At 37.2% G+C, this 144,179-nt stretch overlaps 1 protein-coding gene and 1 pseudogene across 2 annotated transcripts; one reads left to right on the top strand and one right to left on the bottom strand.

The window, feature by feature from the left end:
• Positions 1-24,965: 24,965 nt before the first annotated feature.
• ZDHHC15 (zinc finger DHHC-type palmitoyltransferase 15) lies at positions 24,966-110,829 on the top strand. 2 transcript variants are annotated; one of them, XM_044911701.1, is made up of 3 exons: positions 24,966-25,101; positions 86,599-86,693; positions 107,799-107,966. In XM_044911701.1, the coding sequence occupies exons 1-3, from the start codon at positions 24,966-24,968 to the stop codon at positions 107,964-107,966; spliced, it is 399 nt and encodes a 132-aa protein (XP_044767636.1). The 2 variants fall into 2 exon arrangements, 1 of the variants encoding a protein (XP_044767636.1); XR_006539366.1 differs by lacking the exons at positions 24,966-25,101; positions 107,799-107,966 and adding an exon at positions 110,780-110,829 and having other exon boundaries at positions 86,645-86,693.
• Positions 43,443-43,790, bottom strand: LOC110577753 (annotated as a pseudogene).
• Positions 110,830-144,179: the final 33,350 nt, after the last annotated feature.

Raw genomic sequence — 144,179 nt, forward strand, 5'->3', positions numbered from 1 at the left:
GTACACACGGACACACACACACACTTCAACTAAATTCTGGAGAATCTATCTCGACTGGCATCTCTAAAAGCTGATCCCTTTTATCTATTTGCACTAAGCCTTCCCTAGTTCTTTTCTACCCTGTTTTGATAACTTCTTTTCTGGTTCCTTCATCTAGTTTCTTCCTCTCAATGTTCTCAAATGTCTTTATTTAAAATACAGATTTAATCTTGGGGTGCCTGGGTGCCTCAGTTAGTTAAGCATCTGCCTTCGGCTCGGGTCATGATCCCAGGGTCCTGGGATCGAGCCCCACGTCAGGGCTGCTCAGTGGGGAGCCTGCTTCTCTCTCTCCCACTCCCCCTGCTTGTGCTCTCTCTCTCTCTCTGCCAAATAAATAAATAAAATCTTAAAAAAAACCCACAGATTTAATCTCTTAGTATTTCCCTACACAAAAATCTCCCATCACTCAGGATGTTCCATCCTATATGCCAGGAGTTGGCAAATTTTTTTAAAGATTTTATTTATTTATTTGACAGAGAGAGACACAGCAAGAGAGGGAACACAAGCAGGGAGAGTGAGAGAGGGAGAAGCAGGCTTCCCGCGGAGCGGCGAGCCTGATGCGGGGCCCGATCCCAGGACCCTGGGACCATGACCTGAGCCGAAAGCAGACACTTAATGACTGAGCCACCCACGCGCCCCAGCAAATGTTTTTATAAAGGGCCAGATAGCAGGTATTTTAGGTTTTGCCAGCCATATGATCTCTATTGTAATGACTCAACTCTGGCAGTACAAAAGCAGTGACAGACAAAACATGAATGGGCATAGCTGTGTTCCAATAAAATTTTACCTACAAAAGCAGGTAATAGCTGGATTTGACCTGCTGGCTGTAGTTTGCTTGACCCACTATTAACATGCACAGCCTCCCTTCAGCAAAATTTGTTCCCTCCTGGGGCTCCCTGATATCTGCCTGTGGTTAAGATAAAACTTCCCTACTCTACGTGCTTGTGAACTGACTCAGAAGGCAGGCCGACTCAATTTATCCCAGGTCCCTCAGCCCCACCTACTTTCTGACTCTGAAATATATAAACACAGAGTTGCCTATCAGGATAAACTAGGAGGAAGACTCACCAAGAGTCACCAAATATCTACAATATTTACACCAAAATATCTACAATAGAGGCAGGGAAATGAAGGCTACTAAGAAGAGTTTTTCTACCAAGTGACTGAGGGAACTGATTATAGGACAGTAATATTTTATGATGGGCAAAGGGAAGAAAAATAACAACAATAATAGTTTACATGGAAAGCAGAAATGATTGGAAGGAAGCTGTCAAGGCAGAAAAAGCTGCCAAAGGTTTTCTCTTTCTCTTCACCTGCTTTTAAGGACCTCTGGCATACTATAACATTCAAGAGCTGGGCCTTAGACTCAGGCTGCCTAAGTTTTGAATATTGGCTCAATCACTTACTTTCTGTGTGAATTACAAGCAGGTCTGTGTCATAATTTTTGCATGTTGAAACAGGGAATGATAATCATACAGTCTCCGAGAGTTTTTGACATGATCAAACTGTATACAAACCACTTAAAACAGGGCCTAGCACATGGTAAGCAGTCAGTAAGAGTTAGCTATTATTATTATGGGAATCTGGGGACAGAGCCAGCATTCACAGATCTGTCAGACTGTAATGAGTCTGCAGACTTTGGAATGGCTAGTTCTGCCTCAGTGACTGTGACCCAGAACTTCTGTTCGGACACAAGACAGTTTTGTCCACCAAATAGACCCAAAGCCCTGCTGCTCTAAAATTTTATGGAATTAAACTTTTAGCCACAACACAGGAATAAGAGGGTTCTTTCAAATAAAGAACTCAGTAACAAAACATTTTCTTCTGCCAATCAAATTAGCAGCCAATTCCTACCGATTTTATCACGTCCCAAACCAAGCTTTTTTTGTTCTTACTCTCCTTGTCCCACATTTAGGCATTTATCTTTCAGCTAGAATATCTCCTGCTTTCTGTCTCACTCTCTTCAATCTATCCTCCACTCTTTTCAGGGTGATCTTTGTACAAATACAGATTCCAATAATTTTTCACTGCCAAAATTAAAAACTTTCATTCCTCTTCACTACTTGATGAATAAATCCCAAATTCCTCTGTTGGGCATTCAAGGTCTTTTACATTTTGGCTCCATGCTACTGTATTTTAAGTGAATTAGGTCCATACTTCATTAACTCTGCAGGGTTAGTATTTTTATATTGAATTTATTTTAAACTTATTTTTAAAATTAAAATAAGGCAAAAAAATATTTTTTGATGTACAGGTCAATGAATTTTAACACAGGTATAGACTCATATAACCATTACCATAATCATAATGAAGAAAAGTTAGCCAAAAAAAAATTCCCTCATGCTAATATTTTCTATTCACACACTACTACCACTCCTTATCCCCGGGAACCACTGATCTCTTTTCTTGACACTTTAATTTTGTCTTTTCAAGAATAGCACATAAATAGAATCATACTCTAGGTGACATTTGGAGATTAGATCTTTTTTAACTTAGCATAATGTCTTTGAAAATCATCAAACTTGTATATATTAATAATCTATTCCTGTTTGTTGCTGAGTTGTATTCTGTGGTATGAATATACCACAGTTTGTTTAATCATTCACCTATTGAAGGGCATCTGGGTTCTTTTTAGCCATTATGAATAAAGCCACATGAACATTGCTGTCCAATTTTTGTGTGTGTGTGGACAGGAGTTTACATTTCTCTGGGATAAATGCTCAATAATGCAATTGCTGTGTCATATGGTAATTATGTGTTTGATTTTTTAAGAAACTTCCAACTTGTCAAAGAGAAGGTAACTGAAGGCAGTCAAGGGCCAGCTCCCCACACCCCCCAAAAATGAGACAAGTTCACTCCACAGGAGAAATAGTGAGGATGCTATATGAGGTGCTGGCAGTGGTACAGATAAGACTGTAACAAAAAAAAAGTTTATAGCTTTTTTTCTCAAGCTCATCTACAGTATAAGAAACAGAATAGTGGACCTCCTTCATTGCCCTCCTCCATAAGCTGACTGCCATGGCAAGAAATCTTGCTACCCCAGAAAGTGTGATTTCACCTTGATTATTAGTATTGGGGGGTGTGGCCTGAAAATTGCAAAAAAAGAGATATTAAGTTCTTCACCTTGTAGGGCTAGGACTGTAGAAAATATAGAGCCTTAGAAGCAAATATTTCCCTCCCGACCCCTATCCCCCTCCATAGGCTATCAAGCTACTTTAGCTGCCTCCATTCCTCCAGGACTAGTGGAGCTTCAGGGGAACACAACTGTGAAAAATGGTCCTAAATAGTGGGTTTTAAGGGCCTATGCTACATATAAATCATTCTGTGACGAAAATTTGAGCCACTTCCAATTATAAATGTTGGACGAATGGGGTTTATGTGGATAAAATGCCAGAGCAGGGCAGCAGTAGAGTATAGTGATTAAGAGTGTGGGTGATGACAGAAAATGGCTCATATACCTATGTAAGAAGAAATCTTAAGAATTGAATAAAAAAAAATAATAATAGAAAAAGAGATCTGATGTGGTTATCAGAGGTGGAGGGAGTGGGAGAATCGGAGGAAGGTGGACAGAAGGGACAAATTTCCAGTTAGAAGTACTAGGAATATACTGTACAAATTGATGACTATAGTTAACACTGTATACTGTATCATATATAGGAAAGTTGTTAAAATTAGAGTAAATCCCAAGAGTTCTCATCACAAGAATTATGTTGTATCTGTATGAGATTATGGATGTTAGCTGAACGTATTGTGATAAACATTTCACAATATATGTAAATCAAACCTTCATATTGAAGGCCTTAAACTTATAGAGTGAATTATGCCAACTATTTCTCAATAAAACTGGAAAAAATATTGAGTGAACAAGACCATCCTCCCCAAAAGACCAAAACCCAAGAGAAAAAATACATGAATAGATAATTCACATAAGGGATATAAAAATGATCCTTAAGCATATGAAAAGTGTTCAAACACACTCAAAATTAGAGAAATACAAAGTAAAAATACAGAGACAACATTTCTCACATATCAGACTGGCAAGAATATGATAATGCATTCTGCTGGGTGAGACTATGAGGGAATAGGCACTCTTATATATTGATGGTAGGAAGGCAAACTGCTACAACTCTTCTGGTGGTAAATCTGACAATTCTAACAATTCTACATAGGTCTTGATTTTTAAAAAAATCACAGCGTGGGGCACCTGGGTGGCTCAGGTCGTGATCTTGGGGTCCTAGGACTGAGCCCCGCATCGGGCTCTCTGCTCAGTGGGGAGTCTGCTTCTCTTTCTCAAATAAATAAATAAAATCTTTAAAAATAGGGCGCCTGGGTGGCTCAGTTGGTTAAGCGACTGCCTTCGGCTCAGGTCATGATCCTGGAGTCCCGGGATCGAGTCCCGCATCGGGCTCCCTGCTGAGCAGGGGGTCTGCTTCTCCCTTTGCCCTCTTCCCTCTTGTGCTCTCTGTCTCTCATTCTGTCTCTCTCAAATAAATAAATAAAATCTTTTAAAAAAAATCTTTAAAAATATATAAATAAGTAAAAAAATCACAGCTTTATTGAGATATAATTCATACTCCATACAATTCACCTATTTAAAATGTACAATTCAGTTTTTTGGTTTTTTTTTTTTAGTAAAGTTGTATGACCATACTACAATCAATTTTGGATCATTTTCATCACCCCAAATAGGAACTCCCTACACATTAGCAGTCACTCCTCAATTCCCCTCATACCACTCTCCACCTCTAGCCCTACATAATCATTAATATCTAATTTTTGTTTGTAAGTAGCAAAGAGGTATATATGAGGATTTAAGATTGAACATTTACAGAAATCATGGGAAGAATGCTGAACTTGCCTAGGTTGTGAAATTGAGGATTCAAGATCCATTTACCTAAATTCCCAAGGAAAAGGTAACTCTGACTGATATCTGTATTACAAGTGAACAACACCACTGATTTAGACCAAGTATAGCCCTACCACCACTAGGCCAAACCTACTTTGAAAATCCTGAAGGAGGAGTTTTTGAACTATGTTGAGTCAAGGTATTCACATGATTCCAGGGAAAATTTCATAAGTTCTATACTGAGAAGCCCTCTAGATAATCAAGGAAATGCAGCAGTTCCTAGGGTTTCTGGATATTATTGATAGTTTCTCCACCATCCTTGCATAATGATTACTTCACTAAATGATTTGTCCAGAAATGGAAAAAGTTATACAGAACAGCCACATTTCAGGAGATGAAAACTCTTTCTTCCATAATATTAGCCTACATAGATCCATCCATTTACCCTGGCAAACTCCTCCTTTCCCTCTAATTCTCAAAAAAGGCTGGTCATGGATAAAGGCAGCTACCCAATGTGAGAAAAAAGACATGGATACACTACCTTGAAGGATCCCAAAATTTCGTGGAAGTCTTAATCTTATCATCACAATTCAGAACAGTAGGTACCAGAAAAATTGTCTATGCCAAGGAAGGTAGACTCTCTTTTACAAATACTTTAACTTTTCCTTTTCCTAAGACCCTAGAGTCAAAACAGCCACAAATATCAGAGAGGTGGCAGAGGACTCCTGTCCTGCAAGATTATCTGGTCTAGGAATATTCTGGTATCAATGTCAGTTGTAGCACGGCAGATGGGTACTGTGCAGAAAAGAGTTAATGTAGCAGACCTGAGATTGCTATTCTTAGAAAAAGCCTACTTATCAGGTTGGTCCTTGGCTGGCATCTGGTAACTTGGTTTTTGGAGTATTTCCAGTCTACAATTAACTGATTAGGGTGGCTCACAGTGTCTAGACTATTTGTGCAAGCAATGTGGTTTAAGCCTGAACACCTGCTTTCCTTCTTGGAGTCTGGAATTTTGGTATGTGCTAAAAAGAGAGTGTTTATGTGATTAGACTCCAATAAAAATCTTGGGCACTGAGTCTCTAATGGGTGTTTATAGTAGACAACATTTCACATATGTTGTTGGAGTTTTGTTGATGGGAGAAGAGTGCACTCTGTGTGACCCCTCATAGGCAGAAAAGAGCATAAGGAAGCCCACACAGGGATTCATTCAGATTCCACCTGTGTCTTTTTCCTTTATGGTCTAGCTGTGTATTCTTACTGCATCACTATAATAAATCTTTTTTTTAAAGATTTTATTTATTTATTTGACAGAGAGAGAGATAGAGAGGGAGCACAAGCAGGGGGAGAAGCAGAGGGAGAGGGAGAAGCAGGTTCTCCGCTGAGCAGGGAGCCTGACGCGGGGCTCGACCCCAGGACCCTGGGATCATGACCTGAGCTGAAGGCGGTCGCTTAACCAACTGAGTCACCCAGGTGCCCCTCACTATAATAAATCTTAACCACAAATAAAAATATATATTGAGTCCTGTGAGCCTTTCTACCAAACTGCCAAACCTGGAGATAGTTTTGAGGATCTCTGACATACAATGCTTATTCACCTAGCCACTCAAAGATAATGCCAATGGTCAAAGAATGGTCTAAGTCTTGGGGAAGTAGCCTCTACTTCAGGTATGTGGTTCTTCCACACTACCCTAAAGGGCCACTGCAACCTATTCAAAACTCTATGTCTAGTAAGTGAATAATTCCTTCATACAACAAATATTTATTGAGTACCTACTGTATGACAGGTACTATAGTCTCAGACTGAGGACAGGCCTGGAAGGTCCAAATTATTACTATAGCCTATGCTGACCATCAAATTTTTCATGCAATACCATTTTATTAGACTTCAACGTGGATTTTTCTCCTACCTATAGTTTTTTTTAAAAAGATTTTATTTATTTATTTGAGAGAGAGAGAGAGCAAGTGAGCACAGGGTGGGGAGTGTCAGAGGGAGAGGGAGAAAGAGTCCTACACAAACTCCACACTGAGCATGAGCCCGATGCAGGACTGGATCTCACAACCCTGAGATTACAACCTGAGCGAAACCAAGAACTGGATGCTTAACCGACTACACTAGCCAGGTACCCCGTTCCTTCCTAAAGTTTTAATACTATATTGGAAGTGACATTCTCATTAAGATGCTACATTTTATCCACTTTGCTGGACTCCCACTCACAACTACTACTGTCATATTATTTATCAAAGAAGTATTCCATCTCCATGAGCTTCATAATAATCTGAAATTTGACCAAGACCCTCATTTAATATCCTGATCTGAAAAGTACTATTCAGAGCCCTCCACATGTAAATCCACCTCCATATCATCTAATACCTGCAGAACAACAGGTAAATCAACAGGTAGGCTTTATACCAGTTCTGGAAATGCATCCACACTGTTATACCTCCTCAAACAATATGACTAATTCTACTCTACTACACTCATTTTGTTTATAATAATTCACTACATTATATTTACCCAAACACTGATCCACAACTGTGGTTTTCACCCCCACAGCTTCCTCATGTCATTAAGCAAATACCACACCCCTGACAGTCCACTTAGTACCAGAAAAGGTAAAGGCCACTCAAGATCTATGAGATAGTATGCTGAATAGCTCCAGGAGAGATATAAAAGTGTGACATGTTGTCTTGCTGTCTTTCAGACACATCAGCATCACCCCAACCCTATAAATATCTGTAGCTACTGAATATCATGCTAGCCTTTTAACTTCCAATTGCTTTCCACCCAGTTTTAATATCTCTTTCTTCACTCCCTGCTAGGCCCAGCACATCAAAGCCATCCCATGCCTCTCCACCTGCTTGGGAAACTCCATACGGGAACCAAAATACATGGTAAAACAAGTATTAGACTCCCACTGATACTAATCAGCTGCAATACTTGGTACAATTGGATGGGTATCAGCTAGAAGAGCAGCTGTAGGAGCTTTCTTGTCACCATAAAACACCCCACAGGGGAGCCTGGATGGCTCAGTCAGTTAAGTGTCTGAGTCTTGATTTTAGCTCAGGTCATGATCTCAGCATCATGAGATCAAGCCCCACATCAGGCTCTGCACTCAGCATGGAGTCTGCTTGAGATCCTCTCCCTCTGCCCCCTCCCAACTGCTCATGCTCTAAATACATACATACATACATACACTCTAGAATATGTCATAATTTTCCTTCAGGCAAACCTGGGAACAGTGCCCCAACCCAGGAAAAAGTAGTTATCTATTCTACCACTGTTCCTTTAATCTGACTGATGCACCAAAATATCACACCTCAGCCAACTCATAAAACCAAGCTACAAACACTAACAGGCATTCTATCAATCACCTCAGACCTCCCTCACTACTTCTCAAAACACACTGTCATTCTGACATTCTTTTTTTCTACCCCACTCACCCATCCACCCCACTCACTGCTGCCATTGATCCCAACTCATTTGCATTTGTTCTTGCTCTCAGTGTTTAATGTCTTTGGCTCTGGGTGTCTGGCTCTGTGTCTTGGCTTCAAATTGTTGCCTTTAGCACTCTTTGATTTGAAATAACCTCCAGTCAATTTGCCCTACTTCTTAGTCCTCATCCTTCATACATTGTTTTTAGCTTAGTTTGTTTTTTGGTTTGGGCATGCCAAGATGGTAGTGGGCATCCCTGCTACCACTGGGCCCCATGAAACCCCCACCTCTATCCTGGCCAATCTCCACTTATTTCCATATAGAGGCTGGATGAGATTTTGGATCCTCTGGATCTTATGTCTGTGGTTGGACTCTGGTATTTGAACTTTGTCTTTCTCCTAGACCAGTAGATGGCACACATCTTCCACAAAGAGTAAAAATTTCAGGCCAATAAATTTTAGACCATATAATCTCTGTCACAACAAGTCAACTGTGCGTATTATAGTGCAAAAGTAGCCAGAAACTATAGATTAAAAAATGGACATGAATGTGTTCCAATAACACTTTATTTTTAAAAAGTCAATAGATTGTCTCTCTGGCTCTTGACCTCCCATGTTACTCTGGATATGATCTATCCCTATCAGAAGCCATCTGCCCCAGGCTATTTGATTGGTGCCTAGGCTACCATATGAGAGGAAGATTTATACAAAATTTATCATGTCTAAAAATTAAAGTTATCTTCCCCCACCAAAGCTGTTCTCACCTCAGCCCCTAGCATGGTTACTAATAAACACTGTTCATTCAGCTATTGAAGTTAGAAGTGTGGTTGTTAGCTTTGATTTATCCCCTTTCTCACCTGCCAATTGGTCAACAAGTTCTGTTGAGCTTCTTCCCCAAAACACTCTTACATTTGCCCACTCTACTTCCTCCCCACTTCCTCCGTCACCCCTCTTGATTTACTCCAGTGTAATATATTCCAGCAAGACCAGATTACTTGCAGTGATGTTTCACAAATCCACTACATACTTCCCTTTTCCTGGAATTCCCTCCCCCTTAACTCCTACTCCCACCTTTTATATTCTTGGTGAACTTTTTATTCACTATTCAAAATGCAGCTCAGACTTTCCCTAATACATGTAACCACTGCCTCTTTAAGGCGACTTTGTTTAAATAGTATACCTTTGATATCTCTAAGAGATATGTTCCAAAAGCCAAAATTCATGAATAATGGAAAACTTAGATTAAGATGGTAGAATAGGAGGTCCTCCAACACCAAGGAGGGTCATTTTGAGAAGGCAGTCATATGCCCAGATGGCAGGCTTGCCAATTGTGGTCCTGGATACAGAAACAGAAACAAACCTGTCCCCCTGTGGACTCAGCTACAGCCCCATTTGGCCTTGGTCCTACCATCAGCACCACCTGCCATGGGAACCAGGAAGAGATATGCCTAACCATGCCTTAGGCAACAGGCTCACCAACATTGGTCCAACTCCCAATGCTGAAGAAGCCTTGTAGTTCAGCTCCACCCTCTCTCAGCCAGTCTGAGAGCAATCCCGCCCACTGAGGGATCTGGCAAGAGGCACACCCATCCATACTCCCATAGGCAGGCCTGAAGACTTTGGACCTGGCTGTGGACATAGAAGCAGCACTGTGACTTGGTTCCAGCCCTTCTCAGGTACAGTCCAGAGCCATTCTTGCCCACCCAGGGAACTTTCCAGTAAGCTGGTGGGAACCCTTTAAAAGACAGAGCAGGAGCTACATCTATCCATGCACCTGGTAAAGGCTTACCATCTGCAGACCCCGAAAAAGAATGTTATCCTAGCACCAGTCCTACTGAACAAGGTCCTGGAGGTAGCCCTACCAGCCCAGATACTAGGCTGGATCCTCAGCTGCCTAAGCCACTGGTAGAAGAACCACCAACCAGTCCCCACTATGAACCCAGCAACAGTCACATGACCTACATCAAACCTACTTACCTGAAGTCCTGGATGCAATACTGTCAGCACAGGGACCCAACAGGAGAAGGTCTTTACCTGCCAAAATCAGTCTGTAAAGACTGTAAAAGGTGTTTGCTCCTTTAAATGCACAGATACCAACACAAGGCTACAGGATCATGAAGAATGAAGCAAATATGACACCACCAGAGGAAACTAATAAATCTCCAGAAACCAATCCCAAAGAAATGCAACTCTATAAATTGACTGACAAGGAATTCAAAATAATCATCTTAAAAAAGTCAAATGAGATGCAAGAGAAACAGATAGATAACTAAACAAAATCAGAAATAACTGCATGAAAATGAGAATTTTAATAAAGAAATAGAAACCATTAAAAATGAACCTGAAGCTCATGAATACAAAACAAAAACTGAAAAATTCAGTATAGAGCTTCAACAGAAGATTCAATCATGCAGAAGTAAGAACCAGCAAACTTGAAGACAAGTCATTTGAAATTAGTGAGCTAATGGAACAACAACAACAAAAAAAGAATGCAAAAGAGTAAAGAAAGCCCACGGGGCCTATATGACAATACAAGCATATAAATGTTATACACATTGTAAGAATCAAAGAAGGAGAAAAGAAAGAAAAAGGGGGCAGAAAAGCATATTTAAAGAAATAATGGCTGAATGCTTCCCAAATTTTGGGATGGATATGGATATCCACATTCATGAAGCTCAAATATCCCCAATCAAGATCAAACCAAAGATTATCCCAAGACACATTATAAACAAATTGCAAAAAGTCTAAGACAAACACAGAATTTTGAAGCAGCAGAGAAAAGCAACTTGTCACATAAAAGGGAACCCCCATAAGGCTACCAGCAGATCTCTCAGCAGAAACCTTGTAGGGCGGGGATGCTTGGGTGGCTCAGTTGGTTCAGTGTCTGCCTTTGGCTCAGATCATGATCCCAGGGTCCTGGGATCGAGTCCAGCATCAGGCTCCTTGCTCACAGGGGAGCCTGCTTCTCCTTCTGCCTGCCCCTTTCCCTGCTTATGCACGGGCTCTCTCTCTCTCTCTGACAAATAAATAAATAAATAAAATCTTAAAAAAAAAAAAAAAAGAAACCTTGCAGGACAGGAAGGAGTGGGATGATATGTTCAAAGTACTCAAGGAAAAAAGTGCCAACCAGAAATACTATATCCAGAGAAGCTGTTGCTCAGAAATAGAGAGATAAAGACATTCCCAGAGAATTTGGAGCTGAGGAATATCATCAGTACTAGACCAGCCTTACAAGAAATGCTAAAGGGAGTTCTTCAAGTTGAAATGAAAGAAAGCTAAGAAACAACATGAAAACATACGAAAGCATAAAGTAAAAGTAAATATATAGTTAAATTCAGAACACTCTAATACTGTAATAGTGGTAGGTAGATCATTGAACTCTAGAAAAATGTTAAAAGACAAAAGTATTAAAAATTTACTATAGGGGCACCTGGGTGGCTCAGTTGGTTAAGCACGTGACTCTTGATTTCGGCACAGGTCAAGATCTCAGGGTCACGGGATTGAGCCCCATGTGGGACTCCACACTCGGCAGGGAGTCTACTGGATATTCTCTCTCTCTCTCTCTCTCTCTCTCTCTCCCTCTGTCCCTCCCCCCACTCATGTTCTCTTCTCTCTCTAAAATAAATAAATAAATGTTTAAAAATAACTATAGCTACAATAATTTGTTAATGGATACACAATATAAAAAGATGTGAAGGATGATATCAATAGTGTAAAATGTGGTAGAGGAATAGAAATATTAAGTTTCTTCAAGTGGCTGAAGTTCTTACTGGCTTCAAACAGAAATGTTATAATTATGTTTTATGTAAGCCTCATGGTAATCACAAAATAACCTCTAGTACATACACAAATGATAAAGACAAAAAAATCAAAGCATATTAGAAAAAATAACAAAAGACAGCAAGAGAAGAAAAAAGGAGCAAAGAAACATCAAAATACAGTCAGAAAACAATGAACAAATTGGCAATAGTAAGTCCTTATCTATTAATAATTACTTTAAATACAAGTGGACTAAGTTCCCCAATCCAAGGACATAGAGTGGCTAAATGCATTCTTAAAAGTTCTAATAACATGCTGCCTCCAAGAGATTTACATTAGCTTTAAGGGCATGAGACAAAGCAGGGATGGGGCTCGAGATCCCTAACCCAGAAACTCACAGGAAAAAAAAAATCACAACAACCCAGTTCTCTAGCCCAGCTTGCAGGAAGCCAGAAGCCACAAGCTCCGAGCAAGCCCCATGGCCCAGCTTACAACCAGTTCTGCTCCTGCAAAAACTAGACCAGACCAGCCTGAGCAACACTGGACCCCAGCACTGACCTTTCATCGACTTCTTCCCTGATTATATGCTAAAAATCATGCCCAGAGGTAGAGATTTAACATGCTAATTAGTCATGCAATGTATAATAAAACATGATCTTTAAGTGTGCAAGGGCTGATAAGTCCCTACCTGTGGAGCTATTCTTAGAAAATATATTGTAAGCCCTAAGGAGTGAGTGTGGAAGCAGCTGAAACGTCGGCAGCATTCCTGTTTTAGGGCTGTTGAATGCAGCGGCCCGGCGGGAGCAGGATCCCACGATCCCCAGGGGCAGGGCATAAGTTAAGAGCTACGAAAGAATGTGACCCTCAGTCTCCGCTTTCTGCACCTGGTGATTGCTAGCCCAAACATCCCGCTCCTCCCTTATCCCATGATTGACTCCCTGCATGCCCATGTGTAGGGAAAAATGCAAGCCTGCTTCAGGATATCTGCCATCCCTTTGTACTCCTTTCCCACGCTTGGAGGCATCTGTCCTTGCTTTTCTGATAAAAAACAAAACGAAAGCTATGCGCAGGATTTAGCTGCTGCTTTCCCTTGCACAGGCAGCCCTGCACGGCCACTCAGATTGGTGTCTGAGAACTTTATTTCAGTGTGCAACGACACCTGCCTCTACGTGCTTAAACGTCACCCTTTTCCCCACCTAAGCCTCTTTAAAACTCTCCCTTCCTCTCCTCAGACAGCCAGCCTAAGAACAGCCCCAACAGCTTTGCCTGGAACTCCCATCAGGCTTCTTGTCAATTTCCATTGCTTGGAGAGCCCAAGGGCCCAGTTCAGTAACAGGCACATGTTGGCTGAAAGTGAAGGGATGGAAAAAGTTATTCCATGCAAATAGTAACCAAAAGAGAGTAGAAGTGACTATACTTAAAATAGGCAAAACGGGTTTCACTCAAAATCTGTGACAATAACCAAAGAAGGTCACTATCCAGTCATAAAGGAGTCAATTCATCAAAGGATATAACAATTGTAAATATAAATGCAGTCCATATTGGAGCACTTAAATATATAAAAGAAATATTAACATAACTGAAGGGAGAATTAGACAGCAGTTCAATGACAGTAGGGGACTTCAATACTTTACCTCACAGAACTAAAACAAACTAAGACCAAAGTCAGCAGAAGGAAGGAAATAATGAAGATTAGAACAGATGTAAGTTACTAGAAACTGAATAAACAATAGAAATAGAATAAACAAAAGAAAAGATCAACAAAACTAAGAATTGAGTTTTTGAAAAGATAAACGAAATTGACAAACACCTCCAACTCATTTTACAAGGCCCTGATGAACATGGACGCAAAAGTCCTCAGCAAAATACTAGCAAACCAAATTCAACAGCATATAAAAAGGATCATATACTATAATCAAGTGAGATTTATTCCTGGGATGCAAGGATGGTTCAATGTATGCAACTAATAAATGTAATACACCACATTAACAGAATAGTGAATAAAAATTATATGACCATCTCAATAGATGTGGAATATACATTTGATAAAATTCAACATCTTTCCATGATAAAAATTTCCAACAAATAAGGTATAGCAAAAAGTCCTTCAACATAATAAAGGTCGTATATGATAAGGCCACACCTAACATCATACTTAATGGTGAAAATCTAAAAGCTTCTCCTTTAAGAAACAAGACAAAGTTGCCCACTTTCACTACTTCTATGCAAAACAGTGCTTAAAGTCCTAGACAGAGCAACTAGGCAAGAAAAGGAAATAAAAGGCATCCAAATCATAAAGGAAGAAGTAAAATTGCTGTTGTTTGCAGATTACATGCTCTTACATAGAGAAAACTCTAGAGACGCCACCAAAAACCTGTTAGAACAAATAAATGAATTTAGTGAAGTTGCAGGATACAAAATCAACATACAAAAATCAGTTGCATCTCTATATGCTAATAATAAACTATCTGAAAGGGAAGTTAAGAAAACAATTTCATTTATAATTGCGTCAAAGAGAAAAATACTTAGAAATAAATTTAACAGCAGAAATGAAAAATCTATACACTGAAACTATAGGACATTGGTGAAAGAAATTGGACAAGACACAAATAAATGGTAAGATATCCAGTGGTCATGAATTGGGAGACTTACTATTGTTAAAATGTCCATACTACTTAAAGTGATCTATAGATTAAATGCAATCTCTACCAAAATTCAAGCGGTATTTTTCATAAAAATAGAAAAAATTATAAAATTCATATGAAACCACAGAAGACTGAATAGCCAAAGGAATCTTCAGCAAGAAGAACAAAGTGGAAGCATCACACTGCCTGCTTTCAAAGTCTATTACAAAGCTCTTGTAATCAAAACAGTATGGTACTGGCATAAAAACAGATACATAGTCCAATGGAACAGAATAGAGAGTCCAGAAATAAATCCACACATATGCAGTCTACTAATATTTGACAAGGGTGCTAAGAATACACAATGGGGGAAGGATAGTCTCTTTAATAAATGGCACTGGGAAATCTGGATATCCACATGCAAAAGAATAAATTTGGAACCTATCTTACATCATACACAAAAATCAACTCAAAATGGATTAAAGACTTAAATGTATAATCTTAAACTATAAAACTTAGAGAAGAAAACATAGGGAAAATGTTCCCAGACCCTGGTCTTGGCAATGATTTTCTGGATATGACACCAAAAGCAAATGTAACAAAAGCAAAAATAACCTTGTGGAATTTTATCAAACTAAAAACTCCTGCACAGCAAAGGAAACAATCAACAAAATGAAGCAGCAACCCACAGAATGGAAGGAAAAATACTTACAAATCATATACTTGATAAGGGATTAGGCTCCCTTGAAAAGGAACTTATACAAGTAATTCAATAGCAAAAGAATAGCTAAAAAATGGACAAAGAATCTGAATAGTCATTTTTCTAAGGAAGACATACAAATGGCCAATGGGTATATGAAAAGGTGCTCAACATCAAGGAAATCATTCATCAAGGAAATATAAATTAAAACCACAGTGACATATCACCTTGCATATGTTACAATAGCTAATCTCAAAAAGAAAAGATAAAAAGTGTTTCATTTATCTATCCACCCAGCAACAAAGAGAATCAGTGTGTTCTCTATATTTATGAGACTATTACTCTTTTTGTTATTGTTTGTTCTTTTATTTTTTAGATTCCACATGTAAGTGAAATCATGTTATTTGTCCTTCTGTCTGACATTCCAATATTGTAATAATTTTATAGGGTGACAGATGGTAACTGCACTTATCATGATGAGCACTTCATAATTTAAATAATTATCAAATCAGTATGTTGTACATGCAAAACTAATATAATATGTCAACTATACTTCAATTTCAAATAACATTTTTTTTAATTTAAAAAAGATAAATGTTGGCAAGGGTGTGGAGAAAAGGGAACACTTGTGCACTGTGGTGGGAATGTAAATTGGTAGAGCCATTATGGAAAACAGTATGGAGGTTCCTCAAAAAATTAACAATAGAACTACCATGTGATCCAGCAATCACACTTTTGAGTATATATCAAAAGGAAATGAAACTTGTATCTCAAAGAGATATCTAAGCTAGTACATTCATTGCTGCCTTACTGACAGTATTCAATATATGGAAACTACCTAGTGTTCATTGATGGATGAATGGATACAAAAATATAATGGAATATTTTTCAACCATGGAAACAAAGAAATACTGCCATTTGCAACACCATGGATGTTGCTAAGTGAAATAAGCCAGGCACAGAAAACATACTATATGATCTCACTTATATGTGGAATAAAAAAGGTGAATTCATAGAAGCAGAGAGTAGAAAGGTGGTTGCCATGGCCTGGGGTCAGGGGGAAGGAATAAGGAAATGCTGGTGAAAGGGTACAAACTTAGTGTCATAAGATGAATAAGATATGGGGATGTAATGTACAACATGACTATAAATTAATAATACTGTATACTTGAAATTTACTAAGAGTGTAGATCTTAAGTGTTTTTACTACACACACACACACACACACACACACACACACAATGGTAAATACAATGACATATTACCTCACACCTGTAAGAATGGCAATCATCAAGAAGACAAGAGATAAGTGCTGGGAAGGATGTCAAGAAGGGGAATATTTATGCACTGTTGATAGGACTATAAATTGGTTCAGCCACTAAGGAGAATAGTATGGAGGTTCTTCAAAAAATAAAAAACTACCATACATTCCAGAAATCCCCCTTTTGGGTATACATACAAAGGAAATCAAAAGAGGTTACCAAAAAGACATATGCATTCCCAAGTTTATTGCAGCATTATTCACAATAGTTTACAATAGTCAAGATATGAAAACAACATGAGTGCCTGTGAATAGATGCTTAGATAAATAAGTAAATAAGACTGGATTTTATAAATGTATATATATATATATATATTTATGTATGTGTGTATATAGTGTATATATATATATATACACACACATATATATATGAAATACTGTTCAGCCATGACGAAAAAGTTTTGCCATTTGTAACAACATGGATGGACCTTGAGGACATTATGCTAAGTGAGATAAATCACACAGAAAGACAAATACTGTGTAATATCTCTTATATGTGGACTCTAAAAGAACTGAAATCATAAAAGCAGAGAGTAAAATGGTAGTTACCAGAGACTGAGAGTGGGGGATGAGAGAGATGTGTAAGGGTACATACTTGCAACTAATAGATAAATAACTCTTAGAAACCTAATACATAATACAGTGATTATAGATGATAAAACTGTATTATAAATATTAAACTTGCTAAGAGACAATCATAAGGATACTCACTGGCCTTCAGAAAAAAAATAGAGGACGTCAGTGAGACCCTTACCACATAAATAAAAGAGTTAAAAAAGAATCAGTCAGAGATGAAGACTGCAATGAACGAGACTGGAAATAGGCTTGATGCAATGAACAGCAGGCTGGAAGAAGCTGAGGAATGAATTAGTGACCTAGAAGACAAAAGAAAGGAAAATAATGAAGCGGAACAAAAGAGACAAAGAAGAATTATGCAAAATGAGAATAGACTTAGGGAGGTGAGTGACCCCATCAAATGTATTAACAATTGTATTATAGGAGTCCCAGAAGAAGAAGAAGAGAGAGAAGAGGGGGCAGAAAATTTATTTGAAGGAATAATAGTTGAAAACTTCCCTAATTTGGGGAAGGAAACAGACATCCACATCCAGGAGGCACAGAGAACTCCCATCAAAATCTAATAAAAGCAACCCTGGAGTGGTGGGGGTGGGAGGTATGGGGTGGCTGGGTGATAGACATTGGGGAGGGTATGTGCTATGGTGAGCATTGTGAATTGTGTAAGACTGTTGAATCACAGACCTGTACCTCTGAAACAAATAATTCATTATATGTTAAAAAAAAAAGAAGAAGAAGTAGAAGAAAATAGCAGGAAGGGAAAAATGAAGGGGGGGAAATCATAGGGGGAGACGAACCATGAGAGACTATGGACTCTGAGAAACAAACTGAGGGTTCTAGAGGGGAGGGGGGTGGGGGATGGGTTAGCCTGGTGATGGGTATTAAAGAGGGCACGTACTGAATGGAGCACTGGGTGAATCATGGAACACTACATCAAAAACTAATGATGTAATGTATGGTGATTAACATAACATAATAAAATAAAAAAAATTAAAAAAGAATAAAAAAATTTAAAAAAAGGAAGTTAGGTCAAACATCTGGACCACTAAAAAAAAAAAAATCTAACAAAAGCAGGCCAACACCGAGACATATTATAATTAAATTTGCAAAATACAGTGATAAAGAAAATATCTTAAAAGCAGCAAGACACAAGAAGTCCTTAACTCACAAGGTAAGACCCCTAAGGCTAGCTGGAGATTTCTCAACAGAAACTTGGCAAACCAGAAGGGAGTGGGATGATAAATTCAAAGTGCCAAACGGAAAAAATCTGCAGCCAAGAATACTCAATCCACCAAGGCTGTCATTCAGAATAGAAGGAGAAATAGAGTTTCTCAGACAAACAAAAACTAAAGGAGTTTGTGACGACTAAACCAGCCCTGCAAGAGAGATTAAAGGGCACTTTGAGTGCAAAGGAGAGACCAAAAGTGACAAAGACAAGAAAGGATCAGAGAAAATCTCCAGAAACAGTTACAAAACAAGTAATGAAATGGAAATAAATATATATCTATCAATACTTACTTTGAATGTAAGTGGACCAAACACTCCAATCAAAAGACATAGGGTGTCAGAATGGATAAAATACAAGACCCACCTATATGCTGACTACAGAAGACTTATCGTAGGCCTAAAGACACCTGCAGATTGAAAGTAAGGGGATGGAGAAACATTTATCACCCAGAAGAATGTCAAAAGAAAGCTGGAAACAGTATTATATTGGACAAACTAGACTGTAAAACAAAGACTGTAAAAAGAGACAAAAAGGGCTCTATATTCTCATAATGGAAAATCCAAGAAGAAGATATAACAATTGTAAATATGCACCCCCCATGGGATTGCCCAAATATATAAAATAATTAATAACAAACATAAAGGAACTCATTGATAATAATACAATAAGAGTAGGGGAAAATAACACCCCACGTACGTTAATGGACAGATCATCTACATAGAAAATCGAGAAGAAAAATAACAGCTTTCTTTTTTTTCTTCTTTTAAGATTTTATTTATTTATTTGACTGAGAGAGACATAGCGAGAGTGGGAACACAAGCAGGGGGACTGGTAGAGGGAGAAGCAGGCTTCCCGCTGAGCAGGGAGCCTGATGTGGGGCTCGATCCCAGGACCCTGGGATCATGACCTGAGCCGAAGGCAGACACTTAACGACTGAGCCACCCAGGCACCCGAATAATGGCTTTCAATGACACCCTGGACCCGATGGACTTAACATATATATTCAGAACACTCCAGACTAAAATGGGAGAATACACATTCTTTCAAGTGCACATGGAACAAAATAGATTACATATTAGGTCACAAATCAGGCCTCAACAAATACAAGAAGATTGAAGTCATACATGCACCTTATCTGACCACAACACTATGAAACTAGAAGTCAAACACAAGAAAAAATGTGGAAAGAACCACAAATACATGGAGGTTAAACGACATGCTACTAAAGAATGAATGGGTCAACCAGGAAATAAAGAAGAAACAACAACAACAACAAAATACATGGAAACAAATGAAAATAAAAGCACAGCAGTCCAAACCTTTGGGATGCAGCAAAAGCAATCTCCAGAGGGGAGTATATAGCAATACAGGCCTAATTCAAGAAGCAAGGAAAATCTCAAATAAACAACCTAACCTTTTACCTAAAGGAGCTAGAAAAAGTACAAAAAACAAAACTTAAAGCCAGTGGAAGGAAATAATAAAGCTTAGAGCAGAAATAAATGATATAGAAACTAAACAAAAACAAAAGCAATAGAACAGATCAATGAAGCCAGGAGCTGATTCTTTGAAAAGATTAATAAAACTGATAAACCTCTTGCCAGATTTATTAAAAAGAAAAGAGACAGGGCCCAAACGAATAAAATCACAAGTGAGAGGAGAAAGAACAACCAACACCACAGAAATACAAACTATTATAAGAGAATATTATCAAAATCCATATGCCAACAAATTGGAAAAGTTGGAAGAAACTGGTAAATTCCTAGAAACATAAACTACAAAACTAAAACAGGAAGATATAGAAAACTTGAACAGACTGATAACCAGCAAAGAAATTGAATCAGTAATCATAAAAATCCCTACAAACAAAAGGCCAAGACCAGACGGCTTCCACAGGCAAATTCTACCAAACATTTAAAGAAGAGTTAATAACTATTCTTCTCAAACTGTTCCAAAAAAATAGAAAAGGAAAACTTCCGATTTCATTTATGAGGCCAGCAAAACCCTGATAACAAAGCCAATGGAGACACCACTAAAAAAGAGAACTACCGGCCAATATCCCTTATGAACATGGATGCAAAAATTGTCAGTAAAATACTAGCAAACCAAATCCAACAATACATTTAAAAAAAATCATTCACCACGATCAAGTGAGATTTATTCCTGAGATACAAGGGTGGTTCAATATTTACAAATCAATGTGATATACCACATTAATAAAAGAAAGGACAGTAACCATATGATTATTTCAATGGATGCATCAAAAACATTTGACAAAGTACAACATCCATTCATGATAAAAACAACAAAGTAGGTTTACTAAAGGCCATCTATGGAAAACCCATAGCTAATATCATACTCGATGGAGAAAAACTGAGAGCTTTTCCTCTACAGTCAGGAGGAAGACAGGGATGTCCACTCTCACCACTGTTATTTAACAATACTGAAAGTCCTAGCCATAGCAATTAGGCAACAAAAAGCAATAAAAGGCATCCAAATCAGCAAGGAAGAAGTCAATCTTTCACTATTTGCAGATGATATGATATTCTATATTGAAAACCCAAAACACTCCAACAAAAAACTGGTAGAACTGATACACGACTTCAGTAAAGTCACAGGGTACAAAATCAATGTACAGAAATCTGTTGCATTTCTCTATAGCAATAATGAAGATTATTGAAAGTATTTCTATATGTATCTCTTTACAGAGAGAGAAAATAAGGAATCAATCCCATTTACAATTGCACCAAAAACAATAAGATACCTAGGATTAAACCTAACCAAAGAGGTGAAATCACAAGTGAGAGGAGAAAGAACAACCAACACCACAGAAATACAAACTATTATAAGAGTTCCGTACTCTGAAAACTAGAAAACACTGATGAAAGAAATTGAAGATGCCACAAAGAAATGGAAAGACATTCCATGCTCATGGATCAGAAGAACAAATATGTTAAAATGTCTATACTACCCAAAGCAATCTACATATTTAATGAAATCCCTATCAAAATACCACTAGCATTTTTCACAGAGCTAGAACAAACCATCCTAAAATTTGTATGGAACCAGAAAAGACCCCGAATAGCCAGAGCAACCAAAGCAACCTTGAAAAAGAAAAGCAAAGCTGGAGGCATCACAATTCCAAACTTCAAGTTACATTACAAAGCTGTACTAATCAAAACAGTATTGTACTGGCACAAAAGCATACACATAAAACAATAGAACAGAATAGAAAACCTAGAAATGAACCCACAACTATATAGTCAGCTAATTTTCGACAAAGCAGGAAAGAATATCCATTGGATAAAATACAGTCTCTTTAACAAAGGGTGTTGGGAAAACTGGACAGCAACACGCTGAAGAATGAAATGGGACCGCACTTTCTTACACCATACAGAAAAATAAATTCAAAATGTATTAAAGATCTAAATGTAAGACCTTAGACCATAAAAACCCTACAGGAGAACACAGGCAGTAACTTCTTTAACATTGGCTGTGACAACTTCTTTCTAGATATATCTCCTGAGGGAAAGGAAACAAAAGCAAAAATAAACTATTGGGACTTTATCAAAATAAAAAGTTTCTGCTCAGCAAAGGAAACAATCAACAAAACTAAAAGGCAACCTATGGAATGGGAGAAGATATTTGTGATGGCATATGTGATAAAGGGTTAGTATCCCAAATATATAAAGAACTTATGTAAAACCCCAAAAATGAATAATCCAATTAAAAATGGGCAGAAGACGTAAGTAGACATTTTTCCAAAGAAGACATCCAGATGGCCAACAAACACAGGAAAAGATGTTCAGTATCACTGATTATAAGGGAAATGCAAATCAAAAATACAATGAGCTATCACCTCACACCTGTCAGAATGGCTAAAATCAACAGCACAAGAACAGGTCAACACCAAAAGGGGTGGTTTTGTGCTGTTGGTGGGAATGCAAACTGGTGCAGTCACTCTGGAAAACAGTAGGGAGGTTTCTCAAAAAGTTAAAAATAGAACTACCCTCAGATCCAGCAGTTGCACTACTAGGTATTTACCCAAAGAATACAACAATACTAAGTGAAAGGGAGACATGCACCCCAATGTTTTTAGCAGCATCATTAATAATAGCTAAATTATGGAAACAGCCCAAGTGTCCATCGACTGATGAATGGGCAAAGAAGATGTGGAGGATAAATATATATAATGGAGTATTATTCAGCTATAAAAAAGAATGAAATCTTGCCATTTGCAACGACATGGATGGAGCTAGAATATCATGCAAAGGGAAATAAGTCCATCAGAAAATGTCAAATACCCTATGGTTTCACTCATAAGTGGAATTTAAGAAACAAAACAGATGAGCAAAGGAAAAAAAGAGAGAGAGAGAGAGACAGGGAGGCAAACTACAAAATAGACTCTTAACTATAGAGAACAAACTGATGGTTACCAAAATGGAGTTGGGTGGGTAGACTGGTTAAAGAGGTGATGGGGATTAAGGAGTGTACTTGTTGTGATGAGCACCTACTGTTGTATGGAGGTGTTGAATCACTATATTGTACACCTGAAACTAATATTACACTATATGTTAAGTAACTGGAATGTAAATAAAAACTTTGAAAAATATACACCTTAAATTTACACAATGTTGTATGTAAAATATATCTCAATAAAAAATATTTATCAAAAAATGGTAACTGTGAGATAACAAATGCATTAATTAGCTTGATTGTCATAATCATTTCACAATGTATATACCTACCAAATGATCACATTATACACCTTAAATATATACAATTTTTATTTGTCAACTATACCTCAATAACGCTGGAAAAATATTTAAATATCTATGTCTGAACCTTAGGACTCAAATAATTAATTGGGCTATTAAAATAAAAATTGCAACTGAAATGAGACGGTATTTCACTACATCATTAATTTAGTAATATCAACCATGAACTTAACCTGAAAAGAAACAAGAAAGCTCTTATCACTTCAGGAAATTACTGCCTATATAACCATGAAGAATAGAGCACAACCCTGTTGAAATCCTTGTTTCAATTCACTCAATACAGAATGTAAGACATGGGTCTCAGCAAAATCACAAATTTCTCCATGTCATAGACCTTTAAAAATCATTAAACAGTGAGTTTCAAATCCATAAATGTCAAAATCTTACTATACTTCCATTATTGTGCTTGTGTCATTGAACACCTATCCCCCTGACGAGAAGATGAGCTTCATGGGGACAGGCCTCCTGTTTCTCCATTCTTTTTATGCCAAAGCTGACCTACACAAATCAACCATCCCAGAAACATTTGTTGAATTAAATTGCTTCCTAATTGGTCTGCTTCCAAGCCATCCTCCTCTCCGAAATCCTGCCAGTCACAAAAATACATCTCTGCTAATGTCATTCCATTGTCCCAAACCTTTAATGGCTGTTCATAGTAATCTGCTTTAGAGGATTATGTCCACACACCCTGGCAAGGCGTATAAGGACCGTCACACTGTTCCCTCAGCCTATATTCCCCGTCTCAGTCCCAGCCTCTCCTCTTCACACACCCGCTCAAGCCATATTAGGTGTTCCTTGAACACTTTTGGATTTTTATGACTATGTCTTTGCAAACGCTGTTTCCTCTGTCTGAAAGATCCTTCCCCTCTCGTCTGCCTAGCAAACATTTATTATTAAAGCTTAGTTTAAATATTACTACCTTTGCATCTTTCCCTGACCCCTCACAGATTTGACGTCCCCTTCGTTTGTTTTTCTGTACCAATAGGTTTATTTATTCTGAAAACGGACGAAGCTAAACTCAGGGGTAAGGGAAGAAGAGAAGGAAGCGGGGAGCGTCCTGTGAATGGACTTACCTATGCAGTGATTGCGGCACTACGCGTTAAGCACATTGTTCAAGCAGCAGTGGGAGGATGGGGTTGGATAACCTTTCAGTCTTAAGAGGCTATGGCTGGCGTCTTTCGCACAGCGTGTACGTGTGCTCCCGCGTTTGTGTTGAGGGGGGAAACAAAGAGAGACAAAAAACCGAAAGAGAGATCAGAAAGCAGATGAGGGGGGACGCAGTGCAGTAAAGACAGATGGGCGGACCCAAATTTCTTCCGCTTCACCGTTTTGCGGAGGTCCAGCTCTGCATCTAGCGCTGTAGCAAGGGGGTGGAAGAGGAGAAAAGGGGAAGGACCGCATTCCCTCTGAGCGTGCCCAGCCTCGACTGCCCGGCGGATCACCTTCCGCTCCAACAAGGCCAGTTCCTCCTCGCCATGACTTACGCCTATTGTGCCAGGCAGGGCGCACTCTGCCCCGCAGCCTTACAGGTGGTGTCGGTTTGGTGAGACGTTCCCGCCAGGCTAGGCAGTGGAGCGCCGCACAGCGCTCCTTCCAGCCTCCCAACTGCCTGCCGGGCAGTTCCGACCCAGCGCCGACAGGCCTGCTCGGTCGATCTTCGATCCAAAGATGCGGCGGGGCTGGAAGATGGCTCTGTCCGGGGGGCTGCGGTGCTGTCGCCGAGTACTTTCCTGGGTGCCAGTGCTCGTTATCGTCCTCGTTGTGCTTTGGTCCTACTATGCCTACGTCTTTGAACTCTGCCTGGGTAAGTGGAGCTGGGCACCTACGGTGGGGAAATTATGCTCCAGGATAATTGTCTGTCGTACCCTTCACCCTGGTGTCCCCCTCCCGCGTGTTCTTAGCCCTCACACTGCAGGGTTTTTTTGTTTTTGTTTTTGTTTTTTTTGAGGGGAGGGGGTTGTTTGTTTGTTCTTAGCTCTCTGGAGACCTCCTCATCTCCAACCTCTGGCTTCTCACAGTATTTCTTCACAGTCTTCCCATGAGGGTCCCACCGTGTCGCCATCGCTTCCCACTGAGGGCTTTTTACATTATTCCCTGGCCTTACCCACAAGAATCTCCTGACACTTTCCACTAGAGCCCTCTTTTCTCATACAGGACAACCACTTGTGCCTGGTGTTCTCGTTCTGGGGGCTCCCACCCTACGCAATTGAGAAAACAACACACCCTGTATCGTTAAACTGCTTACACTCTGAATCCCACCAATGCATCCAACTAGGAGCCGCACATTTTCGCATTCCCTCCCACTAAGGAATCCCAAAATATTTCCTGTACTCTCTTACTAGCTCTCTTTTTTCCAACACTGGAATTCATCCTTTTTCCATGATCCTCTCACATTGGCATAAGTGCTTCACAGCTTCTCCCACAGAGGACCCCACAGTATGCCTTGTTTTATCCCACTGGGTCTCCCCTTTTCACAAAGTGAAAATGGGCCCTTTATTCTCTTTCCCTGTGGGCTTTACCATTTTGTCATCTTCTCCAGTGGAATGAGGGTCCTACAATACATCTTGTCCTGTCCCCTCACATTAGAGCCCCTGATTTTATCACACTGGGGTTCCCTTTCTTCTTCTGCTCCCCACATTATTTTCTCACACCTCATACTAGGCACCCTGCTTTTATCACAATATGGTCATGCCTTGTCCGCTCTCTTCTCACATTAGTGTCCTCTTTACCCTCCCACAAGAGTTTCCACAATATCTCACACCCCTCCCGAGGGCCACTACTTTTCTTTTCAGTTACCATTACTACTTTTCTAATGATACTCCCCCTTTGTTATCTGTTTTGAAAACTAATCCCCACCTCCTGCAGCTCTCTTTTATTGTTAGCCCCACATTTTGCCATCCTCTTTCTCTAAGTTTTTTTTTATTATTATTATTATTTTATCTCAATTCCCTTTAGGGTTGTCCTTTTCCCCTGTCTTCTCAAACTAGGAAAACACTATACTTTTCCACTGGGATTTCTAATACTTCCTTCCCAGTCCCATGGGAGCCTCATTTCTTGTCCCATTTCATTAGATCATCCCTTTTATAAATCTAGAGTCTCCTCTTGTACCCTGTCCTGTCACATTATGGAGCATTCCATCCCCTTCTTATGTATAAAATGGTTCCCACAGCCTATTTTATGATTTCAAACTCAGAATTCCACAGTATTTCCTGAAACAAACCCCAACATCCTATCCTGTATGTTCCCCAATTGTATTACCCCAGTCACCTGTCCTTATCACTAATGGTTTTATAGTGTTCTTACAAATTCACAATGGAGTTTTTATATTATATCCTGTCTCCTCACAACAGACCTTCTGTTTTTCTCACAGTGAGATCTCCCCTTGCCTCTGTCCTCTCTCATTGAAGAATTTCCATCTCTTCTCAAATGAGATTCACTAATAGTTATTGTCACTTCAGTATGAGAAATCCCACTTCTAGCACCTTTAAACTTGTGTCCTGCAGTGATCCCCATTCATTCAGTATGAGGTTCCAGCATATTCCAGTCCCCTCACACTAGGACTCTTATTTGGCCCTTTGGTCACCCATGCACTGTCAGGTCCTTCCACAATAACTTTATGTCTTTATACTGGGTTTTTAACATCTTAAAAATTATGGTTAGGGTGCTGTTTTGTCCAACCCAGGACCTGACCCTTCTTACAACTTCCTTCTCTTACATATTTGACAAAGCAATAGTTTACTCCAGGTAGATGGAGATTAAGTAGGGAGCCAGGAGATAACTCTGTTTCCCAATATAGAAATTTCTTCTAATAAACTATGCATGAGAGTTTGAATTTTCTACCTCTCCTTCTTAGATTTATTATGGAAAATGTACTGAGATTTTAAAAATAAATTCAATTAGTTGCCTTTATAGATGCAAATACAAGCTGCTTTTCTTTTTATCTCAAACTTTATTTCAACCTTTACCTCAACAATAAACCTCAGCTTTATTGATGAGTATTAAGTTGGCTATGCAATGATTGGGAAATTTTACTATTTTCAGACTTCACCATTTTGCTTTTTTCAATGATTGACTGAAGGGTTAAAAGTTCAGCTCCATTATTATACTATGGGCTTTGCTTCTTAGGATCAATACCATCTTGTAAACACTGCTAAGCCTATGTTAAAGTTTTGCAGTACTGACTTACATGAGCTTAGCCAAGCATTCATTTTAAAAATTAATAATAATAATGGCTGACACTTACATAGTGCTTAATCTGTTCTAGGCAATGTTCTAAGTACTGTAGATATCTTAATTCTCTCTATATTAAATCACTTTATCCTGAAAATAACCATACAAAGTAGGTACCCTTAGTGTCCCCATTTTACAGATGTGCAAACTGAGGCAAAGTTCAAGTTAGAATTAGTGAAAATAGTTAAAGGAAGCTTAGAGCTTTTTTATTTTGTTTTATTTAACATATTTTCAGGGCACTTGTTATATGCCAGGCACTGTTTTAAATGGCGCTCACGTGCACACACACACACACACACTCACACTCAATTCTCGTAACAACCTTATAAGGTACATTCCCATTTTAAAGACAAGAAAACTGAGGCACAGACAGATGAAGACGTTTGCCTAGGGTCATACAGCTAATAAATGGCCGAGCTTGGATGGCAACCCAGGCAGTATGGTTCCACAGTCCATGCTTTAACTGCCATAGTGTCGTAACTCTCTGCCTTCTCTCAACAAATACAGAAGGCAAAGCTTGTGACTAACAGGCCAAATGTCACCTGCAGATGTATTTTATTTGGCCTGCACAGTGTTTTCTTAATATTTTGTATCAGTTATCATTATTTAAAAACCAGGAGAGTAACGTAGCCTTGACTTCCAATTCTGGCTCCACCTTCATTCTGTCATCTTCATTTCACAGTCTTCTAAAACCTTGGTTTCAGAGAGGTTAAATCAAATCTTCCTACGTCACTTGTTTAGGAAATAATGGAAAATTGGGTGTCAAGGCTGCTTGAAACCAAAACAACACAACCAAATTAACAGATTCAAATTTCAATATGACTCAAAAAGTAGTATTAAGAATCTAACTTCTTTCTCGAAATAGAACCTGATGTCTTTATCTGTAATTTCAGGTTAGAACTGAAGCCAAAAGTGGTATTTTTGTCTTATAAAGTTTGAATTCTGCCACTTACTAACTAGGAGATCTGCGGCAATTTACCTAATCTTTCTCAACCAAGGTTGCCTCACATGGCACCTTGCTTATATGGTTGTTCATTCATACCACAGATACTTCCTTAGCACCTATTATATGCCATTTAGAGCATTGTTGTTGTGAGATTTAAATAATATCATGCATCTGTATATCTTCTTTGAAAAATGTCTATTCGTGTCTTTTGCCCATTTTTAAAACATTTTTTATTTAAATTCAATTATTTAACATATAATATATTATTATTATTTTTTTTAAAGATTTTATTTATTTGACAGAGAGACACACAGTGAGAGAGGGAACACAAGCAAGGGGGAGTGGGAGAGGGAGAAGCAGGCTTCTGCAGAGCAGAGAGCCCGATATGGGACTCGATCCCAGGACCCTGGGACCATGACCTGAGCCGAAGGCAGTTGCTTAACAACTGAGCCACCCAGGCGCCCAACATATAATATATTATTGGTTTCAGAGGTACAGGCCTGTGACTCATCAGTCTTATATAATACCCAGTGCTCATTACATCACATGCCCTCCTTAATGTCCATTACCCAGTTGCTCCATCTCTGCACCCCCTGCCCTCCAGCAACCCTCAGTTTGTTTCCTATACTTAAGAGTCTCCTATGATTTGTCTCCCTCTTTGGTTTCGTCTTCTTTAATTTTTTCGTGTCTTCCCCTATGATCCTCTGTTTTGTTTCTTAAAGTCCACATACCAGTGAGATCATATGATAATTGTCTTTCCCTGACTGACATATTTTGCCTAGCATAATACCCTATGGTTCCATCCATGTCATTGCAAATGGCAAGAGTCCATTCTATTTGATGGCTGCATAATATTCCATTTTGGATCACTACATTTGTATCTTTGGGGCAAATACCCAGTAGTGCAATTGCTGGGTCATAGGGCAGCTCTATTTTCAACTTTTTGAGGAACCTCCATTCTGTTTTCCAGAGTGGCTGCACCAGCTAGCATTCCCACCAACAGTGTAGGAAGGTTCCCCTTTCTCCACATCCTCGCCAACATCTGTCGTTTCCTAACTTGTTAATTTTAGCCATTCTGACTGGTGTGAGGTGGTATCTCATTGTGGTCTTGATTTGTATTTCCCTGATGCTGAGTGATATGGGGCATTTTTTTCGTGTCTGTTAGCCATTTGTATGTCTTCTTTGGAGAAATGTCTGTGTCTTCTGCCCATTTCTTGATTGGATTATTTGTTCTTTGGGTGTTGAGTTTGATATGTTCTTTATGGATTTTGGATACTAGCCCTTCATCTGATATGTCATTTGCAAATATTTTCTCCCATTCTGTCGGGTGTCTTTTGGTTTTGTCAACTGTTTCCTTTCCTGTGCAAAAGCTTTTTATCTTGATGAAGTCCCAATAGTTCATTTTTACCTTTTCTTTCCCTTGACTTTGGAGACGTGTCTAGCAAGAAGTTGCTGGAGCCGAGGTCAAAGAGGATGCTGCCTGTGTTCTCCTCAAGGATTTTGATGGATTCCTGTCTCATATTTAAGTCTTTCATCCATTTTGAGTCTATTTTTGTGTATGGTGTAAGGAAATCATGACCTGAGCCCAAGGCCGACGCTTAATGACTGAGCCACTCAGGCGCCCCTGACTGTGGTTTTTTCATATGTGGTTTTTATGATATTGAGGTATGTACACTGCAGAGGGTTTTTATCAAGAAAGGATTCTGTATTTTGTCAAATGCTTTTTCTGCATCTATTGAGAGGATTGTAATGTTCTGTCCTTTCTTTTGTTGATGTGGTGTATCACATTGATTGATTTGTGGATGGTGAACCACCCCTGCAGCCCAAAAATAAATCCTATTTGGTGGTGGTGAGTAATCCTTTTAATGTACTCTTGGATCCTATTAGCTAGTATCTTGGTAAAAATTTTTACATCCATGTTCATCAGAGATATTGGTCTGTAATTCTTTTTGATGGGGTCTTTGGTTTTGGGATCGAGGTAATGCTGGCCTCATAGAATGAGTTTGGAAATTTTCCTTCAATTTTTTTTTTAAACAGCTTCAGAAGAAAAGGTATTAATTCTTCTTTAAATGTTTGGTAGAATTCCCCTGGGAGGCCATCTGGCCCTGGACTCTTGTTTATTGGGTGATTTTTGATTATTGCTTCAATTTCATTGCTGATTATGTGTCTGCTCAGGTTTTCTATTTGTTCCTGATTCAGTTTTGGTAGTATATATGTTTCTAAGAATGCATCCATTTCTTCCAGATTGCCTAATTTGTTGCCGTGTAATTGCTCATAATATTCTCTTACAATGTGTTTCTTCAGTGTTGGTTGTGATTTCTCCTCTTTCATTCCTGATTTTATTCATTTGGGTCCTTTCACTTTTCTTTCTGATAAGTTTGGCTAGGGGTTTATCTATCTTATTAATTTGAAAGAACCAGCTCCTAGTTTTGATCTGTTCTATTTTTTTTTTTTCTGTATCATTGATTTCTGTTCTAATCTTTATTATTTCTCTTTTCCAGCTGGATTTTGGCTTGATTTGCTATTCTTTTTCCAGTTCCTTTAGGTGTAGGTTTATGTTGTGTATTTGAGACTTTTCTTGTTTCTTGAGAAAGGCCTGTATCACTATATACTTCCTGCTTAGGACTGCCTTTGCTTCATCCCAAAGGTTCTGAACTATCTTGTTTTCATTTTCATTTGTTTTCATGTGTTTTTTAATTGTTCTTATATCCCTCTTGACCCATTCATTCTTTACTAGGATAGTCTTTAACCTCCATGTAGTTTTGTTCTTTCCAAATTTTCTTATGTGATTGAGTTCAAGTTTTAAAGCATTGTGGTCCGGGGTGCCTGGGTGGCTCAGTTGGTTAAGTATCCGCCTTTGGCTCAGGTCATGATCCCAGGGTCCTGGGATCAAGCCCTGCCTTGGGCTCCCTGCTCAGCAGGGAGTCTGCCCCTCCCTCTGCCCCTCCACCCACTTGTGCTTGCTCTCTCTCTCTGTCTCTCTGAAATAAATAAATAAAATTAAAATTAAAAAAAAATAAAGCATTGTAGTCTGAAAATATGCATGGTATAATCTCAATCTTTTTGTACCAGTTGATACCTGATTTGTGATCTCTTCTGCAGGATGTTTCATGTGCCCTGGAGAAGAATGTGTATTCTGTTGTTTTAGGATGAAAGGCTCTGAATATATCTGTAAAGTCTATCTGGTAGTGTGTCATTTAAAGCCTTTGTTTCCTTGTTGATCTTCTGCTTAGATGATCTGTCCATTGCTATGAGTGGAGTGTTAAAGTCCACTACTAAGATTGTACTATTATCACTGTGTTTCTTTAATTTTGTTATTAATTGGTTTTTATAGTTGGCTGCTCCCTAATTAGGAGCATAAATATTTACAATTGTTCGACCTTCTTGTTGGATAGATCCTTTTATTATGATATAGTATCTTTCTTCATTTCTTATTTCAGTCTTTGATTTAAAATCTAGTTTGTCTGATGTAAGTATGGCTACTCCAGCTTTCTTTGATGTCCATTTGCATGATAAATGGTTCTCCATCCCTTTACTTTCAATCTGGAAGTGTCTTTGGGTCTAAAATGAGTCTCTTATAGATAGCATTTCGATGGGTCTTGTTTTTCAATCCAGTCTGATACCCTGTGTTTTTTTATTGGAGTTTTTTGTCCATTTACATTCAGATTAGTTATTGAAAGATATGAATTTAGTATCATTTTATGACCTGTAAAGTCTCTGTTTCTGAAGATTGTCTCTGTTCCTTTCTGGTCTTTGTTACTTTTGGGCTCTCTCTCCGCTCAAAGGATCTCCTCTAATATTTCTTGCAGGGCTGGTTTAGTGTTCACAAATTCCTTTAGTTTTTGTTTCCTGGAAACTATCTATCCTTCTATTCTGAATGACAGCCTTGCTGGATAAAGTATTCTTGGCTGCATATTTTTCCCACTTAGCCAGTCCTTTCTGGCCTGGCAGGTCTCTGTGGACAGATCTGCTGCCAGCTTTATCTTTTTACCCTTGTAGGTTAAGGATCTTTTTCCAGAGCTGCTTTCAGGATTTTCTCTTTATTTCTGAAATTTTTGGGTTTCACTATTATATGTCAAGGTGTTGACCTGTTTTATTGATTTTGAAGGGAGGGTTCTGTATGCCTCCTCGACTTGAATGCCTGTTTCCTTCCCCAGATTAGGGATGTTCTCAGTTATAATTTGTTTAAATAACCCTTCTTCCCCCCCTCATTTTCTGGGACCGTTATTATTTGAATATTATTTTGCTTTATGATATCACTGATTTCTCTAATTCTCCTTTCATGATCCAATAGCTGTGTTTCTCTCTTTTTCTCAGCTTCCTTGTTTTCCATCATTTTGTCTTCTGTATCCCTGACTCTGTCTTCTGTCTCATTTATACTAGCTGTTAGAGCCTCCATTTTTTTATTGCATCTCAGGAACTGCATTTTTAATTTTGACCTGATTAGATTTTAGTTCTTTTATTTGTACAGTAAGGGATTTTCTACTGTCTTCTATGCTTTTTTTCCACCCCAGCTAGTGCCTTTATAATTGTTTTGATTTCTAGTTCTGATGTCTTACTTATATCCTTATTGATTAAATCCCCAGCAGTGAGTACTTCTTCCTGTTCTTTCTCTTGGGTTGAGTTTCTCCATCTCATCATTATGCCCAGAAATGAATAAAAGAAAGAGAGAGAAAAGACAAAATTAACAACACCAGAAAAATACAAACAAAACTAACCAGAAGAAAATGGAAACGAATCAAAATAAGAAAAAAGCCAGATAAGAAGTAAACCAGAACAAAACAATAAACTAAATCCTGGGGGTATTTTGGTTTGTTTGATTAAGAAAACTAGACCTCAAAATGGGAAAGAAAGAAAAACCTATATATAAAAAAATACAATAAAATACAATGAAGGAAACCAAAAATAATATATATATATGTATATATAAAACATATAAAGATAAACATGAAAAAAGAATTGAAAAAATAAGAAAATAGCTGGAAAAAATAAAACTAAAAGTCTAAAGAATAATAATAATAATAATAATATAAACATGAATGCTATATTCTGTTTCCCCCAAGTGCTGAAGTTTTGCAATTCTCTATGATCAGTAAACTTCATGCTAGTGAATTGTTCCTACTGGTCTTCTGGAGGAGGGGCCGGTTGCACTGATTCTCAGGTATCCTTCCCCAGGTAGAATTGCGTCCCCTTTCCAGGGGGTGGGCTCAGTGTAAAGGGATGCAGGTTGCGCTATGTGGCAATGTTTTGCTCCCTGAAGGCTTTCAGCACCAATGGGGGGGATTAAAATGGCAGCACCCAGATCTGTAGCCCCGGAGTTTAAATATTGCCTACCTGACTCTTCAGTGAGCCCTCAGAGAAAAGCAGTCAATCACTCTTGTCTCCCTGGTTTCCACTTGAACTCTGTGTTCACCCAGCCTGTGACTGAGCATTTTTATCTCAGGCACATGTCCCAGTTTCTAGTCTCCAAACTTTATGGACTCCTGTGATGTGAACCCATGCCATTCCTCCTGGGGGAAGGAGTGGGGAGGGGGTCTCACTGCACTTCTGCCTTTTGCTGGGCCCCTGCCTGGAGAACAGTTGCTTGACTGTGCAGCAGTTTGCAACACTGAGCAAAAAGCCGGTGCCTACACCCTCTGTTTTCAGCCAGTTTCCCCACTCCGAAGCCTGGAAACTGCCACATTCAGTCACCCCTGTTCTTGTGACCCCGGGGATCATGACACCACACTGTCCCACCTAGGATTCTGCCCTGCTTCACCACCTGAGCACCTTTAAGCCAGGGATGTCCCACACTGTTAGCAGACTTCTAAAAGTTCTGATTTTGCACTCCACTGCTCATAATACTTTGTGGTGGTTTCCTTAAGCTAGCTCCTGCCCCTAAACTCTATCTTCAGATATATCACCCAGATTCACATCTCCAGACATCCTACCTTCCAAAGAGTGGTCACTTTTCTATTTGTAGAATTGCAGCAATTCTTTTCTTAGATATCCGATTTATTTTGCATTTGTTCAGAATGATTTGATAACTATGTAGCTGAATTACAGGGACCAGATAAAATTAAGGTCCCCTACTCCTCCACCATCTTAACTCCTGGGATCTCAACTCGGAATCTTTTTTTTAAATTTCCTTTTCTGATTGTTCATTGCTAGTTCATAGAAATAAAACTGGTATGTGTTGTTGATCTTATATTCTGTGATTTTGCTGAATTTGCTTATTAGCTCTAAGAGATTTTTCAGTGGATTCCTTAGAATTATTTATGCAGTAGGATCACATCATCTGCCAATAAAAATAATTTCATTCCTTCTTTCCAATTTGGATTTTTTTTTCCTTTTCTTGGCCTTATTGCACTGCCTACAACTTTCAGTACAACATTGAATCAAAGTGATAAAAACAGGCATCCTTTCCTTGTTTTTTATCTGAAGTAAAAAGTTTTTAACCTTTTGTCATTGCGTATACTGTTAGCTGTGTGTTTTCCATAAATGCCCTTCATCAAGTTGAGAAACTTCACTTCTATTTCTGGTTTCTTTTTTCAAAAACAAATTTATTTCTAGTACAGTTAACATACAATGTTTTATTAGTTTCTGGTGTATAATATAGTGATTCAACAATTCTATACATTACTCAGTGCTCATCACCACATGTGCACTCCTTAATCCCCATCACCTATTTCACCCATCCCCCCACCAGCCTCCCCTCTGCTAACCATCAGTTTGTTCTGTATAGTTAAGAGTCTGTTTCTTGGTTTCTCTCTCTCTCTTTTTTCTTTTGTTTTTTTACTTTGTTTCTTACATTCTACATATGAATGAAATCATATGGTATTTGTTGTCTATCTCTTACTTGTTTTGCTTAGCATTATACTTTCTACCTCTGTCCATTTTGTTGCAAATGGCAAGATTTAATTCTTATTTATGGCTGAATAATATTCCATTGAATGAATATATACCACATCTTTAGCTATTCAACTATTGATGAACACTTACGCTGCTTCCATAGTTTGACTATTGTAAATAATGCTGCAAAAAACATAGGGGTACATGTATCTTTTTGAATTAGCATTTTTGCATTTTTGCAGTAAATACCCAGTAGTGTGATTATTGGATCATAGGGCAGTTCTATTTTTAACTTTTTGAAGAACCTCCATATTAGACTAAAGGCCTAAATGTGAGACCTGAAACCATAAAAATCCTAGAAGAGAGCACAAGCAATAATTTCTCTGACATCGACCATAGCAACATTTTTTTTTTTAGATCTGTCTCCTGAGGTAAGGGAAATAAAAGCAAAAATAAACTATGGGACTACATCAAAATAAAAAGCTTCTGGACATCAAAGAAAACAGCCAACAAAACTAAAAGGCAACCTACTAAATGGGAGAAGATATTTGCAAATGACATATCTGATAAAGGATTAGTATCTAAAAATATATAAAGAACTGATACAACTCAACACCCACAAAACAATCCAATTAAAAAATGGGCAGAAGACATGAAGAGACATTTCTCCAAATAAGACATCCAGATGGCCAACAGACACCTGAAAAGTGCTCAACATCACTCATCATCAGGGAAATGCAAATCAAAACCACAATGAGATACCACCCCACACCTGTCAGAATAGCTAAAATCAAAAACAAGAAATAACAAGTGCTGACAAGGATGTGGAGAAAAAGGAAACCTTGTGCAGTATTCCTAGTTTCTTGACTATTTTTTATTCATGAAAGTTTGTGGTATCTTGTCAAATACTTTTCTAGCATCAGTGGAGATGACTGTATATTTTTTCCTTTATTCTCTTATTGATTTTCATATGTTGAAGTAGACTTATATTTCTTGGATACATCTCACTTGACCATGATGTATAATCCTCCAATATGCTGCTGAATTTGGTTTGCTGGTAATTTTTCAGTAGTGTTACATCTATATTCATGAGATGTTTGTATGTCATTTTCTTTTCTTGTGATGTCTTTATCCGCCACAGGCATAAGGGTAATGCTGGCATCATAGAGTAAGTTCGGAAGTGTTCTCTCTTTGATTTTTTTGTAAGAGTTTGAAAAGGATGGGTGTTTATTCTTCTTTAAATATTTGGTACAATTCACCACTGAAGCTATCTGGTCTTGGATTTTTGTTGTTGGGAGGTTTTTGATTATTGATTCAATCTTTTTATTTTTTAAGTCTGCTCAGATTTTCTTTCTTCTTGACTCAATTTTGGTGGTTTCTGTGTTTTCAGGAATTTGTCCATTTCATCCAGGTTATCCAATTTGTTTGCATATAATTGTTCCTACTATTCTATTATAATCCTTTCTATTTATGTAAGTTCTCTATTACTATCTCCACTATATTTCTGATATTAGTAATTTGAGTCCTCTCTCCTGTTCTGGCTAGTTAAAGGTTTGTCAATTCTGTTGATTTTTTTCAAGGTCGCAACTTTCAGTTTCATTGATTCTATTGTTTTTGAGTTCTCTATTTTGTTTTTCTCAAGTCTGTTCTTTATTATATCCTTCCTTCTGCTAGCTTTGAATTTAGTTTTCTCTTCTGTTTTAGTTCCTTAAGGTGTAAAGTAAGGTCATTGATTTGATATTTTTGCTCTTTAATAATGTAGGCATTTAAAACCATAAATTTGGGGTGGCTGCGTGGCTCAGGTCATGATCCCAGGCTCCTGAGATTGAGCCTCACATCAGGCTCCTGCTCAGTGGGGGTCTGCTTCTCCCTCTCCCTCTATGCTCTCTCTCTCTCAAGTAAATAAATAAAATCTTTAGGGAAAAAAAAAGCCATAAATTTACCTCTTGAGTACTGCTTTTACTGTATCCTATAAGATTTGGTAAGTTGCCTTTATATATTAATTCATTTCAAAGTATTTTCTATTGTCACTTGTAATTTATTCCTTGATCCATTGCTTAAAAGTGTATTTTTTAGCAAAACATATGCTTGTTGAATCACAGTGTTGTACACCTGAGACCGATAAAACATTCTGTCAGCCGTACTCAAATAAAATTTTTTTTTAAGAATACATGAAGTAAATATAGCAAAATATTAAGACCTTCATAAGCTGATTAGTTATAAATTGGAAAATGGGTGTGTTGTTTAATTTCCCCATATTTTAAATTTTATAGTTTTTATTGTTATTTATTTCCAGTTTAATTCCATTGTGTCAGAAAAGAAACTTTGTATGATTTCAATCTTTTAAATTTATTGAGATTTGTTTTGTAGCCTATTATATGGTTTATAATGGAAAATGTTCCATGTACATTTGAGAAGAACGTGTTTTTTTCTGTTGCTGGGTTCAGTGTTCTACACATCTCTGTCAGACTAATTGGTTTATAGTGTTGTTCAAGTCCTCTATTTTCTTATTGATCTTCGCTCTAGTTTTTTTATAGTCTCGAGCTAAAATTTTAATACTATCTACTATTCCTTTCAATTCTGTTAATGTTAGCTTCTTATATTTGGGTGCTCTATTGTTCATTTTGTGCATGTTTACAATTGTTACATCATCTTGATGGGTTAGCCCCTTTATCAATATATATCATTTATTGCCTCATATCAATTTTTAAAGTTTTTATTTAAATTCCAGTTATTTAACATACACTGTAGTATTAGTTTCAGGTGTACAATATAGTGATTCAACACTTCCATACAACACCAGTGCTCATTACAAGTGCACTCCTCATCCCAATCACCTATTTAACCCATCCCCTCCTACTTTACCTCTGATAACCGTTAGTTTCTTCTCCATAGTTAAGAGACTGTTTCTTGGTTTGCCTCTCTCTTTTATTCCCCTTTGCTTTCTTGTTTTGTTTCTTAAATTCCACATATGAGTGAAATCATATGGTATTTTTCTTTCTCTGACAAACTTATTTCGCTTACTATGATACTCTCTAGCTCCATCCATGTCATTGCAAATGGCAAGATTTCATTCTTTTTTATGGCTGAATGATATTCCATTGTGTATATATACCACATCTTCTTTATCCATTCATAGGTTGCTGGACAACTGGGCTGTTACTATAATTTTCCTATTCTAGATAATGCTGCTGTAAACATCAGTGTGTATATATCCCTTTGAATTAGTATTTTTGTATTTTTTGGGTAAACACGTAATAGTGCAATTGTTGGATCTTTGGGTAGTACTATTTTTAACTTTTTGAGGAACCTCCCTACTGTTTTCCAGAGTGGGTGCACCAGTTTGCATTTCTACCAGCAGTGCAAATGGGTTCCCCTTTCTCTACATGCTTGCCAACACCTGTTGTTCCTTGTGTTGTTGATTCTAGCCATTCTGACAGGTGTGAGATGATATCTCATTGTCGTTTTGATTTGCATTTTCCTGATGCTCAGTGATGTAGAACATCTTTTCATCTGTCTGTTGGCCATCTGGATGTTTTCTTTGGAAAAATGTCTATTATGTCCTCTGCCCATTTTCTAATTGGATTATTCTTTTTCAGTGTTGAGTTTTATACATTTTTATATATTTTGGATACTAACTCTTTATTATATATGTCATTTGCAAATATCTTCTCCCATTCCATAGGTTGCCTTTTAGTTTTTGTGGATTGTTACCTTCGCTATGCAGAAGCTTTTTATTTTGATGAAGTCCCAATAGTTTATTTTTGCTTTTGTGTCCCTTACCTTAGGAGACATATCTAGAAAGAAGTTACTATGGCTGATGTCAAAGAGGTTATTGCCTGTGTTCCTCTCTAGGATTTTGATGATTTCAGTTTTCTGATTTAGATCTTTAATGCATTTTTAAAAGATTTATTTATTTATTTTAGAGAGGAAAAGAGAGGAGAGGGAGAGGCAGAGGGAGAGAGAGAGAGTCTTAAGCAGACTCCACACTGATTATGGAACCCAACACAGGGCTCAATCTCACGACCCTGAGATCAATCCAAGAGTTGGATGCTTAACCAACTGAACCACCCTGGTGCCCTAATCTTTAATGCATTTTGAATTTCTTTTTGTATATGGTGTGAGAAAGTGGTCCAGTTTCATTCTTTTGTATGTTGCTTTCCAGTTTTCCCAACACCATTTGTTGAAGAGACCATCTTTTTCCTATTGGTTATCTTTTGCAGCTTGGTCAAAGGTTAACTGACCATGGATATGTGGGTTCATTTCTGGTATTTTTATTCTGTTCCATTGATCTATGTGTCTGTTTTTGTGCCAGTACCATATTGTTTTGATCACTACAGCCTTGTAATATAACTTGAAGTCCAGAATTGTTATGCCTCCAGCTTTGATTTCCTTTTTCAAGGTTGCTTTGGTTATTCAGGGTCTTTTGGTTCTATACACATTTGAGATTGTTTTCTCTATGTCTGTGATAAATGTCTTTGGTATTTTAATAGGGATTGCATTGAATGTGTTGATTGCTTTAGGTAGTATAGACATTTTTTTATTATTTTTTTTATTATGTTATGTTAATCACCATACATTACATCATTAGTTTTTGATGTGGTGTTCCATGATTCATTGTTTGTGTATAACACCCAGTGCTCCATGCAGAACGTGCCCTCTTTAATACCTACCACCAGGCTAACCCATTCCCCCACCCCCCTCCCGTCTAGAACCCTCAGTTTGTTTTCCAGAGTCCATAGTCTCTCATGGTTCGTCTCCCTCTCCAATTTTCCCCCCTTCATTCTTCCCCTCCTGCTATCTTCTTCTTCTTCTTCTTTTTTTTTTTTTAACATATAATGTATTATTTGTTTCAGAGGTACAGGTCTGTGATTCAACAGTCTTACACAATTCACAGTGCTCACCATAGCACATACCCTCCCCAGTGTCTACCAACCATCCCTCCCACCCCCCACCACTCCAGCAACCCTCAGTTTGTTTCCTGAGATTAAGAATTCCTCATATCAGTGAGGTCCTATGATACATGTCTTTCTCTGATTGACTTATTTCACTCAGCATAATACCCTCCAGTTCCATCCATGTCATTGCAAATGGCAAGATTTCATTCCTTTTGATGGCTGCATAATATTCCATTGTGTATATATACCACATCTTCTTTATCCATTCATCTGTTGATGGACATCTTGGCTTTTTCCACAGTTTGGCTATTGTGGACATTGCTGCTATAAACATCGGGGTGCATGTACCCCTTCAGTTCCCTACATTTGTATCTTTGGGGCAAATGACATATCAGATAAAGGGCTAGTATCCAAAATCTATAAAGAACTTCTTAAACTCAACACCCAAAGAACAAATGATCCAATCAAGAAATGGGCAGAAGACATGAACCGACGTTTTTCCAAAGAAGACATCCAAATGGCCAACAGACACATGAAAAAGTGCTCAACATTGCTCGGCATCAGGGAAGTCCAAAACAAAACCTCAATGAGATATCACCTCATACCAGTCAGAATGGCTAAAAGTCAGGAAAAGACAGATGTTGGTGGGGATGCAGAGAAAGGGGAACCTTCCTACACTGTTGGTGGGAATGCAAGCTGGTGCAGCCACTCTGGAAAACGGTATGGAGGTTCCTCAAAAAGTTGAAAATAGAGCCACCATATGATCCAGTATAGACATTTTAACAGTATTTGTTCTTCCAATCCATGAGCATGGAATGTCTTTCCATTTCTTTGTGATATTTTCAATTTCTTTCATCAGTGTTTTCTAGTTTTCAGAGTACAGGTCTTTTACCTCTTTGGATAGGTTTATTCCTAGGTATTTTATGGTTTTGGGTGCAATTGTAAATGGGATCAATTCTTCGATTTTTCTTTCTGCTGCTTCATTATTACAGTATGGAAATAAAACAGATTTCTGTATGTTGATTTTGTATCCTACAACTTTACTGCATTCATGTAGCAGTTCTAACAATTTTCTGGTGGAATGTTTTTGGTTTTCTATATAGAGTATCATGTCATCTGAAAATAGTGAAAGTTTGACTGTTTCCTTTCTGATTTGGATGCCTTTTATTTATTTTTGTTGTCTGATTGCTGTGGCTATGACTTCCACTACTCTGTTAAACAACAGGGGTGAGAATGGACATCCTGTCTTCTTCCTGATGGTAGAGGAAATGCTCTCAGGCGTTCCCCATTGAGGATGATATTAGCTATGGGTTTTTCATATATGGCCTTTATTATGTTGAGGTATGTTCCGGCTAAACCTACTTTGTTGAGCATTTTTATCATGAATGGATGTTGTACTTTGTCAAATGCTCCTTCTGCATCTATTGAAATGATCTTGTGGTTCTTATCTTTTCTTTCATTAATGTGGTGTATCATGTTGATTGATTTGTGGAATATTGAACCACCCTTGCAGCCCAGGAATAAATCCCACTTGATCATGTTGAATGACTGTTTAATGTACTCCTGGATTTGATTTGCTAGTATTTTGCTCAGAATTTTTGCATACATGTTCATCAGGGATATTGGCCTGTCATTTTTTTAGTGGAGTCTTTATCTGGTTTTGGTATCAGGGTAATGCTGGCCTCATGGAATGAGTTTGGAAGTATTCCTTCCTTTTCTACTTTTTGGAATCGTTTGTGAAGAATAGATATTACCTCTTCTTTAAATGTTTGTTAGAATTCCCCTTGGAAGCCATCTGGCCCTGGCGTTTTGTTTGTTGGGAATTTTTTGATTTCTGTTTCTTTTCTAGTTATGAGTCGTTCAAGTTTTCTGTTTCCTCCTGTTTCAGTTTTGGTAGTTTCTATGTTTCTAGGAATTTATCCATTTCTTCCAGGTTGTCTAATTTGTTGGCATATGGTTTTTCATAATATTTTCTTTTTTTTAAGATTTTATTTATTTATTTGACAGAGAGAGACAGTGAGAGAGGGAACACAAGCAGGGGGAGTGGGAGAGGGAGAAGCAGGCTTCCTGCTGAGCAGAGAGCCTGACTTGGGGCTCCATCCCAGGACCCTGGGATCATGACCTGAGGCAAACACAGATGCTTAACCAACTGAGCCACCCAGGTGCCCCTTTTCATGATATTTTCTTATAATAGTTTGTATTTCTGTGATGTTTTGTTCTTTCTCTTCTCTCGTTTGTAATTTTATTCATTTGGGCTCTTTCTCTTTTCTTTTGATAAATCTGGCTAGAGGTTTATCAACTTTATTAATTATTTCAAAGAACCAGCTCTTGATTTCATTGATCTCTTTTTGTTGTTTTGTTTTGTTTTAGTTTCTGTATCATTTATTTCTGCTCTAATCTTTATTATATCCTTCCTTCTGCTAGATTTAGGCTTCATTTGTTGTTCTCTTTCTACCTCCTTTAGGTGAAATGTTAAGTTGCTGATTTCAGGTTTTTCTTGCTTCTTGATTTAGGCCTGTATTGCCTTATACTTCCCTCTTAGGACTGCTTTTTTGCTTCCCAAGTGTTTTGACTGTTGTGTTCTCATTTTCATTTGTTTCCCTGAACTCTTTAATTCCTTCTTTGATTTCCTGGTTGACCCATTCATTGTTTAGTAACATGTTGTTTTACCTCCATGTATTTGTAGTCTTTCCACAGTTTTTCTTGTGATTGACTTCTAGTTTCATAGTGTTGTGGTCAGAAAAATTTCATGGTATGATTTCAATCTTTGTATTAGTTGATGCCTTATTTGTGACCCAATATGTGATTAATACTGGAGAATATCCCATAATCTTTAAAAGAATGTAAATTTTACTGTTTTAGGATGGAATGTTGTGAATATATCTGTTAAGTCCATCTGGTCCAGTGTGCCATTCAAAGCCATTGTTTCCTTGTTGATGTTCTGTTTAAATGATCTTTCCATTGATGTACATGGGTTGTTAAAGTCCCCTACTATTATTGTGTTACTGTCAATGAGTTTCTTTATGTTTGTTATTAATTGTTTTATATATTCAGGTGCTTCCATGTTGGGTGCATAAATATTCATCATGGTTAGATATTCTTGTTGGATCGTCCCCTTTATTATGACATAGTGCCCTTTTTTTTTTTGCCACTGATGAAACACAGGACATTCTTATTCCCAATACAAAGGCAGGTCTTTGTAGGATGTGCGAGGATATTCTGCCAGTGGGGAGGAGGCCCCTACTTGCCTGCAATGATAGTTCTGCAGGGCCATGATGTCCCCAGTCAGGAACATTTTGGAGATGTAGCGGTCTTTGTTGACTGGCTTGTATTTCTTCTTGCCCTTGCCATTCTTGGGGACGTTGGTCCACATCTCTTTGACATTCTCCACCACCATGTTGCAGTGCCTGTCACTGGCTTTCACATGGCCCAGGAGCTTCTTATTGTTATACCAATTCAGGAGCACATGGGTGTTGTTCTTCACTACTGCACGAGCACAGAGTGTGGACCCATGTTTAATTCTTCCTCCTGCCATTCCTGCAGTGCCTCCATGGTCATCTCAGTCTTAGGTTTTTTTAAGAGGCTCATGGTGGTAGAGGCTGTGCCCCCAAACCAGTGCTTTCTCGTCCATGTTGCTTCTGCCTCTGCCTTCTGTATCTGTTCTTATGGTCTTTGTTTAAAGTCTAGTTTTTCCAATATAAATATTGCTACTCCTGCTTTCTTTTGATGTCCATTTGCATAATAAATATTTTTCCATCCCTTCATTTTCAATCTTCAGGTGAGTAAATGTGTATTGTAGACAGCATATAGATGGGTCTTGTATTTTATCCATTCTGACACCCTATATATTTTTTTAAAGATTTATTTATTTAGTTGAAAGAGAGAGAGAGAGACCAGCAGGGAGGAGCAGAGGGAGAGGGGAGAGAGAATCCCAAGCAGACTCTGCACTGAGCATGGAGCCTGATGCAGGGCTCGATCTCATGACCCCAAGATCATGACATGAGCTGAAACCAAGAGTTGAACACTCAACTGACCTCACCACCCAGGTACCAGCCCTGTGTCTTTTGATTGGAGTGTTTGGTCCACTTACATTCAAAGTAAGTATTGATAGATATATATTTATTTCCATTTCATTACTTGTTTTGTAACTGTTTCTGGAGATTTTCTCTGATCCTTTCTTGTCTTTGTCACTTTTGGTCTCTCCTTTGCACTCAAAGTGCCCTTTAATCTCTCTTGCAGGGCTGGTTTAGTCGTCACAAACTCCTTTAGTTTTTGTTTGTCTGAGAAACTCTTTATTTCTCCTTCTATTCTGAATGACAGCCTTGGTGGATTGAGTATTCTTGGCTGCAGATTTTTTCCGTTTGGCACTTTGAATTTATCATCCCACTCCCTTCTGGTTTGCCAAGTTTCTGTTGAGAAATCTCCAGCTAGTCTTAGGAGGTCTTAACTTGTAAGTTAAGGACTTCTTGTGTCTTGCTGCTTTTAAGATGTTTTCTTTATCACTATATTTTGCAAATTTAATTATAATATGTCTCGGTGTTGGCCTGCTTTTATTAGATTTTGATGGGAGTTCTCTGTGCCTCCTGGATGTGGATGACTGTTTCCTTCCCCAGATTAGGGAAGTTTTCAACTATTATTTCTTCAAATAAATTTTCTGCCCCCTCTTCTCTCTTCTTCTTTTTCTTCTGGGACTCCTATAATGTAATTGTTATTACATTTCACGGAGTCACTCAGTTCCCTAAGTCTATTCTCATGTTGCATAATTCTTCTTTGTCTCTTTTGTTCCGCTTCATTATTTTCCTTTCTTTTGTCTTCTAGGTCACTAATTCATTCCTCAGCTTCTTCCAGCCTGCTGTTCATTGCATCAAGCCTATTTCCAATCTCGTTCATTGCATTCTTCATCTCTGATTGATTCTTTTTTAACTCTTTTATTTATGTGGTACGGGTCTCACTTGTGTCTTCTATTTGTTTTCTGAAGGCCAGTGAGTATCCTTATGATTGTTGCTCTAAATTGTCCATCAGGCATGTTACTTATATCTGTTTTGGTTACATCTCTGGCCATGGCCTTCTCTTGTTCTTTCATTTGAGATAAATTCCTCTGTCTTGGCATTTTGTTTAAGTCTCTGCCTTCTCTGTGTTAGAAAAGCCAGTTATGTCTCCTGCTCCTGAAAGTAATGGCCTTATGAAGAAGAGGTCGTGTAGTGTCCAGGACCTGATGTTTCAGGGAGTGTCTCTGGTGTGTGCTGTTTGCACTCTCCTGTTGTGTTTTGTCTGCTCTATCCTTCAGGTCAGTCATCTTTAGAGGTTCTCCTTGCCTGCTTGTGTGCAGTGTTTGGTTCCTGGCCTGACTGGTGAGTTTTAACTCGATGTGCTCTGGTCTGCTTGTGAAATGAGACCTGACACCACTTCCATGAGAACTGAGGTCCTGCAGAACTCTCTGGTTGGGATATGTGGTGGGGTCAGGGGTTTGTGCTGTCTTCTGGGGGAGATGTCTGTCTCACTGGGACTGAGGCAAGCATGACTGAGAAGGGCAGTCCAGCCAGAGTGCAGCAGGGTGGGTCTTGGTGTTAGTAAATTAGGCAGCCAGTGTTGGCACTGGGTTGCTTCCTGCATGTGGATCTGTGTTTATGCTGAGGGGTGGGGGAGGGAAATGGCACTAGTCGGGTCCTTTCTTCCCAGAGAGCCATCTCTATGAAAGCTGCCTCCCAATGAAGCACTCAAAGAGGAGCGAATAACCTCCCCTCTTCCCTGGTTTGTACCAGGTGTTCTTCAAATTAGTTTCTGTGCTGTCTGGCTCTGGTGTTTGCTTTCCTTATCTCCAGGAGCAGTGCAGTGCCTTCTTGCCAAGCCTGCTGACCTTGAAAACTCCAGGCTTTAAGCCCTGCTGGTTGCAAGAACTCATGAAATTCAGCTGCTGTCCTTTTCCAAGACAATGGCTTTTATGGAAATGTTCTCCTTGTGCATTCTTCTGTGTGCTCCTCGATCTCTCTACCTTCTCCACAACTACATCTCTGTTCCCTCTGCAATATCTGCAATTCCTTTCTCTTCTACATCACATATCCATACTTCCTACCTTCTTCGATGTGGCCTCTTCTCTCCCTTTAGTTGTGTAGTTTGTTCTTTCATTCTTCAGGTTGATTTCTGGGGTGTTTAGATGATTTGATAGTTACCTAGTTTTGTTCATGGGATGAGACGAGCCTAGGGTCCTCTTATCCACTGCCATCTTCCCTCTCTCCTCCACCTTTTGTATCAATTTTTAATTTAAAGTCTTTTTGTCTAATATTAGTACAGCTACCCTAGATCTTTTTTGGTTGTTATTTACATCAGTGTCTTTGAAAAATCTGTCTTCCAAATTGTGTGTACCATTTTGCATTCCCACCAGCAATGGATGAGATTTCCTGTTTCTCCACATCCTTATCTGCATATGGTAGTGTTAGTATTTTAGAGTTTTGTCTTTCTAATATATGTGTAGTGATGGGTTCTCATTTTAGTTCATTGTTATTTTTTATTTTTATTTTTTATCCTTATTTTTTAATTGATTTTTTCAATGCACCCATTTCAATTGTCTGTATATAATGAAGCACTATGAAATTAGTTTTTTTATGGCTTACCCTTGGTAATACAATTAACATATTAACTTTATAATAATTAAGTTCAAATAATTAATTTGAATCAATACCAGCTTAGTATAACAGTATACAAAACTCTACTCCTTTTCAGCTCCAGTCCCCACTTTATGTTGGTAACTGTTCCATATTACATCTTCATACATTGTGTGCCTGTTAACATAGATTTATTATTATTGTCTTATGGATTTATCTTTTAAGTCACATACTAAATAAAAGAAGTATAATCCAAAAATGCAATACTAATAGGTTTTATATTTACCTATGTAGTTACTTTTACCAGTATTCTTGATTTCTTTTAATGGCTTCAGTTATAGTTAGTGCCCTTTCATTTCTTCCTGCAGAACTCTGTCATTTCTTTCTTTTTTTTTTTTTGACAAAACATCTATTTTTAAGAATTTATTGTTGAAGTGTAAATGATATACAATGTTACATTAGTTTCAGGTGTACAACATAGTGATTCGACAGTTCTGTACATTAGTTAGTGCTTACCAAGGTAAGTGTAGTCACCCATCTGTCACCATAAAACAGTGTTACAGTATTATTGATTATATTCCTTATGGTGTACTTTTCATCCACTTCACATATTTATTTTATAATGAAGTGTGTACCTTTTTATCCCCTTTACTTATTTCACCCTTTCCCCCACAGCCATCTCTGGCCACCACCACTTTGTTCTCTTAGTTAAGAGTCTGTTGGTTTGTTTGTTTTGGCAAAACATTTATTTTTAAAAGGCCTTCATAGAGAGTGTGACCTAAGCTGATATAAAGTCCTGAGAACATGAGATATGTCAGCATCACATGATCTTCAAATACCTGGTTGTGAAATCATCTTCTGAAGACAAGTTTCTAAGCTCTTCCTCAGAAATCCAAAGCTTTGTACAGAGATAGGTCTGTTGGTCTCTGGCACTGCAGTGGCTCTCCCTTCTCCTCCTTTGAGACCACCAGACGGGGATCCATCATTAGTGAGAGCTTTTGAAATAAGTTCTGCTCAGACATCTCACAGTTGCTCCCAAAGCTCCCCCGTTTGTTATTGCAGAGATGTTTAAGGGCATTTGCAACCTAGACTAGGGAGTTGGTGGTGGGCTAGCTTTTAGTGTCCAGAGATCTGCTCACAGGTCGCACTGAAGTCTGTCATTTCTTGAAAGATGCTTCTACCAGTTATGAACTCTATCATTTTTTGTTTATCTGTAAATGTCTTATTTTATCCTTCATTTTTTGAAGGATAGTTTTGTAAGTTATCAAATTCTTGGTTGATAGATATTTTTCTTTCGACACTGCCTTCCGGCCTCCATGGTTTCCAAGGAGAAATCAGATGTTAATCTTATTATTTTTATATGTGAAGTTGCTTATCTTTTCCTGCTTTCAAGATGTTTCCTTTGTCTTTGGTTTTGTCGCTTTGATTATAATGTGTCTGATGTGGATATCGTTTAGTTTATACTATGTGTAGTTTATTGAGCTTCCTGGATGTTTAGTTTCATGTCTTTTAACGCATTTGTGGAGTTTTTAGTCATCATTTCTTCAAATATTCTTTGCTCCCCCTTTTTCTTCTCTCTTTCTAAACTCCCATTATGAATACGATAGTATTTTTGACAGTGTGCTACAAGTCTCATATGCTTTGTTCATTTTTCTTTCACTTTCTCATTTTGCTCTTCAGACTGGATAATTTAAGCCAATCACCGATTCTTCTGCCTGCTTAAATCTGCTGTTGGATCCCTTTAGTAAATTTTTCATTTCTTGATTGTCCTTTTCATCTTCAGGATCTCTATTTGGTTCCTTTTTCTATTTTGTATCTCTTCATTTATATATTCTATTTTTATTCTTTTGATCTTTTTAGTTCTTTATACACAGTTTCTTTTAGCTCTTTGAGCATATTTAAGAGAGTGCATTTAAAGTGTTTGTCTAGTAAGTTATTGGCTAGGCTTCCTTGACCATTTCTATTAATTTACTTTTTCTTATTAATAAGCTATACTGTTTTGTTTCTTTGTATGTCCTGTAATTTTTTGTTGTTGAAAAATATACATTTAGAATATTATAAAGTATAACTGTACAAATTAGTTTCTCTACCTCTCTAGGGTTTGTTTTTGCTGCGTGTTGTAAATTGGTTTTGTTTGCTTCTTTAGTGATTTTTCTATATTGAAGAATGTATTCTTTGTTATATGTGGTTTCTAAAGTCTTTGTTTCTTAACCATATCATCAGTTAGTTGTTTAATAAAGGCTTTTTGAGTGCTTGGAGTCAGAAATAGAAAAGAAGAAAAATATACTTTCCCAGCCTTTGCAGATTAGGTCTGTGTTGGGGCAGTCCTTTACTCTTTTAACTCCTTCCATGCAGTTTACAAGTCTGCTTTAGCGTTTCCCTACTTTTTAAATGCCTGAGAGTGAAAGCTTAGGGTGTTGTCTGACATTTTCTGAGCATGCATTCCACCCTGCATGTGTGTACCGTTCTTAATTCCATGGTATACAGGGTAGATTTTAAACACTCATTCTCCCACCTATCTGTTTTGTTGATCTCTTCATTCCCATGCTTTTTATTCTGTTAATTGCCTGTCTCAAGTGTTGTCTTTTGCCCCAGGCTGGTGCATTCAATACCTGTGGCTATAAATATTTTCAGCAAAGGCCACCCAAGAAGGTGCCTCAGGCCTGGGAATGCTCTGAGTCAGATATATAGGAAAACCTTTGTGTTGGTCTTTGAAGGAGCTGTCAGACCATCAAGAGTCAAAAGCACAATTCTTTGATAATAAGGTGTGTATTGCTACCTCTGGCATTTCTAAACTTTCACCAGGCTATTCTCACAGCCCCTTTTGATCTTGGATGTGAAGAATGATAAGAGGAAATTTAAAATGTCACAGCACTGTCTTATCAAAAAGCAACAGCTCCTTTCTTCACTAACTGTACCCTCTTGATTGTTGTACATTTTTTATTAAATTACAGAATTCTGCAAAAGTTGATTCTAACAGTTTTTCCCACTTCATTTATAACTTCTTGGGGAAAGACAAAACCCTGGAATTCCCTACTCTGCCATTTTTGGTGATCAGCAGTGTCCATTTTGAGATTTAAAAAGGTCCAGGAAATAATTCTACTCAGAAGCTAGAAGTCCTTCAAAAAGAGTGAAAAGAAATGAACACTAATAAGGCAAAAACCCAGAAGGGATATTTTCTGGAAACCAAGTTTCTGAAGAAGTAAAAGTTACCCATTTAAGCCTATGTGAATTATGGTATTGTCATATCTAAAATAGTTTTGTAAGTCTCCCATATGCAAAACAGTTAAATGTATCACACCTGACTACTAAGATATCAAACCAAACATCTAAAATAAGTCCAGTAGTTCTTATACCTAGCTGATAATCAGAATCATGTAGTGAGTTTTTTAAGTACAAATTCCTGTACCTTCACCCAGAGATTTGTTATATGAAGAGGGCCGTATAATCTATATTGTTATTAGTTCTCAAGTGGGTATTGAAATCACCCGATTTGAGAATGGCTGCCTAAAAAGTAAAAGAATGGGTAGTATGAGTAACTTTCTTAGAGGAGTAAATGAATCCTGGTGTCGTTAGTTTGCTCTGAACAAGCAGAACATAATGAGAATGTATCTAGGTTCTCCATTGTAAATTCTATTCTCTCTCCTAACCTAGAGTCTAAGAAACATCTAATGGAAAAAGTAGGTATCAAATATATTCATTTTGACATGGAATACATTATTTTGTTTGTAAAGATTTTATTTATTTATTTGAGACAGAGAGACTGAGAGACAGAGAGCATGAGAGGGAGGAGGGTCAGAGGGAGAAGCGACTCCCCGCCGAGCAGGCACCCTGAATACATTATTTTTAAAACCATCATATATGGGGAGCCTACATGGCTCAGTTGGCTAGGCGACTGCCTTCGGCTCAGGTCATGATCCTGGAGTCCCGGGATCGAGTCCCGCATCGGGCTCCCTGCTCGGCGGGGAGTCTGCTTCTCCCTCTGACCCTCCTCCCTCTCATGCTCTCTGTCTCTCAGTCTCTCTGTCTCAAATAAATAAATAAAATCTTTAAAAACAAAATAAAATAAAACCATCATATGAAACTTTGGAATTGCTATGATAAACAACATTTTTAAATAAGACTTCTTTTATCCTGAACTATTCTAAAACCTAATCTTAGTGAAAGGCTTACCTTTCTCAGAAGAATAATAAATAGCTGACAATAATTACGTACTTATTATATACCATACACCAAAAGCACTTTACACATATTTTATCATTTAATTTCTATAACAACATTTTATCCTCATTTTACATGTGAAGAAACTGAGGCCCACACAGATTAAATAATTTGCCTAGGGCCACAGAACAACTAAGTGGCAGAGCCACAATATGAGTACATGCCAAAGTAAATGTAATACATCACTACAATAAACTCCCCTCCCAAATGAGTCATTAATTAAAAGAGAACTTCATATTGTGAGTGAACATTCATCTCAATAGACTCATATTTTCAACCTTCCCACTTTCCTTTTACAAGTCCTTTTGAGCTTTACTATCTAATTTGGTAGCCACTAGCCACATGTGGCTATTAAACACTTGAAAAATGGCATCTGATTTGAGATGTGCTGAAGCTTAATGTACACACCACTTTCAAAAATTTCACACAAAAAGAAGAATGTAAAATATTAATAATTTTACATGCATAACATGTTCAAACTATGTTTTTGATATATTGGACTAAAAGTATTTATTAGTTATTATTAGTTAACTTCACTTGCTATTTTTTAATTTTTTGAAATGTTCTTACTACAACAATAAATTACATGGCTTGTATTATATTTTTATTGGTCAGCACTGTTGTAGAATTTCTTCCATCTCCTTTCTACTACATTTGTTCACCATCTCCATCTACCCTCAAATTAAGATTATTCTAACATTCCCCTTTTGGGAACCCTACAATCTGCATTTACTTAAAGGAACTTATGGAATATGCTTTCTTTTCAACACTAATTATCTGTGATGAAATGTCCTTGCATGTACTCCACATTTCCATACCTTTTCTCCATACCTAATTGCAAAGGATCAGTAATTAGGTGAAAGATAAAAGGAGAAACAGTGCAAAAATCTATTTGATGATAACTCCAAGTACTTAACTTCCCAGTAGTGAGCTAAAATTTGAAGGAACAAAGCAGGTGTATAATTACACATATCACCACTTCGCTATACATTCATGCATGACAAGTTACCATAGAATGACTAACTGTACACTTATCCAAAAGATTCATGATAAAAGATTAATTTTGTAAAAGTTTATAATGACTCTTATAACATGTTCATTTTATTATTTTTAAACAGCTTTATTAAAGTATAAATTATATACCATAAAACCCACCCATTGTAGGTATGTAGTTCAGTGATTTTCATAAATGTATACAGTTGTACAACCATCACCTGCTATAGTTACAAAACATTTGTCACCCCCAGAACTTTCTTCATGTCCATTTGCAGCACCTCACTTTCACCTCTAGCCCTAGGCAACCACTGATCTGCTTTCTCTTTCTAAAACTTACCTTTTCTACACATGCATACAAATGGAATTGTACAATATATACACTCTTCTGCGTGTGGCTTCTTCACTGTGCAAGTTTTTGAGCTTCATCCATGCTGTAGCGGTCTATTAGAGTTCCTTAAAGAAACAAGACCAATAAAATATCATAAATATTTAAAAACGGACTTACTACAAGGGTTTAGCTTATGTGACTACTGAGGTTAACTCACATAATCTGTCTTATGCAAGCTAGAGGCCCAGGAAAGCCAGTGGTGTAATTTCAGTACAAATCTGAAGGCCTAAGAACCAGGAGAACCAATGGTGTACGTTTTAGTCCAAGTTCAAAGGCCTGAGAACCAGGAGTACGAATGTCTGATTGCAAAAGAAGATAGATGTTTGAGGTCAGTCAGACAACAAACTTGCCTTTCCTCTACATTTTTGTTCTTTTCAGGCCCTCAAAGGATTGAATGATGCTCACGCTAAATTGGTGAGGGTGATCTTTACTTTCTACTGCTTTAAATGCTAATCTATTCCAGAAATACTCTCACTGACACACCCAGAAATAATGTTTTATCAGCTATCTGGGCATCCCTTAGCCTAGTCAAGTTGACACATAAAATTAAACATCACAAGCAATAACATTTTCTTTTTAAATATGACTGACATATTCTTAGTCTCTTCCTTTAATAGTGAAAAACGCAATATTACAAAGATCACTAAGGGAAAAGCAGAACTACCAAGATAAATGCCCCAATGTTTTATAGTAAAGGCCCTTCTATTTTTCTTCAGAAGTATGTAACCTGCAACAGGGAATTTTGCAAGAAAATATTTTTTCCCTTAGGCTTATTGAAATCCTTACAGATTTCAGGAATATAAGGAACTTTAAAAGTCAACTCCACTGTCTAACTAATGTGTAAATGTCCTCTACAACATTTCCAAGTGTGTATAATGGGAAACTCAGTCCTTTCCAATGCTGCCAATCCATCATTGTCATAGTTGTCACTGTCATCGTCACCATCATCAAAATCTTTTTTTTTTCTTATATTGAGCTAAAATGTGTTGACGTGTAGCTGTTACCCATGGATTCTACTTCTGGCCACTGTTCTTGATCATATAAACCAATCCTACTTGCACCATGATAGACATAAAATTATGTAAAGATAGCTGTTCTCCACCTGGAAACTTTACTGGTTTCCACTCATTTTTCTGTATACACATTGTCTCGTTCCAACATCTTCAAAGCACTGAATTATTGCATTCCCTCACCCACAAGTACTATAGCAAGTGGTCAAGCAAATGGTAGTTAGGACCTCCGCTTTTTGCTTACCAGTGATTGTTCAGCCATAGAGATAGAAAGAGATATACCAAATAGCAATTTGTTAGCCACTCTTTATTAAGATTAGTCTCCAAGCAACTCTGCTCTCCCCCACTCTATTTTAAGGAGATGTTATTAACCCAGTTCAGAGCCTAGTTCAACTGATTCAGTCATGCAACATGTATATGCAAAACCATGAATCCTAGGTTGATCCACCAAGGCTTCTGGTTTCCATTTTCATTTATACTGTCAAAGTAGAGTGTGTGCTTCTTTCATTCATTCTTAACCAGGATTTTTTTAACTGGAAAGGAAAAAAGAAAGTTAGTATCCATCTCCAGGCAGGTGTATTATAAAAAAGAGGACATTACCTGATTAGATTTTTGCAGAAACAAAATAGAATAGTTTTAACAAATTTCACCCAAATGATTATTAAAAGAATAAATTTTTTAAAGATTTATTTATTTATTTGACAGAGACAGACATAGTGAGAGAGGGAACACAAGCAGGGGGAATGGGAGAGGGAGAAGCAGGCTTCCTGCTGAGCAGAGAGCCCGATGTGGGGCTCAATCCCAGGACCCTGGGATCATGACCTGAGCCGAAGGCAGACACTTAATGACTGAGCCACCCAGGCGCCCCTAAAAGGATAAATTTTTAAGACTCAACAAAAATAGACCTGGAAATGAAGAGAAAGAGAAAGTATAACTGAGGAAATAGCCCCTAGAATATAGTATCATTCTCTGTTTGGATTTTTTTCCCCATTTTTCTGACCTTTATTTATTTATCATTGTGTATGAAAACTATGTATTTTTTTAATTAAAAACAAAATTTTATCTTCTAGAGAGAGAGGGAGAGAGCTCGCACATGCAAGTGGGGGGGGAGGGGCAGAGGAAGAGAAACAGAGAGAGAATCTCAAGCAGGCTCCACACCCAGTGCAGAACTCAATGCAGGGCTGGATCCCAGGATGCTGAGATCATGACCTGAGCCAAAATCAAGAGTCAGATGCTTAACCAACTGATCCAAGCGCCCCTGAAAACCATCTTAATTCAATACTTTCTCAAGATTGAAAGACATGCCTTATAGTTTCACTTTGCCTTAACACCTAGTATAAATGCTCACAGATGGTGGTGACTAACAGGCCTCACTTTGTTAAAATGACATTCTGAGCAAAAATTATGTATACATCACATAAGGCAGCAAAGAATGATTGGGGAAGGTATAGATACAGTACATGCAAAAAGCCTTGGAGGCTGGAATCTATTCCTAGCTCTACCATTAACTTTCTGTGTGACCTTGGACAAATCATTTAATACTACTCTAGTCCTTTTTTCCCAGCTGTAAAATGAGACAGATAAACCTGATAATCGCTAAAGTTTCTTCCAGTTCTGATATTCTACAAATTCATAGTTCAAATATAATAAGAAGTGTTAATATTTATTTAATCCTTGCCTTGTGCTAGATACTATGTTAAACAGCAGTTACATGCATTAACTCGTTTGAATCTCAAGTAACCTTGTAAGGTAGGTAATGTTAGGGAAGTTAAGGAACCTGCCTAAGGTCACAAAATAGTGCAACTGGGTTTTTAACTCAGGCAGTTTGACTTCAGAGCTAGCATGCAACCTCCACACTAAATTAACTCTAAATATATAAGAGAAGCTTGGTATTTAAAGATGTTCTACAGTGAATACTTTGAGAAAATAAATGGTCATCTCCTAATTGATTGGCTTTTAAGTCCTTATATAGCTCAAGAGTTTCCATTTGGTGGAATTTTTAAAAATCTGGTTACATTTGTATTCGTTGAATGAGTACAAATTCTTATTAAGTCAGGTTTAAGATGAAGAAAGATAGCAAAGGATGGAATTTAATCATCCTTGTCTTCCCTCATCTTAGCAGGCTGGTTGTTTCCTAAAGTGTTATTCCACTGAATACATGGCTCAAAAATGATATTATGGAAAGAAGGATTAGAAAAATGACGTTTTGTGGCACCTGGGTGGTGCAGTGATTAAGCATCTGACTCTTGGTTTCGGCTCAGGTCGTGATCTTAGGGTTATGAGATCAAGCCCTGCATCAGGCTCCGTGCTCAGCACAGAGTCTACTTGAGACTCTCTCTCCCTCTGCCCCCCCCCCACCTCCCACTCTCTCTCTCAAATAAATAAATCTTAAAAAAGGAAAATACAAATGTTTTTAAATATCACTAATTTTGACCTTTCTCTTTTTTTTTTTTTACAGTGACTGTTTTGAGCCCAGCAGAAAAAGGTAAGATAGTATTGTAAATTGTATTGGTCAGAATTGTATCCTTTCTAAAAGTGAACTACATAAAAGCCTATAAATTGAGCAACTTTCCCAGGAATACTGAATTGAGTGGAAAGTTTAGGATGGCATTTTTCAGGAGGCATACCAGGAGCTTACCCAGAGATAAAGCAGAACATATTTTCGATGGCCCCTTTGGCTATAGGACAGGAATTGGAAGTTACCAATATTTATGATAGAGAAAGACATAGGTAATCATGCTGTTGGCCATAGTGACCCTAGGCTCTTGCTTCATCACTGTTGTCCTAGGTACCTTGCCTTCCTGCACAATTCATTCCTTCTTAAAGGTATGGAATAAGGGTCCCACAAGGAAATATAAAAGGATAAGTCCTTCACCATCACAGTTGCAATATATTTACATATTCTTCCCCACTCTTCACCCCCATCTGGCTTAATCTGCAATTTATACTACCACTGTAAAGAGATTGAGGAATTTTCCATTAGAAAATGTATAAACTAAGCATGAGTCTTAACACTTAACCTTTTGTTATTTTTTCAGGCATAACCATAAGTATTTATGTAGCCACTTTATATAGCCACTTTTAATTCTCACTTCATGGGATTCACTGTTATAATTAATTAGGTACATAATGTTTATATTATGCATTTTTATTTTTTACTCTTTTTATTTTAACACGAGTATATTTAACATAACAGAGTATTTTATTAGTTTCAGGTGTACAATATAGTGATTCACAATTTATACATTACTCAGTGCTCATCATGATAAGTGTACTCATTAATCGCCATCACCTATTTCACCCATCCCCCAAACTAGCTGCCCTCTGGTAACCACCAGTTTGTTCTCTATAGTTAAAAGAGTGTTTTTTGGGTTGTCTCTCTTCATCTTTTTTCCTGTACTTGTTTTGTTTCCTGTTTCTTTCTTGTTTTGTTTCCTAAATTCCACCTATGAATGAAATCATATGGTATTTGTCCTTCTCTGACCAACTTACTTCACTTAGCATTATACTCTCTACCTCCATCCATTTATTTGCACATATCAAGATTTCATTTTTTCTGGAGCTGAGTAATATTTGATTGTATATATTTACCACATCTTTTACATCCATCAATGCACACTTGGGCTGCTTCCAATTTTGGCTGTTATAAATAATGCTGCAATAAACATATGGGTGCATGTATCCCTTTCAATAGATGTTTTTGTATTTTTGAGGTAACACCCAGTAGTGCAATTACTGTATCATAGAGTAGTTCTATTTTTAATTTTTTGAGGAACCCCCATAATATTTTCCACAGTGGCTGCATAAGTTTGCATTCCCACCAACAATGCAAGAGGGTTCCCCTTTCTCCATACCCTCACCAACACTTGTTTTTTCTTGTGATTTTGGTTTTAGCCATTTGGCAGGTGTGAGGTGATACCTCGTTGTAGTTTTGATTTGCATTTCCCTGATGATAAGTGATGATGAGCATCTTTTCATGTGTCTTTTGACCATCTGGATGTCTTCTTTGGAGAAATGTCTGTGTATGACTTCTGCCCATTTCTTAATTGGATCATTTGTTTTAGGGGTGTTGAGTTGTATAAGTTCTTTATATGTTTTGGATACCAGCCCTTTATCTGATATGTCATTTGCAAATATCTTCTCCCATTTTGTCGGTTGTCTTTTGGTTTTGTTGACTGGTTCCTTTGCTGTGCAAAAGCTTTTTATCTTGATGAAGTCCCAATAGTTCATTTTTGCCCTTGCTTCTCTTGCTTTTGGCGATGTGTCTAGGAAGAAGTTGCTGTGACCGAAATCGAAGAGGTTGCTGCCTGTGTTGTCCTCAAGGATTTTGATGGATTCCTGTCTCACGTTTAAGTCTTTCATCCATTTTGAGTATATTTTTGTGTATGGTGTAAGGAAATGGTCCAATTTCATTCTTCTGCATGTGGCTGTCCAGTTTTCCCAACACCATTTGTTGAACAGACTGTCTTTTTTCCATTGGATATTCTTTCTTGCTTTGTTGAAGATTAGTTGACCATGGAGTTGAGGGTCCATTTCTGGGTTCTCTATTCTGTTCCATTGATCCATGTGTCTGTTTTTGTGCCAGTACCATACTGTCTTGATGATGACAGCTTTGTAATAGAGCTTGAAGTCCGGAATTGTGATGCCACCAGCTTTGGTTTTCTTTTTCAACATTGCTTTGGTTTTCTTTTTCAACATTCCTTTGGCTATTTGGGGTCTTTTTTGGTTCCATACAAATTTTAGGATTGTTTCTTATAACTCTGTGAAAAATGCTGGTGGTATTTTGATAGGCATTGCATTGAAGGTGTAGATGGCTTTGGGTACTATAGACATTTTAATAATATTTGTTCTTCCAACCCATGAGCATGGAATATCTTTCCATTTCTTTGTGTCATCTTCAATTTCTTTCATTGGTGTTTTCTAGTTTTCAGAGTACAGGTCTTTTACCTCTCTGGTTAGATTTATTCCTAGTTATCTTCTTATTTTGGTTGCGATTGTAAATGGAATTGTTTTCTGAATTTCTCCTTCTGCTGCTTCATTATTGTTATATAGAAATGCAACAGATTTCTCTATGTTGATTTTGTATCCTGAAACTTTACTGAATTCACATATCAGTTCTAGCAGTTTTTTGGTGGAGCCTTTTGGGTTTTCTATATAACATTTCATGTCATCTGCAAATAGTGAAAGTTTTACTTCTTCCTTGCCAATTTGGGTGCATCTCAATTCTTTTTGTTGTTTGATTGCTGTGGCTAGCCCTTCCATTACTATGTTAAATAACAGTGGTGAGAGTGGACATTCTTGTCTTCTTCCTGACTGTAGAGAAAAAGGTCTCAGTTTTTCCCCATTGAGGATATTAGTTGTGGGTTTTTCACATATGGCCTTTAAAATGTTGAGGGATGTTTTCTCTTAACCTACTTTGTTGAGTGTTTTTATCATGAATGGATGTTGTACTTTTTCAAATGTATTACCCTGATACCAAAGACAGCTAAGGACTCCACTAAAAAAGAGAACTAGAGGCTAATATTCCTGATGAACATGGATGCAGAATTCCTCAGTAAAATACTACCAAACCAAATCCAACAATATATTTAAAAATCATTCCTCATGGTGCAGTGGGATTTATTCCTTGGTTACAAGTGTGGTTCATCATGTGCAAATCAATCAGTGTGATATACCACATTAATAAAAGAATAAGAACCATATGATCATTTCAATAGATGCAGATAAAGCATTTGACAAATAAGCATTCATGCTATTAATCATTTAACAGAGGGATTGGCTATAGAGGCCACAGAGTAGACTGATGGGAAGATAGTAGAAAATAGTAATTAAAAGTATGGGTTCTGGAGCTATCCTTACTAAATTCTAGTCCTGGCACCACTACTTCCTAGCAAATTATTCAACCTTCTTGTGTCTACTTTATCATTTGTGGAATAGAAATACTAATACTACCTATTTCATAGAGTTACTATGAAAATTTAATGAGTTAATGCATGCAAAGTAAGTAAAGCCATACTATGGCTCAACAAATATTTGCTACTATTATTATAGACTTAAAACAAGTCTTGAGTTGTCTGTTATTCTCAATATGGTTCCTTAGGTCAGAGATCGCTTTATGTATGTGTATATACACACACACACACACACACACACACACACACAGATATATATAATAAACATAATTTTCCACAATACACTTTCAAAACAAGTTGGGCTGGGGCTTTACTTATGCTCTATCATAATAAGAATAATGACAATTATGTTATTATTGGAAACTATTATTTATTGTGCTGGGTACCCTGCTAAGTATTATATGTACATTAAGTCCTTCAGTATTTACATAAAGACAGTGATATAGACACTCTTGTGTCCATTTTATTGTGAAAGAAACTGAAATTTAGAAAGGTTAACTAAATTATCCCAGGTCATCTAGCTAGTAAGTGGGAGAATTCAAACCCATAACTGACTTCAAGGTTCGTACTCTTAAGTAAACCTGCACTTGTCTTTTACTTTTCAATCTATAGCTCCCTTATTTGCTTAGTTGAGCTCCTTAATGAGAAACTTGATGCTCAATTGCTGTTTTATCTGGTGTCCAAAGTTCTGTATCTTCATTTTTTGTATATTATCAGTGAATTCAATCACACCAGTGTGGAGTGTCATTTGTAAGCTCAACTCGGTTCAGAGCCTTCCTAGTAGCATCAATCCAGTTACCGGGATTTGAATTCTTTAGATTATGTTACCACAATGTATGATTTTTTTTTCTTTTATCAACTATTTGACCAATCCCCACTCATACCTCCTCTCTGGTAACCATCAGTTTGTTCTCTATAGTTAAGACACTGTTTCTTGGTTTATCTCTCTTCTTTTTGAATATTCTTTCCTGCTTTGTTAAAGATTAATTGACCACATAATTGCAGGTTTAATTCTGGGCTTTCTATTCTGTTCTATTGATCTGTGTGTCTATTTTTGTGCCAGTACCATACTTATTACTACAGCTTTATAATATAACTTGAAGTCTGGAATTGTGATACCTCCAGTTTTGTTTTTCAAGATTATTTTGTCTATTTGGGGTCTTTTGTGGTGATAATGTATGATTGTTTGTTTCAAGTTTTTATTTAAATTCCAGTTAGTTAACATACAGTGTAATAATTAGTTTCAGATGTAGAATTTAGTGATTCATCACTTATATACAACAACTAGGGCTCATCTCAACAGGTGCCCTCCTTAATACCCATCACCTGTTTAAACCATCCCCCTGCCCACCTCCCTTCCAGCAACCCTCAGTTTGTTCTCTATAGTTGAGTCTGTTTTATGCTTCGCCTCTCTTTTTTTTCCCCTATGTTCATCAGTTTTGTTTCTTAAATTCCACATATGAGTGAAATCATATGGTATTTGTCTTTCTCTGAATGACTTATTTTGCTTAGCATAATGCACTCTTAGCTCCATCCACATCATTGCAAATGGCAAGATTTCATTCTTTTTTATGGCTGAGTAATAGTCCATTGTAGATAAATACCACAAGTTCTTTATCCATTTGGACCACTTTCTTACACCACACACAAAAATAAATTCAAAATAGGTGAAAGACCTAAACGTGAGACAGGAAACCATCAAAATCCTAGAGCACACAGGCAACAACCTTTTGACATCGGCCATAGCATCTTCTTCCTAGATACATCTCCAGAGGCAAAGGAAACAAAAGCAAAAATGAACTATTGGAACTTCATCAAAATAAAAACCTTTTGCACAGTGAAGGAAATAATCAACAAAACTAAAAGGCAACCTTTGGAATGGGAGAAGATATTTGCAAATGACATACCTGATAAAGGGTTAGTATCCAAAATCTATAAAGAACTTACCAAACTCTCCACCCAAAGAACAAATTTAAGAAATGGGCAGAAGACATGAATAGACATTTTTCCAAAGAATACATACAGATGGCCAACAGACACATGAAAAGTTGCTCAACATCACTCATCATCAGGGAAATACAATATATGATTTTTAAGCTCCTTCCTGACACTAGAATGCTGATTCCAAGCACTTTTCTCCTGATCGCTCTCAAATTTATCAATATAATAAAGAATAAGATTAGATTTTGCTTCTTTATTCTGCAGTGGGGCATAATGGGACAAAGCACAGGATTTAGGGACAGAAGATCTGAGTTGGACTTACAGCTCTATCATTTACTAGCTTTATGATTTTTATTAAGTAACTCAACTTCTCTGAACCTCAATTTCTATAAAAGGAGGTGAGTTTAGTAACATGTTACAGATTTATTGTAAGCTAGCAAGCATGAAATTATATGGGAGTAAAAGTATACAACAGTAAACTGCTCTGTAAATGTTAAGTATGAACAGTCTCAGTTATAACATTTTTATGTCAGGGTTCTCAAAGACAGTGGGATAAATAAGCTGAAATTAGATTTGATTGTAACCAGAAGATTGAAAGCTAGACTTGTAAAGAACTTCTAAAGACTGGAGTTGGTTACTAGGAGATGCCATGAAATTTATTTTTCAGAAAGTATTAGACACCCAAGTATCTGGCATGAATTGGTAAGCCTTGCCTAGAACCTGACCAATAGGCCTAATGAATATCTGTGGTCCCTTCTAACCCAATGAATTTGTGTCTTGTTTGAATTTACACTGCACTATTAAAGTAGAATACAGGGGTGCCTGGGTGGCTCAGTCATTAAGCATCTGCCTTCGGCTCAGGTCGTGATCCCAGGGTCCTGGGATCAAGCCCCGCATTGGGCTCCCTGCTCGGCGGGAAGCCTGTTTCCCCCTCTCCCACTCCCCCTGCTTGTGTTCCCTCTCTAGCTGTCTCTCTCTCTCTGTGTCAAATAAATAAATAAAATCTTTTAAAAATAAATAAATAAGGTAGAATACATTATAGCATATGACTGCCAATAGGAACATTATTTGGCATTGGCAAAGAAAATATTTTGCCAAATAAATGAAGACCTCAAATCACATAACCTTTTATTCTGTCTCCACAGCTTAAGAAAGCCATAATAAACATACTGCAAAAGTTTTTCCATTTCTTGTCTGCTTAATGGTTCTTTTACTGGGTTGAAGAGCTCCCTCCAAATTTATAACCACCCAAAACCAATAGTTACTTTATTTAAAAATATGGTCCTTTGCAATAAAGAAGATGTGAGATATACACACACACACACACACACACACACACACACACACGTGGAATATTACTCAGCCATCAAAAAGAATGAAATCTTACCATTTGCAATGACGTGGATGGAACTAGAAGGTTTTATGCTAAGTGAAATAAGTCAGTCACAGAAAGACAATACCATATGATATCACTCATATGTGGAATTTAAGACACAAAACAGATGAACATAGGGGAAAGGAAAGAAAAATAAAATAAGATGAAAACTGAGAAGGAGGCAAACCATAAGAGATGCTGAACTCTAGGAAACAAACGAGGTTGCTGCAGGGGAGGTGGGTGAGGGAAGGGATAATTGGGTGATGGGCATTAAGGAGGGCACTTGATGGAATGAGCACTGTGTGTTATATGCAACTGATGAATCACTAAATTCTACCTCTGAAACTAATAAAAATAAAAAAAAATATGGTCCTTACAGATGTAATCAAGTCAAGATGAGGTCATACTGCATTAGGGTAGGCCCTATGACAGGTATCCTTATAAGAAAAGGGAAATTTAGATACACAGATACACACAGAGAGAAGATGGTCATGCAAAGACAAAGCAAGCAAAGAGTTATGTTGCCACAAACCAAAAAATACCAAGTATTGCCAAGGATCACCAGAAGCTAGGATGAGGCAAGGAAGGATTCTCTCCTGGAAACTTCAGAGAGAATATGACCTTGCCTAAACCTCAATTTCAGACTTCTCGTCTCCAGAACTATGAGAGAATAAATTTCTGTTCTTAAAGACACCCAGTTTGTGGTAACTTGTCATGACAAACTTGGAGAATTAATACAGTTCCTGATAAATTCCAATCTCTAATGCACTAAGAGCATTGTATCAGTAGCAAATAAGCACAGACTTTGGTGTGAAATGTACCCAGGATCAAATCTTGACTTTGCCACTTAATATATATATTACCTTTGGGAACTTAATGTCACTAAGTTTCACTTTCTTCATCTGTAAAATTGCTATAAAAGTGACCGTTTTACATGGTGTGTAGAGCACTAAATAAGATGATGTATGTAAGTCTCTTGGCATAGTGCCTGGCATATGATAAGTACAAAATAAATAGTAGTAGATATTATTATTATTGTTATTAACATTGGAAAGGACCTAAAAGATCTTTCTTCTAGGAAGCATAATATATTTTAGGACTATAATTCCTACTACTACCTTTATAAATATATTGTCAAAAGCCATGCATTCATATTTTGTAAGTAGAACAACTGAGATCAAAAGAAGTAGCATATGTTGACCTAGTCATGCTGATTCTAGTGAACAGAAAGAACTAAAGCCTAGATCATCTGAACCACAGTCCAGAATATTATATATTATGTAATCCTTGATTATACAGGATTCACAAATTCTTTCTTTAAGACATGAGTACATATCTTTTTCCACAGATCATTAGAAACAAAGTCCATAATAATAATTTTGCTTTCATAAGACTGTTTTGCATAGATGATCTTATTCAGCATCATAGTATCTGTATTTTGAAGATCTTGATATGAGGATCTGGGATGCACTGAATGTTAGAAATTTAATAGTTAGAAATTTAATAGTTCAAGGATAGGTGAGGATAGGGGATGAATTTAAGAATGACATCAGGCACAATATGTCATAAAAATCCACATATAATCAAGAGTAACATATTGAGGGGCGCCTGAGTGGCTCAGATGGTTAAGCATCTGCCTTCGGCTCGGGGGTCATGATCCCAGGGTCCTGGGATCAAGCCCCGCATCGGGCTCCCTGCTTGGTGAGAGGCCTGCTTCTCCCTCTCCCTCTACTGTTCCCCCTGCTTGTGCTCTATCGCTCTCTCTGTCAAATAAATAAATAAAATCTTTTAAAAAAAAAAGAGTAACATATTGACCACTTGCTTATCTTCAAAAATGGCCATTAATCATTTTAAGTAAAAGTTTCACTCATCCTTTGAGAATTCATTTGCATACTAGTTTCATACTAAATTCTCTGGTTTCCTTTTTAAAGTTAAAAATAGTTGTAGCTATTTACCTTTTTAGAAATAGATGTCATTCCTAAATACTTGAACTTCTGTGGGCTGAATTCTGTTCCCCCGACATTTATATGTTGAACTCCTAACCCCCAGTACCTCAGACTGTGACTGTATTTGGAGATAGGGTTTTTTAAAGAGGTAATTAATTTAAAATGAGGTCCCTAGGGTGAGCCCTAATCATTATGACTGGTGTCGTTATAAAAAGAGGATATTAGGACACAAACACAGAGTGAAGACCATGTGAGGACACAGGAAGATGGCCATCTACATCTACCATAATGTTGGACTCAAAAACTGTGAGAAAGTAAATTTCTGTTGTTTAAGTCATTCAGTCTGTGGTACTTTGTTATTGCAGCCCTAGCAAATTAATATAAGAACTTATTTAGGTTTCCATTTGAAAACCCAGAGCATGAAAGTATTTGCTCTGTGTCCACTTCTTGATATATTAATCTTGACTTATTGGTCATATATGAGGAAGTTGAAAGGGCACTGGGAGGAAAAAGTTTGGGCCACAGTATGATCTATTATACTCCCATTCATACTGCATAGGAAATCTTCAGCTAGGTTTTGAGCACTTATCTCAGTGTTCTGATTTTATACTTATTATTGTAAAACTACTTATAATGTGGATTTGGGGAACCAAATGAAGCTCTCTTTAGAGGCTAACGTATTTCTAAAAGATTATTATATTGCAGCACCTGGGTGGCTCAGTCAGTTAAGCATCTGACTTCAGCTCAGGTCATGATCTCAGGTTCCTGGGATCAAGTCCAGTCCTGGGATCGAGCCTGGCATTGGGCTCCCTGCTCAGTGGGAAGCCTGCTTCTCCCTCTCCTTCTTGCTCTGCCCCTCCCCGCCCCACATAAATTAATTATTAGTTTCAGAGGTAGAATTTATTGATTTGTCATTGAATAAAACACCCAGTGCTCATTGCATCAAGTACTCTCATTAAAGCCTATCACCCAATTATCCCTTCTCCCCCCACCCACCACCCTGAAGCAACCCTGTTTGTTTCCTAGAGTTCAGCATCTCTTTTGGTTTGCCTCCCTCTCAGTTTTCATCTTATTTTATTTTTCTTTCCCTTCCCCTATGTTCATCTGTTTTGTGTCTTAAATTCCACATGAGTGAAATCATACGGTATTTGTCTTTCTGTGACTGACTTATTTCACTTAGCATAATACCTTCTAGTTCCATCCATGTCATTGCAAATGGCAAGATTTCATTCTTTTTGATGACTGAGTAATATTCCACTGCTTTTACATCTATATATCTCTCTCTATATATAAACTATATTATATATATAATATGTAACATATAATAAACCTTTAGCCAGACTAATGAAGAAAAAGAGAAAGGACCCAAATAAATAAAATCAGAAATGAAAGAGGAAAAGTAACAACTGATACCACATAAATACAATGGATTATAAGAGAATACTATGAAAAATTATATGCCAACAAATTGGACAATCTAGAAGAAATGAATAAACTCCTAAAACATACAGTCTTTCAAATCTGAATTAGAAAGAAACAGAAAATCTCAACAGATCAATTACTAGTAACAAAATTTAATTGGTAATCAAAAAACTACCAAAAATTAAAAGTACAGGATCAGATGGATACACAGGTGAATTCTACTAAACATTTAAAGAAGAATTAATATTTATACTCCTCAAACTTTTCCAAAAAATAAAAGAGGAAGGAAAGCTTTCATATACATTCTATGAGATCAGCATTACCCTGATACCAAAACCAGACAAAGATACCACAAAAATAGAAAACTGCAGGCCAACATCCCTAGTAAACATAGATGCAAAAATCCTCAACAAAATATTATCAAACTGCACTCAACAATACATTGACAAAAAAAAAAAATACATTAACACATCATTCACCATAGTCAAGTGGGATTTATTCTGGGGATGTAAGGATGGTTCAGTATTTGCAAATCAATCAATGTGATGCATTACATCAACAAAGCAGAGGAAACAAATCATATGATATTCTCAATAGTGCAGAAAATGCATTTGACAAAAATCAACATCCGTTCATGATAAAAAGTCTCACTAAAGTGGATTTAGAGGGAACATACCTTAACATAGTAAAGGTATATATATGAAATATATATGAAGTACCTACAGCTAACATCATACTCAGTGGTGAAAAATTGAGGGCTTTTCCTCTAAAATCAGGAACAAGACAAGGATGTCTACTCTTGCCACTCGTATTCAACATAGTACTGGAAGTCCTAGCCACAGAAATCTGACAAGAAATAGAGATAAGATGCATCCATATTGGTAAGGGAGAAGTTAAATTGGCACTATTTGCAGATGACATAATACAATATATAGAAAAACCTAAAGACTCCACCAAAACCTACCAGAAATTGGGGTGCCTGGGTGGCTCAGACGGTTAAATGTCTGCCTTCAGCTCAGGTCATGATCCCAGGGTCCTGGGATCAAGTCCCGAGTTGGGCTCCCTGCTCAGCAGGGAGTCTGCTTCTCCCTCTCCCTCTGCTGCTCCCCCTGCTTGTGCTCTCTTTCTGTCAAATAAATGGATAAAATCTTAAAAAAAAAAAACTACCAGAAATAATAAATGAGTTCAGTAAAGTTGCAGGACACAAAATTAATACCAAGAAATTGATAGCATTTCTATGCACTAATAATTAAGTAGCAGAGAAATAAAGAAAATAATTCCATTTACAATTGCACCAAGAAAAAATACCAATAAAAAAACTTAACCAATGAGGTGAAAGACCTGCACTCTGAAAACTATAAAACACTGATGAAAGAAATTGAAGATGATACAAACAACTTGAAAAATATTTCATGCTCATGGATTGGAAGAATTAATATTGCTAAAATGTCTGTACTACCCAAAGGAATTTACGATTCAATGCTATTTTTATCAGAATACCAACAACATTTTTCACAGAACTAGAATAAATAATCCTAAAATTTGTATGGAACCACGAAAGACCCCCAAATACCAAAAACCATCTTGAGAAAGAAGAACAAAGCTGAAAGTATCACAATTACAGATTTCAAATACTCCAGTATTTAAGATATACTACACAGCTATAGTAATCCAAACAGTATGGTCCTGGCACAAAAATAGACACATAGATCAATGAAACTGAAGAGACCCCAGAAACAAACCCACAATTATATGGTCAATTAATCTATGATGAAGAAGGCAAGAACATACAATGAAGAAAAGACAGTCTTTATTAAATGGTGCTAGGAAAACTGGACAGCTATGTGCAAAAGAATGAAACTGGACTACTTTTTTACACCATAAACAAAAATAAACTCATACTGGATTAAAGACCTAACTGTGAGACCTGAAACCATAAAATTCCTAGAAGAGAACACAGGCAGTAATTTCTCTGGCATCAATCATAGCAACATGTTTCTAGGTATGTCTCCTGAGGCAAGGGAAACAAAAGTAAAAATACACTATTGGGACTACATCAAAATAAAGCTTTTGCACAGTGAAGGAAACCATCAACAAAACAAAAAAGCAACCTGCTAAATGGGAGAAGGTATTTTCAAATGATATATCTGATAAGGGGTTAATATCTAAAATATGTAAAGAACTCATCACGTCTCAACACCAGAAAATTTTTTGAAAAGAATCCAATTTAAAAAATGGGCAGAAGACCTGAATAGACATTTTTCCAAAGAAAACATATAGATGACTCACAGACATATGAAAAGATGTTCAACATCACTCATCATCAGGGAAATGCAAATCAAAACTTCAAGATATCACCTTACATCTGTCAGAATGGCTAAAATCAAACCCACAAGAAATAACAAGTGTTGGTAAGGATATGGAGGAAAAAGAACACTCATGAACTGTTGGTGGGAATGTGAATTGTTATAGCACTATGGAAAACAATATGGAGGTTTTTTTAAAAAAATAAAAATATAAATACCATGTGATCCAGTAATTTCACTAATTGGTATTCAGCCAAAGAAAATGAAAACACTAATTTGAAAAGATATATGCACCCCTATGTTTATTGCAGATTTATTTACAGTAAACAAGATATGGAAGCAATCTAAGTGTCTGTCAGTTTACGAATGGATAAAAAATAGTGTGTATATATACAATGGAAAATTATGCAGCCATGAAGGAAAGAATGAGATCTTGCTATTTGCAACCACAGAGTATTTTGCTAAGTGAATAAGTCAGACTGTGAAAGACAAATACCATATGATTTCACTCATATGTGGAATCTAAGTAAATCAAACGAATAAACAAAAAAAGGAGAATCAGACATATAAATACAGAGAACAAAATGATGTTTGCCAGAGGGAAGGGGGTTCAAGGATAGGCAAAATGGGTGAAGGGAATGGGAAATACAGGCTTTCAGTTATGGAATGAATAAGTCACAGGGATAAAAGGTACAGCATAGGGAATATAGTAAATGATATTGTAATAGCATTGTATGGGGACAGATGGTAGCTACACTTCTGGTGAGCATAGCATGATGTATAGAGAAGTTGAATCACTATGTTGTATACCTGAAACTAATCTAACATGTGTCAACTATACTCAAATGAAAAAAAATTAAAAAATAAAAATCCAGTGGTGTCTATTGTATACTTGGTAAAGATTTTAAAAAGTAATTTTGCTCCTTCACATTTTGACAAGTCTCTTTTGATATAGCTACATCTAAAAGTACATTTCAAAGCTATTACTCCCCTGCTATTATCCCTCCCCAGTGGCCTGAGCTAGAACTTATATGCTCCTGTGTACTTCCCAATATGACTCCTGCAACCCGCTCTTGCATCAGTTTACTCCTTGATGGCGGCATGTATGGAGCCAAAATGATGAAATCTATATGTGTGAGGAAAGATCAGCCAGAGTGAAGCCAGTGCTATGTTTCAGAGTCATGATTTTGCTTCCTACCCTAGATGCATACCACTTGGCACTTCTTTCTATCATACAGACTAGAATTCCCAACACATTTAAATATGGCTATGAGAAAAATGAAAATGTTAGGCTGGGAAGTCAGAATAAATAGCTACCTATTATGCTAAATGTTAGAAAATCTAAAATGAAAAGACTGCAAAGAAAAAGGCCCATTTTTTTGTTTGTTTGTTTAGAGGTTGTTAGAGTCAGTATTTTTATTATTACCAGTTAACAGATGAAGGGAATGGAGACTAAAAGATAACTAAGGTTAGAGAATCATAACACATTCTATTTCAGAGGTGCCTGGGTGGCTCAGTTGGTTGAGCATCTGACTCTTTTTTTTTTTTTTAAAGATTTTATTTATTTATTTGAGAGAGAATGAGAGACAGCATGAGAGGGAAGAGGGCAGAGGGAGAAGCAGACCCCCCGCTGAGCAGGGAGCCTGATGAGGGACTCGATCCCGGGACTCCAGGATCATGACCTGAGCCGAAGGCAGTCGCTTAACCAACTGAGCCACCCAGGCGCCCGAGCATCTGACTCTTGATTTCAGCTCAGGTCATGATCTCAGGGTTGTGGGACTGAACCCAGTGTTGGGCTTCACGCTCAATGTGGAGTCTGCTTGAAATTCTCCCTTTCCTTCTGCCCTCCCCACTCCCCTCCCCACAACCACACACTCTCTCTCTCTAAAATAAATAAAATCTTTTTAAAAATACTATTTCAAATCCATTTATTATGTGCCAACTACTGCTCTAATGTACCTTAGGAGTATTGATTCATTTAATTCTCATTACAGCCCTCTGAAGTATTATTATATGCTCATTTATGGATGAAAAAAACTGAGTATAGACTGTATTAGTTTTCTAGGGCTGTCATAACAAATTATGACAAACATGGTGAAATAAAACAACCAAAATTTATTCTCAAATGGTTCTAGTGGGCAGAAGTGTGAAATGATGATATCTATGGGCCATGCTCCCTCCAGAGGCTTAAGGGAAGATGCCAAATCTTATCTCTTCCAGCTTCCAATGACTGCCTTTGTCTCTTGGCTTGTTAGCTGCATCACATCACCCCAGAAAAGACTCATTTTTAGATCTCTTTGGGATTTTTTTTTTGTCACGTTAAGATTTAATTTACATACAATAAGAATCACTCTTTAGAAATATACAGGTTCCTGAGTTTTGACAAATGTATACAGTGATGTAAACACCATCAAGATAAAGAATATTTACATTATCCTCAAAATATCCCTCTTCCCCCTTTACAAGCTATCTTCTCACTTTTCACCTTGGCAACCAATTATCTGTTTTCTCTTCATATAGTTTTACCTTTCTCAGAATGTCCTATAAATTGAATCGTAACCCTTTGTATCTGAGTATATGAGTAGTTTGTTTATTTTTACTGGTGAGTAGTATTCTATATTATAGATGTACCCCAATTTGCTTATTTATTCACAAATACATGAGCATTTGGGTTGTTTCCAGTTTGGGGCTATTATGAATCAAGCTGATAAGAATATCCATGTACAGGCCTTCGCGGAAATGTATGTTTTTATTTCTCTTAGGTAAATACCTGGGAGTGGATTGCTAGGCTGTATGGTAATTGTATGTTTAACTTTATAAGAAACTGCTAAACTGTTTTGCAAAGGGGTTCTACCATTTTGCATCCCCATCAGTGATATATGAGCGTTCCAGTCACTCTACATCCTCACTGTCACTTGGTGTTGTGAGGGATTTTAAACCATTTTATTGTGTATGATGTGATATCTCCTTGTGGTTTTACTTTGCACTTATGTAACGATTAATAATAAGCATCTTTTCGTGTCCTTGTTTGCCATCTCTCTATCTTCTTTTATGAAGCATCTCAATCTTCTACCTATTTTTTATTGAGTCTTTTGTCTTATTATTGAGTTGTAAGAGATCATTAAATGTCTAGATACAAGTCTATCTGTTTTTAAGCAAATATGATTCCTTTCAGGGAGCAAAATTAGAATCAATGGGAGAGAACTACCAGGAGGCATATTTCTGCTTAATATGAGGAAGATGTGTCTAACAGTTATCTAACAATAGAATGGGCTGCCCCAAGAGTTACGTTTCCCATTACTTCAGGTATTCAAACAAAAGCTGGCTGAACAATTATTAGCAATAGTGCAAAGAAGATTTATACATTTATACATCATGGAGACTGTTGATCCAATTGGCATCTAATGACTTTTCCAAATCTAAAATGTTATATTAAAATAAATCAAGCCAACATCATATTAATGAGGTACAGAATTTATTGGTTGCATCAAAAAAAGGAAATTCATTCTGAGGGAACCAAGCTGGAATTGGGATAACCCCAGCCACTTTCCCAGCCAGTGAAAAATTGGCTTGCAAATCCCTAGCTACTATGTAGAAAGTAGGGATTCTCTGTTCTGCTTTGGTGTCCACTGTGAGTATCCCTGACAACATGAAGGCATTGGGCTATATTTAATCCAAATGATACATACAGAATGGTGGCATCTCGACTATCCATTTTAAACCAGGAAAGTAGCCAAAGGTTATTCCATAAGTGATACTGCCCTGTGTACTTATTTATTCCAACAATCAATGAATCAATGAAATGTTAAGTAAACATTATCAAAAAGAACACTGAAAACAAACCACTTTCCTCTTTTGAACAAAGCCATAGTGTGTCTGCCCCTGAAGTCTGTATAGTTTTTACCACCATATCTCAGAAAACAAATCACTAAGACTTAAGAGGAAGGAAAGGAGAGGAAGAAAGCTCATGTCAATTAAGTCCTAGGAGTATGTGAGATACTTTTACATTTAAGTCAATTAGTTCTCACAACTTTGTCAGACAAACTGATAAGGTTGTTTTTGTGTGTGTGTATACATATATCATGAGATCAGCAAAGTTAACCAGCTTCTCAAGGACACATAGTTATTAAGTGGCGGATCTAGAGTTCAAGCCCAAATCATCTGAATCCAAATACATTGTGTTTTGCATGGCATTTCAATGCTCAAAACAGACCAAGAAGAGAGGCCTCTTCAGCATGGAAAAAGAAAGGGGCGATAATCCAAGTTTATAAACACATGTAGGCTATATATTTTGTTAGCTTTGTGTTGTTTACCAAATTCCAATATGCTCGGACTAGAAAGCTCTTTGAAACTGAAAAAATACTGAGTTTTTACGACAATTGAAATGAAGCCCTGCTTTGCACAGGGGCTGGCAAACTTATGAGACTCATTACCTCCCAGAATTGGTATAGACTGAAGATATAACCAGCTTCATAAAAGGTTTATATAAATTGATAGATGGTAGATGCCTAATGGATAATTAAGGGGAAATAGGATATTTGAGAGACAACCTTAACTTTTGAAATTGATATCAATAAGGAAAATCATGCTCTTTTAAAATGTGATGCCATATGTTGACACTAGAATTTGATACTACCATCAGAGAGACTCCTAAGGAGTAGCCGGCTAAACCTTGAAAACAACTCTTGGGGCACCTGGGTGGCTCAGTCAGTTGTGTCTGGCTCTTGGTTTTGGCTTGGATCATGATCTCAGGGTTGTGGGATCGAACCCTGAGGCTGCACTCAGCACTGAATCTGCTTGGGATTCTCTCTCTCCTCTCCCTCTGCTCCTCCCCCCCGCTCGTGCTTGCACTCTTTCTCTTCTCTCACTCTCCCCCCCCCCAAATAAATAAAATCTTAAAAAAAAAAGAAAACAACTCGAGAAAATCTTATATTCTCCTGGGGTAGGGGGTAGCTGAATAATGGAAACAACTCTGGGACAATTCTTGTGTTCTCATGAATTATCCTTAGCTCTTTGGCTACAATCTATGGGCATCTAACCCCATTCTCTCCAAATACTCCTTCAAATAGCTGAGAGAGAAGGTTCAGCTCTTTGTTCAAGTTTTTAAAACAGTGAAAGTAAATTAAGGCAATGAACTCACATATTAGAATCAAAACCTCATTGATAGGTGTCTCCTACTCAGAGAGGTGACTGTCTCACTGACAAATTTCCCCTTGATAATAATCTGGGGATTTCTGTCTTGGGCCAAAATGGGGATTTTAGTGAGGATTCTTTCAATTGCTAAAGCTACAGCTGCTGTCCCTATTTGAATGATGGTATGTAGTTGAAAGGTACACCCTTCTCCCCATTACCCAACTCTACCAACTCAAATGCTTTTAGTCATCAATTGATATAAAAGATACTATAGAAAATGTAACTTTTTAAATGAAACATAGTTTTCAGTAATAGCTTTTAAAGAAAAGAGGTATGTTGGATAATTGCCACAATAACAGCCTTAGCATTTACTTGTCTAAATATATATAGTAAAATTTCATTATTTTCCTCTTTTCCCCAATTTGGTGCTCATCTTGCTGCATTTAGAACAGCTTATCTGCTGCATTCATTCTTTTTTTAAATTTTATTATGTTATGTTAATCATCATACATTACATCATTAGTTTTTGATGTAGTGTTCCATGATTCATTGTTTGCGTATAACACCCAGTGCTCCATTCAATACATGCCCTCCTTTGCTGCATTCATTCTTATTCACACAAGAAAGTGTATGCATGCGCATACACATACACACAAAATCACTCATTTTCCATTAGTCCCTGGGAACAACAGATAGAAAGGCATCCTGCTGGCAAAAGATGTTGCTAATAACAAATTTATGCTACTTCCACCATGTGGTTTCAGATTCCATAATTTTTATCAAGGTGTTTATGAATTATTATTTCAGGAAAAAAGTTCAAGTAGCTTTCTCATTTCAGAAGCTACTTCCATAATGGGATATTTACAGTGCAACACAGTGACTAAATTCAGAAAAACTGCATGCCTAAGGATTTTTCTTTGGCAGTTGGTCATGTTCCTTATGGCTGATTTCTTCTTCTCCTGAAAACCTTTGCACATGTGGAAGGAAAAAAAAAACTTGAAAGGTTTTTGGCTTTCCATGTGGTAATCACAGCTCCAGCAGCTTCCAATGCCCCATGACTGTGATCACTACCAGATAAACAAAAGACTACTGTGCCTGTTTGCTTTCAAAAGATGTTTTCCTGGTTCATTCCAATGTCAATGAGTAGTGGCAGTTCAGGAATACTGTTCAAAAGCTCTTTGATTTTTCTGGTGATCTGTAATCTCACTAGAGCATCACACTTAAAAAACTCATTGTCCCTACGGTTTATAAGAATATAGTTACAAAATATAAAGAAATGTTTCTCATTTTTAAAAAAGATTTTATTGATTTATTTGAGAGAGAGAGAGAGAGAGCAAGCACAAGCAGGGGGAGAGGCAGAGGGAGAGAGAAAGGGAGTAGCAGACTCTCTGCTAAGCAGGGAGCCCGATGCGGGACTCGATCCCAGGACCCTAGGATCATGACCTGAGCTGAAGGCAGACGATTAACCGACTGAGCCACCCAGGTGCCCCTATGTTTCTCATGTTTTAAGGCAGAAGAAAAATGAATTTCCACACATTTGGAATCATACCTTAGGAACATCAAATATATAGGGAGAAACAAAATTGAGAATCATGGGTCCCACCCATAATATAATAATACTCACTGCAGGATGAAATGTGACAGAGATGTGGAAATTGCCTGCCAGGGATGTTGGAGAGGAGCTTCCCCTTGGGATGGTGGGCTGAACAACCAAATGACCCCTAAAGCCCTGTTTTCTATGGCTCATCTGCCTGAGAATCACTTGGAGGAGTTGTTAGTTTCTTGGACTCCCATCTCAGATCACGGATTCAGAATCTTTGGTGTAGAGCTTGAGGATCTGCATTCTAATAACCTCCCAAGGTGATTTTGATGCACACTGAAACTTGGGACCCACTGCTCCAAGGAAAAGAGCTTTGGACTGAGAATGAAGCAGCCTGGATTCTGGTTCCTTTGCTTCCATAACTTTTCTAAGTAACCCTAATCAAGTCACATACCCTACCTGTGCCTCAATTATTTCTCTATAAAATGAGGAGTTTAAACTAGAGGATCTCTATGTTCTCTAAGATTTTTTTCTTTTAAAATTGAATTACAATTAACATACAATGTTATGTTTGTTTCAGGTGTATGTTCTCTAAGATTCTTATAAAATCTATAGTATATTCCATATTCTACCAATCCAGGAATTGACTTTGACTTAGTCATTTAACCTCATGATCCCTCATTTTCTACCCATCTATTAAAAAAAAAAGTACTCATAACTTCTGTGAAACATTGGAATACAGGAACAAGGGTCAGCTGTTTTAAATTTTATGATTAAACCAGTCATTAATTTGTAGTATTAGCTGGAACAATTTAAAATCCCACACTTCCCATCTCAATCATTGGAAGAAAAATAAATACCCTTAAAACACTATCAAGTATAAGAGTTTAGTTTGCAACATTCAGGGGAACAAAATTGCAGAGATTTATTACCTTTGAAGTGCATAATAAAGTTATTTTCTCCTAATTTCTTTGCAACCAGAAGTTCCATAATCCCATTCCATACTGAAGGACAGGAGTTAGTTTATGTCCCTTCTAACTTAGATAGACATGGAATCTTTCCTGTATAAACTTCATAAAATCAAAGGAACAAAACCATAGCAAAAGATAACACAAAATAATAATTTTATTTATTTTTATTTTTATTAAAAATCAATTACATGTAGTTTTTGAGGGATAAATGAGATAATACATGTAACATCTTAATAAATTCATAATAAATTCTCTGCAAAAAAAGATAACACAAAGAAACAATTTTATTTTTTATTTTTATTTAAAATAGATGAACATGTAGTGTATTATTGATTTCAGAGGTAGAGTTTAGTGACTTATCAGTTGCATATAACACCCAGTGCTCATTACATGAAGTGCCCTCCTTAATGCCCATCACCCAGTTACCCTATCTCCTCACCCACCTCCCCTCCAGCAACCCTCAGTTTGTTTCCTATAGTTAAGAGACTCTTTTTTTTTTTTAAGATTTTATTTATTTATTTGAGAGAGAGAATGAGATAGAGAGAGAGCATGAGAGGGGGGAGGGTCAGAGAGAGAGGCAGACTCCCTGATGAGCAGGGAGCCCGACGCGGGACTCGATCCTGGGACTCCAGGATCATGACCTGAGCCGAAGGCAGTCGCTTAGGCCAGGCCAGAGCCTGGCCAGGCGCCACCCAGGCGCCCAGTTAAGAGACTCTTAACAGAACAATTTTAAAGTATTGTCTAAGATCAAAAATTCCACTAACACTTCACAAGGGCTAGGCTGTGGAGGAAGAATGACTATTATTCATTGGTGATAAGAATGTAAACTAAGAAAAAAATTTTAAGCTTTTATTTAAATTCCAGTTAGTTAACATACAGTGTAATATTAGTTACAGGTGTACAATATAGTGATTCAACACTTCCACACAACACCTGGTGCTCATCACAACATAGGCACACCTTAATCCCCATCACCTATTGAACCCATCCCCCCACCCACTACCCCTCTGGTAGCTATCAGGTTGTTCTCTGTAGTTAACAGTCTGTTTCTTGATTTGCCTCTCTCTTTTTTGCTTAATTTGTTTTTTTTAATTTTTAATTTAAATTCAAAATTTAGTTAACATATACTGTATTATTAGTTTCAGGGGGTAGAATTTAGTGATTCATCAGTTACATATAACACCCAGTGCTCATTTCATCAAGTGCCTCCTTAATACCCATAACCCAATTACCCCATCGCCCAACCACCTCCCCTCCTGCAACCCTGTTTGTTTTCTATAGTTAAGAGTGTTTTATAGTTTGCCTCCCTCTTTGATTTTATCTTGTTTTATTTTTTCTTCTCTTCCCCTATGTTTATCTGTTCTGTTTCTTAAATTCCACATATGAGTGAAATTATGTGGTATTTGTCTTTCTCTGACTTATTTTGCTCAACATAATACCCTCTAGTTCCATCCACATTGTTGCAAATGGCAAAATTTCATTCATTTTGATGGCTGAATAATACTCCATTAAATATACATACCACTTCTTTATCCATTCATCAATTGATGAACACCTGAGTTGTTTACATAATTTGGGTCTTATGAATAATGATGCTATAAACATAAGGATGTATGTGTCCCTTTAAATTAGTGTTTTTGTATTCTGTGGGTAAATACCCAGTAATGTGATTACTGGATCATAGAACAGTTCTGTTTTTAAATTTGAAGAACCTCCATACTATTTTCCACAGTGGCTGCAACTGTTTACATTCACACCAACAACGCAAGAGGATTCCCCTTTCTCCACATCCTCACCAACACCTGTTGTTTCTTGTGTTGTTAATTTTAGCCATTCTGACAGGTGTGAGGTGATAGCTCATAGTTTTGATTTGCGTTTACCTGATGATAAGTGATATTGACCATCTTTTCATGTGTCTGTTGGCCATCTGGATGTCTTCTTTGGAAAATGTCTATTCATATTTTCTGCCCATTTTCTAATTGGACTAATCATTCTTTTGGTGTTGAGTTTTGTAAGTTCTTTATATATTTTGGATACTAACCCTTTATTACATATGTCATTTGCAAATATCTTCTCCCAGTCTCTAGGTTGTCTTTTAGTTTTGTTGTTTCCTTCACTGTGCAGAAACTTTTATTTTGATGAAGTCCCAGTAATTTATTTTTGCTTTTGTTTCCCTTGCCTTAGGAGACATATCTAGAAAGAAGTTGCTATGGCCAATGACAAAGAAGTTATTGCCTGTGTTCTTTTCTAGAATTTTGATGGACTCCTATCTCACAATTAGGTCTTTCATCCATTCTGAGTTTATTTTTATGTATGGTGTAAGAACATGGTCCATTTTCATTCTTTTGCATGATGCTCTCCAGTATTCCCAGCACCATTTGTTGAAGAGACTGTCTTTTTCCCGTTAGATATTCTTTCCTGCTTTGTTAGAGATTAATTGACCATATATTTATGGGTTCATTTATGGGTTTTCTATTCTGTTCCACTGATCTATGTGTCTATTTTTGTGCCAGTATCATATTGTTTTGATTACTATAGCTTTCTAATATAACTTCAAGTCTGGAATTGTGATGCCTCCAGCTTTGCTTTTCTTTTTCAAGGTTGCTTTGGCTATTCGGGGTCTTTTGTGCTTCCATCAAATTTTATGATGGTTTTTTTCTAGCTCTGTGAAAAGTGCTCTTGGTATTTTGATAGGGATTGCATTAAATGTGTAGATTGCTTTGGGTAGTATATGCATTTTAACAATATTTTTTCTTCCAATCTATGGGCATGGAATGTTTTTACATTTCTTTGTGTCCTCGTCAATTTCTTTCAGTAGCATTTTATAGTTTTCCCAGTACAGGTCTTTCACCTCTTTGGTTAGGTTTATTCCTAGGTATCTTATGGTTTTGGTATACTTGTAAATGGGAATGATTCCTTAATTTCTCTCTCTGGTGCTTCATTATTGGTGTATGGAAATGTAACAGATTTGTGTAGGTTGATTTTGTATCCTGTGACTTTACTGAAATCATATATCAGTATAGTTTATTGGTGGAGTCTTTGAGGTTTTCTGTATAGAGTATCATGTCATGTGCAAATAGTGAAAGTTTTACTTCTTTCTTGCCAACTTGGATGCCTTTTATTTCTTTTTGTTGTCAGATTGCTGTGGCTAGGACTTCAGATACTATGTTAAATAACAGTGGTGAGAGTGGACATCCTTGTGTTGTTCCTGAACGTAGAGGAATGTACAGGAAAGCTCTTAGTCTTTCCCCATTGATTATGTTAGCTATGGGTTTTTCATAAGATGGTTTTTATTGTGTTGAGGCATGTTCCATGTAAACCTACTTTGTTGAGGGTTTTTATCATGAATGGATATTGTACTTTGTCAAATTCTTTTTCTGCATCTTTTGAAATGATCACATGGTTCTTATCCTTTTATTATTTTTTAAAGATTTATTTATTTACTTTTAGAGAGAGAGAGAGAACAAGCAGGAGGAGGGGCAGAGGGAGAGGGAGAGGAGAATCCCAAGCAGACTCTCTGCTGAGTGCATAGCCCAGCGTGGGGCTCAATCTCACGACTCTGAGATCATGACCTGAGCAGAAATCAGGAGTCCAACGCTTAACCAACTGAGCCACCTAGGTGCCCCTTATCCTTTCTTTCATTAATGTGGTGTATAATGTTGATTGATTTGTGAATATTGTACCACCCTTGCATCATGTGAATAAATCCCACTTGATTCTGGTGAATGATTTTTTTTAATGTTGGAATCAGTTTACTAGTATTTTGTTGAGGAATTTTGCATGTATGTTCATCACAGAGATACTGGCCTGTAGTTCTCTTCTTTTGTACTGTCTTTTTCTGGTTTGGGTATCAGGATAATGCTGTCCTCATAGAATGAATTTGAAAGATTTCCTTCCTCTTCTATTTTTTTTTTTTTTTTGAAATAGTTTGAGAAGAATAGGTATTAACTCTTCTTTAAATGTTTGGGAGAGGGCACCTGGGTGGCTCAGTCATTAGGCATCTGCCTTTGGCTCAGGTCAGGATCCCGGGGTCCTGGGACTGAGCCCCGCATTGGGTTCCCTGCTCGGTGGGCCTGCTTCTCCCTCTCCGTCTGCCTGCTGCTCCCCCTGCTGTTCTCACTCGCTCTCTCTCTCTGTCAAATAAATAAATAAAATCTTTTAAAAAAATAAAGTAAATAAATGTTTGGTAGAATTTGCCTGTGAAGCTATCTGGTCCTGGACTTTTGTTTGTTGGGAGGTTTTTGATTACTGATTCAATTTCTCTGCTGGTTATTGGTATGTTCATGTTTTCTGTTTCTTCCTGTTTCAGTTATGGTAGCTTATATGTTTTTAGGAATTTATTTCTTCCAGGTTGTCCAGTTTGTTCACATAATGTTTGTATTTCTCTGGTCTTAGTTATCCTTTCTTCTCTCTCATTTGTGATTTTATTTATTTGAGTCCTTTCCCTTTTCTTTTTGATAAGTCTAGCTAGAGGGTTATCAGTTTTATTAACTTTCTCAGTGAAGCAGATCCTGTTTTCATCAATCTGTTCTATGGGGGTTTTTTGTGGGGTTTTTTTGTTTGTTTTCTTTTTTAGTTTCTATATCATTTATTTCTGCTCTACTCTTTACCTTCTTTCTGCTGGCTTTAGGCTTTGTTGTTCTTTTTCTACTTTCTTTAGGTGAAAGGTTAGGTTCATTTGAGGTTTTTCTTCTTGAATTAGGCCTGTTTGGGCATGCATGTCCCTCTTGTGATCATTTTCTTGCATCCCAAAGGTTTTGAACCATCGTGCTTTCATTTTCCTATGATTTTTTTTATTTCTTCTTTGATTTCCTGGTTGACCCATTCATTGTTTAGTAGCATGTTGTTTAACCTCCATGTATTTGTGGTCTTTCCACATTTTTTCTTGTGGTTGAATTCTAGTTTCATACTGTTGTGGTCAGAAAAGGTACATGATATGACTTCAGTCTTTTTGTATTTATTGAGGCCTGATTTGTGACCTAATACGTGATTTATTCTGTAAAATGACCCATGTGCATTTGAAAAGAATGTGTATTCTGCTGTTTTAGGATGGAATGTTCTGCATATATCCATTAATTCCATCTGATCCAGTGTGCCATTCAAAGCCATTGTTCCCTTCTTTATTTTCTGTTTAGATGATCTGTCCATTGATGTAACTGGAAGGTTAAGTGCACCACTATTTTTATATTATAATCAATTAGTTTCTTTATGTTTGTTATTGTTTTATTTATTTGGGTGCTCCCATATGGGTGCATAAATATTTATAATTGTTAGATCTTCTTGTTGGATTGTCCCCTTTATTATGATATAGTGCCCTTTTTTTGGTCTCTTTTTCCAGTCTGTTTTAAAATCTGGTTTGTCTGATATAACTATTTCTACTCTGGCTTTCTTTTGACATCCATTTGCATGATAAATGTTTCTCTATCCCTCACTTTCAATCTGCAGGTGTCTTCAGGTCTACAATGAGTCTCTTGTAGACAACATATAGATGGGTCTTGTTTTTTTTTTTTTTTTTCATCCATCCTGACACCCTGTCTTTTTATTCAGCATTTACAAAGTAATTACTGGTAGATATGTATTTAGTTCCATTTTATTACTTGTTTTGTCATTGATTCTGGTGATTTCTCTGATCCTTTCTCGTCTTTGTCACTTTTGGTTTCTCCTTTGCCCTCAAAGAGTCCCTTTTAATATTTCTTGCAGGGCAGATTTAGTGTAACAAATTCCTTTAGTTTTTCTTTGTGTAACTCTTTATCTCTCCTTCTATTCTGAATGATAGCCTTGCTGGATAGAGTATTCTTGGTTGCAGATTTTTCCCATTTGGCACTTTGAACATATCATGCCACCCCTTTCTGGCTTTCCAAGTTTCTGTTGAGAAGTCTTCAGCTAGCCTTATGGGTCTTCCCTTGTCAGTTAAGGGCTTCTTTTGTCTTGTTGCTTTTAAGATTTTTTTCTTTATTGCTATAGTTTGCAAATTTAATTACAATATGTCTTGGTGTTGGCCTGCTTTTATTGATTTTGATGGGAGTTCTTTGTGCCTCCTAAATCTGGTATCTGTTTCTTCTCCAGATTTGGGAAGTTTTCAGCTATTATTTCCTCAAATGAATTTTCTGCCCCCTTTTCTCTCTCTTCTTCTTCTGGGACTCCTATAATATGAATGTTATTATGTTTGATGGAGTCTCTGAAATCCCTAAGTCTATTCTCATGTTGCATAAGGGTTCCTATCTTGTGTTCAGCTTCATTATTTCCCTTATATTATTCTATGCTGCATCATTCCTCCACTTCTTCCAGTCTACTGTTCATTGCTTCGAGCCTGTTTCCCATCTTGTTTAGTGCATTCTTCATCTCTGATTCATTCTTTTTTAACTCTTTGATCTCTGTGGTAAAGGTCTCACTGATGTCTTCTATTCTTTTCTCAAGCCCAGTGAGTATCCTTATGATTGTTGCCTTAAATTCTCCATCAGGCATGTTACTTATATCTGTTTCACTTACATCTCTGGCCATGGCCTTATATTGTTCTTTCATTTAGGATACCTTCCTCTGTCTTGGCATTCTGTCTAAGTCTCTGCCTTCTTCTGTGTGTTAGAAAAGCCAGTTATGTCTCCTGCTCCTGAAAGTAATGGCATTATGAAGAAGAGGTCATGTCGTGTAAAGGGCCTGGCACTTCAGGGAGTGTCTCTGGTGTGTGTTGCTTGTACTCTGCTCTTGTGTTTCGTCTGCACTTCCTTCAAGCCAGTCTGCAGAGGCTCTCCTTGCCTGCTGTGTGCAGTGTTTGGTCCCTAGTCTGAATGTGGTGAGTTTTAACTAGATGTGCTCTGGTCTGCTTATGAAATGAAACCTGACACCCCTTCTACCACAACTGAAGTCCTGGAGAACTCTCTGGTTGGGACACATGGTGTGGGCAGGAATTTGTTCTGGTCTTCTGGGGAGGGGCCCATTCTGCGGGGACTGAGGCAAGCGTGACTGAGAAAGGCAGTCCCATCAGAGTGCAAGGGTGAAGGGCTTGGTGTAAGCATGTTAGGCAGCCAGTGTCAGTTCTGCACTCCTTCCTGTACATGGCTTTGTGTTTATGCTGAGGAGAGGAGAAGGGAAATGCCACCATCCAGCTCCTTTGTTCCTGGGGAGGGGTCTTACAAACACTTTCTCCCAGAGATGTGTTCCAAGTAGAGCAAATAATCTCCCCCTTGTGTGTCCCGGGTGTTCTTCAAATCATTGTTTCCATGCTGTCTACTCCCAGTTTGTGTGCTTGCCTTCTCTCCAAGAGCAGCACTTGTTCTTCAAGCTCTATCCCAGTCAAGCCCGTGGACCTTTAAAGCTCTAGGCTTTATATATGTATTTGTTTGTCAGAGAGAGAGAGAGAACAAGCAGGAGAAGCAGCAGGCAGAAGGAGAAGCAAGCTCCCTGCTGAGCAAGGAGCCCGATTCAGGACTCGGGACTTGATCCCAGGACCTTGGGATCATGACCTGAGCTGAAGGCAGATGCTTAAACGACTGAGCCACCCAGGTGTCCCTAAAGCTCTAGGCTTTAAGCCCTGCTGGTTGCATGAACTCACTAAAATCAGCCCCTCTCATTTTCTAAGCCAATGGCTTTGGAGAAACCTTCTCCTTTTGCATCCCCCTGTCTGCTCCTCTCTCTCTCTCTCTTTCTCTCCCCCTCTCCCTTCTCCATGACCACATCTCCCTCCCCTCCACAGCACTCACAATCCTTCTCCCCCTAAACCACATCTCCACAGTTACTACCTTCTTTGATGTGGCCTCTTCTCTCCCTATAGTTGTGTAGTTTTTTCTGTCAGGCTTCTGGTCTATTTCTGGGTGATTTATGATGATTTGATAGTTATTTAGTTGTGTTCATGAGTTGAAATGAGCTTAGGGTCTTCCTACTCCACCACTATCTTCCCTCTTCCCCAAGTGAATTTTTACTATAAAGATGAAAAGATTTCTAGTTTGTGGGGTGATACATATGGAACTTCTATATCCTCACTCTGCTGTGACCTGAAATCACCAGGGAGATGACAGAGTGTAACAGACCCTTGTAGGTACCTTAATTGAACCTGTGAAATGAGGTTTGGAGCAGGTGATGTCTGAGGTCCCTTCCAACCACAGTCTTGCTCACTATACCACCCCAACACTGATCACAGGACTTGGGGATCCACAACCCAGTGAGTGGCCACGTGGAACCTTCTGGTGCCCAGCCACAGAACAGGTGTGGGAGGGTGCATGGGTGGGGCAGCAGCAGGAAGGTGTCAGTGGATAGGTGGGTGGGGGTTCGGTGGGTTCAGTGTGAGCATGATCCGCATGCTTCCCTCATGTGAGTGCTCCCCTCGTGGCTCTTCCCTGCAGTGCCTGGGCATGCCTGTCCTGAATATCACCTGAGTGGTCCTGTGGAACCTTATGGTTCCCCTACACCAAAAAAAAAACATTTTTTTTAATGGCAGTTTGACATTATCTGCCAAAAGGCCTATGTTTGGGCCTAGCAATCCCACTTTAAGAAACTGACCCTATAGATTTAGTATATGTGCCAATGACATATATACAAAGTTTTTTTTATTACAGCATTATTTGTAGTAGCAAGAGAAGAGGAAAAAACTAAATTTTCATCAGAACACTTCGGTTAAATTATGGCATGTTGATGCAATGAAAATCCATGCAACATTTTTAAAGAAAGTGAGAAGCTTACTCTTTGCAAGTTATATTAAATAGAATGATTTCCAACTTATAGATGATGAAAAAGTAATTGGTATGAAACCGTGTATAGAATACTACTATTTGTGTGGAAAAAACACACTGTTTCAGTGCTTTTATATGTATAAAATCTAAAAGGGTACAGAATGAAGTCATGAAACTGTAACATTTGTTGCTTCTAGGAAGGAAACTTGGCTGAGGGACAGGTATGAAAGGGAAACTTTTCACTGTGTACTATTTTATGCCTTCAAATTTTGAATTTTGTGAATGTATTACCTTTCAAAAGAAATACAATGAAAAAATTTTTAAATATTACAAAATTTCCATATTTATATTGTGTTCATATATTCATATGAACACATAAAAATCAGAAGATCTGTACTGATACACACCAAACAGCAGACAGGTATTAATGCCCTAAGAGGGGGAGGTGGGAGGCTAGATGTATGTGTGTGGTAGATTTTACTTTTTACTTTAAATTGCTTGAATTTGAAAATGAGATTTCATAATTACACAAATGAAGCACATAAAAAAGGAATTGTATCATAAGACTAGGAGCACTGGGCTAAGAGAGTACAGCTTTTTCAATTCAGCCATATATGTATAAGGCACTCAGCCCTATTAACTTGGTCTTGAGTCATCATTCCCTTGAGTCTTTCTGATTGACTGAGGTAATAACACCTTGCCACACGAGAACTCAAAATGAAACAGTAAAGTGACCATCAGTCTTATAATGGCCTCTGTGTAGAATAGTGAAATTTCTGATATCAGAAGAGCTATCCAAGGGGCGCCTGGGTGGCTCAGTCAGTGAAGGGGCTGCCTTCGGCTCAGGTCATGATCCCAGGGTCCTGGGATTGAGCCCCACGTTGGGCTCCCTGCTCAGTGGAGAGTCTGCTTCCCCCTCTCCCTCTGCCTGCCTCTCTGCCTACTTGTGCTCTCTCTCTATCTCTCTGTTAAATAAATAAAATATTTAAAAAGAAAAAGAAGAGCTATACAAGAGACAAAGTATAAAAAGATAAGCAGTAGAAGCACCTTTTACAACTATCGTAGATACAACTCACATTTCAAAAAAGTATATAATCTGAAGACGTTGTCATGTTTTATTAGTTTAACAGTTGAAAGTGACTGCTCTATACATAATGACCTTAACAATGTTGATGCTGTAAATGAAAGTTCACTGTTATATTTATGTTAAGTTTAACAGTGTTTTTAATGTAAAATTAGGACTGAAGATTATTCCCCTACCAGCCTTCGTCCCGGGTTGTGGCTCTAACCAGATTCAGTTATGCAGTCACGTAGAACCTTGCTTTCTAGTGCTGGAAAAGATGTCTCTAATTACTGGCTTCAATAAATATGAATCCAGATTCCTTGCAAAAAGAAAATGAACATATAGTCTTTGAGGCTACTGAAAAGAACTTGTGATTTATAGTCAGTAATCCTGTGTTTAAGACCTGGATACATTATAATGTAGCTGTATCACTTTGGATAATCAGCTATTCCTAATAGTTAACCAACTGTCCCTATCCTATTACCTATCTCACCAAGTTATTGAAGCAATAAAATAAGAAAATATTATGAAATCATGTTGTAAACTCTATAGTGTTGTGCAAATACTATCATCATCTTTTAGCACCTACAATGGCAGAGATAATGATAAGTGGCTATGGTAGCTTCCCTCACATTGTCATAAAGAACATTTCCCCTTTAGTTTTAGAATCACATGGCAACTTTTAAAACATACAACTTCCAGAAGGTCTCACTGAAAATTTGGCACTGTAACTTATTTCTGTCACTTCATGGGGAAAAGGTAAGAATTAACATTTTATAATAACAATAGAAAATACTTGGTAATAGGAAAACAAAACAAATTTGTTGTCTAGTTTTATGTCTTTCTGAACTGCTAGAAATGGACAAAAAAGATAATATGAACACTTATTTTTTCTCTTAAATTTCAGTTATCTACCTCATATTCTACCATGCCATCTTTGTGTTCTTTACCTGGACATACTGGAAGTCTATATTTACACTCCCACAACAGCCAAATCAAAAGGTAAGAATCATGGTTACTTCCTAAAGGCTAAAGAGACAGGAAAGCAGAAAATGCAAAACAAAATAAAAACAAGAAGTTGAAAAAAGAAGCAAATAACCTTCATTTACAGAAGAGAGATTCAGGATAATCTTTAAAAAGGCCTCTTAGTGATAAAGGTAAATTAAGGGTAAGATAGTCTATAGAAGGATAATCTATTGCAAAATCATAGATACTTTGAAGACTAAGAAACCACTGTTTGAATTAGTGATATAATTATTTTTTTAATTTTTATTTCAATTCAATTTAGTTAACATGTAATGTATTATGAGCTTCAGGAGTAAAATTTAGTGATTCATCAATAGCATATATCACCCAGTGCTCATTACATCAACTGTCCTCCTTAAGGCCTTTCACCCAATTACCCCATCTCCCACCCACCTCCCCCCAGCAACCCTCAGTTTGTTTCCTATAGTTAAGAGTCTCTTACGGTTTATCTCCCTCTCTGGTTTCATCTTATTTTATTTTCCCTTCCCTTCCCCTATTTTCATCAGTTTTGTTTCTTAAATTCCACATACGAGTGAAATCATATGGTATTTGTCTTTTTCTGATGACTTATTTTGCTTGGCATAATACCCTCTAGTTCCATCCACATCATTGCAAATGGTAAGATTTCATTCTTTATGATAGCTAATAATATTCCTTTGTGTGTGTATATATATATATATACCACATCTTCTTTATCCATTCATCTGTCAATGGACATCTGGGTTCTTTCCACATTTTGGCTATTGGGGACACTACTGCTATAAACATTGGGGTGCACGTGCCCCTTCAAATCAATATTTTTGTATCCTTTGGATAAATACCTAGCAGTACAATTGCTGGGTAGTAGGGTAGTTCTATTTTTAACTTTTTGAGGAACCTCCATACTGTTTTCCAGAGTAGCTACACCAGTGTGCATTCCTCCAACAGTGTAAGAAAGTTCCCCTTTCTCTGCATCCTCACCAACATCTGTTGTTTCTTGTGTTGTTAATTTTAGACATTCTGACAGGTGTGAGGTGATATCTCATTGTGGTTTTGATTTGTATTTCCCTGATGCTGAATGATGTTCAAAATTTTTTCACAATAGTCATTTGTATGTGTTCTTTGGAGAAATGTCTGTTCATGTCTTCTGCCCATTTCTTGACTGAATTATTTGTTTTTGGGGTGTTGAGTTTGATAATTTCTTTATAGATTTTGGATACTAGCCCTTTATCTGAGATGTCATTTGTGAATATCTTCTCATCTGTCCATTGTCTTTTGGTTTTGTTGATTGTTTCCTTTGCTGTGCGGAAGCATTTTATCTTGATGAAGTCCCAATAGTTCACTTTTGCTTTTGTTTCCTTTGTCTTTGGAGACCTGTCTAGTAAGAAGTTACTGCAGCCAAGGTCAAATAAGTTGCTGCCTGTGTTCTCCTCTAGGATTTTGATGGATTCCTGTCCCCACATTTAGGTCTTTCATCCATTTTGAGTTTATTTTTGTGTATGCTGTAAGAAAGTGGTCCAGTTTCATTCTTCTGCATGTGGCTGTCCAATTTTCCCAAGATCAATTGTTGAAGAGACCGTCTTTTTTCAAATGGATATTCTTTCCTGCTTCATCAAACATTAATTAACCATAGAGTTGAGAATCCATTTCTGGGTTCTTTATTCTATTCCATTGATATATGTGTTTGTTTTTATACCAGTACCATACTGTCTCAATGATTGCAACTTTGTAATACAACCTGCAGTCTGGAATTGTGATGCCTCCAACTTTGGTTTTCTTTTTCAACATTCCTTTGGCTATTTCACAGTTTTTTCTGATTCCATACAAATTTTAAGATTGTTTGTTCCAGCTGTGTGAGAAATGCTGGCAGTATTTTGGTAGGGATTGCACTGGATGTGCAGATTGCTTTCTGTAGCATACACATTTTAACAATATTCTTCCAGTCCATGAGCATGGAATGTTTTTCCATTTTTTGTGTCTTCCTCAATTTCTTTCATAAGTGTTCTATAGTTTTTAGAGTACAGATCTTTTATCTCTTTGGTTAGGTTAATTCCTAGGTATGTAATGGTTTTTGGTGCAATTGTAAATGGGATCGATTCCTTGATTTCTCTGCTGCCTCATTGTTAGTGTATAGAAATGCAACAGACTTCTGTGGGTTGATTTTATATCCTGCAACTTTGCTGAATTCCTGTATCAGTCCTAGCAATTTTTGGGTAGGACTTTAGGGTTCTCTAGGTGGACTATCATGTTGTCTGTGAAGAGTGGAAGTTTGACTTCTTTGCCAATTTGGATGCATTCTATTTCTTTTTATTGTCTGATTGTTGAGGCTAGGACTTCCTGTACTATGTTGAACAACAGTGGTGAGAGTGGACATCCCTGTCATATTCCTGATCTTAAGACAAAAAAGCTGTGGGTCTTTTGTATATGCTTTTATGATGTTCAGGTATGTTCCCTCTATCCCTACATTTTGGAGGGTTTTTATCAAGAGAGGATGCTATATTTTGTCAAATGATTTTTCTGCATCTATTAAGAGGATCATATGGGGTTCTTGTCCTTTCTTTTATTGATATGATGTATCACAATGATTGATTTGTGGATGTTGAAACACCCCTGCAGCCCAAGAATAAATTCCACTGGGTCATGGTGAATAATCCTTTTAATGTATTGTTGGATCCTATTAACTAGTATCTTGGTGAGAATTTTTGCATCTATGTTCATCAGGGATATTGGTCTGTAATTCTTTTTGGTGGAGTCTTTGTCTAATTTTGGGATCAAGGTAATGCTGGCCTCATAGAATGAGTTTGGAAGTTTTCTTTCTATTTCTATTTTTTGGAAAAGTTTCAGATGAATAGGTATTAATTCTTCTTTCAGTGTTTGGTAGAATTCCCCTGGGAGGCCATCCGGTCCTGGACTCCTGTTTCTTGGAAGATTTTTGATGACTGATTAAATTTCTTTCCTGGTTATAGGTCTGTTCAGGTTTTCTATTTCTTCCTGTTTCAGTTTTGGTAGTTTATATGTTTCTAAGAATGCATCCATATTTTCCAGATTGCCTAATTGTTTGGCATATAATTGCTCATAATATTCTCTTATATGTGTTTGTATTTCTTATAACATTCCCTTATATTTGTTTGTATTTCTTCAGTGTCGGTTGTGATCTCTCCTCTTTCATTCGTGATTTCATTTATTTGGGTCCTTTCTCTTTCCATTTTGAAAAGTCTGGCTAGAGGTTTATCAATGTTATTAATTCTTTCAAAGAACCAGATCCTAGTTTCATTGATCTGTTCTACTGTTTTTTTATTTCTATATCTTTGATTTCTGCTCTAATCTTTAGTATATTTCTTCTCCTGCTGGATTTAGGCTTTATTTGCTGTTCTTTTTCCAGCTCCTTTAGGTGTAAGGTTAGGTTGTATGTGTGAGACTTTTCTTGTTTCTTGAGAAAGGCCTGTATTGCTATATACTTCCCTCTTAGGACCACCTTTGCTGCATACCAAAGGTTCTGAACTGTCGTGTTTTCATTTTCATTTGCGTCCATGTATTTTTTTTAATTGTTCTTTAATTTCCTGGTTGACCCATTCATTCGTTAGTAGGATGTTCTTTAACATCCACGTATTTGTGGTCTTTCAAAATTTCTTCATGTGGTTGACTTCAAGTTTTATAGCATTGTGGTCTGAAAATATGCAGGGTATAATCTCAGTTTTTTTGTACCAGTTGAGACTTGATTTGTGACCCAATATGTCATCTGTTCTGGAGAATGTTCCATGTGCACTCGAGAAAAATTTCTGTTCTGCTTTTTTAGAATGAAATGCTCTGAATATATCGTTGAAGTCTATTTGGTTCAGTGTGTCATTCAAAGCCCTTGTTTCCTTGTTGATCTTCTGCTTAGATGATCTGTCCATTGCTGTGAGTGGGGTGTTAATGTCCCCTACTATTATTGTATTATTGTTGATGTGTTTCTTTAATTTTGTTATTAATTGGTTTATATACTTGTCTGCTCCCAACTTGGGGGCATAAATATTTGCAATTGTTAGATCTTCTTGTTGGATAGAACCTTTATTATGATATAGTGTCTTTCTTCATCTCTTACTACAGTCTTTTGTTTAAATTCTAGTTTGTCTGATATAAGGATGGCTACTCAAGCTTTCTTTTGATGTCCATTAGCATGATAAATGATTTTCCACACCCTCACTTTCAATCTGGAGGTGTCTTTGGGTCTAAAATGAGTCTCTTATTGGTGGGTCTTCTTTATTTTATCCATTCTGATACTTTATTTCTTTTGATTGGAGCATTGGGGCCATTTACATTTAGAGTAATTATTGAAAGATATGAATTTAGTTCCATTGTATTACCTGTAAAGTTACTGTTCCTGTAGAATGTCTCTGTTCCTTTCTGGTCTCTGTTACTTCTGGGCTCTCCCTCTGCTCAAAGTATCCCCTTTAATATTTCTTGTAGCACTGATTTGATGTTTACAAATTCCTTTAGTTTTGGGGGTGCCTGGGTGACTCAGTTGGTTAAGTGTCTATCTTCCGCTCTGGTTATGGTCCCATGATCCTGCAATTGAGCCCCGTGTCAGGTTTACTGCTCAGCGGGGAGTCTGCTTTTCCCTCTCCCTCTGCCCTTTCCCCCCCAACTTGTGCACTCTCTCTCACTCTAGTAAATAAATAAAATCTTTAAAAATATATAAATTCCTTTAGTTTTTGTTTTTCCTGGAAACTCTTTATCTCCCCTTCTATTCTGAATGACATTTAGCTGCATATTTTTTCCCATTTAGCACATTGAATATGTCATGCCAGTCCTTTCTGGTCTGCCAGGTCTCTGTGGACAGGTCTGCTGCCAGCCTTATGTGTCTACCCTTGTATGTTAAGGAACTCTTTTCCCCAGAGCTGCTTTCAGAATTTTCTCTTTATCTTTGCAGTATATAAGCTTCACTATAATATGTTGAGGTGTTGACCTATTTTGTTGATTTTGAGGGGGTTCTCTGTGCTTCCTGGACTTGAATGCCTGTTTCCTTCCACAGATCAGGGAAGTTCTCAGCTATAATTTGTTCCAATAAACCTTCTGCACCTTTCTCCCACTCCTCATCTTCTAACACTCTTATAATGTGGATATTATTTCACTTTGTTGATTCACTGAGTTCCCTTAGTCTACCTTCATGATCTAATAGGTTTCTTTCCCTCTTCTTTGCAACTTCCTTATTTTCTATCATTTTATCTTCTATATCACTGATTCTCTCTTCTGCTTTGTTCATTCTCATTTTTATGCCCTCCACTTTGGACTGTATCTCAGTTATAACATTTTTAATTTCACCCTGACTAGATTTTAGTTCTTTTATCTCTATAATAAAGGATTCTCTAGTATCTTCTATGCTTTTTTCAAGCCCAGCTAGTATCTTTGTAATCGTTGTTTTTAATTCTATCTATATATCAGTATTGATCCCTGGCAGTGAGTACTACTTCCTGTTCTTTCTTTTGGTGTGAATTTCTCCATCTTGTCATTTTGTCCGGGAAAGAAAAGAAGAAAGAAAGAAAACAACAACAAAAACTTAGATTAGATCCTGGATGTGTTTTGGTCCACTTGTTGAAAGAAACTAGATCCCAAAATCAGAAAGAAAAAGAAAACATATATAATACAATAAAGCAAACCAAAAATAATATATATAAGCTATATATAAAAATTTTAATTATAAAAGATTAAAAATGAATTGAAAAAAATAAGAAAATAACTGAAAAAATAATACTCAAAGACTAAAGAATGAAAATACAAAGAATGCTGTATACCGTTTTTCCCAAGAGCTGAAGCTATCCAGCCCTCTATAAACTGTAATTTTGGTGAGAGTGAGTTGTTTGTGCTGGTCCTCTGGGGCCTCTTGCACTGATTCTCAGGTGGACTTAACCCTAGTGGAAAAGCGCCTCCCATCTGCAGAGGCAGGGTTTGGTGTAAGCAGCTCCAGACTCCATTAGGTGGCACTGTTTTGCTCCCTGAAGGCTTTCAGCACTCATGGGTGCACTGAATATGGCTGCGCCCTACCTTCTAGCCCTGAAGATGAAAATTCTTGCCTTCCACTCTTCAGTGAGCCCTCACAGAATAGCAATTAATCACTCTTATCTCGCCGGTTTCCATCAGAACTGTGTTCACCTGGCCTGTGACCAAGCACTTTTATCTCAGTCACGTGACTGAGTTTCAAAACTCCAAATTTATGGCCTCTTGCAGCTGGGGCCACTGCTTTTCTTCCTGGGGGAAGGGGTGTATCCCAGCACGCTTCTGCCTTTTGCTGGACCCTTCCCAGGAAAGGGGTGGCATGACCGTTCAGGGGTTCGCAGTTTATGGCAACACAGAGCACAAAGGTGAAACCTGCATGCCCTGTTTGCAAACGGCTTCCCTGCTCCTATGCCTGGGAACTCTGCCACAGTCAGGCATCACCCATTCTTCTTGTGACCCCAGGGATCCTCCGACCATGCTGTCACACCTGGGATTCTGCCCCACTTCACCACCTGAGCACCTTTAAGCCAGTCACATCCCCCTCTGTAACAGACTTATAAAAGTTATGATTTTGCACTCCACTGCTTTTTTTATTATGTTCAATTAGCCAACATATAATACATCATTAGTTTTTGTTTGTTTGTTTGTTTTTAAAGATTTTATTTATTTATTTGAGAGAGAGAGAATGAGAGAGCACATGAGAGGGGGGAGGGTCAGAGGGAGAAGCAGACTCCCTGCCGAGCAGGGAGCCCGATGTGGGACTCGATCCAGGGACTCCAGGATCATGACCTGAGCCGAAGGCAGTCGCTTAACCAACTGAGCCACCCAGGCGCCCACATCATTAGTTTTTGATGTAGTGTTCAACGATTCATTACCTGCATATAACACCCAGTGTTCATCACCACACGTGCCCTCCTTAATACCCATCACCTGATTACCCCATCCCCCCACACCCCTCCACTCTGTAACCCTCAGGTTCTTTCTTGGAGTCCAGAGTCTCTCATGGTTTGTCTCTCTCTCTGATTTCTTCCCGTTCAGTTTTCCCTCCCTTCCCCTATGGTCCTCTGTGCTATTGCTTATGTTCCATATATGAGGGAAACCATATAATTGTCTTTTTCTGCTTGACTTAGATCACATAGCATAATCTCCAGTCCCATCCATGTTGATGTAAAGTTGAGTATTCATCCTTTCTGATGGCTGAGTAATATTCCATTGTATATATGGACCACATCTTCTTTATCCATTCATCTTTTGAAGGGCATCTCGGCTCTTTCCACAGTTTGGCTATTGCGGACATTGCTGCTATGAACATTGGGGTGTATGTGCCCCTTCTTTTCACTGTCTGTATCTTTGGGGTAAATAACTTGTAATGCAATTGCTGGGTCATAGGGTAGCTCTATTTTCAACTTTTTGAGGAACCTCCATACTGTTTTCCAGAGTGACTACACCAGCTTGCATTCCCACCAACAGTGTAAGAGGGTTCCCCTTTCTCCATATCCTCGCCAACACTTGTTTCCTGTCTTGTTAATTTTTGCCATTCTAACTGGTGTGAGGTGGTATCTCATTGTGGTTTTGATTTGTATTTCCCTGATGGCTATTTTCCCTGATGTTGAACATTTTTTCATGTGTCTGTTAGCCATTTGTATGTCTTCTTTGGAGAAGTGTCTGTTTCTGTCTTCTGCCCATTTCTTGACTAGGTTATTTGTTTTTTTGGGTGTTGAGTTTGAGAAGTTCTTTATAGATCTTGGATACCAGCCCTTTATCTGTAATATCATTTGCAAATACCTTCTCCCATTCAGTGGGTGGCCTCTTAGTTTTGTTGACTGTTTCCTTTGCTTGCACTCCACCTTTTATAATACTTTGTGGTAGCCTCCTTTAGCAGGCTCCCTCCCCTCCGCTTTATCCTCAGCTATATCACATGAGATTCAAGTCTCCCCACCTCCTCTACTTTCCAAAGGGTGGTTGCTTTTTTACTGGTAGACTTGCAGCATTTGTTTTCTCAGATATCTGATTAATTTCTTGGATTTTCAGAATGATTTGATCACTATCTAGTTGTATTCCAGGGCCCAGACAAACTTAGGGTTCCCAAACTCCTCTGCCATCTTAACTCCTTCTCTCTCACTGTAGTTTTGATTTGCATTTCCCTGATGGCAAGTGATGATGAACATCTTTTCATGTGTCTGTTGGCCATCTAGATGTCTTCTTTGGAGAAATGTCTCTTCATGCCTTCTGCCCACTTTTAATTGGATTATTTATTTTTTGGGTGTTCAGTTATATAAGTTCTTTATACATTTTGAATACTAACCCTTTATCAGATACATCATTTGCACATATCTTCTCCCATTCAGTAGGTTGTCTTTTAGTATTATTGATTGTTTCCTTTGCTGTGCAGAAACTTTTTATTTTGCTGTAGTCCCAATAGTTTATTTTTGCTTTTAATTCCCTTGCCTTAAGAGACATATCGAGAAAAATGCTGCTACGCCCAAAGTCAGAGAAATTACTGCCTGTGCTCTCTTGTGGGATTTTTATGGCTTCAGGTTTCATATTTAGGTCTTTAATCCACTTTGAATTTGTTTTGTGTATGGTGTAGGAAAGTGGTCCAGCTTCATTCTTCTGCATTTTGCTGCCCAGTTTTCTCAACACCATTTGTTGAGGAGACTGTCTTTTCCCCATTGCATATTTTTGCCTCTCTTCTCAAAGCTTAATTGACCATACAATCATGTGTTTGTTTCTGTTCATTGATCCTTGTATCTATTTTTGTCCTGTTTTGATTACTACAGCTTTGTAAGATAACTTGAAATCTAGAATTGTGATACCTCCAGATTTGTTTTCCTTTATCAAGATTGCTTTGTCTATTCTTGGTCTTTTGTGGTTACACACAAATTTTAGAATTATTTATTATAGTTCTGTGAAAAATGCTATTGGTATTTTGGTAATGATTACATTAAATCTCTAGATTGCTTTGGATAGTATAGACATTTTAACAATATTTGTTCTTCCAGTCCATGAGCGTGGAATATCTCTCCATTTGTTTGTGTCATCTGCAATTTTTTTCATCAACGTTTTATAGTTTTCAGAGTACAGGTCTTTCAATTCCTTCATTAAGTTTATTCCTAGGCATTTTATTATTTTTGGTGCAATTTTAAATGGGATTGCATTCTTAATTTCTCTTTCTGCTGCTTCATTATGGGTGTATAGAAACAGACAACAAAAAGATGGCTAATGATGATGAACATTTTTTCGTGTGTCTGTTAGCCATTTTTATGTCATCTTTGGAGAAGTGTCTGTTCATGTGTTCTGCCCATTTTTTGACGTGATTATTTGTTTTTTGGGTGTTGAGTTTGAGAAGTTCTTTATGGAACTTGGATACCAACCCTTTATCTGTAGTGTCATTTGCAAATATCTTCTCCCATATTAACCCTTTAAATATTTGGTGAAATTCACCTCTGAAGCTATCTGGTCCTGAACTTTTATTTGTCGGGAGTGTTTTAATTACTGATTTAATTTCATTGCTGCTAAATAGTCTGTTCAAATTTTCTCTCTTCCTGATTCAATTTTTGGAGGTTTATATTTGTAGAAATTGATCTACTTCTTCTAGATTATCTGTTTGATGGCATATAGTTTTTCATGATATTCTTTTATAATTCATTTTATTTCTGTGCTGTCAGTTATTTCTCCTTTTTCATACATGATCTTGTTTTTTTTTACTTCTCTTTCTCTCTCGATGAGTCTGGTAAAGTTTATCAATTTTGTGGATCTTTTCAAAGAACCAGCTCCTACTTTTATTGATCTGTTCAATTTTTTTTTAGTACCTACTTCATTTAATTCTCTAATCTTTATTATTTCCTTCCTTCTACAGGTTTTGGGTTTTGTTTATTTCTCTTTTTCTAGTTCCTTAGATGTAACGTTTGGCTTGAGATTTTTCTTGCTTCTTGAGGTAGGAGTGTATTGCTATAAACTTCCCTCTTAGAACCACTTTTACTGTGTCCCAAAGGTTTTGGATGATTGTGTTTTCATTTTGATTTGTCTCCCTGTATTTTTTTAAATTTTCTCTTTGATGTCTTGCTTGTCCCATTCATTATTTAGTAGCATGTTATTTAACCTCCATGTATTTCTGGTCTTTCCAAATTTTTTTTTTCTTGTCATTGATTTTTAGTTTCATAGCATTTTGGTCAGAAAAGATGAGTGATATTACTTCGATCTTTTTGAATTTGTTGAGACTTGTTTTGTAGCCTAATATGTGATCTGTTCTGGAGAATGTTCCATATGCACTTGAAAAGAATGTGTATTCTGCTGTTTTAGGATGGATTATTCTGAACATATCTTTTCAATCTATCTAGTCCACTGTGTCATTCAAAACCACTGTTTTCTTGTTGATTATCTGTTTGGATGATCTATCCATCAATGTCAGTTGGGTGTTAAAGTCCCCTACTATTAGTATCTATTAGTTCCTTTATGTTATTAACTACTTTAAGTATTGAATGCTCCCATGTTGGTGTATAAACAATTGTTATATCTTCTTGTTGGTTTCTCCCCTTCATGATTAGTGTTCTTCTTTGTCTCTTATTACGGTCTTTATTTTAAAGTCTATTTTTTCTGATATAAGTATTGCTACCTTGGCTTTCTTTTCATATCCATTTGCATGTTCAGTGCTTCTCCATCCCCTCAATTTCTATCTGCATGTGTCTTTAGGTCTGAGATCAGTCTCTTATAGGCAGCATATAGATGAGTCTTCTTTTTTATCCATTTTGTCACTCTGTGTCTTTTGACACAGAGTCGCTGATTCATTCTTCTGCCTCATCTAGTCTACTATTTATTCCATCTAATGTATTTTTAATTTCATGTTCTTCATCTCTGATTGGTTCTTTTATGTGTTTTCTATATATTTCATAAGGGTCTCACTGATGTCTTCTACTCTTCTCAAGTCCAGTGAGTATCTTTATAATCATTTCTTTATATTCTCTATCAAACATATGACTTATCTGTGTTTCACTTTGGTCTCTCTCTGTAATTTTATTCTGTTATTTCATTTGGGACATATTCCTCTGTCTCCTCATTTTGTCTTACTCTCTGTGTCTGTTTCTGTGTGTTAGGAAAGATAGCTATGTCTCCTGCACTTGAAAGTAATGGCCTTATGAAGAAGAGGTCCTGTAGTGCCCTACTGTGCAGTATCCCCTGTTCAGAACCTGGCACTTCAGGAATGTCTCCTATGTGTAATGTATACACCCTGCTGTTGTGGCTGAGCCATTTTTCCCCTCAGTCCAGTCATCCCCAATGGCTCTCTTTACCTGTTGTCAGCAGTATTTTCTCCCTGTGGTGTTAGTGGGGCAGTGTGGGGACATCTTGGGCTTAGTTAAGTCAGACCAGGCATTTGCCAGAGGTGCAGTAGCATGTAACTGCAGGGTGTTTTCCCCATGTTGTCCCCTGAGAAGCTTTCATTGGTGGGCAAAGCCTGGAGTCAAACCAGTTGTCTGCCTCCAGCCCTCTGCTGCAGCCTCAGTCCGAGTGGTTTGTGTGGTTATCTTTCCCTCTCTCCAAGGCAGAAGTCACTTTGGTGTAGTGCTGGTCACTGTAGGGCCTGCTTGCATACTGCCCGGCCTGTGGCACCACCGTGTATGGGCTCTGGCCGAGAGCATATTAGAGAGTGTGCATCCACTGAATCATAGTGTGGGGGGTTGGTTGGTGGGGCGGTGGTGTTAGCAAGCTTTGTGTGCCCCTGGTCCTCTGTGGGAGGGGCCCTGCAGTGACAGACTGAGATGGGCTGTCTGGAGCAGTGAATTGGTAGAAGCACTGCATGGGGGGTCAAGGTGGCATTGCTAGCAATTTACAGTCCAACTCTAGGGCTGGGGAGGGAAATGGCATCTGCCAGTTCCTTTGTTCCTGGAGTTGTTTCCCTGTTAGTTCTCTCCCTCCATGACATGCTCTGAGATTAGTAAATCACTCCCTCCCATATGCCCCAGGCGACTTTCAGACTGCTGCTTCTATGCTGTATCTCCACAGGCTGTTTATTGTGCTGTCTTTTTAAGGGTAGGAACTCAGTTTCTTCTTGCCCACCAGCTCTCCCAGAGCTGAGCCTGCTGATTTTTTTAAATTTCAGGTTTTAAGTCCTGCTGGTTTTAAGAGCTCATGAAATTCGGCCCCTCTTGTTTTTAAATGCAAATGTTATGGGGGTTTATATTCCTTGTACAGACTTCCTAGTGTGGGGGTTTGTTTCTCTCCCCTTTTCATGCTCATGCCATCCTTCTCTCCTGCAGACAGTCCCAGGAGTCCCTTTAGTTCCTGACCACGTCTCCACCCCTCCTACCCTCTTTGACGTGGCCTTTTCTCTGCATTTTGTTGTGGAGTTTATTCCACCAGTCTTCAGGTCATTTTCCAGGTTATTTACACTGATATGAGTGTTATCTAGTTGTATCTGCGGGAAGAGCTGAGCCTAGGGTTCTCCTACCCTGCCATTTTCTGGAAGTCTCCTTATCATCTATTTTTATGCTATCTACAAACAACTCACTTTAGAACCAAAGGTAAATGGTCTGAAAGTGAAAGGTTGGTAAAAGTTATTCTAAGCAGATAGTAATCAAAAGAGATCAAGGGTAGGTATACTAATATCACATTTAAAGAGGCTTTAAGCCAAAAAGTGTTACAGGATACAAAGAAGAAAACGACCATATTAGTGATGGTGATGCAGAGTAGAAAAGACCAGCCTTTGTCCCCCAACAAGCCAGATGGCTTCCCTGGTGAATTCTACCAAACAATTGAAGAATTAACATCAATCGTTCTCAAATTCTTCCAAAATATTGGAGAAGACAGTACACTTCAAAACCCATTTTACAAGGATGACATTATCATGATACCAAAGCCAGACAAGGCCATTACAAGAAAAGAAAATTATAGGCCAATATGCTTGGTGAACAAAGATGCAAAATTCTTAACAAAATACTAGCAAACTAAATTCAACAGCATATTAAAAAGATCATTCATCATGGCTAAGTGGGATTTATACTCAGGATATCAGTAGATGTGATATACTATATTTACAAAATGAAGGATAAAAATCATATGGTTATCTCAATAGATGCAGAAAAAGCATTTGACAAATTTCAACATCATTTCATGATTTAAAAAAAAGCTCTCAACAAATTAGGTGTGGAACAAATGTACCTCAACATTATAAGGCCATATATGACAAACCCACAGCTAACGTCATACTCAATCAAAATCTGAAAGCTTTTCCTCTAAGATCAGGAACAGGACAAGGATGCCCATTCTCACCACGTCTGTTTAACAGTACTGGAAGTGCTAAGCTAGAGCACTTAGGAAAGGGAAAGAAATAAAAGGCATACAAATCAGAAAGGAAGAATGAAGGGGGAGAAATTGGAGGGGGAGATGAACCATGAGAGACAATGGACTCTGAAAAACAAACTGAGGGTTCTAGAGGGGAGGGGGATGGGAGGATGGGTTAGCCTGGTGATGGGTATTAAAGAGGGCACATATTGCATGGAGCACTGGGTGTTATATACAGACAATGAATCATGGAACACTACATCAAAAACTAATGATGTAATGTATGGTGATTAACATAACAATAAAAAATTTTTAAAAATTTGAAGGAAAAAGAAAGGAAGAAGTTAAGTTTTCTGTTTGTAGATGACATGATCTTACATATGGAAAATCCTAAAAAGCCCACAAAAAAAACCTTTCAGAACTAATAAATTCAGTAATGTTGCAGGGTAAAAAAATTTAAAAAAACATAAATCAGTTGCATTTCTATACATAAAAATAAACTATCCAAAAAAGAAGTTAAGAAAACAATTGCATTATAGTAGCATCAAAAAGAATAAAATACGTAGGAATAAATTTAACCAAAGAGTTGAAGGAACTGTACAAGAAAAACTATAAAACAGTGATGAAAGAAATTGAAGAAGACACAAATAAATGAAAAGATTCCCTATGTTCATGAATTGGAAGAATTAATATTGTTAAAATGTCCATACACCCACAGCTATCTACAGTTTCAGTGCAATACCTCTCTGGATTCCAATGGCGTGTTTTTTACAGAAATATAAAAAACAATCCTAAAATTCATTTGGAACCACAAGAGATCCTAAATAATTAAAGCAATTTTGAGCAAGAAAAACAAAGCTGGAGGCATTACACTTCCTGATTTCAAATTATATTATAAATTTATAGCAATCAAAACTACTCTACTGGCATAAAAAGAGACACATAAATGACTAGAACAGATTCAAGAGCTCAAAATAAACCCATGTATAGGCAGTCAATTAATCTTTAACAAAGTTGCCAAGGATACACAATGGGAAAATGATAATCTAATAAATGTGCTGGGGAAATTGGATATTCACATAGAAAAGAAGGAAATTGGATCTTTATCTCACAGAAATTCACTTTAAATGAATTAATGACTTAAACAAAAGACCTGAAACCATAATAATCTAAAAGAAAGACAAATAGAGGAAACCTCTTTGACATTGGTCTTGGCACAATATTTTGGATTTGACACCAAAGACACACATTACAAAGGCAAAAATAAACAAGTGGGACCACATCAAACTAAAAAGTTTCTGCATAGTAAAGGAAACAATCAATACAATAATAAGACAATCTATGGAATGGGAGAAATATTTGCAAACTACCTGATAAGCAGTTATTATGTAAAATATATATGTAACTCATATAACTCAATTGCAATAATAATAATAACCTTATTAAGAATGGTCAAAAGACCTGTATAGATGTTTTTCAAAAGAACATACAAACGGCACACAAGTCTATGAAAAGGTGCTCAACCTCTCTAATTGTAAGAAAAATGTAAATCAAAACCACAATGAGATAATATCCCACAACTGTCAGGATGGCTATTATCAAAAAGTCAAGGCATAAACAAGTGTTAGTGAGGATGTGGAGGAAAGGGAATCCTTGTTCACTGTTGGTGGGAATGTAAATTACTACCACCATTATAGAAAACAGTATTGAGGTTCCTCAGAAATTAGCAATAGAGGGGCATCTGGGTGGCTCAGTTGGTTGAGCGTCTGCCTTCAGCTCGGGTCATGGTCCCAAGGTCTGGGATGGAGCCCCGCATCGGGCTTCCTGCTTAGCAGGGAAGTCTGCTTCTCCCTCTGTCCCTCACTCCTCTCTCACTCTCCCTCTCTCAAATAAATAAATAAAAATCTTTAAAAAAATTAACAATAGAACTACCATATGATCAAGAAATCCCACTTCTGGTGTATATCCAAAGGAAATGAAAACAGGTTACTGAAGAAGAGACATATGCACTCCCATGTTTATTGCAGCATTATTTATAGTCATAAAGATATAGAAACAACCTATGTGTTCATCAATGGATGAATAGATAGAGAAAATATGGAATATATGTATAATTGAATATTATTCAGTCTTTTAAAAATAAAGAAATCCTGCCATTTGCAACAACATGGATGTACCTAGAGGACATTATGCTAAGTGAAATAAGCCAGACACAGACATGTACTGCTTGATGATCTCTCTTATATGTGGAATCTTTTTTAAAAAAGGCAAACTGGGCGCCTGGGTGGCTCAGTTGGTTAAGCAACTGCCTTCGGCTCAGGTCATGATCCTGGAGTCCCAGGATCGAGTCCCGCATCGGGCTCCCTGCTCAGCAGGGAGTCTGCTTCTCCCTCTGACCCTCCCCCCTCTCATGCTCTCTCTATCTCATTCTCTCTCTCAAATAAATAAATAAAATCTTTTAAAAAAAATAAAAAAAGGCAAACTCATAGTAATAGAGCAGAGTGGTGATTATCAGGAACTGGGAAGTGGGAGTTAGGGGAAATGTTGGCAAAAATGTACAAAATTTCAGCTATAAAATGAATAAGTTGTGGAGACCTAATGTACAGCATGGTGTCTATAATTAATAATAATGTATTAGTAATGTATTGTATAATTAAAATACTAAGAGAATAATCTCAAGTGTTGTACCACAACAAAAATAATAACTATGTGAGGTGGCAGGTATGTTAATTAGCTTTAAGTGGTAAGCATTTCACAATTTATATGTATATCAAAACATCACATTGCATATCTTAAATATATCCAATTTTTATCTGCCAGTCATACCTCAGTAAAGCCACAAAAAATAAAATGAATAAAATAAAATATTTAACCCACAAAAGAAGAGAGATGGACATTACATATTGATAAGATAGTCAATTCATCAAGAACATGCAGCAGTTATAAACAGAGTGTCCCAAAATATAGGAAGTAAAAACTAACAGAACTGAAGGAAAAAATACACAGTCCTACAGTAATTGGAGATTTCAATAACCCATTTTCAATTATGGATAGCACACCTACACAGATGATCAATACAGAAATGGAGGATTTCATAACACTGTAAACCAACTAGATGTAATACACATGTACAGAACACTCTACCCAAAAATAGAAGAGTAACAGGTTCTTCTCATGAGCACACAGGACATCCTCCAGTATAGACCATATGTTAGGATGCAAAACAAGTCTCAATAAGCTTAAAAGATTGTAATCATATAAAGGATCTTCTCTGACTTCAGTGGAATGAAACTAGAAATCAATAACTGAAGGAAAACTATAAATTCACAAATTTGTGAAATTGAACAACACTCTTAAACAACTAATGAATTAAATAAAAAATCACAAGGGAAATTTAAAAATTACTTTGAGATAAAATGAGAAACAGCATACCAAAACTTTTAGGATGCAATAAAGCAGTATTCGGTGGAAAATTTATAGCTATAAATACTTATATTATAAAAGGAGTAATATGTCAATTCAATATTCTTTACACCTTAAAGAATCAGAAAATGAAGAGCAATCTAACCCCAAAGTTAGCAGCAGTAAATAGTGATGATTGGAGCAAAGATAAAACCAAATAAGGAATAGAAAACAGTAGAAATAATCAATAAGACCAAAATTGGGACTTTGAAAACATCGACAAAATTAAGAAACTTTTAGCTAGACTGAACAAAGAGAGGACACAAATTACTGATATCAGAAATGAAAGTGGGACATTACTACAGACCTTATAGAAACAGAATTATAATAGTATGAGGGATTGTGTGCCAATAAATTAGAAACCTAGATAAAAAGGAAAAATTCCTAGAAATACACAAACTACCAAAAATGACTCAAGAAGAAATAAAAAAAATTTTGAATATACCTAAAATAAGTAAAGAGATTTATTAATCAAAAACCAATCAACAAAGAAAAGCTCAGGACCAGATGGATTCACAGGTAAATTCAATCAGAAGAATAATTAACATGAGTCCTTCTCAAAATCTTCCAAAAAACAAAGAGAGAGAGAGAGAGAAGTGAGGAACACATTCTCTAACCAGTGAAAGTAGGCAAGGAAAAAAAAGGCATCCAAATTGGATAGAAAAAAGTAAAATTACCTCTGTTCACAGATAGTATGATCTTATATGTCAAAAAACCCTAAAGATCCTCCCAAAAAACCTGTTAGAAGTAATAAATTAATTCAGCAAAATTGCAGGATACAAAATCAACACACAGCAATCAGTTGCATTTCTATATACGAACAATGAATAATCAGAAAAATTAAAACAATTACATTTACTATCATGAAAAAAATAAAATACTTAGGAATAAATTTCATCAAGGAGGTGAAAATCTCAGTACACTGAAAACTAAAAACTGTTGCTAAAAGCAATTAGATACAAATAAATGGAAAGACAGCTCATGTTCATGGATTGGAAAAATTAATATTGTTAAGAATGTCATCACTACCCGAAGTAGTCTACAGATTTGATGCAGTCTCTATCAAAATCCCAATGATATTTTTGCATAAATAGAAAATTCCATCTTAAAATTCATATAAAATCTCAAGGGACCCCAAATAGCTAAAATAATCTTGAAAAAGAACAAAGTTGCAGGTCTCACTTATTCATTTCTAAACTTACTACAAGGCTACAGTAATCAAAACAGTGTGGTGCAGATACAAAGACTAATGGAATAGAAGTAAGAGCCTACTAATAAACCCTCACATATATGGTCAGGTGATTTTTGAAAAGGGTATCAAGACCATTCAATGGGGAAAAGATGGTCTTTTCAACAAATGGTACTGGGAAAACTGGACATGCACATGCAAAATAATGAAGTTGGACCCTTATACCATATACAAAAATTAGCTCAAATGGAAAGCTACAGAACCTTTAGAAAAAAATATGGGGGGTGGTGGTGCCTGGGTGGCTCAGTTGGTTAAGCATCTGCCTTTGGCTCAGGTCATGATCTCAGGGTCTTGGGATTGAGCCTCCATTGGACTCCCTGCTCAGCGGGTAGTCTGCTTCTCCCTCTCCTTCTGCTCCTCCACCCCCCAATTCGTGCTTTTTCACACATGTGCTCTCTCACTCTCTCTCAATCTCAAGTAAATAAATAAATAAATAATCTTTAGGAAAAAACATAGGGATTAAGTTTCATGACATTGGATCTGGCAATGATTTCTTGGACATGACATCAAAAGCAAAGGAAACAAAAGTAAAGGTAAACTGGACTACATTAAAATTTAAACTTCTGGACATCAAGCCACAACCAACAGAGTGAAAAGGTAACCTAAGGAATGGGAGAAAATGTTCACAAATTATATACTCAATAAATGTCAAGTATCCAGAATATATAAAGATTCTTACAACTCAACAACAAAAAGACAAACAGCCCAACTAATAAATGGGCAAATGATTTGACTAGACATTTCTCTAAAGAATATATGTGAATGGCCAACAAGCACATGAAAAGATGATTGACATCATTAGTCAATAGAGAAATGTAAATCAAGACTACAGTGAGATACCACTTCACACCCACTAAGAAGTCCAAAATATAAATACATACATACGTACATATATATGTACATACATACAGAAAAGAGAGAGAGAGAGAGAAAGAAGGAAGGGAGGGAGGGAGAGAACAAGTGTTAATGTGGATGTGGGAAATTCTGAATCCTCATATATTGCTACCGGGAATGTAAAATGGTACAGCTGGTGTGGAAGGCAGTTTTTCAGTTTCTCATAAAGTTAAATATAAAATTATCTTGTGATCCAGCAATTCTATTCCTAGGTATATACTCAAATTGAAAACAGGTGTTCAAAAGTTATACACAATTGTTCATAGAGCACTAGTCACTATGGCCAGAAGATGGAAATGGAATATCCATCAACAGATGAATGGATAAACCAAGGGTGGTATGTCCATAAATGGAATATTATCCAGGTATAACAAGGAGTGCATTACTGATACATGCCACAACCTGGATGAACCTTGAAAACATTACGCTAATTGAAAGACACCAGACACCAAAGACCACATATTGTTTGATACCATTTGTATGCAATATCCAGAAAGGAAGGAAATCTAATGAGACAGGAAGTAGATTAATGGTTGCTAGGATCTGGGGATGGGGGAAATAAGGAATTATAGCTCAGTGCATATGGGGTTTCCTTTTGAGGTGATGAAAATATTCTGGAAGTAGATAGTGGTGATGGCTGCCCAACACTGTGAATGTACTAAATGCCACTGTGTACACTATGAAATGTGCACTTTAAAATGGAATTTTATGTTATGTGAATTTTAGCTCAATAGAAATAATTGTCCCCTCCACCCTATTTAGGAAGCTTATAGGCCAATAGAAAGGCTGAATGGTTGGGAATTTTGTAGGCCTAAATTTACTGGGTGGGATGATGGTAAGATTTAGATAAGAACTGCAAATGTCTAACACTTAAGACCACATCTTCATCATTTTTAATTGGTAAAAAGAAAAGGTGAGTCTTTGGGGACTATTTGATAGCTATGATATTCATTTCACTAATACCAAATACATCCCAATCTATCACCCATTGCCCACCCAAAATGTGTTTACTGGTTCATTGCATTCTAATCCTCAGAAAGGCTTGGTTAGTGCCAGAAATAGGGCATCCAAACATGACATCTTATTCCAATCCAAAACTTACTTGTTGAATAGCCACAAGGTTTTCATCACATACTAACAGTAACAACCCTGCCTCTGCCTTTCAAGCAGGTACAGTATGCCACACAAAAGTTATATTCCCCAGGACAGCCCCCAAATTAGAGGGCTGTTCCAAGTGCTACTTTTAATTATCAGAATTAAAAGGAATTGGTTAAAACTTTATACTACAAACTAGAATAGTTAAAATTTAAAATGATAGTATAAAATATTTTTAAATGATTTAAGAAATTAGACTTGTAAAAGAAACTTTTAATTATTATACAGTACTTTTACACCAATCTTATGAAGTAGGTATTATTTCCTCTATTTTACAGATGAAGAAACTTGGGTTGAGAGTGTCTGATTTTCCAAAGTGATTTTTTAACTATTAAGTGGAAGAGATGAGGTTTAAACCCCCCAAATCTGATCACAGATCCTTTTCTTTTTCACCTCTGCCTACCTTTTGGCCCAGACAGAAGAAAGCTTTCAAGTCTGTGTTACTTTGGAAAATTGTTGACATATCTTTTGCAAGATTAGCAAAGTGTGGTGCCAACATTGGCAATAAGCTTCATACCAGACTAAAAATTTCTGCGATAGTAAGAATACCCAAATTTCTACTCATTTGCGAGCTTAGAATATAGTGTCACAAGCAGTCTCATACAGCTTCTCTAAGAGTGTAACCTATGAAAAATACCTACAACTTAATAACAATCATAGTCAATCATCAACAGGGTCCTGGCAGCAAGGTATACATATGTATATAACATCATATTATGGTATAATGGAGTGGAAAGGGCACAAGTCTTGGAATCAGGTGAACTGGGTTTGGAGGAATCAGGTGAACTGGGTTTGGAGCTTAGTTTTTTTACATACTAGTTAGTGAGTATAACCATGGACAAAGTACTTGATCTTGCTAAGTTTTCTTTATTTATAAAACAATACTACCTATCACGTGGACTTATGAAGATTGAGATAAAAGCCAGATAAAATAATTAAGATAATTATGCTGAGAAAGTTATAAGCCAAACTGGTACCTAGACTTCAAGGGTAGATAACAAATATTTTCACCTAAATAGTTATTGTTGTTTTTAACATTTTCTGTGAACCTTGGAAAATAAAGTCTCACTTCTTACTTCTGCTTCTAGTTCCACTTGTCCTATTCAGACAAGGAACGCTATGAAAATGAAGAGAGACCTGAGGTCCAGAAGCAGATGCTCATCGATATGGCCAAAAAGCTACCAGTTTACACAAGAACTGGGAGTGGAGGTCAGTTCATCCAAAGTCACCTAGAGAAATGGCAAGTCACATTTTGAGATCGGCAAGGACCTCAGAAAGGCTAAGTCATATATATCCACAGGCTCATCTGTATACCTAGCACTGGAGTCTACCACTAACATTTTGCTATGTTACATTATCATATATCTGTCCACAAATCCATCCCTCATCCATCATCCATCAAGCCATCTTATTTTTTCATACATTTCAAACTAAGTAGCAAATATCAGTACACATCTACCTAAATATTTTATCATTCTTTTTTGAGTGAAATTTGCATACAAAGACACATACAAATCTTAAGTGTGCCGTTCAGTGTTTTGACAGATGTACACATCTGTGTAACTAAAACCTCTATAAACATTACCACATGCCGAGAAAGTTCTTTCATGCTCCTTCCCAGTCACTCCCACCAACCACCACCAAGGCAACCACTATTCTGATAGTTTTCCATCATAGATTAGTTTTACCACTCTAGAATTTTATATAAATGTAATCATACAGTATTACTGTTGTGTCTGGCTTCTTTTATTTAGCATAATATTTTGAGATTCCTTCACATTTCTGTGTATTTTATTCCTTTTATTGCTGAGTAGTATTTCATTGTATGAATATATCATAGTTTGTTTATCCATTCACCAGTAGATGCACATTTGGTGTTTCCAGTGCTTAGCTATCATGAGTAAATCTGCTATGGATATTCTTGTATAAGTATTTGTGCAGAGATATGTCATCTTTCTTGGGTAAATGTCCACTATGGAGTTTTACTCTTAGTTTTCATCTGTATGACTAAAATAGTACTAGCTGAACAAGTTTTCCACCTTTCAAAATTTGAAACTCAAACCTCTTTTGACAAGTCATCCTAATGTTTCTAATAAGGAAGATTGTGTTTTAAGGCTTTGGGAATTATACTGTTAGACATTTATGTTCATCTGTTTATCATTTATTTATTCAGTTATCATTTATTAAGATCCTGTGTGGCAATTGGGGGAATTTTAGTATGATCTGGGTATTAGATATTAAGGATTTACTATTAATTTTGTTAGAGCATTGATGTCATGGTAGTCATGATTTTTTAAAAGTCTTCATGCATACTGAAATATGGTGAAAAGTAGACAGGAAATTATTTGTATAATTTCTCACAGTAGTAAACAGAATGATGGATAGAAGAGATTGGTTACAAACTAAAGGTGTATGGGATGAATTAGACCCAAGATAAATTTTGTTTGATCTCTAATGTATCATTTAAAACTTTGTATTTGTTACTGATTTTTAACAACTAGAATATTTCCACATGAAAGTCCTTATTTTTGGCTTCTCCTGAAAACTCGGACACTCTGGCAATATTCAGTCTGCATTTTCACATGGCAAAAACTAGCTAAAGCTGAGTAGTAGCCACACTCTTTAAATAAGGCATGCATTCTCAGGTTCCCTCACAGTCTCCAACTGGCTGCTTCACTCACTACTCACTAGTCTCTGGACCCTTGAATCATTTGTTTGCAGCCCTATGATATAGAGAAGGCTTCTCTGAGGAAATATCTTTTGGTTTGAGACCTGAATAATAAAAACCAGCAGGAAGTAAAGAGCAGAGGAACTGGCATCCCAGGCAGAAAGTACTGCAAGTACAAAAGGCCCTTAGACAGGAGCAAGCTTGCAGTATTAGAAGAACAGCCAGCCAGCCATGTGACTGGAGTGTAGCAGGTGGAGAGTGATACCAGTTAAAACTGAAGAGGCAAGCAGAGGCCAGATGATACAGGCCATGGTAAGGAGTTTGGATTTTATTCTAATGGTGTTGGAAGTCCACTGAAGGTTTTAAGTAAAAAGTGATATAATCTGATTTACATTTTAACAGATCATCTAGCTATTCTATAGAGAACATATTATGGGGAACAAGATGAAAGAGTAAATAATTAGGCATCTGTTGCTGTCATCTAAATGAGAGATAATGGTGGCTTAAACTGGGCAATGATATTACTATATCTTTAAAAACATGCTGAATGAATTAAACATGCATGTCCCTCTCCCTTTTTCTTTGCCTCGATTATAACCATACTTTTGTCATCCCTCCCATTGCTAGACATAAACACAAACTGCTGAATTAGCAGTCCATTATGCTAAATCAATTATATGTGCTTAATGTACACTTCAGATGGAATATTATATTAGCTCAAATTATTCATGATTTTAGTTGTTTCACTTAATAATAATTACATTAAACACAGTCATACTGTATTGATGAACAGAGAGAAAATGAGAAGAAAAGGAAAATGCCTTTCATTAAGGGAAATAAAGAAAGGAAGGAGAGAAGGAAGGAAGAGGGAGGGAGAATTTTTTTTTATATCAGACTTATAGAGTGAAGAGAACCCTGAGTGAAATAAGGGGTCAGAAAAACTATAGTGGTCACAGTCCTGCCACTCACTTGCTGTGTGATCTTGTGTAAGTCACTTGATATGGCTCAAGTCTTTACTTCCTTCATCTGTGAAATGGTCAGCTGAATTAATTGTTTTCATATAGGAAAGTTGGAGTAAACAGAATCTGAATGGTTTTCCCAAGATCACTCAAGCAGTTGACAGCATACTTTGTTTTATAATACCAAATCTTATTATCAGATATCCAGATATGAAAACTTTTCCCTTTACCTTCATCCCCCAAAAGGTGCCTTCAAGATTGATCTAACAAGGAAAAAAAATACATACCACAATTCTCTTCTGTGATCTGCCTTTTTCTTGGTAACTTGAGATGAGCTTGACTACCTGTAATCAGTGTATAACAAGACATCCAGATAGACTAGTAAGATATATGGTGTCATATTGAGCCCTAACCAATGCTAACCACCTTATTTTTCCTATAGCTGTTAGATTCTGTGACCGGTGCCATTTGATCAAGCCTGATCGCTGCCACCACTGCTCTGTCTGTGCCATGTAAGTGACATCCATATTTCTCCTGGGCTGAGCTTGGACAACAACCTGACTGATCCTAACATGTGACCATGCCTAGATAAGAGCATTTCCTTTCAATCATAATGAACACATACCACATACCCTCTTAGAATGACGATTATTCAAACTAGTCTAAAGATAGGAAAGAGATATAAAACTCCATTTTAAAAATAAATGTTCGGGGTGCCTGGGTGGCTCAGTCGGTTGAGCGTCCGACTCTTGATTTAGGCTCAGATCATGATCTCAGGGTCCTGAGATGGAGCCCCAGGTCAGGTTCCACGCTCAGTGGGGAGTCTGCTTCTCCCCCTCTCCCTCTGCTCCTCCCCCTGCTCACACTCTCTCTGTCAAATAAAACTTTTTTAAAAAATTAAAAAATGGGGCGCCTGGGTGGCTCAGTCGGTTAAGCATCTGCCTTCAGCTCAGGCCATAATCATGGGGTCCTGGGATCGAGCCCTGCATTGGGCTCCCTGCTCAGCGGGGAGCCTGCTTCTCTCTCTACCTCTGCTGCCCCCCCTGCTTCTGCTCTCTCTCTCTTATGTTCTCTCTCTCTCAAATAAATAAAAAAAATCTTTAAAAATAAATAAATAAATAAATATTTTAAAAATTAAAAAAAAATAAATGTTCTGTCTCAGAACAGTTTAGATTTATAGAATTATTGTGATGATAGTTCTCATATGTCCTACATCCAATTTCCCCTATTATCAACATCTTACATTAATATGATACATTTGTTACAACTAATGATAATAATGATACATTATTTTTAATTGAAGTCCATACTCTGTTTAGAATTCCTCAGTTTTTCTCTAATGTTCTTTTTCTTTTCTAAGATCCCATCCAGGATACCACATTACATTTAGTTGGCATGTCTTCCCAGGTTCTTTTAGCTCTTACAGTTTCTCAGACTTTACTTGTTTTTGATAACCATGACAGTTTTTAGGATTTTAGGATTAATGATCAAGTATTTTGTAGAATATCCCTCAGTTGGGATTTGTCTGATATTTTTCTCATGATTAGACTTGGGTACTGTGTTTTGGGTAGGAAGAACATAGAGGTAAAATACCATTATCATTGTATTGTATCAAGGACACATATTATGAACATGACTTATCACTGTAATATTAATCTTGATCATCTGGCTGAGGTAGTGTTTGTCAGATTTCTCTAATGTAAATTTACTCTTCCTCTGCTGCTTCCTTTACCCTTTGGAAGGAAGTCACTATGTATAGCCCAAACTAAAGGAATGGAAAATTATGCTCCCCCTCCTTGAAGGCAGAATATCTACATAAATTGTTTGGAATTCTTCTGCTTAAGAGATTTGACTCTTCTCCCTTATTTATTTGTTTCTTTATTTGTTTATTATTCATATAACTATATAGGCATGGATAATCACTTTATATTTTGGGTTATACCTCAGTACCACTTTATTTTGTTACTCGAATTATTCCAGCTTTGTAAAGTCACATCTGTATGTTAATAAATATAATCTTCATGTCCTTCTTCTTGGGTGTTATGTTCCACCCATATTTCTCTTACTATTGATTCAGAGAGATCTGTCAAAAGATCAGAAATAGCCAAAGTAAAATAAATAAATCACGAGAGTAGTAATTAGTAATTTTTTTATTTTTTTAAAGATTTTATTTATTTATTTGAGAGAGAGAGCACAAGCAGGGGAGGGGCAGAGGGAAAGAGAGAAGCAGGCTCCTGGCTGAGCAGGGAGCCCAACGCGGGGCTCGATCCCAGGATCCCAGGATCATGAACTGAGCTGAAGGCAGACAATCGACTGAGCCACCCAGGGGCCCCTAATTAGTAAAATTTTATTGTGTACACACCAGAAAGACAGTTTGCAAACCGGGAGCACTCAAACCAAAACATAAAATGAGGCTTGAGATATATTGTTATAAAACAGCTTATATAGTGCGAAAACAAGGCCTTTTTATTCTTCACAGTGGTTAGAATATTCAGAATTTTCTTAAATGATAGAGAATTGGTCAGTGGTTACTTTATATCAACCTTAGAAAACAGTTTAAATTTTAATGATTTCCAGAGGCATAAGCAAGAAATGACCCAGGTCAGGTCAGTCTTATAAAATAAGCTAAATTAAGCTTTGCTTGTATGACTAAACTGGTTTTGTCAGCTTGAGAAATTTGCAAGGATGGTCTCCATTTGTCTTTTATTTTAACAGACTGTAGCCATATGTTTTCTTCTGTATTTTTATTAATCTGTATATTGAGCAAAATGAGGGGAGATATCTTAGACTTCTAGGCATGTAACTTGCTGCCTGTATAATCCTATAAAGTGTTGTGATTGGCTCATCCAAGAAATAACTGAGAACAAAATAATTTTGCAGTAGCTTATAGTGGAAATCTAGGAATGAGTGTACTGGTACCATGTAAAAATACTGGTGAGACTTGAGTTCAATTATGAGGCATTACTTCATTTCCGTAGCTCCACTTATCACACTGTATTTTGTTTCTTTTGTAGGTGTGTATTAAAAATGGACCATCACTGCCCTTGGTATGTCCCTTTGATTCATGTCTTTATTCTGAAAGGGTCAAAGTTGCTCAAAATGCCTATTTTCCTAAGCATAGTTGTAACATGTTTGTTTCTCTAACCATAAATCACTGGGTCTTGTATATACATGGGGGACAGGGCAGGCATAACATTTTAAAGCAAAAATAAATATACCACCAAAGGTATGGTAGTGAATTCCTGAGCTCACAAAACTAATGGTCTTTTGTCCATTAGCTTTAGTAATTGGGTGTAGTAATGAAATCAAGCACAAATAGTTCTCTTCCTTGACATTATACAATTAAGTTCTGTTTTTAGTTGTCTTGATGTTTGAAATATTCTAGATCGTTAACTTCAGCAATTCTCCAAATTTTGTATGTCTGACCTAGAGAACCAGTCTGAAACCATCTAACTACAAAGAGAACATGCCACACTGTACTAAGTGTAGCTGTTGAGATTATAGTAGGTTTTTAGCATCCAAGATTCAGGTTTTCTTGGGTGGGTCAGGAACCAGTCCAGAACTATTAAGTAGGCCAGGTGTCTCTATGCCTGTAAATGAAAAGAGAAACAAGTGAGACATGAACTTGTTTTTCTAGTCTGTTTCTATTAAGGGACTTCTATTCTGTTGAGTTTCTACACAACACATAATGAAGCAGCAAGAATAACGTCCTTCCATTGCTTTGTTCATTTATGTATCAGTGTGTTCTCAATCAATGGATCCTGATTTCAAATTATTTTCTTTTTTTTTTTTTTAGGGTTAATAATTGCATTGGATTTTCCAACTACAAATTCTTTCTTCAGTTCTTAGCTTATTCTGTTCTCTACTGCCTGTACATTGCTACAACAGTCTTCAACTATTTCATCAAATACTGGAGAGTAAGTTAAATAACCCTGAAAGGTCACCCCCAACACACACATCTGTGACATTTTTCAACTTTCCTTTTTACATTTTGAAATAGCTAATACTAAGATAACCAGAAAGGAAGCCACCAAAAACAAGTTTCCCATGTGGAATATTCTGAGATTTAGGAGTTTGTTATTTAAGGATTCCACTTAAATTTCTGTCATACATGAGAATCTTGTTAAGACCTTTGGGAACCTAACCTCTTGACTCTTAGTGATTCTTTACAATGTATTTACCTAGTCAAGTTTAAAATATCCACTTCTTACCAATTATAGATTTTTAAAATGTTGAAACTAATTTTGAATCTCTAGTTTCCTAAGAAAAATGCTAACAAAATATTCCCTCATTGTCAGAAAATACTTTCTCATTTCCTGTTCAAAGGAGAGTTGCAAAATTCCTACTGGACAAAAAGATTCATTGACTCATCTTTGCACATAACCAAAATGAAATGGGGAGTCTTATTTGAGCTTTATATGACAAACACTGGGTTGGGAATTAGAAAAACTGAGTTCTAATACTGGCTCTGTTACCTGCTTCCCTGGGTTCTAATACTGGCTCTGTTACCTGCTTCCCTGGCTCATTGCCAAGGTCAAATGAAACATATGTTGAAAGGTAAAGTACTTTTACCTTCTTAATGATTTTGATGATTATAGTGAAATCTAAAAGAGAATTTCACATTTCTTCTACTTGAAGATTTCAACCATATCCCATCTATTTCCAAACGAATTGAAGGCAGATTTTTACTTTACATATGTGTGTGGGGTCTGGCAGCAGTATAGTGAATTTTTTTTTATTTCATGTCAATGGACTCCAGAAGATATCCCTTCCCCACAATTCCAGTACAGTAGTTAAAATATCATAACCTTCCATGATGAGGGTTGTCCAAACTGAACCTAAATAGCAAAAGACAGATGTGGGCAGAGCTATTAGTAATTACTGAAGGAATTGTACAGGAGCCCATATAATAGGAATATCTCACGTCAAGTGAAGAGGTAAAACAACAGGGAAAGAATGTGAATCCTGTGACCAGACTAAAGATTATAATAAAGTGGAGAACAAAGAAAGACAGGCAGTGAGAACCTAAATACCTGAGAGTAGTTAAATTATTAATTAGTGCTTTGATCCCTACTAGTGTAGAAAATATAGTATAAAAAATTACAGTGATATGTGCTTTCCATTTTCCCAACTTTCTTAATCAATTCAGATATTTAATAACTTTAAGAATCAGGAATTATGGGGCACCTGGGTGGCTCAGTCAGTTAAGTGTCTGCCTTTGGCTCAGGTCATGATCCCAGGGCCCTGGGATCGAGTCCCGCATTGCGCTCCCTGCTCAGCAGAGAGTCTGCTTCTCCCCCTGCCACTACCCACCCTCCGGCTTGTGCACTCTCTCATGCACGCGCTCTCTCTCTCAAATAAATAAATAAGAATCAGGAATTATATAATGTACATCAAAATCTTCAACTCAGGGACACCTGGGTGGCTCAGTTGGTTAAGCCTCCGCCTTTGGCTCAGATCATGATCTCAGGGTCCTGGGATCTAGCCCTGCATCAGGTTCCTTGCTCAGCAGGGAGCCTGCTTCTCCCTCTGCCCCTTCCCCTGCTCATGCTCGCTCTCTCTCTCTCTGACAAATATTGATAAAATCTTTAAAAAAAATCTTCAACTCAGAGATACAAAAATATAAGTAGAAATGAAGTTTTCTCATAAATTTTCCCCAAATACAAAATGATTCATTATCTTGGCATCTCTTCTTTGGCTCCTTTCCACATCTCAGGATCTCTTATCTATTGCTCAGGTTTTCATGACCTGTTTGGCATCCCATTCACACACTGAGCTACTACCCTGAATGTAAAGAAAATCTACTGTATTCAATTCAGCAGAGAAAGTGTCAGCCTCGACTTCACTACAGACATTACTTGGTCTTCAACAGAGTAGCTACTGTTTAAGAACTCATAACGGAGTAAACAATGTTGCATTTTACACATTTTGCCTTGGCCCTCCAACTCAGTCAATCATCAAATACCACAATGCCATCCAGGTGCTGTACACTTTTTTTTTCACTCTTGAAAGATAATATTTGGTTGTGAATTAATTACCAAAAATATGCCAGTATTCACGAGCACAAGATGAGCATAGCCTTGTCTTTTTCCTATTCCCTCATTTTTTCTCTAAAATAGATTAGCTCATGCCTGACAGATGGGATGTAAGAAAACCTGTCTTGGCTTGCTCTCATAATGAAAAGGGCATTGATGATTCAGAAAAATGCTTCTATGCAGTCTCTCCAGCCAGAAAGCACTTTGGGGTGGTTTAGAGATGGCTTTCTCAATTTAAATTGAGTCGCACCTTAAAATAAAAAGTAAACACTGCCATATATTTTAAAAACCATGTATCAAGGTGACTAGCGGTTCTCCTAAGAACAGCAACCTCCGTTTGTATGATACTTTACCATTTTCAAAGCACTTTCATATCTATTATTTCATCTTCTCACCACCACAACCTTATAAAGTACACAAAATAGGAATTGTAGTCTCATTTAAAAATGATAAAACTGGGGCTCATAGTAGTTAAGTGACTTGCTCAGGATTACCCAGCTTGTAAGTTTCAGTCAGGACTGGAGGCTATCTGACCCTAAGCCCAGAGATCTTAAACACTATACCATATCCTACCGCTCATTATGGTCCTGCAATAGAGAAGCTATAGCTCCTTTGGAATAAAGAATTCAGAAGACAATGATCAGGTCATGTTTTTCCTCCATATATTAAGTTGAAGAGTAGCTACTTTGATAGGAAATTGATCTTTTACCCTATGAAAAAAGTAGTAATATACACCTTCCACACTGGGCCATGAATCTCTTCACAGAGACTATGAATTATTTTAGAACCAAGATAGTAGTATTATTCTACCAGTATTCATCTGAACTGTTTCTGGTGGTTATTGCTTTGAGTAATTTAGCTTGGTTATCTCCCGGGAAGGTAATTTCAAACACAGGGCCATCAACCTCTTCTAACAACAACAACAAAAAAGGCGGGGGGGGGGGGGGGGGGGCTTTATCAAGGGATAGCCTTTGGCAGACAAAAGACAGTTCTACAAGAGTAATTAGGGGAGGAAAAGACTTCCAGCTTAGCTACCCAGGGTGTGAACTGACTGTCTGTCCCTCTTGCCTAGACATTTCCTATTGCCCATTTAAATATGAAAGATAAGAAGTAAAATAAATGTAAGCTTTAAAAGCTTTAACAAACATACTCAAAAAGTAGAGATTATGAAAGCAAAAACCTAGCTAGGCAAAACCCACTACAAAACAATATATAAATTTTTTCCTATAAACTCAAAACAAAACAAACACAAGCCAATCAAATTTAGTTTGGGAGCTTAGGCCAAGATTTTGTGGAAGGATCATTTCAGAAAGGAGCTTCAGATGAAGTTTTCTGAAGGTTGAAGTCCTTGAGGTAACTATGTCCTGGGGTGCTCTACCCCCATGTAAATTTTACCCAGACTACTCGTCAGCTGAAAACATCTGACTGACTGACTTCCCCTTATCTTCATCCTTCAAACATATCTACTCCGAAAGATCCCCAATATTTCCTTACATCAAAATGAATAAAAATTTTCTCTAAGAAAAAAATCCATGCTATCTGAATTTTCCAAGTGTTTCCAAGTCTTAATTTTTTTCTTCCAAATTGAAGTAGAACCAGTCCCTAATGTTAAAGTCCACTTCAATCAAGAATCACCTTTAACTTTACTACTCAAGAGCATTTGGAAATACTTTAATGCAATTCATCATGCCAAAAAAATGATCAGCACAGGAAAGGGGGAAATAAAAAACTTCTCTCAACTGCTTACTCCAAAACTGAAAATGTTTTCTAAAGTTCTCTTCAGAAGATAAAATGTGCATGCTGGTTTAGGGCTGCATGTAAAAAAAGAAAGTTGGCACCACATGGAAAATAAGATGTCCCAGATAACTATAAAAGTCTTTAGCTACCTGCTTTTACAATTGCCTGTCAAATCCTGCTTGATTTTACTGTCTAAAGAGCTATTTCACAGAATTTGATATACCAACACCTTCTACTTCAACTATAAAAAACATCCACACAAAATTTTCACTAGCTTTAAAGTTGGGTTATAACTTATGGGTAGAGCATTTTGAAATTCTACCTATGTGTTTTAACTTCCTACAGGTATCACTGTGATGTTTTCAACATACATATGTCCAAGGAAACATGATATATAAAGTATTTCAGAATAACCCATCTTGAGACAAGAGGATGAACCATATGACCTCAAGATCACCTCTGGCCAGTGATTCATAATTTGCAAACTAAATGGAGTACTAGCCTTAAGAGGTTGCATACCAATTATGGCCTGAATATATCCTTCTTACACTACTATTTTCTAATTGCTGCAGTATATACTCTGTTTTACACTGAACTTAATCAAGGATCCATTTTAGGCTTTGTAGGCTGAAAGCATATCCATAATGAGGTATGGTCATCAACAGAAAGAACTTTTATAAAAATTTTATAAAATCTGTTTTTTTAATTATAGCTAGACATTTTATACATATGAGAAAAGTGCTAACATACAGAAAAACTAGCCAAGCCTTATCACTTTAATCCTTTGTTTCTATTTGTTTATTATTTCTGTTCTAGGGGGAATTGCCCAGTGTTCGCTCAAAGTTCCATGTTCTTTTCCTCCTCTTTGTGGCCTGCATGTTTTTTGTCAGCCTTGTGATTCTCTTTGGTTACCATTGTTGGCTCGTCAGCAGAAACAAAACCACCTTAGGTAAGACAATATTAAGATGAGGGAAGAAACACATTAATGTATATCATAGTGGCATATGGATTATTCCCAAGGAAGAGAAAAAGTTCCAGTGAAGCATTTTATTTGTAGTGACATTCTTTTGCTTACAAACTGAGACAGATGTAAACACGTTTAACCAAACTGGAGAGCCATAGTGAATGAATAAAGCGTTATTGAATGAAACCTCACACAAAACCAAAATGGATCATTGCTCTTTATAATTCACATTGGGTAATAACGTCCCAAATTTATAGCTTGAAAAATTTCTAAAAGGTGTTCACATGAGGAAATGGAGGAAAAATCAGTACAGAAGGGAACATCAGAAGGGAGAGGTGAAGGTTAATAAAGATAGAAGACTCTAAATTATTGAGGGCATCCAAAGACAGAGTGCTGAGAAAGAATCCAACAAATCACTGGATATCTACAATCATCAAGGAGCTGTGGAGGACTGGGAATATGATAAATACACTGAATAAGTGAGTTTCTAGAAAATAAGTACAAGAAATGAACATTTTTTTTTCTGTTACTCTATACTCCAGGCTGTTATTTGGAGAATTATGTTTCTGCTGGATTCCACTGTAACAACTTTATTTCATCTATCGTGAAACAAATATTTACATTGTATACAAATAAATGCATGAGGAGTGAGGAGAAAGTGTCCAAATATTGAATGTTTAGCTAAATAGATTGAGCAAAGTTTAGTACAAAAGCCACTATACATTTGGAACTCATTTACTAATAATGCCAATAGCTAAGAAAATATTTACACTCCTTTTCTAAACCAGATATCTGTAGCACTTAGTTGCTAGGGTGCTAGATCAGCACATTTGGCTTAGACATAACTACAAAGTAGAGAAGTACTAAAAACTTCACGATAACAGAATTTGAAAACAAAGAACAAACGGGAAATGGCTAGATGCAGCCAGTCCAACAGTGAAAGTATTTTTTGCTTAATGGGATAAATGTGTGTCTAAAAATAATGTGCACTCACATGGTCCAACTCCTCAGTCTTTGAAGTGATTATAGTTCATCTGTTGACATTTTTACTGGAGTAAAACTCAGTTTCTTACATTCTCAGGTTTCAGTGTAAACATCTTCATTTCTGAAATGTCATTTCTGAAATGTCAAAACCAAATCAATGTCATTACCAACTCTTTATGCATCATTACTTTAGTCCCAGCTCTAAAGATGGAGACCACTGGGCTGCTGTTGCCACTTAGATTCAAATAAAGTACTGTTAAATTTGTTCTTTCATGCCTTACAATGCAGCAGCACAAAATATATAGTTCCCTGATGGCTGCTTAATTATTTCTACCATTATGTGATTCTTCTGCCTTTAAAAAAATAGAGTACCAATTCTTTGCATTTAATAAGAAAATTACTTTGTATTAAGTAATGAAACTTGTTTTTACTAAGTAGTTTAACAATAACTAAGGATGAGAGGCCAATGCTACCACAGCAAAAAGATATTGTAGCATCAAGTCACATTCATGGAGAACTGTAAGATCATGATAGTCCTGAACTTTGTTCCTTTATTGCTTTCTTCCTCTTTTCTTCAACTCCCCTATCCTGCCCTAGAGGCCTTCTGTACTCCAGTGTTTACAAGTGGCCCAGAGAAAAATGGGTTCAACCTTGGCTTCATCAAAAATATCCAGCAGGTGTTTGGAGATAACAAGAAGTTCTGGTTAATACCTATTGGGTCCAGGTAGGTAATTATTACCACTGAAAGAAGTTGATGCTGGACCATGCCTTGAAATAGGAAATTCTGTTTTAATTGTAGTTTGCAACAAATAACAGTCCAGTAAAAAACTCTATTCCCCAAGCTTTTTTATTTCTAGGTTAATAAAGAGAAATTAGGAGGTGAGGGTATGATAAATAGACATTCTCATGCTTTGTGACAGTGTAAACTGGTACCACTCTTTTATAAATGAATTTGGTAATATGTATAAAAAATCGTAAGAATCCACATGTCCATTGTCCTGTAATTCCACTTCTAAAAATCTATCCTAAAAACAAACTAGGCATAAAAATGTTCATCACAACAATATTTCCAGCCAATAATTAGGAAACATCCAACCTAAACATTCAACAATATGCTATATATATATATATCCCCACTGACTGGAATATTATGTAGTCATAAGTAATAGTTATTAAAACTATGTCATAGTAAAGGGAAATGCTCCCTCTATTTTAAGTGAAAAATGTAGAATTGAAATGGTATGTACTCTGTGATCAAAAATATATGCAAAAATATGTACAAATAAATCAGAAGAAAACAACAGAGGGGACACCTACCCTAAAAATGCTGTAAGTGGATAAGTGGTACCAGTTGGTGTTTCACAGGCTCATTTATTTAAGCTCTATGGTATATCCTACTATCCTGTCTATAAAGTGCAAGACAAAACTGTGTTGGTGGGTAATGTTGATTAATAACTGTTACCAGCAATTATTTGCACCCCACTAACACACATATACAAATACACACACAGTATCACTACATCAAAGAGAGGTCTAAAATGAGTCTTCTCTGAAATAAAAAAACAAAAACAAAAATGAAAGCCCATTCACTTATAATCAGTATACTTACATCCTCTGTAGAGAACTATCAATAAAATCTGTCAACTTTCAGTTAACCACAATTATGAACAGGAGAAAAGGCATAGGTAATATAAAATGAGTAATTCAAAAGTCACTCAGATATAAATTTGCAATGCATTCAGATATATATACTCAGATGTTCAAACTGTAGCCCACTCTAGCCAGAACTTAGTTCCCTCCAATGCATCCCATCTGTTGGTGGACAGAGATTCACCAAGGAGGTAGCCCTAGATTACCAAAGATATCCACAAAGTGGATCCCACGTGAGGGTAATTGCCCCCAAAATCTGCACTCCTAGAGATGCCTCACTCTGGCTGTTCCCCATAGTTCCTAATAACCTTTCTGCCGTACAAGCCAAATAACGGGACATTCAGACATTAATATCTATCACCAATTCACAACAACTTATCTCCAATATATCAATGATTCTGAATCTGCTAATTTTTGTTGAAAATTTAGAACCAAAGCGATAAGATAGTTGGATATAAATTCGGATGATCATTAAATGATATTTATGAAGCCTGCAATATGTGCATATTGCCATAACTGGGCATTGTGGGAAACAAGTTTAACAGTTGCTTACAAACCAAAACAGTTGACAGTGATGCAAACAAGACATAGAAATTGAAAGCAATACAGCAACTAAATGATGCTGTTGTAAAACCCTATTCCACCATGGCTTTAGTGAATAAGCTAAATGGTTTAAATCTTTCTAAGAAACCAGTCCTATTTCTAAGAGGGTTATTAGATTCACAAAAAGTCTATGTCAGCTGCAAGAGTTCACTGCCTTCCTTTCCCCAACAGCCCTGGTGATGGACACTCCTTCCCTATGAGGTCTATGAATGAGTCACAAAACCCACTGCTAGCAAATGAAGAGCCCTGGGAAGACAACGAGGATGAAAACCGAGGTGAGGAGGCTCAGAAGGAAGTCTTTTCTCCACCCATCAGAGCAAGCACTACTAAAGACCATGTTAATACAACCAAAGTAGTGTAGTGAGAAAATAGTGTCCAGAAAGATTACATAAGCATGTCAACCTCATAAGTGCCCTTGGATAGAGAAGGGCAAGTATGGCCAGATTTGTGTAGCAAATACAGGTGGCTTAGGTTGGATTAGATGGCAGCGTGGAAAGTTTCTTAACAGTTTTGTGATACCATGATTTATAACCAAAGAGATAAGTCAGGAAACATAATAAACAGTGCTGTGTATATTTATAAACAGTCCTGCCAGTTGCTCACTCATGGTGCTTTGCTTGAGTTAATTTAATCAGTGGACTGCAGCTCACCTTTCTCTACCCTAATTTATTCACATTGGTTAAATTTTCTTTATTTTTTTTAAGATTTTGTTTATTTGAGAGAGAGAGTGAGTGAGAGAGAAAACACGAGCAGGGGCAGAGGGAGAGGGAGAAGCAGACTCCCGGCTAAGCAGGGAGCCTGATGAGGGGCTTCATCCCAGGACCCTGGGATCATGACCTGAGCCGAAGGCAGACACTTAACCAACTGAGCCACCCAGGTGCCCCTAATTTCCTTTAAAATATCATTCCCATTCTGTCTTAGAATGGTTTAAATACACAAAGAAATATAGGATATGTAGGCAAGCCTACACAGAATGTAGTCTACTTTTCTAAAAGGCAGAGCAGCAAAGGAAAAATGAGGAAGCAGAACTTTGTCCTTCCACCTTTCTCCCACCAGATTTTTGGATCATAATGAGATTGGTGTGTGCGTGTGTGAAAAGCTTTAAGTTAAGTTCTCATGTCACATACCCCTAACATCACCTGTTCTTTGTCTCCACGTGATGTTATGCTTGCAACTGTGCCTCCAGCATGTGTTTATGTTGCTAATACCAGGCATCAAAGTGTAATTTTTACCAGCTGATCCCAATAATACAGTAGCTGACAAAAATTTTGAGTGAGAAATAGTAGTACTAGTTGGAAACTGTACCTGGGGTGAATGAGGCTGATGAGGACACAGAAAAGCATTGAGGTGAGGAACAGAGATGGGAAGCATGCTTTTATAAATGTTTGCCCAGTTAAATTTTCTAGGTCCAAGGTTTCCATCTCAAAGTCCCTTTTTAGAGTAAGGCAGATTGCTAGGACTAAGGAAGATAAAACATTCCAAAATTCACAGTTACAAAGGGAAAGAGTTCTTGCCCAGCCGACTGGGCACCTCCCGTATTGACTCCTGCTGAACCTTTATTGAAAAACTGACTTACCTTCCTTCAGCTATCACTCTTTCCATTTTGCTCCTTCAAGTTTTTATTTAAATTCAATTAGTTAATATACAGTGTAATATTAATTTCAGGTATAAAATTTAGTAATTCAACACTAAATAAAGCACAGGGTACTACCACAACATGTGCCCTCCTTAATCCCTATCACCTATTTAACCCATCCCCCAAACAATTCCTCTCTGATAACCATCAGTTTGTTCTCTATAGTGAAGAGTCAGCTTCTTGGTTTTCCTTTCATTTTTTCCCCCATGTTTGCTTTGTTTCTTAAATTCCACATGAGTCGGGGGGAGGAGCAAGATGGCGGAGGAGTAGGAGACCTAAATTTCGTCTGGTCCCAGGAATTAAGCTAGATAGGGATCAAACCATTCTGAACACCTACGAACTCAACAGGAAATCGAAGAAAAGAATAGCAGCAACTCTCTGAACAGAAAAGCGACCACTTTCTGGAAGGTCTCTTCTGATTTGTTTAGTGTATATTTTTCTGGGGTTGTTGTTACCCTGTTAGCATTTTGTTCTCTCATTCATCTATTCTCCTCTGGACAAAATGACAAGATGGAAAAAAATCACCTCAAAAAAAAGAACAAGAGGCAGTACTGACTGCCAGGGACTTAATCAATACGGACATTGGTAAGATGTCAGAACTAGAGTTCAGAATGATGATTTTAAAGATACTAGCTGGGCTTGAAAAAGCATGGAAGATATTAGAGAAACCCTTTCTGGAGAAATAAAAGAACTAAAATGTAACCAAGTCGAAATCAACAAGGCTATTAATGAGGTGCAATAAAAAATGGAGGCTCTAACGGTTAGGATAAATGAGGCAGAAGAGAAAATTAGTGATAAAGAAGACCAAATGATGGAAAATAAAGAAGCTGAGAAAAAGAGAGATAAACAACTACTGGATCACGAGGGCAGAATTTGAGAGATAAGTGATACCATAAGATGAAACATATTAGAATAATTAGGATCCCAGAAGAAGAAAGAGAGAGAGGGGCAGAAGGTGTATTGGAGCAAATTATAGCAGAGAACTTCCCTAATTTGGGGAAGGAAACAGGCATCAAAATCCAGGAGGCACAGAGAAACCCCTCTCAAAATCAATAAAAATAGGTCAACACCCTGACATCTAATAGTAAAACTTATGAGTCTCAGAGACAAAGAGAAAATCCTGAAACAGCTTGGGAGAGAGATCTGTAACCTACAATGATAGAAACATTAGATTGGAAGCAGACCTATCCACAGAGACCTGGCAGGCCAGAAAGGACTGGCATGATATATTCAGAGCACTAAATGAGAAAAATATGCAGCCAAGAAGACTATATCCAGCTAGGCTGTCACTGAAAATAGAAGGAGAGATAAAAAGCTTGCAGGACAAACAAAAATTAAGGAATTTGCAAACATGAAACCAGCCCTACAAGAAATATTGAAAGGGGTCCTCTAAGCAAAGAGACAGCCTAAAAGTAACATAGACCAGAAAGGAAAACAGACAATATACAGTAACAGTTACCTTACAGGCAATACAGTGGCACTCAATTCATATCTTTCAATAGTTACCCTGAATGTAAACGGGCTAAATGTCCCAATCAAAAGACACAGGGTATCAGATTGGATAAAAAAAACAAGACCCATCAATATGCAGTCTGCAAGAGACTCATTTTAGACCCAAAGACACCCCCAGATTGAAAGTGAGGGGGTGGAAAACCATTTACCATGCTAATGGACACCAAAAGAAAGCTGGGGTGTCAATCCTTAGCTCAGACAAATTAGATTTTAAACCAAACACTAAAATAAGAGATGAGGAAGGACACTATATCATACTTAAAGGGTCTATCCAACAAGAGATCTAACAATTTAAATATTATGCCCCTAACATGGGAGCAGCCAATTATATAAGGCAATTAATAACAAAAGCAAAGAAACACATTGACAACAATACAATAATAGTGGGGGACTCTAACACCCCCCTCACTGAAATGGACAGATCATCTAAGCAAAAGATCAACAAGGAAATAAAGACTTTAAATGACACACTGGACCAAATGGACTTCACAGATATATTCAGAACATTCCATCCCAAAGCAACAGAATACACATTCTTCTCTAGTGCCTATGGAACATTCTCCAGAATCGATCACATCCTAGGTCACAAATCAGGTCTCAACCAGTACCAAAAGATTGGGATCATTCCCTGCGTATTTTCAGGCCACAGTGTTTTGAAACTAGAACTCAATTACAAGAGAAAAGTCAGAAAGAACTCAAATACATGGAGGCTAAAGAGCATCCTACTAAAGAATGAATGGTTCAACCAGGAAATTAAAGAAGAATTTTAAAAAAAACTCATGGAAACAAATGAAAATGAAAACACAACTGTTCAAAATCTTTGGGATGCAGCAAAGGCGTTCCTAAGAGGAAAGTATATAGCAATACAAGCCTTTCTCAAGAAACAAGAAAGGTCTCAAGTACACAACCTAACCCTACACCTAAAGGAGCTGGAGAAAGAACAACAAATAAAGCCTAAACCCAGCAGGAGAAGAGAAATAATAAAGATCAGAGCAGAAATCAATGAAATAGAAACCAAAAGAACAGTATAACAGATCAACGAATCTAGGAGCTGGTTCTTTGAAATTATTAAGAAGATCGATAAACCCCTGGCCAGACTTATCAAAAAGAAAAGAGAAAGGACGCAAATAAATAAAATCATGAATGAAAGAGGAGAGATCACAACCAACACCAAAGAAATACAAACAATTATAAGAAAATATTATGAGCAACTCTATGCCAGCAAATTAGATAATCTGGAAGAAATGGATGCATTCCTAGAGATGTATAAACTACCAAAACTAAACCAGGAAGAAATAGAAAATAGAAATAGAAAACCTATAACCACTAAGGAAATTGAAGCAGTCATCAAAAATCTCCCAACAAACAAAAGCTCAGGGCCAGATGGCTTCCCAGGGGAATTCTACCAAACATTTAAAGAAGAATTACTACCTATTCTTCTGAAACTGTTCCAAAAAATAGAAATGGAAGGGAAACTTCCAAACTCGTTTTATGAGACCACCATTACCTTGATCCCCAAACCAGACAAAGACCCCATCAAAAAGGAGAATTACAGACCAATATCCTTGATGAACATGGATGCCAAAATTCTCACCAAGATACTAGCCAATAGGATCCAACAGTACATTAAAAGGATTAATCACCACGACTAAGTGGGATTTATCCTTGGGCTGCAAGGTTGGTTCAACATCCACAAATCAATCAATGTGATATAATACATTAATAAAAGAAAGTACAAGAACCATATGATCCTCTCAATAGATGCAGAAAAAGCATTTGACAAAGTACAGCATCCTTTCTTGATCAAAACTCTTCAGAGAATAAGGATAGAGGGCACATACCTCAATATCATAAAAGCCATCTATGAAAAACCCACAGTAAATATCATTCTCAATGGGGAAAAACTGAGAGCTTTCCCCCTAAGATCAGGAATACGGCAGGGATGTCCACTATCACCACTGCTCTTCAACATAGTATTGGAAGTCCTAGCCACAGCAATCAGACAACAAAAAGAAATAAATAGCGTCTGAATTGGCAAAGAAGAAGTCAAACTCTCACTCTTTGCAGATGATGTTATACTTTATGTGGAAAACCCAAAAGACTCCACCCCAAAACTGCTAGAACTCATAAAGGAATTCAGTAAAGTGGCAGGATATAAAATCAATGCACAGAAGTCAGTGGCATTCCTATACACCAACAACAAGACAGAAGAAAGAGAAATTAAGGAGTCGATCCCATTTACAATTGCACCCAAAACCATAAGATACCTAGGAATAAATCTAACCAAAGAGGGAAAGAATCTGTACTCAGAAAACTATAAAATACTCATGAAAGAAATTGAGGAAGACACAAAGAAATGGAAAAACGTTCCATGCTCATGGATTGGAAGAACAAATATTGTGAAGATGTCAATGCTACCTAGAGCAATCTACACATTCAATGCAATCCCCATCAAAATACCATCCACTTTTTTCACAGAAATGGAACAAATCCTAAAATTTGTATGGAACCAGAAAAGATCCCGAATAGCCAGAGGAATGTTGAAAAAGAAAAGCAAAGCTGGTGGCATCACAATTCCGGACTTCCAGCTCTATTACAAAGCTGTCATCATCAAGACAGTATGGTACTGGCACAAAAACAGACACATAGATCAATGGAACAGAATAGAGACCCCAGAAATGGACCCTCAACTCTGTGGTCAACTAATTTTCGACAAAGCAGGAAAGAATGTCCAATGGAAAAAAGACAGTCTCTTCAACAAATGGTGTTGGGAAAATTGGACAGCCACATGCAGAAGAATGAAACTGGACCATTTCCTTACACCACACACAAAAATAGACTCAAAATGATTGAAAGACCTAAATGTGGGACAGGAGTCCATCAAAATCCTAAAGGAGAACACAGGCAGCAACCTGTTCGACCTCAGCCGAAGCAACTTCTTCCTAGAAACATCGCCAAAGGCAAGGGAAGCAAGGGCAAAAATGAACTATTGGGACTTCATCAAGATAAAAAGCTTTTGCACAGCAAAAGAAACAGTCAACAAAACTAAAAGACAACCGACAGAATGGGAGAAGATATTTGCAAATGACATATCAGATAAAGGGCTAGTATCCAAAATCTATAAAGAACTTCTTAAACTCAACACCCAAAGAACAAATGATCCAATCAAGAAATGGGCAGAAGACATGAAGAGACATTTTTCCAAAGAAGACATCCAAATGGCCAACAGACACATGAAAAAGTGCTCAACATCGTTCAGCATCAGGGAAATCCAAATCAAAACTTCAATGAGATACCACCTCACACCAATCAGAATGGCTAAAATTAACAAGTCAGGAAATGACAGATGTTGGCGGGGATGCAGAGAAAGGGGAACCCTCCTACACTGTTGGTGGGCATGCAAGCTGGTGCAGCCACTCTGGAAAACAGTATGGAGGTTCCTCAAAAATTTGAAAATAGAGCTACCATATGACCCAGCAATTGCCCGACTGTGTATTTACCCCAGAGATACAAATGTAGGGATCCAAAGGGGTATGTGCACTCTGATGTTTATAGCAGCAATGTCCACAATAGCCAAACTGTGGAAAGAGCCAAGATGTCCATCGACAGATGAGTGGATAAAGAAGAAGTGGTATATATATACCATGGAATATTATGCAGCCATCAAAAGGAATGAAATCTTGCCATTTGCAACGACGTGGATGGAACTGGAGGGTATTATGCTGAGCAAAATAAGTCAATCAGAGAAAGACATGTATCATATGATCTCACTGATATGAGGAATTCTTAATCTGAGGAAACAAATTGAGGGTTGCTGGAGTGGTCGGGGGTGGGAGGGATGGGGTGGCTGGGTGATAGACACGGGACGGTATGTGCTATGGTGAGCACTGTGAATTGTGTAAGACTGTTGAATCACAGACCTGTACCTCTAAAACAAATAATACATTGTATGTTTAAAAAAAAAAAGAAAATAGCAGGAAGGGAAAAATGAAGGGGGGGAAATCGGAGGGGGAGATGAACCATGAGAGACTATGGACTCTGAGAAACAAACTGAGGGTTCTAGAGGGGAGGGGCGTGGGGGGATGGGTTAGCCTGGTGATGGGTACTAAAGAGGGCACGTACTGAATGGAGCACTTGTTGTTATACACAAACAATGAATCATGGAACACTACATCAAAAACTAATGATGTAATGTATGGTGATTAACATAACAAAATAAAAAAAATCATATTAAAAAAATTCCACATGAGTCAAATCATATGGTATTTGTCTTTCTCTGACTGACTTATTTCACTTAGCATAGTACTATCTAGCTCCATCCGTGTCCTTGTAAATGACAAGATTTCATTCCTTTATATGGCTGAGCAATATTCCATTGTATATACATGCCACATCTTTATCCAATCATCAGTCACTGGGCACTGGGGCTCTTTCCATAATTTGGCTCTTGTAGATAATGCTGCTATAAATATCAGGGTGCATTTATCCCTTCAAATTAGTATCTTTATATCCTTTGGGTAAATACCTAATAGTGCAATTACTGGACCATAGGTAGTTCTATTTTTAACTTTTTGAGGAACCTCCATACTGTTTTCCAGAGTGGCTGCACCAGTTTGCATTCCCACCAGCAGTGTAGGAGGGTTCCATTTTCTGCATTCTGGCCAACACCTGATGGTTCCGATGTTCATTTTTGCCATTCTGACAGGTGTGAGGTAATATCTGTAGTTTTGATCTGTATTTCCTTGATGATAAGTGATGTTAAGCATCTTTTCCTTTGTCTGTTAGCCATCTGGATGTCTTCTTTGGAAAAAATGTCTATTCCTGTCTTCTGCCATTTCTTAAATGGATAATTTGTTTTTTGGGTGTTGAATTTGATAAGTTTATTACATGTTTTAGATACTAACCCTTTTAAGATATGTCATTTGCAAATATCTTCTCCATTCCATATGGTGCCTTTTAGTTTTGTGGATTGTTCCTTTTGATGTGCAGATGTTTTGTTTTGTTTTGTTTTGTTTTGTTTTGTTTTGTTTTGATGAAGTCCCGATAGCTTTTGTTTCTCTTCCCTCAGGAGACATATCTAGAAAGAAGTTGCTCCAGCTGATGTCAAAGAGGTTACTGCCTGTGTTCTCCTCTGGGGTTTTAATAGTTTCCTGTCTCACATTTAGATCTTTCATCCATTCTGAATTTACTTTTGTGTATGGTGTAAGAAAGTGGTCCAGTTTCATTCTTTGCATGTGGCTGTCCCATTTTCCCAGCAACCTTTGTTGAAGAGACTTTTTCCATTGGATATTCTTTCCTGCTTTGTCAAAGATGAGTTGACCATGTAGTTGTAGGTTCATTTCTGGGTTTTCTATTCTGTTCCATTGCTCTATGTGTCTATTTTTTTGTGCCAGTAATATACTATTTTGATCACTACACCTTTGTGATATAACTTGAAGTCGGGAATTGTGATGCCGCCAGCTTTGCTTTGCTTTTTCAAGATTGCATTGGCTATTCAGGGTCTTTTGTAATTCTGTATAAATTGTAGGATTGTTTGTTCTAGCTCTGTGAAAAATGCTGGTGTTATTTTCAAAGGGATTGCATTAAATGTGTAGATTGCTTTGGTTAGGATAGATATTTTGACAATAGTTCTTCCAATCCATGATCATGGAATGTCTTTCCATTTCTTTGTGTCATCTTCAATTTCTTTCATCAGTGTTTTCTAGTTTTCAGAGTATAGGTCTTTACTTCTTTGGATAGATTTATTCCTAGTTATTCTATGGGTTTTGGTGCATTTATAAATGAGATGGATTCCTTGATTTCTCTTTCTGCTGCTCCATTATTGGTGTATGGAAATGCAACAGATTTCTGCGCTTTGATTTTGTATCCTGTGACTTTATGGAATTCGTGTATCAGTCCTAGCAATTTTTTGGTTTGAGTCTTTTGGTTTCCTATACAGAGTATCATGTCATCTACAAAGAGTGAAAGTTTTGCTTCTTCCTTGCTGATTTTGATGCATTTTAATTCTTTTTGTTTTCTGATTGCTGTAGCCAGGACTTCCAGAAATATGTTGAATAACAGTGGTAAGAGTGGACATCCCTTTGTTGTTTGTGAACCTGTAGGAAAAGCTCTCAGTTTTCCCCACTGGGGATAATATTAGCTGTGGGTTTTTTTATATGTGGCATTTATTATCTTGAGGTATATTCCCTCTATACCTACTTTGTTGAGGGTTTTTATCATGAATGGATACTGTGCTTTGTGAAATGCTTTTTCTGTATCTATTGAAATGATCATATGGTTCTTATCCTTTCTTTTATTAATGTGGTGTATCATGTTGATTGGTTTTCTAGTATGAACCAGCCTTGCAGCCCAGGAATAAATCCCACTTGATCGTGGTGAATGATTCTTTTAATGTACTGTTGGATCTGATTTCCTAGTATTTTATTGAGAATTTTTGCATCAGTGTTCATCAGGAATATTGGTCTGTAGTTCTCTCTCTTTTTTAATTGCATTTTTTTCTTTTATTATGTTATGTTAATCACCATACATTACATCATTAGTCTTTGATGTAGTGTTCCATGATTCATTGTTTGAGTATAACACCCAGTGCTCCATTCAGTACGTGCCCTCTTTAATACCCATCACCAGGCTAACCCATCCCCCCACCCTCCTCCCCTCTAGAACCCTCAGTTTGTTTCTCAGAGTCCATAGTCTCTCATGGTTCATCTCCCCCACTGATATCCCCCCCTTCATTTCTCCCTTCCTACTATCTTTTTTTTTTTTTAACATATAATGTATTATTTGTTTCAGAGGTACAGGTCTGTGATTCAACAGTCTTACACAATTCACAGTGCTGACCATAACACATACCGTCCCCAATGTCTATCACCCAGCCACCCCATCCCTCCCACCCCCCACCACTCCAGCAACCCTCAGTTTGTAGTTCTCTTTTTTAATGGAGCCTTTTCTGGTTTTGGTATCAGGGTAATGCTGGCCTCCTAGAATGAGTTTGAAAGTTTCCTTCCAATTTTATTTTTTTGAGTAGTTGGAAAAGAATAGGTATTAACTCTTTAAATGTTTGGTAGAATTCCCCTGGGAAGTCATCTGGTTCTGGAGTTTTGTTTGTTGGGAATTTTTTTATTTCTGAATCAATTTCTTTGCTGGTTATCAGTCTGTCAAGTTTTCTATTCCTTCCTGTTTCACTTTTGGTAGTTTATATGTTCCTAGGAATTTATCCATTTCTTCCAGGTTGCCCAATTTGTTGGCATATAGTTTTTCATAATTCTCTTATAATTGTATTTCTGTGGTATTGGTTGTTATTTCTCCTCTCTCATTTGTGATTTTATTTACTTGGGTCCTTCCTCTTCTTTTTGTTAAGTCTGGCTAGGGGTTAATCAATTTTATTAATTGTTTCAAAGAACCAGCTCCTGGTTTCATTGATCTGTTCTATTGGTTTTTTGTTTTTTTTTTAGTTTCTATATCATTTATTCTGCTCTAATCTTTATTATTTCCCTTCTTCTGCTAGCTTTAGGCTTCATTTGTTGTTGTTTTTCTGGTTTCTTCATGTGTAAGGTTAGTTTGTTGCTTTGAGATTTTTCTTGCTTCTTGAGGTAGGCCTGTATTGCTATATATTTCCCTCTTAGGACCCCTTTTGCAGCATCTCAAAGGTTTTGGGCTGTTTGTTCATTGGTTTCCATGTAATTTTTTTTTATATTCAGTTAGCCAACCTATTACATCTAGCATCATTAGTTTTTTATTTAATGTTTAATGATTCATTAGTTGCATATAACACCCAGCGCCCTTCACATCATGTGCCCTTCTTATTGCCCGTCACCGAATTACCCCATCCCCCCACCCACCTCCCTTTCCGCAACCCTCAGTTTGTTTCCCAGAGTCAAGAGTAGACTCTTTTTCCATGTAATTTTTTATTTCCTCTTTGATTTCCTAGTTGATCCATTCATTGTTTGGTAGCATATTGTTTAACCTCCATGTATTTGTGGTCTTTCCAAATTTTTTCTTGTGGTTGATTTCGAGTTTCATAGTGTTGTAGTCAGAAAAGATGCATGGTATGATCTCAGTCTTTTTTTATTTGTTGAGGCCTAATTTGTGACCTAATATATGATCTATTCTGGAGAATTTCCCATGTGCACTTTAAAGATTTATTTATTTGAGAGAGAGAGAGTGAGTGCAGGGGGGAGGGGCAGAGGGACAGTAGAGAATCTGAAGCAAACTCCCCGTTGTGTACAGAGCCTGATTCGGGTCTTGATCTCACGACCCTGAGATAATGACCTGAACCAAAATCAAGAGTTGGACACTCAACCAACTGAGCTACCCAGGTGCCCCTGTCCCATGTGCACTTTAAAAGAATGTGTGTTCTGCTGCTTTAGGATAGAATGTTGTGAATATATCTGTTAAGTCCATCTGGTCCAGTGTGTCATTCAAAGCCATTGTTTCCATATTGATTTTCTGCTTAGATGATCTGTCCATTGCTGTAAGTCCATTGCTGTAAACTTTCCACTGCTGTAAGTTGCTGAAACATCAATTAGTTCCTTTATGTTTGTTATTAACATTTCTATACATTTGAGTGCTCCCATGTTGGGTGCATAAATATATACAATTGTTATATATTCTTGTTGAACTGTCCCCTTTATTACGATGTAGTGCCCTTCATCTCTTCAGTCTTTGTTTTAAAGTCTAGTTTGTTTGATATAAGTATTGTTACTCTGGCTTTCTTTGACATCCATTTCAAGATAAATGTTTCTCCATCCCCTCACTTTCAATCTGCATGTGTCTTTAGGTCTAAAATGAGTCTCTGATAGGCAACATATAGGTGGGTCTTATTTTTTAATCCATTCTGACACCCTAGCTTTTGATTGGAGCATTTAGTTCATTTACATTCAGCGTAAGTATTGATAGATATGTATTTAGTGTCATTTATCACTTGTTTTGACATTGTTTCTGGAGATTTTCTCTGTTCCTTTCTTGTCTCTGTCACTTTTGGTCTTTTCTTTCCACTCAAGGAGTCCCCTTTAATATTTCTTGCAGGGCTGGTTTAGTGATCACAAGCTCCTTTAATTTTTCTTGTCTGGTATACTATTTCCCCTTCTCTTCTGAATGATAGGCTTGCTGGATAGAGTATTCTTGTCTGCAGGTTTTTCCCATTCAGCACGCTGAATATATCATGCCACTTTCTTCTGGCTTGTCAAGTTTCTGTTAAGAAATCTCCAGCTTGCTAGTCTTCTTTTGTAAGTTAGGGACTTTTGTTGCTTTTAAGATTTTTTTCTTTATCACTATATTTTGCAATTTTAATTACAGTATGTATTGGTGATGGCCTGCTTTTGTTGATTTTGATGGAAGTTCTCTGTACTTCCTGAATCTCAATATCTGTTTCTCCAAATCAGGGAAGTTTTCAGCTCTTATTTGCTCAAATAAATTTTCTGCCCCCTTTTCTCTCTCTTCTTCTGGAACTTCTATAATATTAATGTTATTACATTTGGTGGAGTCACTGAGTTCCCTAAGTCTATTCTCATGTTGCATAAGTCTTCTCTCTCTCTTTTGTTCAGTGTCATTATTTTTCATTATTTTATCTTCTATATCACTTATTCGTTCCTCTGCTTCTTCACTCTTTGTGTTCATTGCATTAAGTCTGTTTCTAATCTTAGTTATTTCATTCTTCCTTTCTGACTGTTTTTTAACTCTTTTATCTCTGTATTAAGGGCCTTCCTGAAGTCTTCCATTCTTATCTCAAGCCCAGTGTGTATCCTTATGATTGTTGCTTTAAATTTTCTATCAGGCATGTTACACTTAACCTGTGTTCCTTAGATCTCTGTTCACGACCTTATCTTGTTCTTTACTTTAGGATGAATTCCTCCATCTTTGCATTTTGTCTAAGCCTCTGCCTTCTTCTCTGTGTCAAAAAAGTTATCGTTCTTGCTCCTGAGCAATGGCTTTATGAAGAATAGGCCATGTAGTGTCCAGGGCCTGACACCTCAGGAAGTGTCTGGTGTATGCTAGGTGTACTCTGCTGTTGTGTTTTGGCTGCTCTATCCTTCAATCCAGTAATGTGCTCTTCTTGCCTGCAGTGAGCAGTGTTTGGTCCTTGACCAGAATGTGGTGAGTTTTAACTAGGTGTGCTCTAGTCTGCTTGTGAAATGAGACCTGATACTACTTCCACTAGAACTGAAGCCCTACAGAACTCTCTTGTTGGGAGACATACTGTGGACAGAGACTTCCACTGGTGTTCTAGGGAAGGGGCCCACCGTGCTGGGACTAAGGCTGACTTAACCAAGTAAGGCAGTAGTGCCAGAGCACAGGGTGTGGGACTTGGAATAAGCTGGTTAGGCAGCTAAATGTTGGTGCCATGCTGTTTACCATAGGTGGCTCTGTGTTTATATTGAGGGGCAGGGGAGGGAAATGGCATCCACAGACTCCTTTGTCCCTGAAGAGGCATATCTGTGAATCTACCCTCTCAAGGATGTACTCCAAGAAGAGCAAACACTGTCCCCCTGTGTGCCGGAGGCATTCTTCAGATCACTATTTCCATGCCATCTGCCCCACAGGTTGTTTGTCTGCCTTCTCTCCAGGAGCAGGGCAGTGCCCTCAAGGCTTTATCCATCCAAGCCTGCCAACCTTTATTTTTTTTTATTATGTTCAATTAGCCAGCATATAATACATCATTAGTTTTTGATGTAGTGTTCAATGATTTATCAGTTCCGTATAACACCCAGTGCTCATTACCACACGTGCCCTCCTTAATACCCATCACCTGGTTACCCCATCCCCCCACCCCCCTCCCTTTCATAACCCTCATTTTCTTTCCTGGGGTCCAAAGTCTCTCATGGTTTGTCTCTCTCTCTGATTTCTTCCCATTCAGTTTTCCCTCCCTTCCCCTGTGGTCCTCCACACTATTCCTTATGTTCTACATATGAGTGAAACCATATGAGAATTGTCTTTTTCTGCTTGACTTATTTCACTTAGCATAATCCCCTCCAGTTCCATCCATGTCTATGCAAATGGTGGGTATTCATCCTTTCTGATGGCTGAGTAATATTCCATTGTTAACATGAACCACATCTTCTTTACCCATTCATCTTTTGAAGGGCATCTCAGCTCCTTCCACAGTTGGCTATTGTGGACATTGCTGCTATGAACATTGGGGTGCATGTTGTCCTTCTTTTCACAACATCTGTATCTTTGGGGTAAATAACTTGTAGTGCAATTGCTGGGTCATAGGGCAGCTCTATTTTTAACTTCTTGAGGAACCTCCATACTGTTTTCCAGAGTGGCTGTACCAGCTTGCATTCCCACCAACAGTGTAAGAGAGTTCCCCTTTCTCCACATCCTCATCAACACTTGTTGTTTCCTGTCTTGTTAATCTTTGCCATTCTAACTGGTGTGAGGTGGTATCTCATTGTGGTTTTGATTTGTATTTCCCTGATGGCTATTGATGTTGAACATTTTTTCATGTGTCTGTTAGCCATTTGTATGTCTTCTTTGGAGAAGTGTCTATTCCTGTCTTCTGCCCATTTCTTGACTAGGTTATTTGTTTTTTGGGTGTTGAGTTTGAGAAGTTCTTTATAAATCTTGGATACCAGCCTTTTACCTGTAATGTCATTTGCAAATATCTTCTCCCATTCTGTGGGTTGCCTCTTAGTTTTGTTAACTGTTTCCCTTGGTTTTGCAAAAGTTTTTATCTTGATGAAGTCCCAAAAGTTCATTTTTGTTTTCCTTTGCCTTTATAGACCTGTCTTGAAAGAAGTCACTGTGGCCAATGTCGAAGAGTTTACTGCCTATGTTCTCCTCTAGAATTTTGATGGATTCCTGTCTCACATTTAGGTCTTTCATCCATTTTGAGTTTATCTTTGTGTATGGTGTAAGAGAATGGTCTGGTTTCATTCTTCTACATGTGGCTGTCCAATTTTCCCAGCACCATTTATTGAAGAGGCTGTCTTTTTTCCATTGGATATTCTTTCCTGATTTGTTGAAGATTAGTTGACCATAGGGTTGAGGGTCCATTTCTGGGGTCTCTATTCTGTTCCACTGATCTATGTGTCTGCTTTTGTGCCAATACCATGCTGTCTTGATGATCAGAGCTTTGTAATAGAGCTTGAAGTCAGGCATTGTGATGCCCCCAGCTTTGGTTTTCTTTTTCAACAATCCCCTGGTGATTCGGGGTCTTATCTGCTTCCATACAAATTTTAAGATTGTTTGTTCCAGTTCTGTGAAAAATGTCAATGGTATTTTGATAAGGACTGCATTGAAAGTATAGATTGCTCTGGGCAGTGTAGACATTTTCACAATACTTATTCTTCCAATCCAAGAGCATGGAATGTTTTTCCATCTCTTTGTGTCTTCCTCAGTTTCTTTCATAAGTGTTGTGTAGTTTCTAGAGTATAGATCCTTTACCTCTTTGATTAGGTTATTCCTAGGTATCTTATCGTTTTTGGTGCTATTGTAAATGGGATTGATTCCTTAATTTCTCTTTCTTCAGTCACAATGTTAGTGTATAGAAATGCAACTGATTTCTGTGCATTGATTTTGTATCCGGCCATGTTGTTGAATTGCTGTATGAGTTCCAGTAATTTGGGGGTGGAGTCTTTTGGGTTTTCCACATAAAGTATCATGTCATCTGCAAAGAGAGAGAATCTGACTTCTTTGCCAATTTGAGTCCAGGGCCAGAAGGCTCCCCAGGGGAAACCTTTATTTTTTTTTAAAGATTTTACTTATTCATTTTTGTGTGAGAGAGCGAGCGTGCATGAGTGTGGGGGAGGGGCAGAGGGAGAAGCAGACTCCCCACCGAATGGGAGCTGATTTGGGATTCAATCCCAGGATGCTGGAATCATGACCTGAGCCAAAGGCAGATGCTCAACTGACTGAGCCACCCAGGTGCCCACCTGCCAACCTTTAAAACTCCAGTCTTACAGCCTGCTGGTTGCAAGAACTCACAAAAATCAGCCCCTCTCATTTTCCCAGCCAATGGCTTTGGGGAAGTGTTCTCCTTGTGCATTTCCCTGTGTGGTCCTCTCTCTCGCCTTTCTCTGTGACCACTGCTCCCTCCCCTCCATGGCACCCACAGTCTATTTTTTACCCAAACCACATCTCTGCACTTCCTACCTTCTTCAATGTGGCTTCTTCTCTCCCTTTAGTTGTGCAGTTTGTTCTGTCAGTCTTCAGGTTCATTTGTAGGGTATTTAGAATGATTTCATAGCTATCCAGTTATGTTCCAGGGATGAGACAAGCCTAGGGTCCTCCTACTATGCCACTGTCTTAGCTCCAGCTATCACTCTTTCTGAACAGACTTTTAGTTACAGCAGTTACAAGTGATCAGAATTTTAGTTTTGTTTAAAAAAAAAAAAAACAAGCTCTAATAAAAAATCAGAGACATGTAGGGTGTTATTAACCTGTTTTGAAATATTTCCACAATGGAAAAAGCTATTCACATCTGAATCTTATATTGGTAAGCAGAATACTCTAATTACAAATGTAGCACTACATTATAGAAAGGGTTTTATTTCAAGTCAAACACCTTTATTGACACCTCACTGCCTACTAAATAAAATCCAAGATACTTAGGGCAAATTATCTAAGCCAGATTTTCCTCCTTGACACTATCTCCCATCTTTAAGGGCCTTGAGTTGCCCTCTTTCAGCACCTCCACCTCCTCTTGGGATTTTTCTCCATCAGTTCTCACAGTGATCATCACACCTGGCCACCAAGAATAGTCTTCCTCCATCAAAGGTATGGCAATAGCAGATTCTATTCAAAAAGAACATTACTGAAACCTAAGGAAAATATAAAATGGAATGAAAATAGTCAAGTTTCTGAAATTGAAGTTTTTTAATTAACAGATCCAATAAGTAGAGATGAGCTTTCACTGACAACTAACTGTATTTTAGCACCAGGTAAGCTGGTAAACATTATAGATACATTACTTAGTTCTTTCCCCAGAACTTGCAGGTAGCATGTCTTGCTGTTTTCCTGGATAAACTAAATTCTCAGATCCAAACTTCCAGACATTCTAAAAACACCAATAATATTATCCTATATGACATTCAGAAAAATCACTCATTTCTTGGATTTGAGCACATGTAATTAAGAAGTCTTCTATCTGTTGATATCTAAAAAAGAAAGAATTATATTTTATAAGGTAATTATTAGTTCCAATGAATAAATGCTCATAAACAAGTGATATCAACCATCTTTTATCTAAAATTTTCTGGTATCTGTAAATTTTCCATGGCCCCTCTTCATTTATAAATACCATTAGATAATACCAATTCATAATCATGTGTCTTCACTAGTAGTTCCTTTCTCTTCAATATGCAGTTTTTCTTAACTGATATGCCTGGTCTTCATTTTGCTTCCTTCCAAAAAGTCTACAACATAGCAATATAGTTCTCCTGGTCTGCCTAGATAGGATAGAGGAGTAAAGGAATGACTACTTCCTAGTAGCTGGCCCAGGACCTCTCAAGAGTGGAATAATAATAATAATAATAATAATAATAATAATTCATTATTATTATGGAATAATATTTATAATATAATAATTATAATTATTATAGAATAATAATAAATATAATTATTATTATCATTGAAGTATAATTGACATACAATGTTATATAGGTTTCAGGTGTACAAAATATTAATTTGACAATTCTATATATTACTCAATGCTTACCATAGTAAGTATAGTCACCATAGCACATTATTACAATATTATTGACTATATTCCTTATGATATACTTTTTATCTTAATGAATTATTTATTTTATAATTGAAAGTCTGTACCTCTTAATTTCCTTTACCTATTTTGTTCATTCCCCAACCCACCACCCTCTGGCAACCACCAGTTTACTCTCTGTATTTAAGAGTCTGAGTTTTTTGTTTTGTTTATTTTGTTTTTTAGATTCCATCATATAAGGAAAATCATACGGTATTTGTCTTTCTCTGATTTATTTAACTTAGCATAATACCCTGTAGGTCTATCCACGTTGTCACAAATGGCAACATCTCATTTTTTTGTGTGCCTTATTTTTTTGTGTGTGTATATATATATATACTACATCTTATGTATTCATTCATTTATCAACGGACACTTAGGTTGTTTCCATATCTTGACTATTGTAAATAATGTTGCAGTAAACATAGGGGTGTATATATCTTTTAAAATAATTGTCTTTTGTTTTCTTTGGATAAATACCCAGTAGTGGAATTACTAGATCATGTGATATTGCTATTTTAAAAATTTTGAGGAACCTCCATAATGTTTTCCACAGTGATTGTGCCAGTTTATATTCTCAACAACTGCACGAGGGTTCCCTTTTCTCCACATCCTTGCCAGACTTGTTATTTTTTATCTTATTAATACTAGCCATTCTAACAGATTTAAAGTGATATCTCATTATGGTTTTTATTGAGCATCATTTCATGCATTTGTTGTCCATCTGTATATCTTCTTTGGAAAAATACTTATTCAGGTCCTAAGCCCATTTTTCAATCAGATTGTTTGTGGGATTTTTTTGCTGTTCAACTCTATACTTTTTTAACATATTTTTAATATTAAGCCCTTATTAGATATATCATTTGCAAATATTTATGCTCATTTAGTAGGTTGCCTTTTTTTGTTGTTGATAGTTTCCTTTGCTTTGCAAAAACGTTTTATTTTGGTGTAGTCCAAATACTTCACTTCTACTTTTGTTTACCTTGCCTGAGGAGAGATATTAAATATATTGCTAAGGCTGAAGTCCAAAAAAGCACTGTCTACATTTTCTTTTAGGAGTTTTGTAACTGCAGGTCTCACATTTAGGACTTTAATCCATTGTGTGTTTATTTTTGTGTATGGTGTAAGAAAGTGGTCCAGCTTCATTTGTATGTAACTGTCTAGTTTGCTCAACACCATTCATTGAAAAGACTGTTTTTTCCCCATTGCATATTCTTGTCTCCTTTGTCATAGATTAATTGATCATATGTGTGTGGATTTATTTCTGGGGTCTCTATCCTGTTCAACTGATCTATGTGTCTATTTTGTCTAGTACCATACTGTTTTGATTACTACAACTTTGTAGTATGTCTTGAAATCTGAGGTGGTAATACCACAGGCTTTGTTCTTTCTCAGGATTGCTTTCGCTATTCAGGGACCTTTGTGGTTCAATACAGATTTTAAGATTATTTGTTCTAGTTCTAGTTTTATTATATGTTGATAGGCACTGCATTGAATCTATAGATTGCTTTGAATAGTATGGACATTTCAACAATATTAATTCTTCCAATCCATGAGCATTGTATATCTTTCCATTTGTTTATGTTATCTTCAGTTTCTTTCACCAATGTCTTATAGTTTTCAGAGTAGACAACTTTCACCTCCTTGGTTAAATTTATTCCTGTGTATTGTATCCTTTTTGATGCCATTTTAAATGGGATTGTTTTCTTATTTTTTTTCTGCTACTTTGTTATTAGTGTATAGAAATGCAACCAATTTCTGCATATTAATTTTATATCCTTCAACCTTACTAAATTCATTTATCAGCTCTAAAATTTTTTGGTGGAGTCTTTAGGTATTTCTATATGAAGTATAGTGACCATTTAACTTCTTCCTTACCAATTTGGATACCTTTTTTTTTTAAAGGATTTTATTTATTTATTTGTCAGAGAGAGAGGAAGAGCACAAGGAGGGGGAGCAGCAGGCAGTGGGAGAAGCAGGCTCCTCGCTGAGCAAGGACCCCAGTGTGAGACTCGATCCCAGGACCCTAGGATCACAACTTGAGCCAAAGGCAGACTCTTAACCAACTGAGCCACCCAGGCGTCCCTGGATGCCTTTTATTTAATTCTGTTGGCTGATTGCTGCAGCTAGGGATTCCCATACTATGTTGAATGTAAGTGGTAAGAGTGGATATCCTTGTCTTGTTCCTGAGGTTAGAGGAAACATTTTTAGTCTTTCACCATTGAGTATGATGTTAGTTGTGGTTTTTTCATATATGGCCTATATGTTGAGGTATGTTTCCTCTAAACTCACTTTGTTGAGAGATTTTAATCATGAAAGGATGTTGTATTTTGTCAAATGCTTTCTCTCCATCTATTGAGATGATCATATGCTTTTTAATCTTTCTCTTGCTAATGTGATATATCACATTAGTTGATTTGCAAATATTGAACCCCCTGACACTCTGTAATGAATCCCACTTGATCATAGTGAATGATCCTTTAATGTATTGTTGAATTCAGTTTGCTAATATTTTTTTTAAAGATTTTATTTATTTATTTGAGAGAGAGAATGAGACAGAGAGAGAGAGCATGAGATGGGGGAGGATCAGAGGGAGAAGCAGACTCCCTGCTGAGCAGGGAGCCCGATGCGGGACTTGATCCCGGGACTCCAGGATCATGACCTGAGCCGAAGGCAGTTGCTTAACCAACTGAGCCACCCAGGCGCCCCCAGTTTGCTAATATTTTGTTGAGGATTTTGCATCTATGTTCATCAGAACTATTGGCATGTAGTTTTCTTTCTATTCTTTCTTTTCTCTTTCTGTCTCTCTCTCTCTCATAGTGTCTTTGGTTTTGGTATCAAGGTTACATTGGCCTCATAAAATATATATGGAAGCTTTCTTTCCTTTTCCATTTTTTGGAATAATTTGAGGGGAATAGGTATTAACTCTTCCTTAAATGTTTGATAGAATTCACCTGTGAAGCCATCCAGTCCTGGACTTTCATTTGTTGGGAATTTTTTGACTACTGATTCAATTTCATTACTAGTAATTGGGGTTTTCAGATTTTCTATTTTTTTCTTTTTCAGTTTTAGAGGATTGTATGTTTCTAGTACTTTATCTAATTTCTTCTAGTTGTCTAACTTGTTGGTATATAATTTTTCATAATATTCTCATATAATTGTTTGTATCCTGTGATGGTTGTTATTTCTCCTCCTTCATTTCAGATTTTATTTATTTGAGTCCTCTTTTTTTCTTAATGACTGGCTAAGGGTTTATCAATTTTGTTTATCTTTTCAAAGAACCAGTTCTTGGTTTCATTGATCTTTTTTATTGTTTTATAGTCTCTATTTGTTCTTTTTTTCTGGTAATTATATACCTTTAGGTATATAATTAGGTTGTTTATTTGAGATTTTTCTTGTTTTTTGAGGTAGGAGTATATCACTGTCATCTTCCCTCATAGAACTGCTTTGTGTCCCAAGGATTTTGGAACATTGTGTTTTCATTTTCATTTGATTCCATGTATTCATTGATTTTTGTTGTTGTTGATGATTCATTGGTTGTGTAGTAGCACATTTCTTAGCCCCCATGTGGTTTTGTTCTCTCTAGTTTTTTTCTTGTAATTGCTTTCTAGTTTCATTGTTTTGTTTGAAAAAGATGCTTTACATGATTTCAAACTTCTTAAATTTATTGAGAACTGTTTTGTGGCCTAACAAGTGATCTACCTTGGAGAATGTTTCATGTATACTTTAGAAGAATGTGTATTCTGCTGCACTGATGTAAGTGGGGCGTTTAAGTCCCCTACTATTATTGTATTATTATCAATGAGTTTCTTTATGTTTGCTATTAACTGTTTCATACAGTTGGGTGCATAATATGTACAATGTTTAGATCTTCTTGTTGGATTTTCCCCCTTTATTATGATATAGTGCCCTTCTTCATCTCTTGTTGCAGTCTTTGTTTTAAAATCTAGTTTGTCTATGCTAAGCAAAATTAGTCAGTCAGAGAAAGACAAATACCATATGATTTCACTCATATGTGGAACT

This window comes from Neomonachus schauinslandi, chromosome X, assembly GCF_002201575.2.
Source record: "Neomonachus schauinslandi chromosome X, ASM220157v2, whole genome shotgun sequence".
In the NCBI taxonomy this organism is placed as follows: Eukaryota; Metazoa; Chordata; class Mammalia; order Carnivora; family Phocidae; genus Neomonachus; species Neomonachus schauinslandi.

What these genes read in the sequence shown, in the direction of transcription:
- ZDHHC15 (XM_044911701.1), top strand. Translation starts at nt 24,966, where the DNA reads ATGCGGCGGGGCTGGAAGATGGCTCTGTCCGGGGGGCTGCGGTGCTGT. An exon ending in CGTCTTTGAACTCTGCCTGG is followed by an intron (nt 25,102 to 86,598) that starts GTAAGTGGAGCT and finishes CTTAAATTTCAG; the next exon opens with TTATCTACCTCATATTCTAC. An exon ending in CACAACAGCCAAATCAAAAG is followed by an intron (nt 86,694 to 107,798) that starts GTAAGAATCATG and finishes TTCTGCTTCTAG; the next exon opens with TTCCACTTGTCCTATTCAGA.